At 47.4% G+C, this 144,179-nt stretch overlaps 4 protein-coding genes across 6 annotated transcripts in view; 2 read left to right on the plus strand and 2 right to left on the minus strand.

Moving 5' to 3' along the window:
* The first annotated feature begins 3,304 nt into the window (after window positions 1-3,304).
* mlh3 (mutL homolog 3 (E. coli)) lies at window positions 3,305-54,484 on the plus strand. The gene is given in 13 exon segments (XM_052021261.1): window positions 3,305-6,873; window positions 13,809-13,922; window positions 18,142-18,221; window positions 25,909-26,013; window positions 26,154-26,226; window positions 30,852-30,923; window positions 39,866-39,974; window positions 41,017-41,176; window positions 41,694-41,717; window positions 42,023-42,049; window positions 42,051-42,102; window positions 49,175-49,326; window positions 53,063-54,484. Coding segments are annotated over 13 exon segments (4,494 nt in total). The 5' UTR covers window positions 3,305-3,422; the 3' UTR covers window positions 53,138-54,484.
* A 154-nt stretch (window positions 54,485-54,638) lies between these two features.
* Window positions 54,639-70,022, minus strand: eif2b2 (eukaryotic translation initiation factor 2B, subunit 2 beta). The gene is made up of 8 exons (XM_052024499.1): window positions 69,850-70,022; window positions 68,402-68,522; window positions 59,463-59,608; window positions 58,894-59,057; window positions 58,535-58,630; window positions 58,086-58,223; window positions 56,559-56,625; window positions 54,639-55,134 (listed from the first exon to the last, which is right to left on the minus strand). Exons 1-8 carry the CDS (start codon window positions 69,998-70,000, stop codon window positions 54,977-54,979), a joined length of 1,041 nt encoding a protein of 346 aa, XP_051880459.1. The 5' UTR covers window positions 70,001-70,022; the 3' UTR covers window positions 54,639-54,976.
* Window positions 70,023-72,854: 2,832 nt separating this feature from the next.
* On the minus strand, window positions 72,855-84,238 carry zdhhc22 (zinc finger DHHC-type palmitoyltransferase 22). The gene is made up of 2 exons (XM_052030765.1): window positions 84,110-84,238; window positions 72,855-78,911 (listed from the first exon to the last, which is right to left on the minus strand). Exon 2 carries the CDS (start codon window positions 78,893-78,895, stop codon window positions 78,116-78,118), a length of 780 nt encoding a protein of 259 aa, XP_051886725.1. The 5' UTR covers window positions 78,896-78,911; window positions 84,110-84,238; the 3' UTR covers window positions 72,855-78,115.
* A 14,211-nt stretch (window positions 84,239-98,449) lies between these two features.
* The window catches only part of tmem63c (transmembrane protein 63C), a 191,297-nt gene continuing 145,567 nt past the window's right edge, over window positions 98,450-144,179 (plus strand). The window contains exon 1 of one of the 3 annotated variants that reach the window (XM_052030866.1): window positions 98,450-98,537. The gene's annotated coding sequence lies outside the window, so the exon portion shown is untranslated. Of the gene's footprint in view, window positions 98,538-121,411; window positions 121,474-140,211; window positions 140,360-144,179 lie in introns of those variants that run through there. The other 2 variants (XM_052030877.1, XM_052030855.1) reach the window with 2 other exon arrangements.

Consider the following 144,179-nt stretch of genomic DNA (forward strand, 5'->3'; position numbering starts at 1 on the left):
GATCCTTGCAACAGAGAATTGTGTCTATTCCCCTGACTATACTATCCCCAATCACAAATGCATTTATCTTCTCTCCCCCTCTTGAATAGCTCCCTGAACCATGCTGCCATGGTTCGGTTGCTCATCCTTCCTACAGTCCCCACTCTCATTCGCACAGGGAGCAAAAATCTCAGACCTATTGGACAAGCTCAAGGGTTGAGGCTTCTCCAGTACTGCCTCTTGGATCCCCCTACCTGCTTCACTCTCAGTCACACCCTCTTGTCACTGACCACAGACCGAATTTGAAGTCTAATGGGCGTGAGTCCCTCCTGAAACACAGCATCCAGGTAACTCTCCTCCTCCCTGATGCGTTGCAGTGTTTGAAGCTCAGATTCCAGGTCATCAGCCTTGAGCCCAAGTTCCTCGTACAACCAACACTTGCTGCAGATGTGGTCACCAGGGACCACAATGGAGTCCACCAGCTCCACATCATGCAGCTACAACACATGACCTGATCCTGAATCCCTACTTTATTTAATTAGGTGTAATCTGGTAATCAATTCATCTGTACAATTGGTATGCAAGACAAGTTTTTCACTGTTCCGTGGTACAAGTAACAATAACAAACCAATTCCAATTCCTAAATTCCTGATCCTTAAGGGGGCCTATTCTTTCCCTAGTTACCCCTTTGCTCTTAATATACTGATGGGACAAACTTGGATTGTTTTCTCTAGAGCGTTGGAGGCTGAAGGGAGACCTGATAAAGTTTATAAAATTATGAGAGGCACAGATAGGGTAGAGAGTTAGACTTTATATATAAAGCTCTGAATTTTTATTTCCCATAAAACAAAAATCTGCAGATGATGCTTTACCCTGGTGAGTGCATCTAGCTTTTCAGCATTTCAAAGGGACTGTTCCCTTTTGGAATTGGTTTGTTATTATCAGATGTACTGAGGTACAGTGAAAAACTTGTTTTGCGTACTGTTTGTACAGATCAATTCATTACACAGTGCAGTGAGGTAGTACAAGGTAAAATACAGAATGCAAATAAAGTGTAATAGGTACAGAGAAAGTGCAGGTAGATAATAAGGTGCAAAGTCATAACTAGGTAGATTGTGAGGTCAAGAATCCATCTTATCGTACTAGGGATCCATTCAACAGTCTTACAACAGTGGGACAGAAGCTGTCCTTGAGCCTAGTGGTGCATGCTTTCAGGCTTTTGTATCTTGTGCCCAATGGGATTGGGGAGAAGAGAGAATGTGCAGGGTGGGTGAGGTCTTTGATTATGCTGGCTGCTTTACCGAGACAGCGAGAAGTGTAGACAGTCTATTAAGGGACTTGCTGTTTGCTGAAAGTGGCATCATGGGTAGATAGGGTGGTAAAGGTATTTGGCACATTGGCCTTCAGTCAGGGTATTGAGTACAGGAGTTGGGAAGTTATGTTGCAGTTATATAAGATGTTAGTGAGAATGCACTTGGAGTATTGTGTATAGTTTTGGTCACTGTGTTATAGCAAAGATGTTATTAGACTTGAAAGAGTGCAGAAAAAATTTACCAGGCTTGCCTGGAGTTGGGGGCCTGAGTTACAAGGAGAGGTTGCGTAGACCAGGACTTTATTCCCTAGAACGTAGGAGATTGAGGGGAAATCTGATAGAGGTATATAAGCTCATGAGGGGCATAGGCAGGATGAAGGCACACAGTCTGTTTCCCAGGGAGGGGGTGCTAAAAACAAGAGGGCAGAGGTTTAAGGGCAGAGGTTTAAGGGCAGAGGTTTAAGGGCAGAGGTTTAAGGGCAGAGGTTTAAGGGCAGAGGTTTAAGGGCAGAGGTTTAAGGGCAGAGGTTTAAGGGCAGAGGTTTAAGGGCAGAGGTTTAAGGGCAGAGGTGAGAGATTTAAAAGGGACATCAGGGGCAGCAGCTTCTTCAGGCAGAGGGTGGTGCGTATTTGGAATGAATAGTGGTTGAGGTGGGCACATTAACACCATTTAAAAGCCATCTAGATAAGTCCATGGATAGGAGGGATTTAGAGAACTATGGGCCAAATGCAGGCAGATAGGATCGGCTCACTGGGCAACAGTCAGCAATGGATGAGTTGGGCTGAAGGACCTGTTTCCGTGCTGTATGACTCTGACTCCTGGTGTGCTCTTCTGTCCCCAACAACCATTCCCCATCTTACAGCACTGTCCCATGCACCTTCAGGAGAGACAATTCCTGTCCTTTCATGTCTTCCTTTTCTACCATTCGAGGACCCAAACAGTCCTTCCAGGTGAAGCAGTGAATCATTAGCTGGTGTCCTGCTTTCACGATGTGGTTTCCTCTACACTGGAGAAACCAAACGTAGATCGGGAACTACTTTGCACAATATCTGTGCTCAGACTGCAAGAGTGATCCTGAGCTAGCTGTTTCCTGTCACCAACCCACTCCCTCAGTCTGTGACCTCCTGCACTGGTACAAGGCCCAACCCAGGCTGAAGCAACAGCACCTCACCTTGCATCTGGGCATGTTGCAGCTTGTGGGACTTGCCACTAAATTCTCCACCTTCAGGTAACTCACTTTCTCTATATCAGCACTGGCCTTTCCTGCTGTAAGTCGCCCCTATATGATATTGCCTGGGTCTTTCTCTCTCCATTAGCACAGTGTGACCTGCCAGACACATCCCACAACCCTGTATTTCACAACTCCTTTCTGTTCTCACTCTCTAACTGTCCCCGCTAATGCATCAACAGGGTGAACTTAACAACTTGCTCCCCCTCCGCCCCAGCAACCGGCCTCACTTTGTTGGAGTTTTTCCCTTGTACGATAAGATGGACTCTAGACCTCTCAATCTACCTCATCATGACCTTGCACCTGCACATTGTCTGTCTGCCTGCACTGCACTTTCTCTGTAGCAGTGACACTTTATTCTGCATTCTGTTATTGTTTTCCCTTGTGCTACCTCAATGCACTGTAATGAAATGATCCGTAGGGATGGCATGCAGAACAAAGTTTTTCCCATGCACCTCGGTACATGTGACAATAATAAACCAATTACCCCCAACCATCCCTGCATACTCTCTCTACAACTCAACCCTGACTGTTCCTCCCAGCTCTGAGCCAAGTTCTACACTAAACCACGGGGAGTCTCTCTTTCCCCCCCCCCCACCCCCCCCCCCCACACACGGAGTGTTGACCCCACACGCCGTCTCCTTCCCCCCCCCCACACACGGAGTGTTGACCCCCACACGCCGTCTCCTCCTCCCCCCCCCCCCCCCCCCACACACGGAGTGTTGACCCCCACACGCCGTCTCTCCCCCCCCCCGACCCGCACCTTCTGCCCTGACCTTACATTTCCCACAATCCTGGCGAAGACCACAGTGGTGCGCATGCGCCGGTGTGGAGGGAGGTTGCGGTTGCTACGGTAACGGGGCCTATTGGGCGGGAGGCGGCCGGGCTCCCACGTCGGCTCCATGGAGGAGGCAGCGGCCGTGAGGGAGACGCCACCGCCACCACGGGAGCTGCGCCTGTTATCGCCGAGCGTGCAGGCGGGGCTTCGCTCGGCCGTCAAGGTGCCCTCACTCGCCCACTGCCTGGAGGAGCTGCTGCTCAACAGCCTGGCGGCCGGCTGTGGCTGCGCGGCGGCCCGCGTGAACGCGCAGGTCGGGCGCGTGCAGGTGGCGGACAACGGCGCGGGGCTCGAGCGCGCCACCCTGGAGCTGGCGGGAGCGCGCTACCACAGCAGCCGCGCCGCTGGGGCCGGGCGGGGAGGGGGTCCCAGGAGTGGGTGTGGTGAGGGTCCCGGGGCCGGGCAGGGAGGGGGTCCCTGGAGCGGTGGGGGTCCCGGGGCCGGGCGGGGAGGGGGTCCCAGGAGTGGGTATGGTGAGGGTCCCGGGGCCGGGCAGGGAGGGGGTCCCTGGAGCGGTGGGGGTCCCAGGAGTGGGTATGGTGAGGGTCCCGGGGCCAGGCAGGGAGGGGGTCCAGGGAGCGGCGGGGGTCCCAGGAGTGGGTGTGATGAGGATCCCGAGGCCGGACAGGGGGAGGAATCTGAAGTGGGGCCTGGGTGTCGTGGTGAGGCACTGGCCAGCATTGCTCACTTGTCAGGTCTGCTGGAGATCGTGAGCAGGCCCCAAGTTGGAGGCAGCCGGACCTGGGTCAAGTTGTTCCGCAATGGGCAGGCCCGGCCAGTGTACGAGGCTGTGGCGGCGAGGCCCAGCCCCGGCACCACTGTCACAGTTTGCAATCTTTTTTACCGACTGCCAGTGAGGCGACGCCGCATGGTTCGGACCCTGGAGTGGGAGCAGATCCGGCGCCGAGTTCAAGCCCTGAGTCTCCTGCACCCAGGTGTTTCATTCACCGTGCGTAATGAAGCCTCTGCCACAGCTGGAGGCTCACTGGTGGTCAGGTTGCCGAAAGCCAGCAGCTTGCCAGCCCGCTTCGCTCAGATCTATGGTACACAGAAGGCAGCAGCGCTTGGCCGTGTCCAACACTCAAATGGCTGTTTCCAAATGAGCGGCTTCATCAGCCGACAGGGCCACCATACCAAGGCCCAGCGGCTGGTATTTGTCAATGGGCGGCTGGTGCTCAAAACCCGCATACACGTGCAGCTGGATTTGCTAATCAGACGACACAGCCTGATATGTAGGTCAGGGCCTTGCATCGGCTCACGTGGAGGCCCTGATCTTCACCCTGTTTATGTCATCAATGTCAGCTGTGACCATTGCCAATACGATGCCTGCTGGGAGACTGGCCGCACCTTGCTAGAGTTCACCTCCTGGGATCTACTGCTGAACTGCTTGGAGGAGGGAGTCCGTGCCTTCTTGCTACAGGAGAAACTTCTGCTGGAGCCCACTGAGGAGCAGGAAACTCCCCAGCTGCCTCTTCTCAGCTCAGAACCTGCCTTCTCACACGAAAGGGCAGTCGTCCAGTCCAAGTCTGTGCACAGACAAGCTGTACTACCGGAGAACTCTAGCGGGGATGCTGTGTGTCAGGGGGTTGCTACAGTTGAGAAGGTTGGGGTGTTGGGTGCTAAGGGTGAAGAACCAGCCTTGCAACATTCAGGCACTGTCCCGCACTCTACTGAAGCCCCAAGACCCATCACACATATTGCTGGTCAGGAGGCAGCTGTGTGTGGCAAGTCCCTGTGGGAAGAGATGGGAGGAAGCAGCCCCCTCACCAACCCAAGTACATCAGGCAGCCCTGAGACACAACCTGCAAAGCTGGGGTACCCCAACACAGAAAGTGTGCTCACAAAAGGAGATGGAATTTATCAACTTGCTGTTGCCTATGAGAGTGAGACCTCATCAAGCACCAATAGCTCACCTAGAGAGGGGGTGCAGATAACAGAAGGGGAGATTTGTGAATTGCACTCAGGGCAGAAGGAGCTTTTGGGAAACAAGGGGTGTCAGGGAGTTGGAGTGGAATTCGGTGTCACAGGTCTCATAACCCATGTGATACCCATGAAAATGAAAACCTCTGACCTTGAAAATGGAAACTTTATGGATTGGGGACATGTCTTTCATCCAGGTCCAGTGAGTGCCTGGGATGTTAATGAGAGGTTGAAAGAGGGATGTAGTCAGCTCTCATCTGGGGGCAAAGCGCACTTGGGTACAACCAGGGAATGTGGGAAAGCCAAACCCCAAAGATGTATCAGGGTTTGTCGGAAAATTCAGGGTACTTCCCAGTATTGTTATTGGTCTGGGAGCCATGCAAAATCAGTGATGACACCTGGGGAGGTTACGTCACCAAAAGATTGTGCCAATTCCAAGTGTAAAAATGTTGCCAATTGTGAACCTGTCTCCTGTCAAGCTAGATTCCACAGGAAACTAACTATGTCTCTGATAACTGGTTCATTGGATGCATTTAGAAGAGAATATGCAAGGACTGATGGTCAGGATGGAGGCAGCTCTTCCCAAGGCACTGAGGTCACTCAACATGGCACTGGTAATCCAGCCATGAAATCCACACCAGAGAGTGCGATGGTAGTTAAGGAAGCAGACAGTTTGAACCAGAACTTGAATACAAGACACACGAACTCTGGAGCTGATGTCCAGAGTGAGAGTTTACTGCACTACCAATGTGATTGTGATGGGTTTCAAAGGAGTTTTTGTGCTCGAAGCACAAGCTTGATAGCTGGACATGTACCCAAAGTACAGCCCAGTCTTACTGCACAAACTACTTATTCACAAGCCAAGAAAATCACCCCCATTGCTAAGGAGCCTCCAAGAACTTTGGCGGCAAAATTGTCTAGATTAAAGCACCTTAAAAAAGAGAGTTGGGAGTTCAATTCAAGGAGTTTTGCAGACTGTTCTCCACCTTGCCAGAGTCCTGAGGGGCTTCTACAGCCAGAGAAGGAGTCTCCAAATTACTTATCTACAGAACCAATGCTCTCAGCAGCTCAACTAGTCTCCGAAAACTGTGCCATCCGGGAGGAAGTAGTCGGAGAGGAATGTCAGGGAAGTTGCAGAAGTGCTGAAAATAAAAGTGACCTTGGTCTGATTTACAAAGGGTCTTGTTCAGAGAAATCATCTTGTACTGCAGCTGGTGAAAGGACCGTTGATGGAACTGTTACGCAGCCGAAGCTACACCTTGAGGACCAATCCCAAAGAGATGGAGCAACTGAAGAGAATTTGAATCAGTCAGTTGACACTGTGGCCAGCTGCAAGGAATCTGACCCTATATGTATTCACACAAAATTGGTACTTGATGGAGCAGACGGTTGTGTGGAGACCTGCGAAGGTGATGATACTTTGAAAGGTTTCTCTTCAGAATGGCTGCAATACTTTGATGGATCTCTGGGGAAGACGGTGTTTGTAAACAGCATAACTGGAGTGAGTAGCTATGAGCTTCCACCAGAGTCTCAGACACGTGCCACCTGCACAAAAGACTTCACAACTATGGCAGTTAACGTCCTCACAAAGACTGGTAAGTGTCTTAAATATAGTGGTATCTCTTTCTACCCATGGAGAAACAACCGATCTCCTAGGTAGTAACAAATTATCTTGTCATAATCACGTTAGCTTCTAAGAGCTTTCATTGCACAAATTAAGCAATACCAAGATTTTAAGTTTTCAGTCTTTTTTCAGTAATTCAGTAATTTTTGATAACCTTCACTGTCCACAATACCACCTATTTTAGTGTTATCTACAAACTTACTAAATGTGCCTTGTACATTCTCATCCAAATCTTTTTATATAAATGACAAATAACAATGGGCCCAGCACTGAGCCCTGGCGAATACCACTAGTCACAGGGCTCCAGTCCGAGAAACATCCTTCCACTATCACCCTTTGCGTCCTGCCATCAAACCAATTACAGTATGTATCCACTTAGTTCTCCCTGGATCCCATGCAATCTAGCCTTCCATGCAGGACCTTGTCAAAGGCCTTGCTTTCCATATAGACACCATCCACCGCCCTGCCCTATTCAATTTTCTTGGTTACCTCTTCAAAAATCCTTAACAGATTTGTGAGACACAATTTCCCATGCACAAAGTTGTGCTGACTGTCCCAGATCAATCTTTATCTATCTAAATGCTGATAGATCCTGTCCCTTAGAATCCCTTCCAGTAACTTAACCACCATAGGCTCACTGGCCTATAGGTCCCTGGCTTGACTTTGCTGCCCTTCTTAAATAACAGTACAACAGTCTTCTGGAACTTTTTAAGTGTTTTAAAAGAGATAGGGAGGGGGGGAGAAGAGGAGGAGGGGTGGCAATACTGGTCAGGGACACTGTTACAGCTGCAGAAAGGGTAGATAATGTAGAAGGATCCTCTCTAGAGTCAATGTGGGTGGAAGTTAGGAACAAGAAAGGGGCAGTTACCATCCTGGGAGTATTCTGTAGGCCCCCTAGTAGCAGTAGGGATACTGAGGAGCAGATTGGGAGGCAGTTTTTGGAAAGATGCGAAAATAACAGGGTTATTATAATAGGAGACTTCAACTTTCCAAATATTGATTGGCACCTACTTAGTGCCAAGGATTTAAACGGGGAGCAGTTTGTTAGGTGTGTCCAGGACGGATTCCTGACACAGGATGTTGACAGGCCGACTAGAGGGAATGCCATATTAGATCCAGTTTTAGGTAATGAACCAGGACAGGTGACAGATCTATTGGTGGGTGAGCATTTGGGGGACAGTGACCATTGCTCCCTAACCTTTAGAATTGTCATGGACAGGGATAGGAGCAAAGAGGACGGGAAGATACTTAATTGGGGAAAGGCGAATTATGAGGCTATAAGGCGAGAACTTGAGAGTGTAAATTGGGGTGACATTTTTGAAGGGAAATGTACTATGGAGATGTGGTCGATGTTCAGGGATATTTTGCAGGACGTTAGGGATAAATTTGTCCTGGTGAGACAATGGTAGGGTGAAGGAACCGTGGATGACGAGAGAGGTGGAACAACTAGTTAGGAAGAAGAAGGCAGCATACATAAGGTATAAGCAGCAAGGCTCGGACAGGGCTCATGAGGAATTTAGAGTAGCAAGGAAGGAACTTAAAGGGCTGAGGAAAGCGAGAAGGGGACATGAAAAGGCTTTGGCGAGTAGGGTTAAGGAGAATCCCAAGGGTTTTTCTCGTACGTGAAGAGCAGAAGGATGGCTAGGGTAAAGGTAGGTCTGAATAAAGACAAAGGTGGGAGGATGTGCCTGGAAGCTGTGGAAGTGGGTGAGGTTCTCAATGAATACTTCTCTTCAGTATTCACCAAGGAGAGGGGTCTTGATGCTGAGGACAGTGTAGGTGAGGGTAATGTTCTAGGGTATGTAGATATTAAGAGAGAGGATGTGTTGGAGTTGTTAGAAAATATTAGGACAGATAAGTCCCCGGAGCCTGACGGAATATTCCCCAGGCTGCCTCGTGAGGCAAGGGAGGAGATTGCTGAACCATTGGTTAGGATCTTTGAGTCCTTGTTGTCAACGGGGATGGTACCGGAGGATTGGAGGGTGGCAAATGTTGTCCCCTTATTCAAGAAAGGTAGTAGGGATAGTCCAGGGAATTACAGGCCGGTGGGCCTTACATCTGTGGTGGGTAAGCTGTTAGAAAGGATTCTGATAGGATCTATGAGCATTTAGAGAATCATGGACTGATTAGGGACAGCCAGCATAGCTTTGTGAAGGGAAGATCTTGCCCCACAAGCCTGATAGGGTTCTTTGAGGTGACCAGGAAGATTGAAGAGGGTAGTGCAGTGGATGTGGTCTACATGGATTTTAGTAAGGCGTTTGACAAGGTTCCGCATGGTAGGCTTCTTCAGAAGGTCAGAGGCCAAGGGATCCAGGGAGACGTGGCCGTGTGGATTCAGAATTGGCTTGCCTGTAGAAAGCAGAGAGTTGTGGTGGAGGGAGTGCATTCGGATTGGAGGGCTGTGACTAGTGGTGTCCCGCAGGGATCGGTTCTGGGACCTCTACTTTTTGTGATATTTATTAATGACTTAGATGAGGGGGTGGAAGGGTGGGTTAGCAAGTTTGCAGACGACACAAAGATTGGTGGTGTTGTGGATAATGTAAAGGGCTGTCGAAGCTTACAGAGGGATATTGATAGGATGCAGAGCTGGGCTGACAAGTGGCAGACGGGGTTCAATCCAGAGAAGTGTGAGTTAGTACACTTTGGAAGGACAAACTCCAAGGTGGAGTACAAGGTAAATGGCAGGATTCTGGGCAGTGTGGAGGAGCAGAGGGATCTGGGGGTTCATATCCACAGATCACTGAAAGTCGCCTCACAGGTAGATAGGGTAGTTAAGAAAGCTTATGGGATGTTAGCTTTCATAAATTGGGGGATTGAGTTTAAGAGCCGCGAAGTGATGATGCAGCTTTACAAAACTCTGGTTAGGCCACACTTAGAGTACTGTGTCCTGTTCTGGTCACCTCATTATAGGAAAGATGTGGAGGCGTTGGAAAGGGTGCAGAGGAGATTTACCAGGATGCTGCCTGGATTAGAGAGTATGGATTATGAGGAGAGACTAAAGGAGCTAGGGCTGTTCTCACTGGAGAGGAGGAGGATGAGGGGAGACATGATAGAGGTATACAAGATATTAAGAGGAATAGCTAGAGTGGACAGCCAGCACCTCTTTTCCAGGGCACCAATGCTCAAAACAAGAGGACATGGCTTTAAGGTAATTGGGGGGAAGTTCAAGGGAGATGTCAGAGGGAGGTTTTTCACCCAGAGAGTGGTTGGTGCATGGAATGCGCTGCCTGGGGTGGTGGTGGTGGAGGCTGATACATTAGACAAGTTCAAGAGATTGTTAGATAAGCATATGGAAGGATTTAAGTTAGAGGGATATGTGGGAGGAAGGGGTTAGGTCGTCTTGGGTGTGGTTTGAAGGGTGGCACAACATGGTGGGCCGAAGGGCCTGTAATGTGCTGTATTGTTCTATGGTTCTAACTTCACCAGGACTAAAGATGATGTAAATATCTCCGCAAGACCTGTAAATTCTTCCCTAGCTTCCCACGAGGTCTGAGGATGCACTTGGTTAGGCCCTGGGGATTAATCCGCCTAAATGTGCTTTAAGGTTGCCAGTATGTCCTCTTTGGTAATTGGTATTTGGTCCAAGATATCACAACTCATTTGCCTCAGTTCCTTAGCTTCCAAGATCTTTTCCACAGTAAAAACTGATGAGAAATACTCATTAAAAATCTCATGCATCTCCTGTGGCTGCACACACATATGGCCATGCTGGTCTTTATGGGGTCCTATTTTTCTCCCTAGCCACCATTTTACTCTTAATACACCTGTTGAATGTCTTGGTATTTTCCTTAACCTTGTCTGCCAGATCCATCTCATACCCTCTTTATGCCTCCCTGATTTCTTTCTCAAGGATACACCCACATTTCTTATACTAGTTGAGGGATTTGCTTGATCCTGACTGCTTAATCCTGATGCACACCTTTTTCCTGACTAAAACCTCAATTTCTCTTGTCAGTCTGGGTTCCCTAAATCTGCCAGCCTTGCCCTTCACCCTGACAGGAGTATGCTGTCTCTGAACTCTTATCACACTTTTAAAAGCTTCCCACTTGTCAGATGTCCTTTCATTTGCAAACAGTCTCACCCAATCGATCTCTGCAAGTTCCTGCCTAATGCCTCCATAATTGGCCCTGCCCCAATTTAGGACCTTGTGGACCAGTCCTGTCTTTCTCCATAACTTTTAAAACTGATAGAATTATGGTCTGTGGTCAAAGTGCCCTCCACTGGTATTTCAGTCACTTGCCCTACTCTTGTTTCCTAAGAGAGGTTCAGGGTTGTGTCCTCTCCAGTAGGGCCCTCTATATGTTGACTAAGGGAGCTTTCTTGGACACATTTAATGAATTCCACCCCATCCAAGCCCTTTGCATTAAGAATGACCCAGTCAATATTACAGAAGTTAAAATCTCCCACTAGTACTACTCATTATTCTTAGAGCAATCTGTGATCTCCCTACACATCTGCTCCTCTATTTCCTACTAACTATTGGAGGGCCTATCAGTAACCATCCCATTCTTGTTTCTACCCAAATAGCCTCATTGGACGATCCCCAAGAATATCCTCTCCAAGCACTGTTGTTATGTCCTCTTAAGGCAACCCCCACACTCCCCCACTCCTCACTTGACTGTATCTCTATCAAGCCTGTAGCATCTGTACCCTGGAACATTGTACTGCTGTCCCTGCCCTTCTCTCAGCCATGTTTCTGTTATGGCTATAATATCCCAGTTCCTTGAGCCAATCTACACCTTTCTTTCCCCTTTCTGCCATGCTCCTGCCTGTCCTAGCTACTAAACTTGCTCTAATTGACTACAGTATTTGCCCCCAACTTCTCATCTGCCTCATTTCAGGGACCTGCCCCTGCCAATCCAGTTTAAACCCTCCTGAATAGCACTAGCAAACTGGCATTGTTCCCCCTCTAGTTCAGGTGCAACCTGTTCCTCTTGTACAGGTCACCTGTGCCCCAGAAGAGATCCCAATGATCCAATAACTTGAATCACTGCCCCCTGCACCAGCTCCTCAGCCACGTGTTCATCTGGCCTGTCCTTCTATCTATCCTCACTAGCATGCAAGTGGGGCGTGTTTAAAGACCAACTGCACAGAGTAGAGGACAGCTATGTTCCAGTAAGAAGGAAGAACAAGGATGGCACTATGAGGGAACCTTGGATGTTGAGAGAGATGGTGAATTTAGTCAAGAAGAAAAAGGAAGGATATATAAGGTTTAGGAAGTTAAAATAGAATGGAGCCCTTGAGGATTATAAAGAAGCTGGAAAAGAATTCAAGAAGGGAATTAGGAGCGCCAGGAGGGGCCATGAAAAGTCCTTGGCAAGTAGGATTAAAGAGAATCCTAAGGCATTCTGTACATGCATCAAGAGCAAGAGAATAACTAGGAAGAGGGTAGGACCACTCAAGGATAAAGGAGGGAACATGTGCTTGGAGGCGGAGGATGTAGGCAAGGTCCTAAATTGAGTACTTTGTGATGGTATTCATCAAAGAGAAGGATGTAGAGGATAGTGAGATCAGTGTGGCGTGTGCTAATATATCAGGGCATTTTGAGATAAAGGAGGTAGTATTGGTTCTCTGAAAGAACATTAAGGTGGATAAGTCCCCAGGGCCTGATGGGATATATCCCAGGTTATTGAGAAAGGCAAGAAATGAGATTCCTGTGGCCTTGACCAAGATCTCCATGTCCTCTCTAGCCACAGGTGAGGTCCTGGAAGCCTGGCAGGTAGCTAATATTGTTCCAATGGGGATAATCCTGGAAACTATAGATCAATGAGTCTCACATCAGTGGTAGGGAAGCTGTTGGAGAGGATTCTTAGGAATAGGATTTGCGTGTGTTTGGAAAACCATGGCCTGATTAGGGACAGTCAGCATGGCTTTGTGCGGGGCAAGTTGTGTCTTATTAATTTAATTAAGTTTTTCGAGGAGGTGACCAAGGTGATCGATGAAAGTAGAGCTGTGGATGTTGTCTACATGGATTTTAGTAAGGTGTTTGACAAGGTCCCTCATGGGAATCTCATCCAGAAGATTGAGATGCTTCGGATCCGCAGTGACTTGGGTGTTTGGATTCAGAATCGGCTTGCCCACAGAATATAGAGGTAGTGGTTGGTGGGACTTCTGGCTGGAGGTCTGTGACCAGTGGTGTTGCACAGGGTTCCGTACTTGGTCCTCTGTTGTTTGTGATATATATAAATGACCTGGATGAAAATGTAGATGGGTGGGTTAGTAAGTTTGTAGATGATGCAAAGATTGGTGGTGTTGTGGATAGTGTACAAGATTGCCAAAGGACACAATGGGATATAGATCAGTTGTGGAGAAATGGTACATGGGATTTAATCCGGCCAAATGCAAGGGGTTGCACTTTGGGAGATCAAATGTAAAGGGACAGTACACAGTTAATGGCAAGACCCTTAACAGTGTTGATGTTCAAAGGAAATGTGCAGGGGCAAGTTTTTTTTTACACAGAACGGTGGGTGCCTGGAATGCTCTGCCAGGGTGGTAGTGGAGACAAATACGATAGAGGCCTTTAAGAAGCTCTTGGATAGGCACATGAATGTGCAGAGAATGGATGGACATTGCGTAGGCAGAAAGGATTAGTTTAGTTACGCATTTAATTGCAACCTTAATTAGTTCAGCACAACATTATGGGTTGAAGGGCCTGTTCCTGTGTACTGTTCTATGGGTAGGTAGATTGGTCACTGTACATTGCCCCTAGTATGTAGGTGACTGTTAGAATCTGGGGGAGTTGATGGGAATGTGAAGAGAATAGGTTTCAGAGAAAATTAGCGGAGGACAAAGATTGTTCTGTGAGTCGGCATGGAATTGATGGGCTAAAGTGGCCTCCGATGTCGAAGGAAATATTGAACTGTGATCAGCTTCTCGTGAGGTTTAAACTTTCTGCTTTCTCATTAGGTTTCCCATATCGATGCTACCCATTCCGCAGTGAAAACTTGATTCCGTTCTTGCCTCGGCCACGTGAAGAGAGGCAAGAAGGCAAAGCTGATGAAGGGGCCAGTGATGGAAGAGGTGAATGTGATTTGCCTTCTGTCCAGTTATAGAGTAATGCAGCACAGAAACAGACCAAATTCGTCCTTTGCTGACTTGAGCTAGTCCCATTTACCTGCATTTGGCCCTCGTCCCTTTCCTTTCTATGATCCTGTCCAAGTGCCTTTTAAACGTAATCGTATTCCCTTTCTTCTACCTCCTCTGTCAGCTCATTCCATTTAATAGGAACCCTCTGTGTGGAAAAAGTTGCCCCTCGGGTTCCTATTTAATCCTTCCCCTCTCACCTTAAACCAGTTCCCTCTTAGACTCCACTGCCCTGGGAAAAAGATAGTGACCATCTATCTTATCTATGCCCCTCATCATTTTAAAAACCTCCATTAGACCACCTCATAGCCACTTTTGCTCCAGAGAAAACAGCCCAGCCTATCCAGTCTCTCCTGATTTACTCAAGCCTTCCAGTCCCAGCAACATCCCTATGAATCTTTTTTGCACCCTGTATAGCTTAATTACATCATGCCTATAGTATGACGCCCAGAACTGCACACCAGGTGTGGTCTCATCTGCATGATGGCAAGCGTGCCATATGCCTCCTTCACCACCCTGTCTACCTGTGTCGCCACTTTAAGGGAATGATGTGCTTGTACCCCTAGGTCTCTCTGTTCTACAACAATCCCCAGGGCCCTGCCATTTACAGTGTATGTCCTGCCCCCAGTTTAGCTTGCCAAAAGGCAACACTTTGCACTTCTGTGCATGTTCATAATTCTTTGACAGTTGCTAGGCATGTTGAGAGAGCAGCAACTGAAGCATATAGATCGTAGCTGGAGTATTGTATTCAGTTCTGGTCAGCCCATCTTAGGAAGAATACTAAGGTCCTAGAGAGGGTACAGAAGAGATTAAAATGCTTCTAGGGATTTTAGTTATACAGTTAGACTGACAAAGTGAACTGTGTAACTGAAATCCCTAGAAGCATTTTAATTAGTGTTTTCCCTGAAACAAAAAGTTGGTAGATTTGATAGAGTTATATGTCTGGTTTAGATAAAGGAAAGCTGTTCCCATGAGTGGATAGTTTCAGGATCAGGGGACATGGATTTGAAGTGAAGGACAAAAGGTGCAGGGTGTTTGTGATGGAAACATTATGCGAGAACTCACTGCCTCAAGGATGGTGGAAACAATCGATCGGGACTTTCAAAGGAGACTGAGGAAAACAATTTTCAGGGCAAAGAGGTCAGAGTGGGAGAATGGGTTGTATGCTCCTCTGGGACTGAGCATGGCTTTGATTGCAGCAGCCTGTGCCATAACAATTTTGTTTCTATGATTCTAGGGATAAAGGGCAGATATTCAAATTTGTAGGTGAGCCGTGATGTTGTGGCAATAATCTGTTTTGAGGGTACACCTATTCACATGTCTGTAATTAACAGGTGATGTGATAGATAGCTTCATATCTAACCTTGTTGATGAAAACAATAGTAAACTGTGTGAATAGCAACACAGAAAAAGAAATAGTAATAAACAAAAGAACAAAATTGTGCCAAATATCAGCGTATATGTCATCTACTTCAGATCAAAAGAGATAAATCTGTACTTTCTAAATGATGTACCCCACTGTGATAAGATTATTGAACAGTTCCCTTATACAATGAGATGGACTCTGACCTCACGATCTACCTTGTTGTGACCTTGCACCTGATTGCACTGCACTTTCTCTGTAGCTGTGATACTTTACTCTGTACTGTTATTGTTTTTACCTGTACTACCTCAAGGCACTCTGTACTAACCCTATGTAACTGGACTGTGTAATGAATTGACCTGTACGATTGGTATGCAAGACAAATTTTTCACTGTACCTCGGTACAAGTGACAATGATAAACCAATACCAATGTAAATCTTAAAATAGTCTTGCAGGTGACGCCAAAAGGTGCAGGTGACGCCAAAATTGAACAGTGAAGAAAGTTGTCTAAGATTACAGGATCTAGATCAACTGGAATAGTGGGCAAAGGAAAGGCAGTGACATTGAGTACAAGAGTTGGGATGTCATGTTACAGTTGTATAAAACGTAGGTTACACCGCACTTGGAATATTTTATGCAGTTCTGGTTGCCGCGCTATATGAAAGTTGTGATTTAAGTTAGAGAGAGTACAGAAAAGATTCACAGGGATCTTACTGGGATTGGGGGGGGGCGGTGCTTGATTTATAAGAAGAGATTGGACAGGTTGGGTCTGTTTTCCCTGGAGCAAAGGAGGCTGAGAGATGACATGTTGGAGGTATATATAATTATGAGGGGCACAGATAGAGTAGATAGCCAGAGTCTTTTTCCTGTGGTAGGGGTGTTCAAAACTAGAGGGCATAGGTTTAAGATGAGAGGGAGGAGGTTTAAAGGAGATTGAAGGGGTAATTTTTTCACTCAAAATGTAGTTGGTATCTGGAATGAGCTGCCAGAGGAGGAGGTGGTGGCAGGAACAATAACGACATTTAAGAGGCATGTAGATAGGTACTTAAATGAGCAGGACACAGGGATATGGAATTAATGCAGGCAGGTAGATTTGGTATAGATAGGCATGATGCTCAGCATAGACGTGGTGGGCTGAAGGGCTTGTTTCTATTTTGTACAGCTCTAAGTTCCATCCCTGTGTCCTTCCCTGCAGCCCTGCCATTCCTTTTCCTTCGTGTATCTATTTAATTCACTTCTGAATGTGATGAAAGGCAATGAACTCCAGATCATAACTAATCATTGCTTGGAAAGATTTTCATCCAGTCACCTTTGGGAGTAGCCAATCACTTTAAACCCAGGTCTTCTGGTACTCAAAGAAACAAGAGTAGGCCAGTTGGTCCCTTGACCCTGAGATCATTGGTGATCCAATCTTGGTAACACAGCTTTCCCACCCTCTCCTGATAACCTTGACTTCAAATATACTTCATGATTCATTTTTCATTCTCTAGTCTCATACGATGAGCACCTCTCAACCTTCCCTGCTCTGAGGAGAACAATCTCAGCTTCCTATTCTATGCATGTTTCTTATGTTGATCAACCCAGATCCTCCTCCTAAATCTTGTCTTGCATTCTTTCCAGAATTGAATACAGCAATTGTTGAAATAGACCCTAACTACATGAACAGATTCAGAAAGAAATAAAAAACACTCATGCAATGATGATCTTTATATCCGGAGGACTAGAATATTAGAGAGTAGAAATTATGCAACAGCCTGATAATTCCCTGGCCAGATCACACCTGGAGTCAGTGAGCATTTTTGGGTACCGAGGCATTTTTGCTTAACATAGAACACAGAACATTACAACACAGTACAGGCCCTTCAGCCTACGATGTTGTGCCGACATTTTATCCTGGTCTAAGATCTATCTAAGCCTTCCCTCCCACGTAGCCCTCCATTTCTCTATCATTCATGTGCCTATCTAAGAGTCTCTTAAATGTCCCTAATGTATCTGCCCCCACAACCTCTGCCGGCAGTGCGTTCCATGCACCCACCACTCTGTGTTTAAAAAAAACTTACCTCTGACATCCTCCTTATACCTTCCTCCAATCACCTTAAAATCCCCTTGTGTTAGCCATTGTCGCCCTGGGAAAAAGTCTCTGACTGTCGACTCGATCTATGCCTCTTATCATCTTGTACACCTCTGTCAAGTCACCTTTCATCCTCCATCTCTCCAAAGAGAAAAGCCCTAGCTCACTTAACCTATCCTCATAAGACATGCTCTCCAATCCAGGCAACATCCTGGTAAATCTCCTCTGCACCCTCTCTAAAGCTTCCACATCCTTCCTATCATGAGGTGACCAGAACTGAACACAATGCTCCAAGTGTGGTCTAACCAGAGTTTTATAAGAGCTGCAACAGTACCTCGTGGCTCTTGAACTCACTATCCCTCCTAATGAAGGCCAACACACCATACGCCTTCTTAACAACCCTGTTGACCTGCGTGGCAACCTTGAGGGATCTATGGACATGGACCCCAAGATCCCTCTGTTCCTCCACACTGCTAAGAGTCCTGCCATTAACCTTGTAATCTGCCTTCAAGTTTGATCTTCCAAAGTGTATCACTTCACACTTTTCCAGGTTGGACTCCATCTGCCACTTCTCAGAGATGAGAACCAACCATGGAAGGATATACTGAGCTTGGTAGAAGTGCTGCCTAGATTTCCCAGACCCCTCATACCTATATTACCACAGAATAGCCCCACATTAGTAATGTGCCATCAGTGACATGGGTTTGTTGTGTTTGGACAGATGCTCAGTTGGAATCAAGTGACTCACTGCGTTCACTGTTTCTGGAGTGGAGGAATCCGGTCTTTCTCCGGCCCCCAGAGGTAGGATCTGCTGCTTATGGGGTGTTTGTTGCATTATAACCATTATTATCTGCTCCTGCCTGGCTTAATTTTAAAATCATCCTTGTTTTCAAATTTCTCTATGGTCTTGATCCTCCCCATCTCTGGAATCTTCTCCATGCTTATAAATCAAAATCTCTGCACTCTTCCAATTCCATCACCTTGATGATTTCTAATTTATTTGTTTCTCTTTTGGTGTCCAAGTCTTTTACCATCAAATTCTAGGGCACAAATGTAATTGTGTCAAATGTCGTTTGCTAACGCTCCTGCAAAGCACCTTGAGATGTATTCCTTTTTTGAGAGCCATAAAGGAGTTCTGTTGTGTTGAAGTAACTTGGATGTCTTGCTGTGAAATTTGGACAACTGAGCTTCAGATTCTTACATTTAATACAGAAAGAAGACGATGATAAAAGTCAGGTGTTTTTACTGAGTCTGTGCTGTTTTATTCTGGAATAATTTGAACACACCTTTATTCTCCCATCCACATCTACTCTAACCAGCCTCCTAGCATCTCGGATAGCAAATGGAGAAAACCAAAAGCCAATTTAGGAAAGCATGCAGCCACTTGGGAAGTTCCTCTTGATTACACCCAAGGCAATCAAATGAGTTTCAGGAAGCATGAGCACATTCATAATAGCACTTTGGCATATCCCTACTTTGACTCATACATAGTGGTCAGATTCAACAGATGTGGTACTGAGACTAGCTGGGGTGCATTCTTGTTTGCTGAAAGAAAGAAGGATGGATGAAGTTTTCTACTCCTCATGGAATTGATATCTGAGGACTAGATATCTTATACCTTTGTTCAAAAGGGGAGAGAGATAAACTCTCCACTTCAGCAAAATTAGTTTAAAATCGGTGGAAGGGAAATAGTCAGAGTCATACAGCATGGAAGCAGGCCCTTCGGCCCAACTCATCTGTGTCAACTGTTGCCCAGTTAGCTAGTCCCATCTGTCCATGTTTGGCCCATAGCCCTCTAAACCTCTCCTATCCATGCACTTATTTAGATGGCTTTTAAATGATGCTAATGTGCCTCAACCACTATTTCTGGCAGCTTATTACACAAACACACCACTCTTTGACTGAAGAAGCTGCCCCTGATGTCCCTATTAAATCTCTCGCCTCTGATCTTGAACCCATCCCTCTTGTTTTTAGCACTCTCTCCCTGGGAGAAAGACTGTGTGCTTTCACCCTGTCTGTGCCTCTAATGATTTTGTATACCTCTATCAGGTCACCCCTCAATCTCCTACATTCCAGGGAATAAAGTCGTAGTCTACGCAACCTCTCCTTTTAACTCAGGCCCCCAAGTCCAGGCAACATCCTGGAAAATCTTTTCTGCACTCTTTCTAGTTTAATAACATCTTTCTATAATGAGGTGATCAAAACTGTACATAATACTCCAAATGCAGCCTTACCAACGACTTGTATAACTGCAATCCAACTTCCCAACTCCTGTACTCTGCCCTGACTGATGAAGGCCAGTGTGCCAAACGCCTTTTTCACCACATTATACACTTGTACTCCTAGGTCCCTCTGTTAAATAACACTCGCCAGGACCTACCATTCACTGTATAAGTCCTACCCTGGTGTGATCTCCCAAAATGTAATACCTCACATTTATCTGGATTGAAAGTCATTTGCCAATCCTCAGCCCACATACCTAGCTGATTGAGATCCCCCTACTTTGAGACAATAATTCAGAACAAACTTTTGTGATTTAGAAAGGATGGTCCAATTAATTTGTTAAAGGTGTTTGGCTAACTTGCAATGGAGAAGGTTAATTAAGTGGTGTAGTTGATTTTATGTATATGGACTTCCAAAATGAGCTTAAGGTACTACATAATGTACTAATTGAAAATTAGACAGCGAATTAGAGGTAGTGGCAATGTGGATATGTAACTGGCTAAGGGACACAAAGCAGGGAGGAGAAGTGAAATCTTGGTTTTGGACTGAAGGGAAACATATAGTGGTGTTTCCCAGTGAGAATTGTCTAATGAGAAAAGCTTAATTGAAGATCTGGTGGTGGTAGTGGAGGGTTGTTTTTCAGGTTGGAGGCTTGAGACCAGTGATGTGCCACAGGAATCAGGACTGGGTTCACTGTTAGTTTTCATATATCAATGATTTGGATGAGAATGTAGGCAGCATGTTTAGTAAGTTTGTAAATGACATGAAAATTGGTGGTATAGTGAAGAGTGAAAGAGTTTGTCTAAGGTTACAACAGGATCTAGATCAACTGGGAAAGTGGGCCAAGGAATGGCAGATGGAATTTAACTCAGACAAGTGCAAAGTGATGCATTTTGGTAAGTTAAACCATGGCAAGACATATACTGTGAATGGCAGGGCCCGGGGACTGTTATTGAACAGAGAGCACTAGGAGTACAAGTACATCAATCCCTGAAAGTGTCAACACAGGTAGATGGGGTTGTAAAGAAGGCATGTGGCATGCTTGCCTTCATCAGCCAAGGCATTGAATAGAAGAGTTGTGATGTCATGTTACAATTCTACAAATCGTTGATTCGGCCACACTTGGAGTATTGTGTGCAGTTCTGGTCGCCATACTATAGGAAGGATGTGATTAAACTAGAGGATGCAGAAAAGATTCACAAGGATGTTGCTGGGATTGGAGGGCTTGAGTTATAAGCAGAGACTGGATAGGTTGGGTCTGTTTTCCCTGGAGCTTTAGAGGAGACATGACGGAGGGATATAAAATTATGATGTGGCTTAGATAGGCAGTGCCTGTTTCTAATAGGGGTGTCTAATACAGGGCATAGGTTTAAAGTGAGAGGGAGGAGGTTTAAAGGAGATCTGAGGGGTAAATCTATCACACAAAGTCTATTTGGTATCTGGAATGAACCGCCAGAGGAGGTATTGAAGGCAGGAACAGTATCAACATTTGAGGGGCATCTGAACAGTTACTTGAATGAGCAGGGCACAGGGGTATGGATCTAATGGAGGTAAGTGGGATTCGTATAGATAGGCATGATGGTCGGCATTGACATGGTGGGCCGGAGGGCCTGCTTCTCTGCTGTACAGATCCATCACTGATTCTATTTAAAGGGCATTTAGGGAACATTAATCATAATATGATTAAATTTCCTATAAAAATGGAGTATTATTTAATCCAAGCTGAAACCAAGTTTACATTATTCTGATATGAAGCTAACTTGGCTCTGGTAGATTGGGAATCTACATTAAAATATATAATAACAGGCAATGGCTTTCGTTAAACAAAAACACATGGTATAGAGGTAACACATATCTCTTTAATGGGGAAGGGTAGGAAAATGGTTCAGCTTTGGCCATCAAAAGAAGTTAGAGATAGCTTAAAGGAAAAGGCTTATATTGTCGGCAGGGCTGGGAAAATTTCAGAATTCTGTAAATGAATGGAAAAATTATTGGGTAATAAGAAATTAAACAAATGTTTTTTTACTTGTCTTCATAAAACTAGCAAACCTCCTGGAAATAGTGGAGGATTATAGGCCTAAAGTAAAGGAAGGCTCAAAGAAATTGTCATTAATAAACAAAAGGTATTGTTTGACTGAATGGCGATAAATCTCCAGGACCTGACTGATGGTACAGTGGAAGGTGAAAAATGTTATCCAAGATTACAATGGGATCTTGATCAACTGGGCCAGTAGGTCGGGGACAGGCAGATAGCGTTTACTTCAGGTAAATGAGAGATGTTGCATTTTGGTAAGACAAATCAGGGCAGGACTTGCACAGTAAATGGTAGGGTCCTGGGGAGTGTTTTAGAACAGAGACCTAGAGGTGCAGGTCCATAGTTCCTTGAAAGTGGTGACACAGGAAGACAAACGGTGAAGAACACGTTTAGCACACTTGCCTTCATCAATCAGGATATCAAGTACAGGAGTTAGAACATCATGTTGCAGCTGTAGAAGACTTTGGTGAGACCACATTTGAAGTACTGCGTACAACTCTGGTTGCCCTGATCTACCTACAAGGGAGGTGGCTGTATAAATAGTGGATGTACTGGTAGTCATCTTCTAAAGTCATTGGGTTTATTTAAAGTGGAGGTTGATAGTTTCTTGATCAGTAAGGGTGTCAAAGGTTATGGGGAGAAGGCAGGAGAATGGAGTTGAGAGAGAAAAATAAATCAGCTATGATCGAATGGTGGAGCAGACTCAATGGGCCAAATGGCCTAATTCTGCTCCTATGTCTTATGGTCTAAGATTCCATAGATTCTGCAACAGTTTCCACAGACTGGAAAGTAACTACAGTAACGCTGCTGTTTAAGAAATTACAGAGAGAGAAAAAGAGAAAACCATTATAACAGTTAGCCTGAGTTCACTGGTAGGGAAAATGGAATCTGTTATGAAGGAAATCACGACAGGGTACATGGAAAATACTAATATGATTGGGCAGAGTCAACGGATTTATGAAAGGTAAATTATGGTTGATAAATATGTTGGAATTTTTTGAGATTTTAAAAAGTAATACTTGGTAATGGGGAACTGGTGGATTGGCATGTTGCAATTCTAGACCTAGCAAGTGCAACAGTGGGAAAGTGTGTATGGATCCGGAGGAAATAGCAAAGGTACTTAGTGAATACTAATGTAAAGTATTCATTATGGAAAAAGATCTGGGTGATTGTAGTGCGGACTTGCAGCAGGCTGAAAAGCTTGAGCATGTAGATATTAAGAAAGAGGAGGTGCTGGAACTTTTGGAAAGCACCAAGTTAGATAAGTCGTTGGGACCGGATGAGATGTACCCCAGGCTGCTGTGGGAGGTGAGGGAGGAGATTGCGGAGCCTCTGACGATGATCTTTGCATCATCAATGGAGACGGGAGAGGTTCCGGAGGATAGGAGGGTTGCGGATGTTGTTCCCTTATTCAAGAAAGGGAGTAGAGATAGCCCGGGAAATTAGAGACCAGTGAGTCTTACTTCAGTGGTTAGTAACCTGATGGAGAAGATCCTGAGAGGCAGGATTTATGAACATTTGGAGAGCAAGAAGGCATGGGATCCAAGGGGACATTGCATTGTGGATCCAGAACTGGCTGGCCCACAGAAGGCAAAGAGTGGTTGTTGAAGGGTCATATTCTGCATGGAAGTCAGTGACCAGTGGTGTACCTCAGGGATCTGTTCTGGGACCTTTACTCTTTGTGATTTTTATAAACGACCTGGATGAGGAAGTGGAGGGATGGGTTAGTAAGTTTGTGGATGACACAAAGGTTGGAGGTGTTGTGGATAGTATGGAGGGCTGTCAGAGGTTACAGTGGGACATAGATAGGATGCACAGCTGGGCTGAGAAATGGCAGATGCCGTTCAACCCAGTCAAGTGTGAAGTGGTTCATTTTGGTAGGTCAAATATGTTGGCGGAATATAGTATTAATGGTAGGACTCTTGGCAGTGTGGAGGATCAGAGGGATCTTGGGGTCCGAGTCCATAGGACGCTCAAAGCAGCTGCACAGGTTGACTCTGTGGTTAAGAAGGCATAAGGTGTATTGTCCTTCATCAATCGTCGAATTGAATTTAGGAGCTGAGAGGTAATGTTGCAGCTACATAGGACCCTGGTCAGACCCACTTGGAATACTGTGCTCAGTTTTGGTCACCTCACTACAGGAAGGATGTGGAAGCCATAGAAAGGGTGCAGGGGAGATTTACAAGGATGCTGCCTGGATTGCGGAGCATGCCTTATGAAAGCAGGTTGAGGGAACTCGACCTTTTCTCCTTGGAGTGACAGAGGATGAGCGGGACCTGATAGAGGTATATAAGATGATGAGAGGTATTGATCGGGTAGATAGTCAGAGGCTTTTTCCTAGGTCTGAAATGGTTGCCACAAGAGGACATAGGTTTAAGGTGCTGGGGAGTAGATATAGAGGAGATGTCAGAGGTAAGTTTTTTTACTCAGTGGTGAGAGCGTGGAATGAGCTACTGGCAATGGTGGTGGAGGCAGATACAGTAGGGTCTTTTAAGAGCCTTTTGGATAGGTACACGGAGCTGAGAAAAATAGAGGGCTATGGGTAAGCCTAGTAATTTCTAAGGTAGGGACATGTTCGGCACAGCTTTGTGTGCCGAAGGGCCTGAATTGTGCTGTAGGTTTTCTATGTTCTAGACTTAATATTGAATTCTATAACTCCAGATAATTTGATTTCTGTCAGTATCAGTTACCCATCCGTGATATTGGCTTAGTTTGTTTGTTTTTTTTGTTGCCTTTTTTCTTTTTTTTGGTCTCAGAGTGGAGGATAGAAGAACATGAGCTAATCAGAGATGGTCAGCATGGCTTTGTGAGGCAGGTCAGGGACGGTCAGCATAGCTTTGTGAGTGGCAGGTCATGTCTTACAAACTTGATTGATTTTTTTTTGAGGCAGTGACCAAGATAATTGATGAGAGTAGGGCAGTGAATGTGGTTTACGTGGACTTTTATAAGGTGTTTGGTATTGGTTTATTATTGTCACTTGTACCGAGGTACAGTGAAAAGCTTGTCTTACAAACCGATCGTACAGGTCGATTCATTACACAGTGCAGTTACATTGAGTCAGTACAGAGTGCATTGATGCAGTACAGGTAAAAACAACAGTACAGAGTAAAGTGTCACAGCTACAGAGAAAGTGCAGTGCAATAAGGTGCAAGATCACAACAAGGTAGATCGTGAGGTCAGAGTCCATCTCATTGTATAAGGGAACCGTTCAACAGTCTTATCACAGTGGGGTAGAAGCTGTCCTTAAGTCTGGTGGTACGTGCCCTCAGGCTCCTGTATCTTCTACCCAATGGAAGAGCAGAGAAGAGAGAATATCCCAGGTGGGTGGGGTCTTTGATTATGCTGGCTGCTACACCAAGACAACGAGAGGTAAAGACAGGTTCCAAGGAGGGGAGGCTGGTGTCTGTGATGCACTGGGCTGTGTCCACAACTCTCTGCAGCTTCTTGCAGTCCTGGGCAGAGCAGTTGCCGTACCAAGCCATGATACATCCAGATAGGATGCTTTCTATGGTGCATCGGTAAAAGTTGGTGAGAGTTGACAAGGCCCCTCATGCTAGGTTGATTAGGAAGATTAAGATGCAAGGTAGCTTAAAAGTGGCCATGCAAGTAAATAGGGTGTTAAAGAAGGCATATGGCATGCTTGCCTTCATTGCTAGGGGCATGGAGTATAAGACTCAGGAAGTCATCATGCAGTTGTATAAAACTTTGGTTAGGCCACACTTGGAGTATTGTGTGCAGTTCTGGTTGCCCCATTACAGGAAGGATGTGGAGGCTTTGGAGAGGGCGCAGAAGAAGTTTATCAGGATGCTGCCTGGATTAGAGGGTATGAAACATGAGAAGTTGGACAACCTTGGGTTGTTCTCTCTGGAGCATTGGAAGCTGATGGGAGACCTGATAGCATTTTATAAAACTGAGAGGCATAGATAGGGAATCTTTTTTCCAGGATAGGATTCCAAACAGATCTTTCCCTACACGCATACTGGCCGTCTCTGATTTACTTTCGCATTTTCTAATCTGTAAAAACTGACAAAACAATTAAAATACTGTTCAACATATTTCTAAGCAAAATTATGTATGACAAAGTTAATTAAATTCTTTGTGGAAGTAATAGTGATTGATAATGGAAAATCAGAGCATGTGTGTGTTGAGTTTTCAAGGGGTAATATGGTGCTGGAGTGTGAAGCTGGCATAGTAGAATCTTTTCACATGTTTCCCTCTTTGGTGTTCTAGGTCGCTATTGATGTTAGCAATGAGCAAGCTGATGGTTTGGCGGTGAAGATTCACAACATACTGTATCCCTACCGTTTTACGAAGGACATGATCAGCTCAATGCAGGTGAGAGCTCACTAACCACATGCACAGTAGAGAACTTGGGTGATTGCCATGCATTTAATAAATCATTGAGTTGTGGAGACACCTCCTCAGTCTCCAGACCTGAACTTTTCTGCCAGCTCTGCGATAATTGTGTCTTTCAGGTCCTTAATCAGGTGGACAACAAGTTCATTGCATGCTTGATAAATACGAGACTCGATAAAGAGAAAAATATAGGTAAGCCTGGCTTGCTAAGTGATGGGGAGGGGTTACCATGTGTTTTCTATCTGATTTTTATTCTTATTTAATCAGAAGCATGCACTGTCCTTGTAACACCGAAGGAGGCCATTCAGCCCATTGCTCTATAGAGCAATCCTGTCACTCCCGCTCCCCTCCTGAGACCTGAAAGTTCATTTCCCTCCTGTGCCAATCCAGTTGATTGTCATCACCACATCTGTAGATAGCGAGTTCCAGGTCTTTATCTCTCACTGTGCTTTTTAAAAAGTTATTCATGTTCTCCCTGTCCAAAATTTTAAATCTGTGTCCTCTAGTCCTTGTTGCATCAGCTAACGGGAGGACCTTTTCTTTATCTACTGTAACTAAAACTGCGATAGTCATTGTCTAAATCATATCTCCTTTGCTAAAAAAAACAACTCTAGGTTTTAGAGCCTAAAACTATAGATAAAATACCTCCATCTTGGAACCATACTATTAAATTTCCACAGTACCTTCTCAAGGACTTTCACACTTATCCTAAAATATGACCAGAACGAGACACAATGCTCTGGTTGTGACCGAACCAGAGCTTTACAAACGTTCAGCATAATTTCCTACTTTTGTTCTCAGTACCTCTACTTGTGAAGTCCAAGATCTTTGCGCCTTCCTAATTACTCTCAATCTGCCTTGCCACCTTCAATAAACAATGCACATAACACCCCCCCCCCCCCACCAAGTCCTATTCTTGTACACTCTTTAGAAATGTGTGTTTATATCGTTGTTGCCTTTCCTGATTCCTCCTTCCAAATGCATCAAGTCACACTTCTGTTTTAAATTCCAACTGCCACTAGTCTGCTGGTCTTGTTGTAGTTAGTAGGTGTCAAAGTCGTTGTCTGCCAGACCTCCAAATTTGGTATCATTGGCAAATTTTGAAATGTTGCTCTCTATTCCAATTGGCAGATTATTTATAAATGGGTGGGGAGGGGGGGAAGGCAGTAGTCCCCACTGATCCCTGGGAAAACCACAGTCTACCATCATCCAGTCTGAAGGGGAGACACAAGAGACCGCAGCTGCTGGAAATCCAGTCCAGATGAAGGGTCTTGACCAAAACGTTGACTGTCCATCTCCCTCCCCAGATGCTGCCTGACCCACAGAGTTCCTTCAGCAGCTCCTTTTTTTTGATGCAGTCTGAAGGCCACCATTTTCCACTACTCACCATTTTCTCTCCTAATTCTTTTATCCATCCTAACCCTGTTTCAAGGGCTTCGGTTTTGTTAATCAGCCTTTTGTGTTAATTTGTGAAATGCTTAAATCCATGTAGACCACCTCCACCATATTCCTTTCACCAGAGCATTGGTGAAACCATATCTGGAGTACTGTGCAGCAAGACCTAGACAGCTGTCAGGCCTGGGCTGCTAAGTGATGTAATAGTTATGCCACAGAACTGCGAGGCAACAACAATCTCCAACGAGAGAGTATCTAAACACTTAAACCTTGATGTTGAATGGCTTTAACATCTCCGAGTCACTCATCATCAATACCTTGGGGGCCACCACTGACCGAAAATTCAACTGGACTAGCCACATAAATGTCTTGCATGCAAGAACAGGTCAGAGGCTGGGTATCCGGCAGTAAGTGACTTGCCTCCTGACATCTCAAAACCTTCCCAGCACTTACAAGGCACAAGTCAGGAGTGTGAAGGAATACTCTCCACCTGCTTGGATGAGTGCAGTGCCAGCAACTCTCAAGAAGCACAGCATCATTCAGGACAAAACAATGGCTTGACTGGCATCCCATCAACTGTGCTAATCATATGTTCACTCCACCACCAACGCACAGTGGCTGCAGTGTGTATCATTTATAAAATGCACTGCACTTGAACTATTCCTACAACACCTTCCAAACTTGCACCATAGGGACAAAGGCAGCAGTACAGGGGAACACCACAAACACCACCTCCTGCAATTTTCCCTCCAAGTCGCACAACATCCAGAATTGGAAATGTATCACTGGTCCATAGTCGTAGAGTCAGAGTTGTCCAGCACAGAAATGGATTCTTCAGCCCTCCATGTCCAAGCTGTCCTGTGTGTCTTCTATACTAATACCCTTTGCCTACATTAGGTTCGTATCCTTCTATGCCTTGCCTATTTAACTGTCTGTCTAAATGTTGCTTAATTACTATGATTGTATCTGACTCCACCACCTCTTCTGGCAGTGAGTTCCAGATATCAATCACTCTGTGTTTTTAAAAAAGACACCTTTCTCCCCAAAACCTCTTTAAAACTCCTTCCTTTCACCTTAAACCTGTGCCTTTTTGTTTTTGATGCCTCTACTATAGGAAAAAGATTTTAAACATCTACCCTATCTATGTCTCTATTAATCTTCGATACCTCCAGGTCACTTCATTTCACTGACAGGGCCCTGGAGAGTTTTCTAGAACAGAAGGACCTAGGGGTACAAGTACATAGTTCCCTGAAAGTAGTGACACAGGTAGTCAGGGTGGTGAAGGTGGTGTTTAGCAAACTTGTCTTCAGTGGTCAGGGTATTGAGTACAAGAGTTGGGATGTCATGTTACGGCTGTACATGGCATTGGTGAAACCACACTGAGGGGTATTGTGCACAGTTCTGGTCACCATATTAAAGGAAGGATGTTACTAAGCTGGAAAGGATGCAGAAAAGATTCACAAGGATGTTATGGGGACTGGAGGGCTTGAGTTATAAGGAGAGACTGGATGGACTGGGCCTTCCTACCCTGGAGGGTAGGAGGCTGATGGACGACCTCACAGAGGTATATTTTTATATAAAAATAAGAGGGCATGGATAAGGTGAATGGTCACAGTCGTATTCCCAGGAAGGGGAGTCTAAAACTAGAGGGCACAGATTTATGGTGAAAGGGGAAAGATTTAAAGTGCATCTGAGGGGCAAATTTTCCCAGAGAGAAGGTTGTGGGGATATGGAATGAACTGCCAGATGAATGGTAGAGGCGGGTACAATTACAATATTTAAAAGACGTTTGAACAGGTACATGGATAGGAAAGGTTTAAAGGTGTAGACCAAATGCAGGCAACTGGGACTAGCTCAGGTAATTTGATCAGCAACTATGAATCTATGACAACAAACCTATCCAATCTCTTCCTGTAACTAAAGTCCTCCGTTCCAGGCAACATCCTGGTGAATCTCTTCTGTACTCTCCAGTGCACACATTCTTCCTATAAAACTTTGGTTAGGCTGCACTTGGAGTATTGTGTGCAGTTCTGATTCCCCATTACAGGAAGGATATGGAGGTTTTGGAGGGGGTATAGAAGAGGTTCACCAGGATGCTGCCTGGAGTAGAAGGTATGAGCTATAAGGAGAGGTTGGACAAGCTTGGGTTGTTTTCTCTGGAGCTTCAGAACCTGAGGGGAGACCTGATAGAAGTTTATAAGATTATGAGAAGCATAGATAGACAGATGGTATCTTTTACCCAGGGTAGAAATGCATTTAAGGTGAGATGTGTGGGAAAAGATTTTTTTTACACAGAATGATAGGTGCCTGGAACGGGTTGCCAAGAGTAGTGCTGGAAGCAGACATGATAGTGGCATTTAAGAGGCTTTTAGATAGACATATGACTATGAAGGGAATGGAGGGATATGGATCATATGCAGGCAGAAGGGATTTCGTTTAATTCGGTGCCATGCTGGGCACAGACATGATGGGTTGAAGAGCCTGTTCCTATGCTGTACTGTTCTATGACCTATAGTGTGGTGACCAGAACTGTAAATACTCCAGGTGTGGTCTAACCAGTGTTTTTTAAAATTGCAAGATGTAGAACATAGACATAGAATTTAGAACATATAGAGCAGGAACAGGCCCTTTGGCCCATGATGTCTGTGTCGATCATAATGCTAATTTTAACTAATCCTACGTCACTGCATGGTGTTTATCCCTCCAATCCCTGCCTGTTCATGTGCCTGTCCAAATACACCTCATAAACATTGCTATTGTATCTGCTTCCACAACTTCCGCTAGCAGTGCATTCCAGGTGCCCACCACTCACTGTGTAAAAAGAAAACTTGCCTTAAACCTCCTCTAAACTTTCACCTTAAAGCTATGCCCTCCATTATTTGACATCTCCACCCTGGGAAACCGACACTGACTATGTACCCTATATATGCCCCTCATAATTTTGTAAATCTCTATCAGGTCCCCCCTCAGCCCCCAACACTCCAGAAAAAACAACCAAAGTTTATCTAACCTCTCCTTATAGCTAATATCCTCTAATCCAGACAACATCCTGAACCTCTTCTGCACCTTCTCCAAAGCCTCCACATCCCTCCTCTAATGTGGTGACCAGATCGGCGCACAGTACTGCAAATGTGGCCTAGCTAAAGTTTTATACAGCTGCAGTGACAGGTTGGGTGTGAGAGGGGCCCATTGTGTTGGGGGTGAGTGGGGGCCCCTGGCGTGGGGCATTGGGGGCGAGCGGGGCCCGTGGTGTTGGGGGTGAGTGGGAGCAAACAGAGGCCCTGGCAACATTGGGGGCAAGCAGAGGCCCCTGGAACATTGGGGGCGAGTGGGGGCCCCTGGCGTGGGGTATTGGGGGTGAGTGGGGCCCAGGCTGTTCGGTACACTTGTTGATCTGTGTGACTGTAGGTTTCATTGTGCAGGAAATAATCTGCTGGTACTGGTGGATCAACATGCTGCCCATGAACGAGTGCGTCTGGAACAGCTGATTTCAGGTGAGGATGCAGTTTGCAGGAAACAGAAACCACAGGTGAGGTACAGTCAGACTGGAGGGTGGCTAATACTCTGCCTTTATTTAGGAAGGGCTGCAAGGACAAGTCAGGGAACTACAGGACAGTGGGCCTGACATCACTGGTGGGAAAATTACTGGAGCAGATTCTGTGGGAGAAAATTTATTTGGATTTGAAAAGACAAGGATTGATTAGAGATATCAGCATGGGTTTGTTCATGGGAGATCATGTCTCACAAATTGGACCGTTTTTTTTGAAGAGGTGACCAAGAGGATTGATGAGGGAAGGGTGGTAGATGTTATCTATATGGAACTTTAGCAAAGCCTGTGACAAGGTCCACAAGGTAGGCAGGTTCAGAAGGTTAGATCACATGGGATCCAGGGTGCGATAGCCAATTGGATACAAAATTGACTTGATGGAAGGAGACAGAGGGTAGTAGTCAGGGTTGCTTTTCAGATTGGGAGCCAATGACCAGTGGTGTACCACAGGATCGTGCTGGGTCTTTTATTATTTCTTATCTATATTAATGATTTGGATGAGAATATAGGTGGCATGATTAATAGTTTGTAGATGACTCCAAAATTGGTGGTAAATTGAAGAAGGTTTGTCTAAGCTTACAACAGCATATAGATCAACTGGGGACGGGACCAAGGGAATGGCAGATCACATTTCTGAAAGAGGTGGCTGAAGAGATTGTGGAGGCAGGGTCAGTGTTGGGACCACAGTTTTTCACTTTATACATTAATGGTCTGGGTGAAGGAACTGATGGCATACTGGCCAAGTTTGCAGACAATACCAAGATAGGTGGAGGGGATGGGTAGTGTCACAGGCAGGGAGTCTGCAGAAGGACTTGGACAGGTTGGGACAGTGGGCAAAGAAGTGGAAGATGGAATACAGCGTAGGGAAGTGTGGGGTTATGCACTTTGGTAGGAAGAATTATGGTGTAGACTTTTTTTAAATGGGGAGAGAATTCAGAAATCAGAGGTGCAAAGGGACTTGGGAGTCCTAGTGCAGGACTCCCTTAAGGTTAACTTGCAGCTTGAGTTGGTAGTAAGGAAGGCAAATGCAACGTTAGCATTCATTTGAGAGGACTGAACATAAAAGCAAGATGTAATGCTGGGAGCTTTATAAGGCATTTGTCAGACCGCATTTGGAATATTGTGAGTGATTCTGGGCCCATATCTAAGGAAAGATGTGCTGGCCCTGGAGGGTCCCAGAAGAGGTTCATAAGAATGATCCTAGGAATGAAGGCTTAACACATGGGGAGTGTTTGATGTCTCTGGCCCTGTACTCGATGGAGTTCAGAAGGATGGGGGAAGGATCTCATTGAAACCAACTGCATACTGAACAGCCTAGATATTTACATTAGTAGGAGAGTCTAGGATCTGAGGGTACAGCCCTCAGAGGCATGTCCCTGTAGGTTTACAAAACTATGATGGGGCTAGATAAATGTCTTTTTCCCAGTTTAGGGGAGTCTAAACTAGACACCATAGATTTAAGGTGAGAGGGGAAAGATTTAAAGGGGACCTGTGGGGCAAGTTTTTCATTAAGGGTGGTGGGTACGTGGGATGAACATTCTATGAAGTGGTAGAGGTGGGTACAAATACAATGTTTAAAAAGACATTTGGACAGGGTCATGGATAGGAAAGGTTTAGAGGGATATGGGCCAAACGCAGGCAAATGGGATTAGGGTAGGTAGGCATCGTGGTCAGCATGGACTACTTGGACAGAAGGACCTGTTTTCTGTGCTGCATTAATCTGAATAAAATAACAGTTGAAATGTAATTATTAATGCTTTACCTTGCTGCCCTGGTTGTAACTTCATTGTGTTTATAGTGTAGATGACACTGACATAGAACACAGACAATTACAGCACAATTCAGGCCCTTTGGCCCACAAAGCTGTGCTGAACATGTCCCTACCCTAGAAATTACTAGGCTTACCCATAGCCTTCTATTTTACTCAGCTCCATGTACCTATCTAACAGTCTCTTGAAAGACCCTAACGTATCAGCCTCCACCACCATTTCCGGCAGCCCATTCCACGCACTCACCACTCTCTGAGTAAAAAACTTACCCCTGACATCTCCTCTATATGTCACCAGATACATTGTGAGCTGGTCTCAGTGTATGGTACTGTGCCAGAGGTTGTTTATTCATGTCTCACTTTACTGGACTGAGCAAAACATCTTGGTTGATAATCCCAGGATAGTGAACTGTTAGTTGGAGGACAGTACTGACATGGTGCCGCACTGTAGGTGGGGGCAGGATTGAAGGAGTGTCACTGTGGGGGGGGGGGGCGGTACTGAGGGAGGGGCAGTACTGAGGGAGTATCACACTGTGGGGCATAGAACAGTACAGCACAGTTCAGGTCCTTTAGCCCACGATGTTGTGCCAACCTATATAAACCTCATCCACATTCAATCTATCCCCCTCTCTACATCACCTCCCATAACGCTCTATTTTTCTTTCATCCATGTGCCTATTTAAAAGTCTTTTAAATGTCCCTACCGTATCAGTCCCTACCACCCCCACCTCCCCCGGCAGTGCATTCCAGGCACCCACCACTCTGTATTTAAAAAAAAACCCTACCTCTAACATCCCCCCACTGAACTTACCTCCTTGCAACTTAAATGGGTGACCTTTAGTATTGGCCATTACTGCCCTGGGGAAAAGATGCTGGCTGTCCACTCTGTCTATGCCTCTCATAATCTTATATACCTCTATCGTCTCCTTTCATCCTCCATCTCTCCATAGAGAAAAGCCCTAACTTGCTCAGCCTCTCCTCATAAGGCAAGCTCTCCAATCCAGGCAGCATTCTTGAAAATCTCCTCTGCACCCTCTCCAAAGCTTCCTCATCCTTCCTATAATGTGGTGATCAGACTGAACACAATATTCCAAATGTGGTCCAACCAATGTCTTTTAGAGCTACGACATTGGTTAGACCACATCTGGAATAGAAACAGAAAACCTACAGCACAATACAGGCCCTTTGGCCCACAAAGTTGTGCCGAACATGTCCCTACCTTAGAAATTACTAGGCTTACCCATAGCCCTCTTTTTTTTTGAAGCTCCATGTACCTATCCAAAAGTGTCTTAAAAGACCCTATTGTGTCCGCCTCCACCACCGTTGCCGGCAGCCCGTTCCACGTGCTCACCACTCTGAGTAAAAAAAAAACCTACCCCTGACATCTCTGTACCTACTCCCCAGCACCTTAAACCTATGTCCTCTTGTGGCAACCATTGCAGCCCTGGGGAAAAGCCTCTGACTATCTACATGATCAATGCCTCTTATATGCATCAATGCATCTTATACACTTCTTTCAGGTCACCTCACATCCTCCGTTGCTCCAAGGAGAAAAGGCCGAGTTCACTCAACCTGTTTTCATAAGGCATGCTCCCCAATCCAGGCAACATCCTTGTAGATCTCTTCTACACCCTTTCTATGGCTTCTACATCCTTCCTGTAGGGAGGTGACCAGAACTGAGCACAGTACTCCAAGTGGGGTCTCACCAGGGTCCTATATAGCTGCAACATTACCTCTCAGCTCCTAAATTCAATTCCAGGATTGATGAAGGACAATACACCATATGCCTTCTTAACCACAGAGTCAACCTGTGTAGCTGCTTTGAGCGTCCTATGGACTTGGACCCCAAGATCCCTCTGATCCTCCACACTGCCAAGAGTCCTACCATTAAGACTATATTCTGCCATCATATTTGACCTACCAAAATGAACCACTTCACACTTATCTGGGTTGAACTCCATCTGCCACTTCTCAGCCCAGTTTTGCATCCTATCTATGTCCCGCTGTAACCTCTGACAGCCCTCCACACTTCCCACAACACCTCCAACCTTTGTGTCATCCGCAAACTTACTAACCCATCCCTCCACGTCCTCATCCAGGTCATTTATAAAAATCCACAAAGAATAAGGGTCCCAGAACAGATCCCTGAGGCACACCACTGGTCACTGACCTCCATGCAGAACACGACCCTTCAACAACCATTCTGGATCCACATTGCAATGTCCACTTGGATCCCATGCCTCCTTGCTTTCTCAATAAGCCTTGCATGGGGTACTTTATCAAATGCCTTGCTGAAATCCATATACACTACATCTACTGCTCTTCCTTCACCAATGTGTGTTCAGTTCTCTGACCTCCAGGTCGAATACTCCCCTTCTACAACCCCCCTCTGCCTTCTGTGGGCAAGCCAATTCTAAATCCACATAGCCAATTTTCCATGGATCCCATACCTCTTCACCTGGATGATCCTACCATGGGGAACCTTGTCAACTGCTTTGCTAAAATCCATATGTACCACATTCTACCTTCATCAATCTGTCTTGTCACTTCCTCGAAAAACTCAATTAGGCTTGTGTGGCGTGACTTACCTTCACAAAGCCACGTTGACTATCCCTTATAGACTGTGTCTCCAAATGCTCATAAATCTCATCCCTAAGAATCATCTCCAATAGCTTGCCCACCACTGACACAAGACTCATTGGTCTATAATTCCCAGGATTATTCCTTTTACCTTTCTTGAACAATGGAACAACGTTTACCATCCTCCGGTACCACTCCTGTGGCCGGGGAGGACTCAAAGATCATTGTTAATGCTCCAGCAATCTTTTCCCTCGCTTCTCATAGTACCCTAGGATGTATCCTATCTGACCCCAAGGACTTATCTATCCTAATGCTTTTAGTAGCTCCACTGCGTTCTTTCTTAACCTCGACGTGCTCCAACACATTTGCCTGTTCTACGCTAACCTCCCCTTTATCTAAGTCCTCTCCCTGGTGAACACTGAAGCAAAGTATTCAGAACCTCCCCTACCTCCTTCACCTCCAGACACATTCCCCCCCCCCCCCCACCATAACCCTGAGCTGTCCTGCCCTCACCCTAGTCATCCTCTTGTTCCTCATATATGTGTAGAACACCTGAGGGTTTTCCTTAACCTCACGCCAAGGCCTTCTCTAGCCCTCCTGCTCCCTTCTAGCTCTCCTAAGTCCCTTCTTAAGCTCCTTCCTGGCTACCTTGTAAGTCTCAAGAGCACTATCTGATTTTTGCTTCCTAAACCTTAAATATGTTTCCTTCTTCCTCTTAACTAAACCTTCCACCTCTCTTACTAACCATGGTTCCTTCACCCTACCATTCTTTCCTTGTTTCAGAGAGACAAGCCTATCTAGAACCCCATGCAAGTGGTCCCTAAGCAATTTCCACGCTTCTGTAGTGCATTTCCCTGAGAACATCTGTTCCCAATTTACGCTCCCAAATTCCTGCCTAATACCATCGTAATTTGCTCTCCCCCAATTAAATACTTTCCCGTATCATCTGCTCCTATCCCTGTCCACGGCTATGTTAAGGGGCAGGGAGTTGTCGTCACGATCCCTGAAAGGCTTGCCCGCTGAGAGGTTCATTGCCTAGTACCAGATCCAGCATGGCCTCTCCTCTCGTCAGCCTGTCCACATACTGTGTCAGGAGTCCTTCCTGTACGCACCTAACAAATTCTGCCCCACCTAAACCTTTTGGACTAAGGAGGTGCCAATCAATATTAGGAAAGTTGAAGTCACCCATGACAACAACCCTGTTATTTTTGCACCTTTCAAAAATCTGCCTCCCGATCTGCTCCACATTGTCCTGGTAGCTATTTGGGGGTCTGTAGAATACTTCCAATAGAGTGATCGCTCCCTTCCTGTTTCTGACTTCCACATTGACTCAATAGACGATCCTCCTATGAAGTCCTCCCTTCCTACAGCTGTGATATTATCCCTGATTAGCAATGCCGCCCCCCCCTCCCCTCCCCTCCCCTCCCCCCTTCTATCTCCCTCCTGATCTCTGTTGAAACATCTAAACCCTGGGACGTCAAGCAGCCACTCCTGCCCTTGCGACAGCCAAGTCTCTGTAATGGCCACAACATCGTAATTCCATGTACTGATCAACGCTCTAAGTTCATCACCCTTATTCTTAATATTTTAATATTTAAGATATCTTTATTAGTCACATGTACATCGAAACACACAGTGGTACACTTTGGAAGGACAAAGTCCAAGGCAGAGTACAAAGTTAATGGCAGGATTCTTGGTAGTGTGGAGGAGCAGAGGGATCTGGGGGTCCATATCCACAGATCCCTGAAAGTTGCCTCGCAGGTGGATAGGGTAGTTAAGAAAGCTGATGGGGTGTTAGCTTTCATAAGTCGAGGGATTGTGTTTAAGAGCCGAAAGGTAATGATGCAGCTCTATAAATTCTGGTTAGACCACACTTGGAGTACTGTGTCCAGTTCTGGTTACCTCATTATAGGAAGGATGTGGAAGCATTAGAAAGGGTGCAGAAGAGATTTACCAGGATGCTGGCTGGTTTAGAGAGTATGTATTATGAGGAGAGACTAGGGAGCTCGGGCTTTACTCTTGGAGAGGAGGATGAGAGGAGACATGATAGAGGTGTACAAACTGTTAAGAGGAATAGATATAGTGGACAGCCAGTGACTCTTTCCCAGGGCACCAATGCTCAAAACAAGAGGGCATGGCTTTAAAAGTTCAAGGGAGATATCAGAGGAAGGTTTTTTAACCCAGAGAGTGGTTGGGGCATGGAATGCGCTGCCTGGGGTGGTGGTGGAGGCAGGTACATTGGTCAAATTCAAGAGATTACTAGATAGGCATTTGGAAAAATTTAAAATATGTGGGAGGAAGGGGTTAGATAGTCTTAGGTGAGGTTTAAAGGTTGGCACAAGATTGTGGTCTGAAGGGCCTGTATTGTGCTGTACTGTTCTATGAAATGCATCTAAAGTAAACACATTTCAATCCATCTAACTGACTGCATTTATGCCCTATCCCCTGCCTATCCTTTCTCACCACTTCTGTACACATTGCATCTACTTCTACACCAACTTGATCCATTATCTAATCTAACAACACTCTGGTTCCCATCCCACTGCCAACCTAGTTTAAACCCTCCCCAACAACTCTAGCAAACCTACCGCAAGGATATTGGTCCCTCTCCAGTTCAGGTATAACCTGTCCCTTCTGTACAGGTCGTACCTGCCCCAGGAGAGATCCCAATGATCCACAAATCTGAACCCCTGACCCCTGCACCAACTTCAGCCACTCATTGATCTGCCTTATCCTCCTTTTCTTTCCCTCCTTGGCGCGTGGCACAGGCAGCAATCCAGAAATTACTACCCTTGAGGTCCTGCTTTTTAAACTTCCTTCCTAACTCCCAATATTCGCTCTTCAGGACCTCATCCCTTATCTTACCTATGTCATTGGTGCCAAAGTGTACCACGACTTCTGGCTGCTCGCCACCCCCTTAAAAATACTGTGCAACTCGATCCGAGACGTCCCTGACTCTGGCACCTGGGAGGCAACATCCCATCCTGGAGTCTCGTTTTTGTCCACAGAATCTGTCTGTTCCCTAACCAACGAATCCCCTATCACTATTGCACTTCTTCTACCCCCCCCCCCCACCCCCACCCCCCCCCCCTTTCTGAGCCACAGAGGCAAACTCCACACCAGAGACCCAGCTGTATCCCCCCAGCAGTATCCAAAATGATGCTCTCAAGGGAAACACCCACCAGTGTATCCTGTACCGACTGCCTATTCCTTTTCCCTCCCCTAACGGTCACCCAGCTACCTACATCCCGCACCCTAGGTGTAACTGCCTCCTGGTAACTCCTGTCTATCATCTCCTCAGCTTCCCGAATGACCTGGGTTTCATCCAGCTCCAGCTCCCTAACGCAGTCCGTAAGGAGCTGCAGCTGGACGCACCCTGCAGGTGTAGTCCTCGGGGACACTGGAGGTCTCCCTGACTTCCCACATCCTACAGGAGGAGCAGACTTATGCCCTGACTGCCATTCCCACAGTTCTGTACAAAGAAAATTACAAATAACAAAAGAAGCCTCCGCTCACCTACTCCGCCTCTTCACGCCAAAGCTTCTTGTGCCAAAGCCTCAGCTCCCCACCCCAACACTGTCCATGCCGACAGCCCCTGTCCACACCAACACTCAGCTCCCCACCCCACAATGGTCACTCCACTTGACCCTAACTTTTTATTGGCAGCTGCTGCCTAATTATCCAATTAGCTAATCAACAGGCCTATCTACTCACCACAGCAACTAGAACAATGGGCCAACCTTTTTAAACTGCTTCCTGCTCTCGCTGTAGTTCTCACGGTACTTGCCACAGCAAATGATACTTCCTGCTCCCGTTCTTGTCCCACTCACCACAGCAACGAGGGGGGGTGGGTGCCGTGGGAGGGTCAGCACTGTGGGGGCAGTATGCTGTCAGAGACCCAGTGCTAAGGGAGTGTTGCACTGTCAGAAGCAGTGTACTGAAGAATGCCACACTGTCAGAGGAAGTACTAATGATATGACATCTCTTGAGTAAGGTGCAATATGGACTATTCAGCTGCTGCAAGTGTCCCCTAATGTTAATCCAACAATTGGGAAGTTGTTTCTGTCCCCCTGCAACCTGTATGATCAGTGAAACGGCCAGTGAGCTCACTGTTCCTCACTTCATTCACAGTGAAGTTCCCTGAGCCACAGAGACACTGTCTTTTGATGGACCCCAGGTGGCAGTGTTGCCTTGACTCATGAATCATACCTGTGGTTACTGCTGGGAACTGCGAGGTATTTGTTTAGTAAGATGTTGGCAAGTCCATCGTTGATGCTCTCCCTAACTGGAGAAAGTGTTACATTGCAGAACTCTGTCCCCAAGGATGCTAGGGAATCATATTTTTATGATGTAAAGAATAATTTCATAACTGCCTTTATCAATGCTGATTTTCCAACTCCAATTTTTAATTTCGTGATTTAAATTCCCCATGAGCTGCGATGGGATTGCGTGTTGTATTTCCTGATTGCTGCTGCAGGCTGTGAGCAGAGATATGGGCTGGCAGCCTGCAGCTAGTGTCTGACCATTCCTTCTTTCTGCAGATAGTTACGAGACCGTGGCAGAAGCTGCATGCCACAGGAAGCTGTGCACCTCAACAGTGTGCCCACCCATGGAGATCAGCTGCACTCAGGATGAGGCCGGCCTTCTGCGGTTAGTCACAGGCTGACAGAAGTCAGGTTTCTCGCTGTTGAGGAGCAAAGTGGATCAGAAAGGGCCATAGTTCTGTGCGCAGTATGGGCTGGGTGGTCAGGCAGCAGCAGCAGGCTAGGTGGTGCACCACAGGAGGGAGGCAACAGTGGGATCCTTGTGTTATCTATTATCCAGACCTGTGTCGTTGAGTGTTTGCACGGACTGTGCACCTGGCAGGCAGCACCCCGGCACCCAGTCCCCGGGGAGGGGGGGATCAGCACCCAGTCCCCAGGGGGTGTCAGCACCCTGGCGCCCAAGTCTCTGAGGGAGTCGGCGCCCAGTCCTCACAGGGTCGTCATCATCCATTGGAGGGGGGGTGTCTGCGCCCAGTCCAATGGAGGGGGGGGGTGGGAAGAGGCGGGTCAGCGCCCAACTCCACAGGGGTGGGGGGGGGGGGTCAGTGCCCTGGTGCCCAGTTCCTGGCAGGGGGAGGGTAAAGCACCCTGGCGCCCAGTCCCCGTGAGGGATCAGCACCCAGTCCATGGGGGGGGGGGGGGGGAGAGGATGTGTCAGTGCCCCCATCTCCGCTTGTCATCACCCTAATGCTTAGTGCCTTGGGCTTCAGGCCAGACGGGGCAACACCCCTTAGTCCCGTCTCCAAGCAACTTCTCTGCTTCATCTGTTTCAGTCCTGTCCACCTTTTCCCAGTCCTGTCCATTGTGTCCTTGCTACTTGGAGCTTGGTCTTTCTGTGGGTCACTGGGATCCATCATTGGGAGGGCTTGATTCAAACCCTCTGTGTGGATGAGCTCACCCTGCTGATGCCAGTGGGAATGGATGGAAACTGAGATGGCTTAAAAATGTCAATAGGAATCTCTAGAAGGAGAAGTTAATCCTCCAGTATGTCATGGTTAGAGATGGCAAGGGCAATATTGCTGCTGGTGAGACGTGTACTGGTGGTGGTGAAGTTCTGTTTGTGCCTGGGAAGTTGCTGGGCTCGGCGTGTGGGTTGTTCATGGGGCACTGGGCAGCACTGATCAGACGTTTCTGTCTGTTCCCAACAGGTTGTATTGGAAGCAGTTGGAGGCTGCTGGTGTACAGGTGGAGTTCAGAGATGTTGAGAGCTCTAAGGTACTGATCAGGAAGGTGCCAGCCTGTTTCGTAGAGAGAGAAGCAACTGAGGTTCGAAGAGGACGACAGCCTGTCACTCAAACCATACTGCAGGCAAGGATTAAAGGCTCTCCACTGTTCTTTTGCACGGCTTATGGAAGCATTGACGTTGTTATAGTGTGGGGCAGGGGAAAGGACACTGTGTGTGTTCATGCAGTTCACACTCCATTTTCTGTCAGCATTGTGCAGGAAGCTGTAGGGTTATGAAGGCTTGAATTTCTAGAAACGTGGCTTTAAATGTCACCTGTTATCCAGATCTGTGTCGTTGAGTGTTTGCACAGACTGCACCTGGCAGGCAGCACCCCGGCGCCCAGTCCTCGCATGGTCATCACCAACCGTTGGAGGGGAGGGGTGTCTGTGCCAGTCCATTGGGGGAGGGAGGAGGGGGTCAGCGCCCCACTCCGTGGGGTGCGGGGGTCAGCCCAGTGTATCCCAGAGTTTGGGATTACTGGGATTCGGAATTGAGTTGAACTGGGTGGATTTTATTATCCCGGGAGTATGGAGTGCTCTTGATGTTCTTGCATTATACCCCTTCTTTCTGAATCAGTTTCCTTTCTTTTTACTTTTCCAGGAGTTTCTCCGAGAACAGATTGAGGTGAGTGCCCTCAATTCTTGCTCACAGGGTAAGGTGAGTTGTAGGCAAGGAATGTGTGGATTCTGGGCTCCAGCAAGGGCACATGCAGTCTCCAGGAATGGGTGTGTGAATTCAGAGGGAGTGTAGGCTATCGGGGAATACACATCAGTGATGGTAAAAGGTGTACGAGTGATTGGCAGTGATTTACTTCACCATTGTCAGTATGTTGTAAATGTTCCCGTGGTACGTGAGTTGTGTTTAGTCTCCCCCAGTGTGGGCCCAGCTGTGTGTCTCAGTAAATCCATCTCTGCTGCTCCTGTGCTCAGGTGCTTCAGTCAACAGGAGGATTCCAAGGGTGTGTTGTCTCGTACTGTGCTGAAGGTGCTCTCTTCACAGGCCTGCCATGGTGAGTAACAACAATCGGGCATTGTTCCTCGCTGGGAAATAGGGTAGCAGGAACTGAGAATTTTTATTTCAAGAATAAACTATATTCATAATTTTTAAACAATATTTTTAAAAAAAGTACAAAAACTCTTTAAATTGTTAGTGTCATTTGATCAATAGTGTTAACACATTTTTACATAGCACCATTGCCACTCGTGGCAGAAATGAGAGGTTCAGGGATACTCCAGTAAGCTCACTTGATGCAAGCAGCTGTTTATCATTCACATAAGCCTTTCCCATCCCTTTGTCAACCCCATCCAGTGCAGACCAAGTGTCAGAACGTGGCGTTAGTCATAGTGCACAGAAACAGCCCTTCAGCACACGTCTGCACCAACCATTTCCACCTTCCCTCCTCCATCTGCCTGTTGCCCTTCTCACCTGGATCCATCTATCACTTGCCAGCTCTTGCTTCACCCCTTCTCCTAACCTCTTACACTGCTATTTCCCCTCTGTCTTTCAGTCTCTACCTGAAACATCAAATGTCTATTTCCCTCCACAGATACTGCCTGACCTGCTGAGTTCCTTCAGCTTTTTTGTTGCTCCAGATACCAGCATCTACAGCCTCTTGTGTCTGCAGTTTACACTAATACTATGTTAATTGCACTTTATTCTCTCCACGTTCCCATCAACTACCCCCAGATTCCACTCCTCACCTTCACACTGGAGGCAATTACTGTGGTTGATTAACCTCTCACTCAGTCAGATTGAACTTGGGTCACTTTAGTTGTGAGGCTGCAGCTCTACTTGCTGTGTCGCTGGATTCCCCATTTGGGAGAAGTCATAGAGTTGTACAAGCCCTTCAGCCCACTACAACTATGCTGACCATTTTGTCCATCTACACCAATCCCATTTACTGTCATTAGGACATATCCTTCTGTGCCTTGCCTATTGCGTGTTTAAATGGCTGCTGACATCACCAGTGATTGTATCTGATTCTATCACCTCCGGCAGTGAGTTCCAGATATCAACCTCTGTGAAAAGAAACCCACCCCTCAGATCCCCTTTAAGATTCCTTCCTGTCATCTTAAAAACCTTATTCTCTTGTTTTCGATACCCATTGAGCATCATGGTATCATGAGGTTTAAATTGGTAATGGGGAAGGGCAAGAACCAATCTAAAGAAGAATTTCTACATTGAAAGTGTGTTAGCTTCAGTGGGATTGGAGGGGACCTAGCCAGGGTGAAATGGAACCAAAGTGTGGCAAGCAGAACTGCACACAGTGCTCCAGTGTGACCGAACTATTGTTTTAGACAGTCATGCCCTTCCTTGTTCCTTGTATTCTATAAGCTGGGTAATGAAGACTAGTACTCTGCATGCTTTCTTAACTACCTTATTGACCTGTGCTGCAGCCTTCAGGGATCCCAGGGCATAAATGCCAAGTTTCCCTCTTCCTTAGTACTAGTCTGACCATTCATTGTGTTGGTCCTTGCCGTATTGGTCCTCCCAAAATACATCACGTCATATTTTCCAGGATTAAATGCTATCTGCCATTTCTCTGTCCATTTTACCAGCTCATCATGTAGATCTATAGTCGAAGGTTACCCTCCTCTCTGCTGACATCACCAATTTTTATATCATCTGTAAACTTAATAACTGTGCATCCTGCACGTATACCAGAATCGTTAATATATTTAATAGCAAGGGTCTCATCACCATTTCCAGTAACAAACCATTGCTCATAGGCTTCCATTCGCAGAAACAACCCTCAACCATCACACCTCTGCCTCCTATTACCAAGCAGCTTTTGGATATGAGCTTGGCTTGGGTGTCGGGAACCAGGGTCGCAGCCTCAGGATAAGGGGTCAACCCATTGGGACAGAGCTAAGAAGAAATTTCTACATCCATGTGGTGGTGAATCTTTGGAATTCTCCACCCAAGGAGGTATGAAGATTTGGTTTCGGAGTATATTCAACAGGCTCAGTATGCTTATTCTCTCTGGTGAACGTTCATTGCACACCCTCAGTTGCAAGTATGCCCTCCCTGTATCTACATGCTAACTTCCAGTATTTTGTGTACAAGGATACCCAGGTCCCTCTGAACACATTTTTCCGTCTTGCATCTCATTGACATGTCCCTTGCCTCCACTTATCCTGTCTATGTATTGTTGAAGTGTCCCCATTCCACCTCACAACTCATTCTGCTACACAGCTTTGTATCATCAGAAAACGTGGTTATATTACATTGGATGACACCAAGATTGAGGGTGTAGTGGACAGCGAGGAAGGCTATCAAAGCATTGCAGCATAGAACAATACAGCACATTACAGGCCCTTCGGCCAACCATGTTGTGCTGCCCTTCAAACCCCACCTAAGACTATCTAACCCCTTCCATGTATCCCTCGATCTTAAATTCCTCCATATGCTTATCTAACATCTCTTGAACTTGTCCAATGTATCAGCCTCCACCACCACCCCAGGCAGCGCATTCCATGCACCAACCACTCTCTGGGTGAAAAATCTCCCTTGAATTTACCCACCCCATTACCTTAAAGCCACATCCTCTTGTTTTGAGCATTGGTGCCCTGGGAAAGAGGCGCTGGCTGTCCACTCTATTTATTCCTTTTAATATCTTGTATACTTCTCTCATGTCTCCCTTCATCCTCCTCCTCTCCAATGAGTAAAGCCCTAGCTCCTTAGTCTCTCCTCATAATCCATAATCCATAACTCCCTAATCCAGGCAGCATCCTGGTAAATCTCCTCTGCACCCTTTCCACGCTTCCACATCCTTCATATAATGAGGCGACCAGAAACTGGACAGTACTCTAAGTGTGGCCTAACCAGAGTTTTGTAAAGTTGCATCATCACTTTGCGGCTCTTAAACTCGATCCCACGACTTATGAAAGCTAACATCCCATAGCTTTCTTAACTACCCTATCTACCTGTGAGGCGACTTTCACTGATCTGTGGATGTGAACCCCCAGATCCCTCTGCTCCCTCTAAACTGCCCAGAATCCTGCCATTTACCTTTTAGCTCTGCTTTTGGAGTTTGTCCTTCCAAAGTGTTCCAAACTGAATTCCATCTGCCACTTGTCAGCCCAGCTCTGCATCCTATCAATATCCCTCTGCAAGCTTCTACAGCCCTCCACACTATCCACAACACCACCGATCTTTGTGTCATCTGCAAACTTGCTAACCCACCCTTCCACCCCCCTCATCTAAATCGTTAATAAATATCACAAAAAGTAGAGGTCCCAGAACCGATCCCTGTGGGGAACACCACTAGTCACAGCCCTCCAATCCGAATGCACTCCCTCCGCCACAACTCTCTGCTTTCTATAGGCAAGCCATTCTGAATCCACACTGCCAAGCTTCCCTGGATCCCTTGGCATCTGACCTTCTGAAGAAGCCTACCATGTGGAACCTTATCAACGCCTTACTAAATCCATGTAGACCACATCTACTGCACTACCCTCATCAATCTTCCTGGTCACCTCCTCAAAGAATCCTATCAGGCTTGTGAGGCAAGATCTTCCCTTCACAAAGCCATGCTGGCTGTCGCTAATCAGTCCATAATTCTCTAAATGTTCATAGATCCTATCCCTTAGAATCCTTTCTAACAGCTTACCCACCACAGATAGTAAGGCTTACTGGTCTGTAATTCCCTGGACTATCCCTACTACCTTTTTGAATAAGGGGACAACATTCGCCACCCTCCAATCCTCTAGTACCATCCCTGTGGACAACAAGGACTCAAAGATCCTAACCACGGTTCAGCAATCTCCTCCCTTGCCTCATGAAGCAGCCTGGGGGAATATCCCTTCAGGCTCCAGGGACTTATCTGTCCTAATATTTTCTAACAACTCCCACACATCCTCTCTCTTAATATCTACATACTCTAGAACATTACCCTCACCTACACTGTTCTCAGCATCATCAAGACTCCTCTCCTTGGTGAATACTGAAGAGAAGTATTCATTGAGAACCTCACCCACTTCCACAGCTTCCAGGCACATCCTCTCAGCTTTGTCTTTAATCGGACCTACCTTTACTCTACGCCATCCTGCTCTTTACGTACAAGAAAAAAGCCTTGGGATTCTCCTTAACCCTACTCGCCAAAGCCTTTTCATGTCCCTTCTCGCTCTCCTCAGCCCTTTCTTAAGTTCCTTCCTTGCTACTCTATATTCCTCACGAGCCCTGTCTGATCCTTGCTGCTTACACCTTATGTATGCTGCAGCCTTCTTCCTAACTAGTTGTTCCACCTCTCTCGTCACCCACGATTCCTTCACCCTGCCATTCCTTCTCTGCCTCACCGGGACAAATTTATCCCTAACATCCTGCAAAAGATCCCTGAACATCGACCACATCTCCATAGTACATTTCCCTTCAAAAATATCACCCTAATTTACACTCCCAAGTTCATCTCGCCTTATAGCCTCATAATTCGCCTTTCCTCATTAAATATCTTCCCGTCTTCTTGCTCTTATCCCTGTCCATGACAATTCTAAGGTTATGGAGCAATGGTCCATCCACCGATAGATCTGTCACCTGTCCCGGTTCATTATCTAAGAACTGGATCTAATATGGCATTTCCTCTAGTCGGCCTGTCAACATACTGTCAGGAATCTGTCCTGGACACACTTACAACTCGGCCCCATCTAAACCTTTGGCACTAAAGTAGGTGCCAGTCATATTTGGAAAGTTGAAGTCTCCCACTATAATAACCCTGTTATTTTCACATCTTTCCAAAAACCTGCCTCCCAATCTGCTCCTCAGTATCCCTGCTGCTACCGGGGAGGCCTATAGAATACTCCCAGGCCTATAGAGTAACTGCTCCTTTCTTGTTCCTAACTTCCACCCATATTGACTCTAGAGAGGATCCTTCTACATTATCTACCCTTTCTGCAGCTGTAACAGTGTCCCTGACCAGTATCGCTGCCCCTCGTCCTCTTCCCTCCCCCTCCTTATCCCTTTTAAAACACTGAAAACCAGGAATATTCAATATCCATTCCTGCCCTGATGTCAGCCATGTCTCTGTAATAGCCACAATATTGTAGTCCCATGTACTTATCCAAGCTCTCAGTTCATCTCCCTTATTCCTGATGCTTCTCGCATTTAAGTAAATGCACTTTAGCCCATCCACCTTACTACTTTTACAGCCTGTCCTCTGCTTCTCTTTCCTCAAAGCCTCTCTATCTGTCAGATCTGACTTTTCCCCATCCCCTTCTTCCTCTGACATACTCCTCCAGTTCCCTTCCCCCTCGCAAACCAATTTAAACCCTCCTGAACCACCCTAGCAAACCTGGCTGCAAGGATATTGGCCCCCCCTCAGGTTCGGGTGTAACCCATCCTCTCTGTACAGGTCCCACCTTCCCCAGAAGAGATCCCAATGATCCAAAAATCTAAAACCCTCCCTCCTGCACCAACTTCTCTGCTACACATTCATTTGCCATCTCCTCCTATTCCTACCTTCACTATCGCGTGGCACTGGCAGCAATCCTGAGATTGCTACCCTTGAGGTCCTGTTCTTCAGCCTTCTGCCTAGCTCGCTAAACTCACTTTTCAGGACCTCATCCCTCTTCCTACCTATGTCGTTGGTATGATCTTGACTAGTCAGGAAAATGGGCTGAAAAATGGCAGATGGAATTTAATGCAGACAAATGTGAGGTGATGCACTTTGGAAGGACAAACCAGGGTAAGACTTGCACAGTGACTGGTTGGGCCCTGAAGTGTGCAGTAGAACAAGGGGGACCTGGGAACATGGTGTTTTGGCACTTAATATAGAACACTACAGCACAGTACAGGCCCTTCGGCCCATAACGTTGTGCTGACATTTTATCCTGCTCTAAGATCTATCGAACTCTTCCCTCCCACATAACCCCCTATTTTTCTATCATTCATGTGTCCACCTAAGAGTCTCTTAAATGTCCCTAATGTATCTGCCCCCACAACCTCTGCCGGCAGTGCATTCCACGCACCCACCACTCTGTGTGTAAAAGAAAACTTACCCCGACATCCCCCTGATACCTTCCTCCAATCACCTTAAAATTATGTCCCCTCGTGTTGGCCATTGTCACACAGGGCATCAGGGCATTGGGTACAGGGGTTGGGATGTTATATTGAAGTTGTATTGAATTTGGAGTATTGTGTGCAGTTCTGGTCACCTACCTACAGGAAAGATATCAATAAGCTTGAAAGAGTGCAGAGAAAATTTACAAGAATGTTGCCGGGACTTGAGGATCTGAGTTGTAGGCATAGGTTGAATAGGTTAGGACTTGGAGCGCAGGAGAATGAGGAAAGATCTTATAAGGGTATACAAAATTGAGGGGTATAGATAGGGTGAATACATGCAGGCTTTTCCCCCTCAGAACTTGTGCTATGAATGGTGGGGCACTAGTGTACCATTCATTGTATTTGTCCTATCCTCATTAGACATCCCAAGTGCATCAGGTCACACTTTACGGGATTAAATTCCATCCATTGCTCCAGCCAACTTGCTCGGTTCTATAAACTAAGACCATTTCCTTGTGATCAACAACACCAAATTTTCACGTCAACTACCACCTTGAATATATTTAATGATTTGGTCTCCATTGCCTTCTATGGTAGAGAATTTTGCAGGTTCACATCCCACAGGTTTAAGAAATTCCTCTTAGTTCCAAATGATACATACCTTGACCCCTGGTTCTGAATGATCAGGGAAACACCCTATTCCTGTAGAATTATACAAGTTTGTATGAGATCCTCTCTCATTCTTCTAATCTCCAGTGAATTTAGACCTAATGGACCCAATTTCTTCCCATCCCTCAGTCCTGCCATCCCAGGGATCAGACAGTTAACTTCTGTTGTACTTCTTCCACGGAAGGAAAATTCTTACTCAGGGAAGGTGACCAGAACTCCAGGTGGAGTCCCACCAAGGCCCTATCTAACTGCAGCAAGACATCCTTGCTCCTGTACTCAAGTCCTCCTGCAGTTAAGGCCAACATATCATTTGCTTTCCTAACTGCTTGCAGCACCTGAGCACTTGCGTTCAGCTCCTTTTTCTTATTCTATTACCATCCAGATAATTGTTTTTCTATTTTGTGTAACGTTGGCAGGAGCGGTGAAATTTGGGGATGCACTGAGTGTGGAAGAGTGTAGAAGCCTCATCAATTCACTGGCCAGCTGTCACCTGCCGTTCCAGTGTGCTCACGGCAGACCCTCCATACTACCTCTGGCAGACCTGGATCACTTGGATATCGACCAAGAGGTATGGGAGTCACAGCCAGTACTGTATTTGTTAAATAATAAAGCACAGTATCCTGTGCATTGATCACTTTGAGTGAAGCAGTAACTTTCTCAGGGTATACAGTGCTATATTCAGCAGTAGTTGGTGTACTGTTCTATTCACATCATACTGTGAGTGCAGCACTATACACGAGGTATAGAGGTAGATATGTGCTATACGTGGTATAGTGTGCAAGCTGTGGAATACATGGGGTAATATGTGTGAACTGCATTATACCACAGAGTTCATAATGTGTTCTGTGCAGGGTATTATGTTGTAAAGGATAAAGTTATATAGGAACACGTTAAACACGAGTACACTGGGTTATACTTGTGTGCACTCTGTCAGATGGTTGTGTACGGCAGTGTAAAGGCTAACAGTTTGAAAACAACATGAAAATTGGTGGAATCAAAGATAGTGAAAAAACTTATTTAAGGAAACAGCAGGACATAGATCAGCTTCAATCATTCAGTTCTTGAACCAGCTGGCAAAGCCCTAATCACACTAGAGTTTAGCAACACTATGACTACTTGGGCCACTTTGCACTAAAATGGACTGGGTTTTTTTTTTCTAATTGTATTTTCTTGTAAAAATTGTGTACTATTTGTTTTTCTTGTGAATGCTGCTTATCTGATGCTATGTGCCTGTGATGCTGCTGCAAGTAAGTTTTTCATTGCACCTGTGCATACATGTACTTGTGCAGATGGCAATAAACTTGACTTTGACTTTGGAAATTTGGGCAGAGCAGTGGCAGATGGAATTTAATCCAGACAAGTGTGAGGTAATGTACTTGGGAGAGTCAAACTTGGGTAGGATGTGTAGAGTAAATGGCGGGGACCTGAGTAGTGTTGATGTACAGAAAGACCTTGGGGAGCAAGTTCATAATTCACTGAAAGTTGTGACAGTGGTGCATAGGGTAGTGAAGAAGGCATTTGGTATGCTTGACTTCATAGGCTGAAGCATTGAGTATAAGAGTTGGGACGGTATATTGCAGCTGTACAAAACATTGGTTAGACAGCGCGGTTCTGGTCACCACACTCAGAAAGGATGTGGTAGCAATAGGGAGTGCAGAGGGGATTCACCCAGATTTGCCTGGAATGGAGGACCTATAAAGAAATAGGCTAGGTTTGTTCTTACTAAATAGAGTCCTTTTCCCAAGGCAGAGGATTTCTGGACTATTAATCTTCTTTCAAATGTTTTTTGTTGCTTACTGTGACGTCAAGAAAGGAGGAGTGGCAGTGACTGTTTATAACGTGTATTGGGTGGGGAATTGTTTGATTGGTTTCTGTGAGGCCTAGCAGTGAATAAAAGGGTGGCAAGATCTAGTGGATTGATATCTCCTGGAATGTATTGTCTCAACAGTGGCATGTAGGATGGTGGGGATCTCAGGAGCAGGCTGTCCACTCAGCACCTTTGGCTAAATGGTGGCACATGCTTCAGCCTCATCATTTGCACCTGTGCTAACTTCCACCATCATTAAGGGTGAGCATATTCTTAGAAACTCCTCCTCTCAGTTCTAGTCTACCACCATTCACAGCCAGATAGTATTACAGAATGCTAATCTGAACCAGGATTACTTAACTTTGCTGCTTGCTACAGATGTACTGAATTATACTGTCACCAGGTTAGTTCCTCAAGTACTACTTCCGGTTTGCTTTTGTACATTTGAACCGGTGTTGTTCCCAGCCTATAGTAACAGTAGGGGAATGGTCGGGGCAGTGAGAATACAGATTGGGAGTAGAAGTGGAGCTGCAACTGATGGTTCAGAACACCTCATGGAAAAGTTGAGGAGGTTGACGGGAGGGATGCTGAGAGGATATTTCCCCTTAGAACCATAGAACACTACAGCACAGAAAAACAGGCCATTTGGCCCCTCCAGTCTAAACCAAAACTTTATTCTGCTAGTCCCATTGACCTGCACCCAGTCCATAACCCTTCAGACCTCTCCCGTCCATGTGTCTAAACAATTTCTTCTTAAAACTTAAGAGTGAGCCCTTATTTACCACGTCAGATAGCAGCCCGTTCCATACTCCCACCACTCTGAGTGAATAATTTCCCCCTAATGTTCCCCCTAAACCTTTCCCCTTTCAACCTAAAGCCATGTCCTCTCGTACTTATCTCTCCTAATGTAGGTGGAAAGAGTCTGCTCACATTAACTTTGTCTATACCCCTCATAATTTTGTAAACCTCTATTCCTAGGAGTGTAGAAGAATGAGGGGAGATTTGATAAAGTCCTAACCTGTTCAATCTTTCCCTGTAACTCAAATCCTGAAGACCCGGAAACATTCGTAAATCTTCTCTGCACTCTTTCAATCTTACTGATATCCTTCCTATAGTTAGGTGACCAGAACTGCACACAATACTCCAAATTTGGCCTCACCAATGACTTATACAACCTCACCATAACATCCCAACTCCTATACTCAATACTTTGATTTATGAATGCCAGGATGCCAAAAGCCTTCTTTACAACCCTACCTATGATGACACTTTCAGGGAATTATGTATCTGAACTCCCAGATCCCTTTGTTCCTCTGCACTCCTCAGTGCCCTACCATTTACTGTGTATGTCCTACCTTGATTTGTCCTTCCAAAACGCAACACCTCACACTTGTCTGCATTAAATTCCATCTGCCATTTTCTGGCCCATTCTTCCAGTTGGTTCAGATCCCTCTGCAAGCTTTGAAATCCTTCCTCGCTGTCCACTATGCCTCCAATCTTAGTATCATCAGCAAACTTGCTGATCCAATTTACTACATTATCATCTAGATCATTAATATAGACAACAAACAATGGTCCCAGCACAGATCCCTGAGGCACACCACTAGTCACAGGCCTCCAGTCTGAGAATCAATCATCCACTACCACTCTGTCTTCTCCCACACAGCCAATTTCGAATCCAGTTTACAACCTCTCCATGGATACCGAGTGTCTGAACCTTCTGAACTAACCTCCCCATGCAGAGGAATCTGGAACCAGGGGGCATAGTCTTAGAATAAAAGGGTTGAACGGCACAGAAACAGACCCTTCAGCCCACCATGTCCATGCCGACCTTTTTGCCCATCTACACTAATCCCATTCACCCGCATTATGACAATGTCTTTCTATGTCTTGCTGTATAGTGCCTGTTTAAATGCCTCTTTAATCATAGCAATTGTATCTGATTCCACCACCACCTCTGGTAGAAGTTCCAGATATCACCCACTCACTGTAAAGAAAAAAAAACTTGGCCTTTTAAAACTCCTAAACCTGTGCCCCACCATGGGAAAAAAGGTTCTGACCATCTACCCTATCTATGCTTTCATAATTTTATACACCTCTATCAGGTCATCCCTCAGCCTCCTTCACTCCAGGGAAAACAATCCCAGCCTATCCAATCTCTCCCCATAACTAAACTGCAATCCAGGCATCCATTTGTAGAGTTGACGGGATTGGAACTTGCCGCAAGTTCCAGCCCCTGGATTGATGAGTGGCCCATTCAAGTCTATGATGTTTAGTTGCAGTGGGATCTGCAACAGTTGGCCACTGGGCTATAAAACTCAGCTTTCCCAGTCCCGATGAAGGGTCTCGGAGCTGAACAGTTGACTGTCCACTTCCCTCCACAGATGCTGCCCTGCCCCCTCCAGCAGCTTGTTTTCTTTGCTCCAGATTCCAGCATCTGCAGTCTGCTTGGTACATTCTATGCACATTACATTTTCACATTTATTCTAATCCACAGGTTCACAATAGACCTAATTTACAGAGGTTGCGGACACTTAGGAAAGCGTGGGCAAGCTGTGAAGGAGTTCAGTGATTGTGCTGATTGGCAAGAGCTGAGGAACCTGTACCTGACCTGTTGCATCAGCCTGACTGTCCTGTTATGAAATGGACAAATGATTCCCCCCGAGGCTGCTGTGGTACATTGACCTAACCATTTGGCCAGCTGTCTTTGAATTGACTGACCAGCAAAGATACTTGAGGTAGGAACTCATGGGTGCAACTGCTGCAAACAGAGTGATGTGTGTGTTGACCTTGTGTGCAATGTATGACTCTTTTATTCCTGAACTATTTATTTCAATAAATGAAACTTGTTTGGTGTGCAGAATCTTTATTGGTGGTGGGAGTGTGTGGTGGCCAGTGGTGGGTAAGATGTCCATTGTAGCTGTGTTCCTTTACCATGCTCTCCTGAGCCTGTTTATGTAGCCAGTCCATGAGTACAGGCTCAGGGCCCTCGTGGGTGAATTACAGTAAAACTCCGATCATAGATCACAGAACAGCACAGTACAGGCCCTTTAGACCACATTGTTGTGCTGAACTACTCCTCCACAATCAATCTAACCCTTCCCTCTGCACAGCCCATAACCCTCCATTTTTCTTACATCCATGTGCCTATCTAAGAGCCTTTAAATGTCCCTATTGTATCAGCCTCCACAACCACCCCCAGCAGTGCATTTCAGGCATCCACCACTCTCTGTGTAAAGAACCTATCTCTGACATCTCCCTTGAACATTCCTCCTCTGAGCTTAAATGGATGTCCTCTGGTATTGGCTATTGCCACTCTGGGGGGGGGAAAAAGGTGCTGGCTGTCCACTCTATCTATGCCCCTCATAATCTTATACACCTGTAATCCTGCATCACTCCAAAGAGAAAAGCCCTAGCTCGCTCAACCTTTTCTCATAAGACATGCTCTCCAATCCAGGCAGCATCCTGGTTAAATCTCCTCTGCACTGTCTCCTTCCTATACAGAGGTGACCATTACGTGGTGGCTCTTGAATTTAATCGCACGACTAATAAAGGCCAGCACACCACACGCCTTCTTAACCACCCTATCAATTTGCGCAGTAACTTTGAGGAATCTATGGACTTGGATCCAAAGATCCCACTGTTCCTGCACACTGCTCAGAATCCTGCCATTAAGCTTGTCCTCTGCCTTCTTGTTCGTTCTTCAAAAGTGTAGCATTTCACACTTTTCCAGATTTGAACTCCATCTGCCACTTATCTGCCCAGCTCTATCTCCTACCAATGTCCTGTTGTAACCTGCGACAGACTTCTACACTATCCACAACACCTCCAACCTTTGACACTATCCACAACCTTACCCTTCCCTCCACTTCCTCATTCAAGTCATTTATAAAAATCACAGAGTAGGGACTGATGCTGAACTGACAGGATGTTAATCCTACTAATACTTCAAAATGTGTTTAATATACCACTTTGTAATGTTTAATTAAACTTTTCCTTCATCCTCACCTGTTTAACTGAAGTACAGGTAAAATCCTCAATGGGTTTACAGGAGTATTGGGGATGAGCCTCAGTGAGTCAGATAAGATATCTTTATTAATCAAATGTACATCGAAACAGTGAAATGCACCTTGCGTAGAATGTTCTGGGGGCAGCCCACAAGTGTCGTCACACTTCTGGTGCCAACGTAGCATGCCCGCAACATCCTAACCCATACGTCTTTGGGAGGAAACTGGAGCACCCGGAGGAAACCCACGCAGCCACATGTCTCCTTACAGACAGCGGCCAGAATTGAACCTGGGTCTCTGTAATAGCGTTACAATAACTGCTACAATACCGTTGAACTATTGGTATTTCTGATCAATGTGAAAGCAGATGATCAGAGTTTACTGTGTCACCAAGTTTAATTAAGTCATATTTGGTGGTCAGTAGGGTTGTAGAGTTCACGCATCAGACGGTATATGTAGGAAGGGGCATTCCCCCCAATGTTGGAGATGAAGAGGGTAATGAGTTCTGGAGGAACATAATCGAACACAGGGCAGTGAGCGCTCACTTTGCACAGAATCTCACCTGTAAAAAACAAATAACAGTCAGACTGAGAACCAAGATACCCTGGGAAAAAGATGTATTGTGTCAAAAGGGATAGGTATCTGAAAAGAATACAGGGCTACAGGGAGAGACCAGGGTCATGAGCCCAAATGGTCTTGTAGAGCTGGTGAGGAATCAACAGAGCAAATGGACTCCTTGTGTGCTCTAATTAATCTGTAATTCATGGCATGTACTTTCCACAGGAAAGAGGTACACTGCCAAGCCACCAAGCAGAAAATGGGGGGGGGGGGGGGGGGGGGGGAAACAGACTTATTTAATTCTTACTCAATGTACTCAAACTCACCCAAGGACAGTACACAGACTCTGACACAGTGCAAGCTGTGTACAAAACAGTGCTGCTTTCCTCTAACAGTGACTATCTTTCCTACAACAGTGACATAGCTTTACCATCCATTTCTTCCCCTGTGATCTGAGATTCTCCAAGAATTGAGAACCTGAGTTACAGGGAAAGGGTGAATAGGTTAGAACTTCATTCCCTGGAGTGCAGGAAAATGAGGGAAGATCTTACAGAGGTATATAAAATTATGAGGGGTATAGATAGGGTGAATGCATACAGGGTTTTCCCCCCTCAGGTTGGGTGAGACTGGAACTAGAGGACATAGGTTTAGGGTGAAATATTTAAGGGGAATCTGGGGGGAACTTCTTCACTCAGAGGGAGGTGCAAATGTGGAACGAGCTGCCAGCGGAAGTTGTGGATGCGGGTTCAATTGTAACATTTAAGAGAAGTTTGGATAGGTACATGGATGAGAGGGGTTTGGAGGGATATGGTCCAGGTGCAGGTGGATGGGAATAGACAGAAGATCAGGCAGCATGGACTAGATGGGCTGAAGGGTCTGTTTCTGTGCTGTAGTACTCTAGGACTCTAATTCCAGATTATATGTTGCAACCACTACTTTTTCCTGACTTAGTTTATGACATAGCATCATCCACCCATCCTTTCTGCTGATCAGCATGTTTGAGGGACACACTGTGGGGCCCAGAACACAAATTTATATTTCCAGGTACAAGTTCTGAATCAGCTGGCAGTAACTTCTGTTCACAAGCTTGAGCTGGTTACCCCATTAACTGGGAGACTGGCAAGCTATTTACACCACTGCAAATGAAAATTGCAAGGTTAAGAAAATCTACCTTAATTAAAAAAATATTTAAAATAGAGTCACCCCCTTCACTTACTGAAGTCCACACCTGGGGCTTTACTGTGGGTCCACACACTGTGCTTGAGCAGAACCCACAGGGGTGCACTTCCAGACCTGCCATCATCAACACATTAGTGAGCTGGATGTGACAAGAGTTCTCAGCTTGCCTGCTCTCTGCAAAAGGGAGAGCACACAGACTAGTGGCCAACCTGAGCCCTGCTACAGCCATCTCTAACCAGGGACAAGTACCTTCTGTGAAAGGGAGAACCTCCTGTGGCGAAACAAACTTGTGCACCGTGTTTTCCTCGTTGGGGAACTGTAAATGAGAAACATAATATTAAGCAGCAAGTGCATCCTCACATGCAACACGAGTGCAGAATCAGTGGTCAGATCGATGCCATGGATGAGCCAAGGTGACTGGATTGGATCAGAAGTGATGGAGCTCCCTGCACAATCACCGTGAGACTGAGCAGCAAATGAAACAGGAGCCCAGGTGCAGCAGAGCTGCTGTTTCGAGAAGGGCAGTATTGAGGTCAGAAGTGCTGCTGTTGAGGACAAACTGCAGGCTCAGTGAGGAGAGCAAGCAGCAGCAAGGTAAGGCAAGGGAGGATTTTCCTTTTCTCTGACTTGTTAAAAGAACCTGTGATGACAGTCAGTGCGGGGTATGTTCCTCCTGTGAGGTGTGGGAGACAAGGGAGAAGTCCACGTCCTTGATGACTGTCTGCAGGAATTGTGTCTGCATGGATCACTGGGGCAGCAGTTGTGACTCACTCAGGTGCATACAGATGTTATACACAGGAGCTTCAGGAAGGTCAGTTATGCAGCACGGAAACAGGCCCTTTGGCCCAACTTGTCCATGCTGACCAAGTTGCCTTCCTGAGCTAGCCTCCTTTAGCCCATGTCCCTCTAAATGTTTCCCACCCATGTATCTGTCTTAAAAGCTCCACCCTCTAATCCAGGCAACATCCTGGTGAACTTCTTCTGCATCCTCCCCAGTTTCCACTTTCTTCCTGTGATGGGGCAACCAGAACTGCGCACAATGCTCCAAGTGTGGTTTAACCAAAGTTTTATACAGCTGCAACACAATTAATGGAGAATGTCTAGTATCTGATAGAATAATCTGCAGGGCTTTGGGGAGACAGCACAGGAATGGGGCTGCAAGAGGTAGGTCAGTAAGTTGTGAGGACAGAGCCCACAAAGGTGTACAGATTGGTTATGTGAGTGGGCAACGTGTTAGCACCTGGAGTAGAAGGTGGTAACATCGGAGGTAATCCGTCTTGGAAGAAAGGATGAAAGAGCAAATAATCATTTAAATAGACTGAGTCTTCAAAGCACTGAGGTACAATGGGGTTTGAGTACGTGAAGTGAAGGTTGACATGCAGATAGAGCAAGTTAAAAAAGCATGTGAAATGTGGGCCATCGTAAGTAGTAGGGATGAGAAGGAATTTCTTGAGGGTGATGACTCTTTGGAATTCTCAACTCCCACCTTGAACATATTCAAAGATTCTGACTCCACGGCTTTGGGGTAAACAGACAATGAAACTACAAGGAGTTGAGGGGTGTGGGGGGAGCAGGAAATGGTGTTGATGCCAAGGTTGGATCAGCCATGATCTGACTCAATGGTGGAGCAGGAGCATGGGCTCCTCCTGCCCCTGTCCTGACAGTCATACGGGTGGGATTGATAAGATCCTTCTACTAGAAGGCACAGGTTTGATGGACCAAATGGCCTCCTCTGCTAGATTTGTGGACAGGATCCAATTAGAGCTGAGTACGTACCTGTGGACACAGCTTGTACATAGCGGCACAGACGATCACCGGTGTGGAGTAGTGCCTGGCTGCCAGAGCCAGAGTGTGAGCCCCATTGACAGTCCGCAGACCCCCATTGGCGAGGATGGTCTTGGTGCCAATGATGACCTGTAGAGACAGCAGGAAAGCACGTTCCTCGCGCTGCGCACGAACCCCTCCAAACACAGTGACCACTCCTACACTGACCACCCCCCCCCCCCCCCCACCTCTTCCCTCAATGCTGCTCCACTGCCTCACTGGCCCTCCCCTCTCCGTCCCCCTCCCACTCCCCTCTCCACACCCATGCCAACTTCCCCCTCCTTCCCTCTCCCCCACTCTCTCCCCCCACACCAGCTCTCCCGCCCTTCCCTCTCCTCCCCCCAGCCCCCACATCAAGTCCCTGTTACCCCCTTGCAGTACACAGGGCCCCTGGTTGGTACCTTGTTGACGCGTGACATGACGGCAAAGATGGCAGCGTCTGTAATGACGGTTGTTTCAATCCCAACAGCAGAAAGAGCCACGGACATTTCATGACCCTGGAACCCAGAGACTGAGGTCAGTGGTCTGAACCGAGCCTGGGTGGATGCTCCCTTGATGGAAGGAGGAACCTCTTATTGGAAGGGAGTCTGTGGGAGGGGAAGGGGAAGCGAATGGAGGAGATGGGGAGGGACCCGAGGGTGGGGTCAGGGATAGGAAGCGTCAGCGATGGGGACATCAGCAAAGGTTTTGGGGTGCAGAGGTCTCCAGGAGCTTTCGCCTCTGCTTCCCGAGCCTCCCGCCCCGACATGCTCTCACTAACCTGGCAGTAAGGGGCACACTCCGCCACAATCACCTGGAAGCTGCGTTTTCGAGCTGCTTCCATCAGGAAAGCTTCAACGGTTGGGGATCGGCCCAGGGTCATGATCACCTCATTGGAGTGGATGTGTTCCAGGGCTTGCGCTGCAATGTGATACCTGGTCCCCTCTACAAACGCCAGACAGCAATTCGTCAAACACTTGGACAAAGTTACTACAGAGCCCACTCGGCCCATCACATTGATGCTGGCCAAATGCCACTTGGAGCTCATTCTATTCCACACCTCGCCCACGCTCTGGTTCCCTTTAAACAGGAAAACTGCTGCTTCAGGCGGAGAGTTCCAGACACCCACTACTCAACATTAATCTTCCTACCAGTTAACACAAGCCCCAACGTCAGGGAGCCCACTGCCCTCGAGAGACCACCCCCCACCACTTTATGGGAGTTCCTGATCTGTCAGGTGAGCCCACCCCTGACACACACCAGCCTATCGCTCAGGTCTCCCTGATCCTGGGAGACCCTGACCTCCCAGGTACCACGCAAGCATCAGGCCCCCAGTTCTCCAGTACTCACCAAGCTCCGTCAGCAGTTCGTTAATCAGCTCAATGACGTTGGATTTGAGAGGTGTAAAACTCTGACTCAGATCTTCGCTCTGACTGTCTGAGGTCAGCAGTTTGTGGAGGGATTCCTGATCCATCTCTTCACTGTGACCCTGCAGCCTGCAATACAACCAGAGATGAGGCTGTACTCACCTCCGTGTCCCTCTCCCTGCTCCCATTGCAGGATCCTCCTCCCAGCACCAGGACTCCCCCTCCTCTCCCAGCACCCTCCTCCCAGTGCCGGGACTCCCCCTCCCCTCCCCCGTGCCAGGGCTCCCCCTCCCAGTGCTGGGACCCCCCCCCCCCCCAGAAGGAAGGGGGTTTTTAAGGGGAATGTGGGGAGAATGAAGTGAGATTAGTGTCAATGGGTGGTTGGTGGTCAGTGCATACCTGGTGTCTGAGGCAACTGTTTCCCGGCTGTGTCTCTCCATCAACTTCCCTCCCCCAGAGAAGACTTTCCACCTTCGGCCTCGCCCCTCATCCCTGCAACCATCTGAGTAAATCTCCCTTGTGTCCTCATCAATCCCCTTGTGCCTCATCAAAAATCCCAAATCAGGTTGGTTGAACAATTTGCATTTACCAATCTGAGCTGATTTCATCCACTAACCCTCACGTGCCAATAATTGTTCATTTTCTCAGGTTGTTGTTTCCAAAGGTTTCCCCACTCGAGGTTAGGTTGACCGGTGTATGGTTACTGATTTGTCCTCAGTCCTGGCTTTGGGTATAACGAGTCCAATGTCTGTCACCACCCTTAATCCCCAACCAGTAACTCAGCAACTGAACTGCAGCCCATACGATAACAAGTAGAGCTGCTCTTCCAGTGCCTGCTGAAGTCCAGTCTCCTTGGTCAGGACAAGGTGCCCTTGAATGTCTCAGTTACACTGTCTGCTGCCAGGAGCAGGTCCCCACTGGACCCACCCACCGATTTCGATTGTGGAAGACCAGTGGCTCCCCTCTGTTAGCTGCAAGTCTACCCTATTCCCTCGTGGCCACATTCCTTTCTTCATTTCCTCTTCACCTGGGAAGGGAGGACAGAAAATTCTCTTGGGGCCACGAGTCCTTGGAGCAGTGCTGGAGGGGTCCTTGGAGTAATGTGAGAACATGGGGTGGGCAGCAACACAGGTTTAAGGTTACAGTCAGATGGGGCATGATCTTACTGAACGGTGGTGCTGACCTGAAGTCAGAGCGGTCCACCGTTCCCAGTGTATGTTATACGTGTGTTAAAACGTGGCCCTCTACTACAAAGGGGACAAAGTACAGAAGTAGTCCCAGAGTGACCCGGAGACGCACAAGATTCTGCAGATGCTGGAATCTGGAGCAACACACAAAGTGCTGGAGGAGCTCAGCAGGTCAGGCAGCATCTATGGAGGGAAATAAACAGTTGACGTTTCGGGTCGAGACCCTTCATCAGGACTGGAAAGGAAGAGGGCAGAAGCCAGAATAAGAAGATTGGGGGAGGGGGAGGAGCACAGGCTGGCAGGAGGGGGGGAAGTGGGGGGGGGGGGGGGAGAAGGGGGAGACAAGCCACAGGAATGAGGGAAAAGGAAGGGGAAGGGGGAAGAAACAATAGAGGGGTGGGGGGGAAGAGGGGAGGGGTTACTGGAAGTTAGATCTAGGAATTGGGTCCTCTTTCCCTCAATCCTGTGGCCCCCTCCCTTCTCTTTCCCCTCGCCCGCCCTCATGACCTGCCCATCTATTCCCCACCTCCTTCCCTTTATTCCATGGTCCACTGCCCTCTCCTGCCGGATTCCTCCTCCTCCAGCCCTTTGCCTCTTATACCTCTCAGCTTCTTAATCTCCCCCCTTCCCCACCCAGACTCTCCTACCAGCCGGTGCTCCTCCCCCTCCCTTCTTATTCTGACTTCTGCCCCAGAGTGACTCAGCAGGTAAGAGGCTCTTCAGCCCACCACGTCTACGACAGCCACAAGTACCGATCCATACTAATCCCATTCTCCAGCACTTAGCCCGTAGCCTTCCCTGACTTGTGTTCCAAGTGCTCACCTAAATAACTTGTTAAATGGGAGACCTCCTTCCCCTCCCCACTGTCACCCACAGGCAATACCCTCTATACACCAATCACACTCTGGATAAATAATTCTTCCTCAAAACCACCTCCTGTTCATCTTCATCCTATACTTTCTAATTTGATACATCTTCTAGAGTCATTCAGCAGAGAGACAGGTCCTTCGGCCCACCATGTCTATGCTAAACATCCAGTACACCAATCCCATTTACCAGCGCTTGGTCCATAGGCTTCCGTGCCTTAGTGATTCAAGTGCTCGTCCAGATACTTTTCGGGTGTTGTGAGAGAGACTGCCTCCACCAGAGCGCTCAGACTGCAACCACCCTCTGCTTTAAGATCTCCTCAAACCCTCTTGCTCCTTGGCTTAAACTTCTGCCCTCTGGTTTTAGATGTCTCTGTTATGGGGGAAGTTTCTCACGGTCCATCCTATCTGCACACCTCATCAGTTTGTCACCTCTATCAGGTCCCCACTCAGCTTCTTTCGTTTCAGGGAAAACAATCCCAGACTCCCCTCATAACTCAGATACTCCATCCCAGGCAACATCCTGGGGAACCTCCTCTGCACCCTCTCCAGTGCAGTCACATCCTTTCTGTAGCGTGGTGACCAGAACTGCACACAGTACTCCAGCTGTGGTCAATGTTTTAGAAAGCTGTATCCCAACATCCCTGCTCTGGTATTCCATACGCCAATGACCGAAGGCAAGTATTCCATACACCTCATCTATCTGTGCCGCTAATTTCAGGGGTCCTTGGACTTGTACATCAATGTCTTTCTGTTCCCAGTACACCTGAAGACCTACTGTTCACTGTGCTGGCCTTTAATCTTCCTAAAGTGCATCACTTACATTTTTCAGAATTAAATTCCATCTGCCATTTCTCTGCCTATTTTACCAATTTTCATATAGACCATCATCCTCACTATCAAAAAACCCACCTTTGTGTCATCCGCAAATGTACTAAATCATACCTCCTACAGTCACATCCATATTGTTAATGTTCATGACAATAAAGGGTCCCAGCACTGACCCCTGTGCTACACCACCAGGCACTTGCTTCCAATCACACAGAACGGCCCTCTGCCTATCACCAAGTCAATTTTGGATTCAATTGGTCAAATTTCTCTAAACCCCATGGGCTCGAACCTTTCGACCAGTGTTTCACGTGGAACCTTGTCAATGACCTTACTGAAGTCCCCGTAGACTACATCAACCACACATTCACATGTTTAGTTACCCGACCAAAAAATTCACTCAAATTCATCAGATAGGTTCTCCCATTAACAAAAATGTGTTGACTATTTCTGATCAATCCCAGATTACTCCCATTTCACAGAATTTTTCCTCAGTAATTTCCCTAACCCTGACCTAAGACTTCCTGTAATTACCTGTCTTATCCTAACCCTAAACCTGCTGCTCTTCATAAATAAAGATAACATTAAGAGACTTTTGGACAGGTACACGGATAGGAAAGGTTTAGAGGGATATGGGCCAAACACTGGCAAATGGGACTAGCTCAGCATGGACCAATTGGGCCGAAGGGCATGTTTCTGTGCTGTATAACTCTGTGGCTGATGAAGATTTTAAAAATTCTGTAAGGACCCAAAATCCTGTGCAGTTTTGGGCTCCTCATTTAAGAAAGGATGTGCTGACGTTGGAGAGGGTTCAGAGAAGATTCACTAGAATGATTCCAGGAATGAGAGGGTTAACATATGAGGAATGTTTGACGGCTCTTGGGCTGTGCTCCTTGGAGTTCAGAAGAATGAGGGGGGACCTCAGAAACATTTTGAACGATAAAAGGTCTGGACAGAGTAGATGTGGCAAAGTTGTTTCCCATGGTAGGGGAGTCCAGTACAAGAGGGCACGACTTCAGGATTGAAGGGCGCCCATTCAGAACAGATGCGGAGAAATTTCTTTAGCCAGAGAGTGGTGAATCTGTGGAATTTGTTGCCACAGGCGGCTGTGGAGGCAAAGTCATTGGGTGTATTTAAGGCAGAGATTGATAGGTATCTTAGTAGCCAGGGCATCAAAGGTTATGGTGAGAAGGTGGGGAAGTGGGGCTAAATGGGAGAATGGATCAGCTCATGACAGAATGGCAGAGCAGACTCGATGGGCCAAATGGCCAACTTCTGCTCCTTTGTCTTACGGTCTTATGGATCCCAGCAATCTTCTCCCATAGCAGCCAGGGACACATCTCTACAAAACACTGGTTAGACCACAGAGTATTTTTGTTTACACAGAGAGTGGTTGATGTCTGGAACATACTGCCAGAGGCGCTGGTGGAATCATGTACAATCATCATGTTTCAGAGACCTATAGACAGGCACAAATAGGCAACACACAGGGGGATAGTGTACAGCATGGACATGGTGGGCAGGAAGACTCGTACAGGACATAAATGGGCTGTGTAAATCGGGATTTTAACCACCTTTAAGCTTGCTGAGCCATCTAATGCCTTTCCTTCTTGTTGATGGTAATTTGTTGTAGGATTCCACCCCCCCCCCACAAAATTCTCCACCTTGCAAGAAGGGGACAAGGCATTTGTGAGACCAGTCCTGGAGCACTGCATAGTCTTGATCTCCTTATTCAAGGAGGCGATGCCTTTCCTTGGAAGCAGGGGATAGCTGATTCAGAGGATGGGTAGTGGGACGGAGGTCATGTCTTGTAAGAAAAGTTGAGCAGGTCAGAATGACCTCAGGCCACCCAAACCCACCAGAGGTCTGCAGGCAACAACTGCTGACTTGTCACCTGGGTGCCCAGGTCTTGCCATAGAACCATAAAACACTATAGCACAGAAAACAGGCCATTCGGCCCTTCTAGTCTGTGCCGAAACGTTATTCCGCTAGTCCCATTTACCTGCAGCCAGTCCATAACCCTCCAGACCTCTCCCGTCCATGTATCTATCCAATTTATTCTTAAAACTCAAGAGTGAGCCCGCATTTACTACATCAGAAGGCACCCATTCCATACTCCCACCACTCTGAGTGAAGAAGTTCCCCCTAAACCTTTCCCCTTTCACCCTAAAGCCATGTCCTCTCGTACTTGTCTCTCCTAATCTAGGTGGAAAGAGCCTATTCACATTAACTCTGTCTATACCCCTCATAATTTTGTAAACCTCTATCAAATCTCCCCTCATTCTTCTGCACTCCAAGGAATAAAGTCCTAACCTGTTCAATCTTTCCCTGTAACTCAACTCCTGAAGACCCGGCAACATTCTAGTAAATCTCCTCTGCACTCTTTCAATCTTACTAATATCCTTCCTATAGTTAGGTGACCAGAACTGCACACTATACTCCAAATTTGGCCTCACCAATGTCTTATACAACCTCACCATAACATCCCAACTCCTATACTCAATACTTTGATTTATAAATGCCAGGATGCCAAAAGCCTTCTTTACAACCCTGTCTACCTGCGACAGCACTTTCAGGGAATTGTGTATCTGAACTCCCAGATCCCTTTGTTCCTCCGCACTCCTCAGTGCCCTACCATTTACTGTGCATGTCCTACCTTGATTTGTCCTTGTCTGCATTAAATTCCATCTGCCATTTTCTGGCCCATTCTTCCAGTTGGTTCAGATCCCTCTGCAAGCTTTGAAAGCCTTCCTCGCTGTCTACAACGCCTCCAATCTTAGTGTCATCCACAAACTTGCTGATCCAATTTACCACATTATCATCTAGATCATTGATATAGACAACAAACAACAATGGTCCCAGCACAGATCCCTGAGGGACACCACTAGTCACAGGCCTCCAGTCTGTGAAACAATCATCCACTACCACTCTCTGTCTTCTCCCACACAGCCAATTTCGAATCCAGTTTACAACCTCTCCATGGATATCTAGTGTCTGAACCTTCTGAACTAACCTCCCATGTGGGACCTTGTCAAAGGCCTTACTAAAGTCCATGTAGATAACATCCACAGCCTTTCCTTCATCTACTTTCTTGGTAACCTCCTCGAAAAACTCTCCAAGATTCGTTAAACACGATCTACCACGCACAAAGCCATGCTGATTATCCTTAATCAGCCCTTGGCTGTCCAAGTACTTGTATATCCGATCTCTCAGAACACCTTCCAGCAATTTACCTACTACTGATGTCAGGCTCACCAGCCTATAATTACCTGGCTTACTTTTAGATCCATTTTTTAAACAACAGAAAAACATGAGCTACCCTCCAGTCCTCCGGCACCGCACCCGTGGCTAAGGACATTTTAAATATATCTACCAGGGCCCCTGCAATTTCTACACTAGTCTCCATCAATGTCCGAGGAAATATCTTATCAGACCCAGGGGATTTATCTACCTTTATTCACTGTAAGGCAGCAAGCACCTCCTCCTCTTTAATCTCTATATGTTCCATGACTCTATTGCTTGTTTCCCTTCCTTCCATATCCACTATGCCCGTTTCCTGCGTAAATACTGATGCAAAAAAACTGTTTAAGATCTCCCCCATCTCCTGAGGCTCCACACATAGACATCCACTCTGATCTTCTAGGGGACCAATTTTGTCCCTTACTATCCTTTTATTCTTCATACTTGTAGAAACCCTTCGGATTTACCTTCACATTATCTGCCAAAGCAACCTCATGTCATCTTTTTGCCTTCCTGATTTCTTTTTTTTTTTTAAAAGTATTTTCTTACTTTTTCTATACACTTCAAGTACCTCATTTGTTCCTAGTTGCCTATACCTGCTATACACCTCTCTTTTTCTTAAGCAGATCGCCAATATCCCTTGAAAACCAAGGTTCCCTATGCTTTTTAACTTTGCCTTTTATCCTGGCAGGAACATGCAAACTCTGTACTCTCAAAATTTCATCTTTGAAGGCCTTCCACTTACTGAACACATCCTTGCCAAAAAACAACTCATCCCAATCCACTCTTCCTAGATCCTTTCTCATTTCCACAAAATTGGCCTCCCTCCAATTTAGAACCTCAACTCGAGGACCAGACCTGTCCTTATCCATAGGAAACTAGAAACTAATGACATTATGGTCACTGGACTCAAAAATGCTCCCCTACACATACTTCTGTCACCTGACCTGTCTGGTTCCCTAATAGGAGATCAAGTATTGCATTCTCTCTCGTTGGTTCCTCTATATATTGATTTAGAAAACTTTCCTGAACACATTTGACAAATTCCAAGCCATCCAACCCTTTCACAGTGTGGGAGTCCCAGTCAATATGTGGAAAGTTAAAATCCCCTATTATTACAACTTTCTGTTTCTTACATCTGTCTGCTATCTCACTACAGATTTGTTCCTCCAATTCTCTGCTGGGCGGTCTATAATACAACCCTATTAGTGTGGCCACACCTTTCCTGTTCCTCAGCTCCACCCATATGGCCTCTGTAGACGAGCCCTCCAGGCTGTCCTGTCTACGCCCAGCTGGGATATTTTCCCTGACTAGTAATGCCACTCCTCCCCCTTTCATCCCTCCCCCTCTAACACATCTGCAACAACGGAACCCCGGAACATTAAGCTGCCAGTCCTGCCCCTCCTGCATCCAAGTCTCACTAATAGCAATAATGTCATAATCCCACATGTCAATCCACGCCCTAAGCTCATCTGCGTTACCTACAATACTCCTTGTATTGAAATAGATGCACCTGAGAACATTTCCATCACGTACAAACCTTTGATTTCTGTCGATACCTGCAGTCCTCGCATGACCTTTTTCCTCCTCCACCTCACTATCTGCTCCAACACTCTGGTTCCCCTCCCCCTGCAAATCTAGTTTAAACACCCCCAGAGCAGCACCAGCAAACCTACCCATAAGTATGTTAGTCTCCCTCCAGTTCAGGTGCAAACCCTCCTTTCTGAGAATATTGAGAACTTGATCCGAGATATCGTGGACCCTGACACCAGGGAGGCAACAGACCATCCGGGATTCTCGCTCTCTCCCACAGAACCTCCTATCTGTCCCCCTAACTATCGAATCCCCATCACTGCTGCTCTCCTCTTTTCCCTCCTATATGAGCTGAGGGTCCCGTCTCAGTGCCAGAGACGGGACCACTGCCACTCGTCCCTGGTAGGTCGTCCCCACCAGCAGTATCCAAAACGGTATACTTATTGTTGATGGGAACGGCCACAGGGGTGCTCTGACCTGCGTCTATACCCCTTCCTTTTCCTGACAGTTACCCAGTTACCTGTTTCCTGACTTTTAGGGGTGACTATCTCCCTGAAACTCCTGTCTATTTCTACCTCTGCCTCAAGAATGATCCAGAGTTCATCCAGCTCCTGCTCCAGTTCCCTAACTTGGTTTGTCAGGAGCTGCAGCTGAATGCACCTTTTTACAGGTGTGGTCATCAGGGACAAGTGTGCTGTCCCTGACTTCCCACATACTGCATACAGAGCACATGACTGCCCTAACTGCTGCATTCATTACCTACTCCTAAGTTATTTAAATTAAAAGGAACTTAACGGCCTTACCTCACTGGGGGCAAACTTGTCCTCACCCTCTGCTCGCCGAAGCCTCGAGCCAAAGCCTCAGAGCTCCACTCCTAACCCTGAGCCACTGACACACTGGCCGCTCCTCTTCAGATACCCCTCCTTATATTTGTCCCTGCCAATTACCTCAAGTACCGTGCTCTCCAATCAACCACTCAACACTGTTTAACCCTTCAGTTGCCCTCCACTTATTAAGCTTTTAAAAGACTCTCACCGGACCTGAAGGGGACCCACTGCTCCAACGGCTCCCGGGCTCCTGTAAAAGGAAAGCCTGTGAAACACACAAGCTTCTGCCACTAGATGGTAGGTTCACCTGCAGCTTGTGTCAGCAGCTTCCCCTCCACTTTCACACTTCCAGTACAGCTGCCTCGACCCTCTCGTCTCTGCTTCTAACACTCTAAACACTCCAGTGTCTGACACCTCACCCACCGCAATCCCCACTCTTACCGGCTGTACTCCTCCCGAATAATCTTCATTACACGCCGGATGATGTTCCCCACAGTGGTCTCAGAGGGCTGGGCAGCGATCACCTTCCGGCTTTCCGTCCGGATCAAGTCCAGCAGCTCCCCTGAGGGGTGGGAATCAGCCAGTCACTGGAGAGACCACAACACCCAGGGGAAGGTCAATAACCCTGAGGGGGTCCTGCTGGTTACAGAGGGATTTACCCACCTGATGAGGCTGAGGGATGCAGGCCTACCCGGGGGGCTGGAGGTGGGAACGTGGTGGGTCCCCAGTCCCTGGGCAGAGGGAGAGGGTGAGGGCAAGACCCGGGCAAGGATGGGAACGTGGTGGGTCCCTGGGACCTGGAAGGGGGCAGGGGGGTAATATCCTGACCCCGGGCAGCAAGGGGATAAATGTTTTGGGATAAATTCCTGGCATCTGGATATAACAGGGGTAACAGAGAACTGCAGATACTTCGAATTTGAAATAAAAACACTCAGCAGGTCAGGCAGCGTCTGTGAAGAGAGAAACTGTTCACGTTTCAGGTCCGGGACCCTGATCAGAACTGAAAGAGAGAGGAGGTGGGGGAGGGATGGATGGAATGGAGGGAATATCTCTGATAGTGCAAGACCAAATGAGTTAATGGGGCAGCTAGAGTGGCTTCATGGACCAAACTGTGGTTCTTTATGTAATCTGTTGCTAATAGCAAGGCTGTGAGACATAGGATACAAGAGTTGGGACGTGATGTTGCAGCTTTACAAAACAAAGGTTGGGCCACACTTGGGGTGTTGTGTGTAGTTCTGGTCACCACATTATAGGAAGGATGTGGTTGTGCTGGAGAGAGTACAGAGAAAATTCACCAGGATGTTGCCTGGATCTTGGTTATGAGGAGAGATTGGGTAGGCTGGGCTTGAAGTGAAGGAGGCTGAGGGATGACCTAATAAAAGTATATAAGATTAAAGTGGCAATGGATATGGTAGATAGTCATCTGAGGGGTATCAGAAAGGTATGGCACGTCCTTGTCATACCTCAAGGGTCTACGTTGGAGATGGGGGGGAAGTTCAAGGGAGATATGTTTTACAGGGAGCGGTGGGTGGTTGGGGTGGGGGCAGATACGGTCGAGGGGTTTAAGAAGCTGTGTGACAGGCCTGGGGGGGGGGAGGGGGGAGCGGGGGAGGGGGGGGAGGGGTGGACCATGTGCAGGCAGAGGGGGTCGGGTGTCACTGACCGTGAACTGAAGGGGCTGTTCCTGTCCTGTGCTGGGGGTCCCCGAGGAGAGGCGGGGGGGGAACAGTCGTGGGGGAGGGTCCCGGTCCCCAAGGGGGTCACCCGGGGAGGTGGGGGGAGAACAGTCGGGGGGGGGGGTTCCCTGTCCCGGGGGGGGGGGGGGAACAGTCCCCGGGGGGGGGTGAGATAAGCCGGTAAACACCCGCCTCCCGGGCCGGGCCCGTTACCTGCGTTGCTCCACCGACTGTGGGCCACGATCCGCCGCAGCAGCCCCGCCGTGGCCATCGCCAAGACCTCGGAGCCGCGGAGCTCCCCCCGGCCGAGCCGCCCCAGGAACCCCGCCACCATCTCCGCCAGCTCGGGCTGCGGGGTCGGCATGGCGGCACCGGAAATACAGGCCGCCGCCGGATCCGGAACTCTGTCCTGCGATCTTCATGTGGCACAGCCAGGCCGCCATGTTGGTGAGGGCGGGTGGGCGGAAGTAGCTCCTGATCCCTCAAACCTCCTCCAAAACACCTCCACCTTCCCTCAACCTCCTCAAATTCCCCCTCCTCCTACCATTTCCTCCAAAAACTCCTCCATCACTCCTCCCCCTCACTCCTCCACCCCTCTCCAAGCCTCCAAAACTCTCTTCTGCCCCAAACCCTTCACCTGCTCCCACTCAACTCTAATCATACATTTACCCCAAACTCCCTCCTCCCCACTCAACAATTGTCCCAACCTTCCCCAAACCACTCCATCACACCTTCTTAACCCCAGACTTCTCCCCCCACCCCTCCAATGGCCTTACTCTTACAAACGTTAGGAGCCAGAGGTCACTCTGCTCCACCACTTGATAAGATCATGACAGACCTGTTTGCAACTTCAAGTCTGTATTTCCTATCGGCCCCCTGGTAACCTCTCACCCTCTTGCTTATCATCTAACCTCCTCTGCCTTAAAATACTCAAAAACTCTGAAGAAAAGAGTTCCAAAGATTCACAACCCTCTGAGAGAAATTTGCCTCCCTCTATTAGACTCTCTATTGACTGATTGGTGCATCAGACGTGTTATTGATCAATAGGTGTATAAGATTCTCCTCTGATTGTTGTGTTAGACTCATGATGATCAGTGCATTCGGTACTCTTTCACCGATCAGTGTATTCAAAGCTATATTGATTTTTTGCTATATTGGAGATTCTCCATTAATTTTTATAGTAAACTGTCCATTGATTGACCAATGCATTGGAGATTGGTTACCAGTGTCATGGTTATTGATTAACATATTATTCACTATTGATCGATTGAACTGTCTATTGATCGAACATTAAACATACTGTTGATTGCTCCATGCGTCAGAAACTATCTGTTCAGCAGTATGATGACTCGATTGATGGGTGTGGAAGGCTCTTTAATGATTGGTTAGCACGAGACTGTTGGTCGGTCGGTGCATCAGAGACAATTGATCAGTGTATTAAGATATTTAAGATATTTATAAGGTATTTATTTATTAGTCACATGTACATTGAAACACAAATGCGTCTTTTTGCGTTACTGAGAATGTGCTGGGGCAGGCCGCAAGTGTCGCCACACTTCCGGTGCCAACATAGCATACCCACAGCTCATAACCCGTATATCTTTGGAATGTGGGAGGAAACCGGAGCACCTGGAGGAAACCCACACAGACCTATACCAAACCTCCTCAAACTTCCCCCTCCTCCTCCTCCCAAAATTTCCTCCAAAAACTTCTCCACCCCTCTCCAAGACACCACCACCCTCCCCAAACCTCCTCCTCCCAATATTCTCCTCAAAAAACTCCTCAACCCCTCCCATAACTGCTCCACCCCCATAACCCCTCCCATTCCTCCATCCCTCCCATAACTCCTCCACCTCTCCCCATAACCCCTCCCATAACCCCTCCACCTCTCCCCATAACCCCTCCCATAACTCCTCCCACCCTCCCCATAACCTCCACCCCTCTCCATAACCCCTCCACCTCTCCCCATAATCCCTCCCATAACTCCTCCCACCCTCCCCATAACCTCCACCCCTCTCCATAACCCCTCCTATAACCCCTCCACCGCTCCCTATAACCCTTCCCATAACTCCTCCACCTCTCCCCATAACCCCTCCCATAAACCCTCCACCCCTCCCTATAACCCCTCCCATAACTTCTCCACCCCTCCCTATAACCCCTCCCATAACCTCCCACCCTCCCTATAACCCCTCCCCATAACCTCCACCCCTCTCTATAACCTCCACCCCTCCATAACCCCTCCCCATAACTCCTCCTCTCACTCCTCCACCCCTCCCCAAGCCTCCAAAACCCTCCTCCGCCCCAAACCCTTCACCTGTTCCCACTCAACCCTAACCATACATTTACCCCAAACACGCAGGGAGAACGTACAATCTCCATACGGACAGCAGCGGATTTGAACCCGGGTCACTGGCGCTGTAATAGCGTTACGCTAACCGCTACACTACCATGCTGCACTCAGTGTATTGATTCTCTATTCATCAGTAAATTGGAGAATCTTTATCAATCAGTGTCTGTCTGCTCATCCGGTTCAGTGTATCTCATGATCATGGAGTCAGACAGCAGGGAACCAGGCCATTCAGCCCACCAGGTCCACATTGACCAGTGGTCACCCATCCATATTCATCCCATCTTCAAGCACTTGGTCCACAGACACGGGTCAGTGATAGGGTGGTCAGTGATGGGGGTCAGTGAGAGGGTGGGAGTGATGAGGATGGTCAGTAGGGGGTGGGGAGTGACAGGTTGGTGAGTGTTGGGGGTTCAGTGAAGGGGTGGGGACCGTGGGGAGTGATGATGGGGAGTGATGGGGGTCAGTGAGAGGTTGGGAGTGAAGGGGTTAGTGAGAGGTTGGGAGTGAGGGGGATGGTCAGTAGGGGGTGGGGAGTGATGGTGAGGAGTGTTGGGGGTCAGAGGGGGTGGATCAGTAGCTGGGGGGGTCAGTGAGTGTGGGTCAGTGAGGAGGGAGTTGGGGGGGGGGGTGTCAGTAGCTGAGGGACAGCCCCCTCAGGATGGAACTGGGTTGGTGGGACGGTGTCACTGACCTGCTTTCTGCAGGTTGTAAAACCAGAGCACGTGAGTTAAAACAAATCACTTTATTCAATGACCGAGGAACACATTGAAATCACAGCAGCATCGGTCTCACCAGAATGTCCCCAATTCAACTCTAAACATCGACAATCCCCCCCCCCCACCCCCCACCAGTCCCACCGCATGAAATCTCTCACACTGAATCTTGTGTTCTGTACCCGTAGCCACCGGAATATCTGTTGCCACCAACCCTTCTGCTTGGAAGAAGGTGGATTGGTGTCAGAGGGAGAAGGCCACAATACTGATGTTAACTGTGGGCTTGTGTTCCTCCAGCTGGGTTTGAATATTAAACAGACAAAGTAAAACACATTCCAGCTGATGTTGTTCCATTGTTCAAGAAATGAAGTGGTCATAATCCTGGAAATTATAGACCAGTGTGTCACACGTCAGTGGTGGGGAAACTAATGGAGATTATTCTTAGGGATAGGATTTATGAGCATTTGGAAAAGCCTGGTCTAATTAGGGACAGTCAGTATGGCTTTGTGAGGGGCAGGTCGTGTCTAACTTGATGAACTGAGTAGTGGACCAGCCCAATACATCATGGGCACATCCCTCCCCACCATCAGGAGTATCTACAGGAGGCGCTGCCTCAAGAAGGCAACATCCATCATCAAAGATCCCTACCATCCGAGCCTGAAGTCCCACACCACCAGGTTCAAGAACAGCTACTTCCCTTCAACCATTCGGTTCTTGAACCAACCGGCACAACCCTAATCACTACAGTACAGCAATACTGTGACCACTTTGATCACTTTGCACTAAAATGGACTTTTTTTGTTCTAATTGTGTTCTTTCTTGAAAAAATTTTGTTTACTTTATGTTTTTCTTGTGAATGCTGTTTATCTGATGCTATGTGCCTGTGATGCTGCTGCAAGTAAGTTTTTCATTGCATATATGTACATGTTCTTGAGCATATGACAATAAATTTGACTTTGATTATATTTTTTGAGGAAGTGACCAAGGTGATTGATGAGGGTAGAGCTGTGGATGTTGTCTACATGATTTTAGTAAGGTGTTTGGCAAGGTCCCTCATGGGAGGCTCACCCAGTAGATTAAGATGCATGGGATCCAAGGTCTCTTGGTGTTTGGGTTTGGAATTGGCTTGCCCATAGAGGGCAGAGGGTAGTGGTCAATGGGACTTATTCTGGCTTGTGGTGTTCCTCAGGGATCTGTACTGGGACCTCTGTTGTTTGTGATGTATATAAATGACCTGGATGAAAATGTGGACGGGTGGGTTAGTAAGTTTGCTGATGACACAAAGATTGGTAACGTTGTGGACAGTGTAGAAGGTTGCCAAAGGATACAGCAGGATGTAGATCAGCTGCAGATATGGGCGGAGAAACGGCAGATGGAGTTTAATCCGGCCAAGCGTGAGGTGTTGCACCTTGGGAGATCAAACGTAAAGGGACAGTACACAGTTAATGGCAGGACCCTTAACAGCATTGATGTATGGAGGAATCTTAGGGTCCAAGTCCATAGCTACCTGAAAGAGGCTGCACAGGTCGATAGGGTGGTAAAGAAGGAGTACGGCAGGCTTGCCTTTATTAGTTGAGGCACTGAGTTCAAGAGTCAGGAAGTTATGTTGCAGCTTTATAAAATTCTGGTTAGGCCACATATGGAGTATTGCATTCAGTTCCGGTCACCTCATTACAGGAAGGATGTGCAGGCTTTGGAGAGAGTGCAGAAGACAGGACACTGCCTGGATTAAAGGGCATGTGCTATAAAGAGAGGTTGAACAAACTTGGGTTGTTTTCTCTGGAGCGGTGGAGGCTGAGGGGAGACCTGATAGAGGTTTATAAATTATGAGGGGCACAGATAGAGTAGACAGCCGGTATCTTTTTCCCAGTGTTGAAATGTTTAATACCAGAAGGCATGCATTTAAGGTGAGAGGGGGTAAGTTCAAAGGAGATGTGCGGGCAAGTTTTGTTACACAGAGAGTGGTGGGTGCCCGGAATGTGCTGCCAGGGGTGGTGTTGGAGGCAGATACGATGGAGGGGTTTAAGAGGCTCTTAGATAGGCCCATGGATGTGCCAAGAATGGAGGGATATGGACCATGTGCAGGCAGAAAGGATTAGGTGTCATTGGTCTAATTAGTCCAGCACAACATGTGGGCCGAAGGGCCTGTTCCTGAGTGTACTGGTCTGTGTTCTAACAGACTGGAAACACTAATTACTGTCATTAACTTTTAAACAGTAGTAAGCCTTGTAAACAGTCATACCTTTGCTTGTCTCCAATGATTTATTTCTAACTGTCCTGTATTGATCTGCACCCTTATCTGGTCACAAGCAGATGTTCACCAGACTGATTCCTGGAACACAGCACTGATGTGTGAAGAGAGATTGGCTCATTTAGGTTATATTCAGTGTCCATATCCTTCTGTGCCTTGTCTATTTAACCAAACGTAGTAATTATATTGGACTCTGCCACCTCCTGTGGCAGCAAGTTCCAGATAACAACCACTCGCTATGTAAAAAAACTTGCCTCAAATCTTTAAATTTTCCCCCCTCACCTTACACCTCTGCCCTCATATTTTTGATCTGCCCGACACTGGGGAAAAGATTCTGACGATCTCCCCTATCTATGCCTCATCTAATTTTATACACCTCCGTCAGGTCACCCCTCAGTCACCTTCACTCCAGAGAAAACAAGCCCAGCCTATCCAATCTCTGCCTCCAGTCCAGGGAATATCCTGGTGAATATCCTCTGCATTCTCTCTAGTGCAACCACGTCCTTCCTGTAGTGACCAGAACTGCACACAGTTCTCCAAGTGCAGTCTTTCCAGTGTTTTGTAAAGTTCCAACTGACATCCCAACTTTTATACTCTATGCCCTGAACTATGAAGGCAGCAACGCCATACACCTTCACCACCCTGTCTACCTGTGCTGCCACTTTCAGGGAAGTATGGACTTCAATCCCAAGGTCTCTCTGTTCATTGACATTCCTTGGTGCCCTGCCATTTGCTGTCTATGTCCTACCAAGGCTTAGCAAGCAGATCAAGGAGGGAACTAAAAAGGCTGGTCAAGGTGAGATGAACTGCTTTTCCTACCGATAGGCCCAGCCAGGACGTCCATCATGTAAATGGGAGGAAAGCTCTGGAAGGGCAGCTATTTTTAGGAGTGGTTGTTTTGAGGTGGTTTGCGCTCTGAGGAGGATGCAGACAGTATCAAAAGGGGATATAACCAGCTAAGGTAATGGGCAACGACATGTCCGATTGAATGTAGTGTGGAAAAATGAGTTCAATGGTTTTGGTTGAAAAAATATAAAGGCAGATCAGAGAGACTGAAAGGTGTTGGTGTTCAGAGGGACATGGGGATCCCTGTGCAACAAACAATCTGCTGGAGGAACTCAGCAGGTAGAGCAGCACCTGGTTGGGGGGGGGGGGGGGGGAAAGAAACTGTTGGTGTTTCAGGTTGGAACCCTGCACCAGGACTGAGAGGGGAGATAGCCGGTGTAGAGAGAAGGGGAGGGGTGAGACAGGAGCCTGATTGGTGAACTGAGGAGAGGTGAAGGATGACGGGCAGGTTGAGTCAGGTAGGGAAGGATAACACTAACATTGGTGGTGTGGTGGACAGTGAAGGTGGTTGCCTAGGGTTACAACAGGATTTACATCAACTGGGAAAGTGGGCCAGAGAATGGCAGATGGAGTTTAACTCAGACAAGTTTGAAGTGATGCATTTTGGGAAGTTAAACCAGGGCAGGACACACACAGTGAGTGGCAGGGCCCGGGGGGTGTTGTGGAACAGAGAGACCTCGGGGTACAAGTACATGGTTCCTGAAGGTGAGAACACAGGGAGAGAGGGTGGTGAAGGCGGCGTATGGTACGCTTTCCATCATCAGCCAAGGCACTGTCCAAGAGTTGGGATGTCATGTTACGGTTATACAAAATGTTGGTTAGAGCGCACTTGGAGGACTGTGTGCAGTTCTGGTCACCACACTATAGGAAGGGTGTGATTAAGCTGGAAAGGGGTAGAAAAAATTCACAAGGATGTTACTGGGACTGGAGTTATAAACCGAGGTTGGATAGGCAGGGACTGTTTTCCCTGGAGCGAAGGAGGCTGAGGTTGTGCCAAGATAGAGGTTGAGAAAACTATGAGAGGCATAGATGGTGTAGTCAGAGTCTGTTCCTAGGGTAGTGGGTGTCTAAAACTGGAGGGCATGGGTTGAGGGTGAGAGGGAAGAGGTTTAAAGAGGATCTGAGGGGTAGTTGGTATCTGGAATGACTGCCAGAGGTGGTGGTAGAGGCAGGAACAGGAACAATATCTCCACCAGCAGAGTCTGATCCCACCCATTGACAACTGATCCCGCCCAGCGACAGCTGATCCCGCCCAATGGGAGACAACCCCACTAATCGACACCTGATCCCACCCAGTGACACCTGATTCCGCCCAGTGGGTGACGACCCCACCCAATAGTTGCTCCTGCACCCTGGCAGTCAGTGGGTGAGAGGCAGATACACACGGACACCTACTGTTCAACGTCGTCAGACATTCTGAAAAGAATCTACCCGCTAACACCAGTCCCCTGGTGTGCAGAGTGACCAAGGACTGACTGGTGGACAGCTCCTCTTCTCCCACTTTCTAAGCAGCCAGGTACAGGGCAAGTGTTTGAACAGTGAAGGAGGACGAGGGGAGACATGATAGAGGTGTACAAAATATTAAGAGGAATAGATAGAGTGGACAGCCAGCGCCTCTTTCCCAGGGCACCAATGCTCAATACAAGAGCGCATGGCTTTAAGGTAATGGGTGGGAAGTTCAAGGGAGATGTCAGAGGGAGGTTTTTCACCCAGAGAGTGGTTGGTGCATGGAATGCGCTGCCTGGGGTGGTGGTGGAGGCTGATACGTTGGTCAAGTTCAAGAGATTGTTAGATAAGCATATGGAGGAATTTAAAATAGGGGGATATGTGGGAGGAAGGGGTTAGATAGTCTTAGGCGAGGTTTAAAGGTCGGCACAACATGGTGGGCCAAAGGGCCTGTACTGTTCTATGGTGAGGAGTTCACAGACAACAGAATGATGTTGTTCGGGAAGTAACTCTCTCTGGGCACAGACCTGGCACTGACTTTGGATGGTCTGGGTAGCAGTGTTGAGGGGCAAGATCTTGGGAACAAAATATCGCAGCTCCTTCCTGATGCAGGAGAATCCGAAGTTAATGGTGGGATTGGGAAACATAGTGAATGTCAGGAATTCTAGCACACTGGGTTTGAAAAGCATAGGAAATGTTGGAAATTCTGCACGGTGTGTTTGGGAAGCAGGGAGAATGTTGGGAATTCTACCCAGTGGGTTTGGGAAGCAGGGAGAATGCCAGGAATTCTGCACAGTGGGTTTGGGGAGCAGGGAGAATTGGGAATTCTGCATGGTGGGTTTGGGGAGCAGGGAGAATGCCAGGAAGTCAGTTCTATTTATCCTTTGGATCCACATGTACTGTTGGAATTGGGAAGAAGAATCCCAGCAACCAACGTTTCCCAAAGACATCCTGGAGATTAACCCCCCAGGGAGTGCAGCGCACAGCAGGCAGCCCTTTCTTCAGGTGGTACCAGGTGCAGCCCCGCGCTACCAAGAGAATCTGTTGACAGCAGAACCCAGCACAGGTGAGTCCGATGCCCAGCCAGATGTACAGCATGAGGACAAGGAACAGCTGGAATGATGGGATCATACTGAAGAAGAAATGAAAGAAGGAGAGAGGAAGGAGGGTGAGAAAGGTGAGGGGATTCTCGAAGGAGAGGTGGTACTCTATGCTCAGGTAGGCCACACCTACCACTAAGGAGTAGAGACAGACAATGGAAGTGTACCACCCAAACATGAGGAAGTAGCGCATGTTCCTGTTGCCAATGCAGTTGGCGGTGAAGAAGCAATGGTGGTCTCGCTTCAGGATGACCTTGCTGCAGAGTTTACAGAAGTGGCTGCCTGGCTGCAGAGCATTGCTGCTATCGCTGGACACACTGCTGCTCTGCAGGCTCTCCGAAGGATACCACAGGATCAGGAAGTAGTTCCCCAAAACATTCACTGACACGTAGAGAAAGAAAGTGAAGTGGCAGCCACAGTACGACCAGGGGCGGCGGAAGTCATCAGCAAAGATGGTGGGGATGAAAACGAAGCTCTGAAGGATCAGGGTGGTAATGGAGACTGCAAGGAAGTAGGATGGCGCAATGGTGTTCAGGATTTTCAGCTTCAGCATCCTGGACCATTCCTTCCTGTGGAGACAAACACAGGTCATTTGTAACAACTCCTAGTGTTGGAGAACCCTGGGCCGCGTCAGAATAATGACAGGGTTTAAAATTGTGGAACTGCATGGTGTGGAGTCTGCTGAGCAGATTCCCAGGCCCTGCTCAGCAGCTTAGTTTCCCTCCAAAGCTGAGAAACTCCTGGAAACCCAGGTATACAGATGCAAGGATAAATGTCAGACTGGCAATCGGGAACTAGTGCAGCACGGTAGTGTAGTGATTAGCGTAATGGTATTACAGCGCCAGCAACCTAGTTCAATTCCGGCTGCTGTCTGTGAGGAGTTTGTACGTTCTCCCCGTGTCTGCATGGGTTTCATCCAGGTGCTCCAGTTTCCTCCCACATTCCAAAGACGGATGGGTTAGGAAGTTATGGGCATGCTATGTTGGTGCTGGAAGCGTGGCCCCAGAACACTCTACGCAAAAGATGCATTTCACTGTGTGTTTCGATGTACATGTGACTAATAACTATCTCTCTCATAGAGATATATCTCTATCTTGTGGGGAGCCACTGGGCTTCAGTGTTGTGAACTCAACCAGTTACGATTGGTATTAATGACACAGCGTGCTGTAGCCAAGCCTCCTGTTGACACAAATGATAGGTGAGTTAGTGAGCTGAGAGGAGGAGATGAGGAGCCTTGAGGGTTATGGGTAGGTTTAGTGAGTGGGGAAACCAATGTGGGGAAAGATGAGGTAGCAGAAAAGTGGATCATTGTTTAAATTTAGAGAGACTACAGAGTGTTGTAGTCTGAAGGATCTGAGTCTCGGTCAAGGTCCAGATAGACAGGCTCTTATGCTTTGAGGAATTAGGGTTATGGAGCTTGTGCCTGTGATGCTGCTTTTCATTTTACCTGTACCTGACTGTACTTGTGCACAGGACAATAAACTCAACTTGACTTGGGGAAGAGGCAGGAAGGTGGAGTTGATGCCACAATCAGATCAGCCAAGACATTGAGGATCCAATTGGCCGACCCAACTCCTGTCCAGGTTTTCTGATTGGTCAGCCAGGTTTCTCTTTAACCTTAGTTACCCCTCGGAAACTGTCATCTTCTGAACTCCAGGGTCACAGCCACCACTGGGAGAAAATCCAAGAATCTGCTGCACCAATGTGTTCTCTCTGGTGACACCTCTGTGGGGAGGCAGGAGGCAGTGCAGGGGTTGGACAACAATACACGTGGTGAGAGAGGAGTGAAGAACACAAATACAATTGGGGCAGCTGCTACATAATGGCCAGAGAGCCAGAATCTCCTGTCTCCCAGGGCTGGTTTACTGAAGGGGAGAATCTGGAGTATGGGGGGCCCTGGAAGTCAGGAACACATTGGGAACAATGACAAAGGAGAAGGGGATGGGGGAAAAGGGAGCCTGAGAAACGGAGAGGCAGAGAACAGATCTGCTGGGACACTGTTACAGGAAGAGGAGATCTGTTGCTGAACTGGTGATCCAGAGATCTAGACCAGTTGCCCAGGGGCATGAGCTCAAACAGGCACAGCAGCAAGGAGTTTACGTCTAAATCTCAAACTGAAACGCTCGTTTCAGTGACAGAATGATACTTGTAAAACCTCTCCGGTTCACTGATGTCCTTGAGAGAACATAGAACGCTACAGCACAGTACAGGCCCTTCATTTTATCCTGCTTTAAGATCTATCTAACCTTTCCCTCCCACATAGCCCTCCATTTCTCTATCATTCGTGTGTCTAAGAGTCTCTTAAATGTCCCTAATGTATCTGCCCCCACAACCTCTGCCGGCAGTGCGTTCCACACACCCACCACTCTGTGTAAAAAAAAAACTTACCCCTGACATCCCCCAATCACCTTAAAATTATGTCCCCTCGTGTGAGCCATTGTCGCCCTGGGAAAAAGTCTGACTGTCCACTCGATCTATGCCTCTTATCATCTTGTACACCTCTATCAAGTCACCTCTCATCCTCCTTCTCTCCAAAGAGAAAAGCCCCAGCTCAATCAACCTATCCTCATAAGACATGCTCTCCAATCCAGGCAGCATCCTGGTAAATCTCCTCTGCACCCTCTCTAAAGCTTCCATATCCTTCCTATAATGAGGTGACCAGAACTGAACACAATACTCCAAGTGTGGTCTGACCAGAGTTCTATTGAGCTTCAACATCACCTTGCAGCAAGAAAATTGTTCTTCTCGACCCAGCCTGGTCTGAGAGTGACTCCAGACCCTTCAACTTGAGTAAGTGAGTAAGTTACTAAATGACATTGAACCACAGTGAAAGTTAAAAATAAGACAGGTGGCCCACTGATCATTCCCTAAGGACATTCATCCCGCCAACGTCCAGTGATCTGTGCATAAACTGGGAGAGTCAATGAAAAGCTTGACTAAGGTGCACTCACAGAATCTGACTCAGCAGAAAAGGTGCCAGACTCCTCTGTCACCGTTCCTGGGTATGTCGTGTCTCACTGGCTAGGAAGAGCCTCCAAGTGGGGTGGCCTGGGAGTATACAAGTAGAGGCAGTGGTCCTGAAGTCCTCAGAATGAGCTTTGGACCTTGTAAAGTTTCATGAGCAACAGATTCAAGAGACGCAAGGAACTTTGTCCCTTGTCGCCTCCCAGAGCACGACGCAGACCCTCCTCCACTGTGAACATCACTGGGAGCAGCAAAGGTGCAGTATGTTCTCTGGGGGGGAGAGGGAGGGGGTGGGGAACTTCACTGTCCGTCACAAGGAGTGGTTCAGTAGCACAGACCAACCTGGCCAAGTTCTGGAGGATGTTGCTACCTAGATCAACTGGGAAAGGAATGTCAGATGGAGTTTGAATTGGACAAGTGTGGTGATGCATTTTGGATAGTTAAACCAGGACAGGTTTACACAGCAGGGCCCTGGGGAGTGAGGTGGAACTGAGACCTAGGGGTACAGGTACATAGTTCCCTGAAAGTGGTGACACAGGTAGAAGGTGTTTGGCACGTTGGCCTTCATCAGTCAGGGCATAGAGTATAGGAGTTGGGATGTCATGTTATAGCTGTACAAGACATTGGTGAGATTACATTTAGAGAATAGTTTGCAGTTCTGGTCACCCAGCTATAGGAAGGATGTCATTGGGCTGGAAATGGTGCAGAAAAGATTCACATGGATGTTACCGGGACTGGAGTTATAAGGAGAGGCTGGATAGTCATGAAGTCATACAGTACAGAAGCAGGCCCTTCGGCCCAACTGGTCCATGCCAACCCAGATGCCCATCCAAGCTAGTCCCATTTGCCTGCGTTTGGCCCATATCCCTCTAAACTCTTCCTATTCAGGTACCTGTCTGTGTCTTTTAACAGTCATTAATGTAACTGCCTCAACCACTTCCTCTGGCAGCTCATTCCATATACCGACCACCCTCTGGGTGAAGAAGTTGCCTCTTGGGTCTTGTTAAATCTCTCCCCTTAAACCTACGCTCCAGAATGAAGTGGACTTTAGTAAGGCACTTGATAAGGTCCCCAGGTAGCCTGGTTCAGCAGATTAAACCACATGGGATCCACAGTGAGTTGGATACAAAAATTAGCCTGGTCATAGAAAAAAAGACAGGAAAGGTTTGGAGGGATAAATGGGACTTAACTTGGATGGGCATCTTGGTTGGCATGGACCAGTTGGGCCGAAGGGCCTGTTTCCATGCTGTGACTCTAGGACAGTGTTTAAGAAGTGGCTGGATGAACACTCATTGCTTCAGCACAGAGGCCTGTGGACCAGGTGCTGGGAGATGGGGTTAATACCAAGGAGTGCCCACTGGCAAGGATGATTTGCACCATGGCTTGTTTCTGTGCTGCCGATTGTATGAACGACATTGACAGCCATCTCAGAGGGCCGGAGAGGCTCAGCGACACTGATGGGCTGGAGTCACGTATGGGTCAGAGCAGTTAAGGAAGGCAGATTTCCTCTCCTGAAGGATGTGAGAAAACCAAATGGGTTCCTTGCAATAATCTGGGGTTCTGGGGTCATCATTGCTGAGACTAAGATAAGATCTTGTACATGTACCACATGTACATTGAAACACAGTGAAATGCATCTTTTGCGGAGAGTGTTCTGGGGGCAGCCCGCAAGTGTCGCCACGCTTCCGGTGTCAACATAGCATGCCCACAACTTCCTAACCTGTATGTCTTTGGAATGTGGGAGGAAACCAGAGCACCCGGAGGAAACCCACACAGACACAGGGAGAACGTACAAACTCCTTACAGACAGTGGCCGGATTTGAACCCGGGTCGCTGGAGCTGTAAAGCATTGTGCTAACCTGCTGCTGCTTTGGGGATTGTTGGTCCTGGCCTCTGGATTGTACATGGGAACAACTTCTGCATAGGAATGAACATGGTTAATAGTGAACATAATGAGAGTAAGCCTGGTTAACAGTGGCTACGCTCCATTGTAAAGCTGAATATTTTTACAAGAGAATAAGATAATGAGCATACTTAACGGTGAACTTTGTTGCGGTGAGCATTGTTGTTGTGAACTTGGTGCTTGGTGAGTGTGAATTGTAAACATCACCAGTTCTGACACCCACCCCCTGTAGCAGGATAAAGGTCTGCATCGCTTCCTTCCCTCGTTCTATCTCTGTCTGTTGTTCTTTTGAATAAACGTTGGTCTGTTCATCATAATTTTGCCCTTTTCCTGTATCTTATTCTGTGTTTATGTCCCCTCGTCACTTTGCTTCTCTCAGTTTCTCTGTAGATATTCCTCTCTCTCTCATTGTATATGCCTGTGTGCACCTGTCCCTCTCTGCTCCCTCCCTTTGTCTGTGTCTTTATTAAACAGGTCCTCTCTGTCTGCCTTTCCCTTCTCCCTTCCCCCTCCTCTCTCCCTCGCTGCATTGCTGGATGTATTCTCTCTGTCTGTTTGCGTCTTTCTCACACTATGTCCTTTCTCCCTGTCTGCCTGGCTCTCTTTCCCTTCCCCTCCTCTCTTTCACCATCTACATATGTCCTTCTCTCAATCGATCTCTCTCTCATCTGACTCAGACCCTTGCTGTCTGTGTGCCCCTCTCTTCCTTCCTCTGTACACGGTGCCTTTGTGTGTGCAGACTGCAGTCAGCCTGTGCTCCTTCCATCTGCCTCCATTGTCCCTGCTCCGTCTCTGCCATCACAACATGCTCAGTAGCAGCAGACGGTGCCTTGCACCGAAACTGACAGTGATGTTAATGCCAGTTCTCTGGCTGCTGCAGATGGTTAATTCGATCAGTACCTGGCTCTGCAAGGTCCTGGTTGTGCCGTCTGGTCCTGTCTCCTTGTTGCGGTGCAGCACTGTGATCCCAGGATGTGCGCTGGTGCTGTTGCCTGCCTGGTGACACGGACTGACTGCAACTACGCACAGCCTGTGGCCTCAGTATCCGGAGGTGGAAATAGTTCAGCCGTTTCCTGTCCACCTCCACCTCCTGACCACTCATCCTCCCAGCATCCTGAATCCATTCCACAGCATTTACATCCTTATCAGTGCACGCATACAACAGAAGTCACATTACACAGCAGAGGAAGGCCATTCAGCCCATCACAGCCTGTGCTGAATCTTCAGCAAAGCTCTCCCATTCCCTGTAGGCTTGGAAACTTTCTGCTCATTCATTATTTCTCCACTGTAGTGCTGCCGCAAAACAACAAATTTCATGTCATATGTCAGTGATAATAAACCTGATTCTGCTTCAGTTTTCTTTGAGAATCCCCTTTTGCTTCCCTTTCTGGTGAAGTGCCCCAGATCACAACTCACGATGTAAAAACATTCTTCCGTCTCCACTGGGTCTTCAGCCGATAATATCACTCTGTCCCCACTGGCCACCTGCTACAGGAAGCTGTTTCCTCCAACTTACATATTTATACCACTGTATTTCTCTTCAACCTGCTCTGCTCTAAGGAGGACAAGTTGTATTTCTGCAGCATCTCCATAGAGCTGCAGTTCCTGCCCTGCACAAAACCATGTACTTGTCCAAATGGGTTTTAAATGTTGTAATTATTCCCACCTCAACCACCTCCCCTGGCAGCTCGTTTCATACACCCACCACCCTTTGGGTGAAAAAGTTGTCCCTCAGGTCCCTGTGAAATCTTTCCCCTCTCACCTTAAACCTGTGCCTCTAGTTTTAGAGTCCCCTACCCTTTATTACAGACCTCCCAACAGTCAATAGGAGATAGAGGAACAGACAGGTAGTCAAATAGCAGACAGATGAGGTATAGTCTCCAAGAGGAGAAATAGTAAGTCCAGGAGACACAGGAGTAGGGAGAGCAGGCGGGTAAATGCTCATGAGGGAAATAAAATACAAAGCTAAATTCTGCCCTACCCTCTATACACACGACTGTGTGGCTGAGCACAGCTCCAATGCCATCTACAACTTTGCTGACGACACCGCTGTTGTTGGATGAATCACAGGTGGTGACAAGTCAGTGTACTGGAGCGAGACAGGACACCTGGCTGAGTGGTGCCGTAACAACAACCTCTCACTCAACATCAGTAAAACTGAAGAGCTGATTGTTGACTTCAGGAAGGGGAAGGAGGGCGAACATGCGCCAATCTACATTGGGGGGATTGGCAGTGGAGAGAGTCAGCTGCTTTAAATTCCTGGGCGTTAACATATCAGACAACCTGTCCTGGGCCCAGCACATCAATGCAATCACAAGGAAAGCACGCCAGCTTCTTTACTTTTGCAGGAGGTTAAGGAGATTCAGCTTGTCACTGAACACTCTAACAAACTTCTACAGATGTGCTGTTGGAAGTGTCCTGACGGGTTGCATCATGGTCTGGGATGGCAATTCGAATGCGCAGGAACGTAAGAAGCTGCAGAGAGCAGTGGACTCAGCCCCAATACATCACGGGCACATCCCTCCCCACCATCGGAAGTATCTACAGGAGACGCTGCCTCAAGGCGGCAACATCCATCATCAAAGATCCCCACCATCTGGGCCGTGCCATCTTCTCACAGCTCCCATCGGGCAGGAGGTACAGAAGCCTAAAGTCCCACACCACCAGGTTCAGGAACAGCTACTTCCCTTCAACCATTCGGTTCTTGAACCAACTGGCAGAATCCTAATCACTACCTCAGTACAGCAACACTGGGACCACTTTGATCACTCTGCAATAAAATGGACTTTGTTTAGTTTTGTTCTAATTGTGGTTTTTTTCTTGTAAGAATTGTGTATAATTTATGTTTAATTGATGTTTTTCCTGTGAATGCTGCTTATCTGATGCTATGATGCTGCTGCAAGTAAGCTTTTCATTGCACCTGTGCATGCATGGGCTTGTGCACATGGCAATAAACTCGACTATGACTTTCGACTTTGACTAAATTGCATCTATTTTAATGCAAGGAGTCTAACCAGTAAGGTCAATGAACTCAAAGCTTTAATTAACACGTGGGTCTGCGATATTGTTTTCACTCAGATCTGGTTGAGGTTCAGGCAGGACTGGCAATGCAGGGGATAGAACTTTCAGGCAAGACAGAACATAGATCTCTACAGCACAGTACAGGCCCTTCGGCCCACAATGTTATGCTGACATTTTATCCTGCTCTAAGATCTATCTAACCCTTCCCTCTCACGTACCACCCTATTTTTCTATCATTCATGTGTCTAACTAAGAGTCTCTTAAATGTCCCTAATGTATCTGCCCCCACAACCTCTGCCGGCAGTGCGTTCCACACACCCACCACTCTGTGTATAAAAACTTACCCCTGACATCCCCCTTATACCTTCCTCCAATCACCTTAAAATTATGTCCCCTCGTGTTAGCCATTGTCGCACTGGCCTGTGCGCATACTGTGTCAGGAATCCTTCCTGGACACACCGAACAAACTCTGTCCCATCTATCCCCTTTACACTAAGGAGGTGCCAATCAATATTAGGGAAGTTGAAATCACCCATGACAACAACCCCGTTAATTTTGGACCCCTCCAAAATCTGCCTCCTGACCTGCTCCTCAGCATCTCTGCTGCTATTGGGGGATCTGTAGAATACTCCCAGTAGAGCGATTGCTCCCTTCCTGTTTCTGACTTCCACCCATACTGACTCAGTGGATGATTCCTCCAGGACATCCTCCCTCTCTACAGCTGTGACTGTCTTTGATCAGCAAAGCCACTCCCCCACCTCTTCTACCTCTCTCCCTGTCCCTTTTGAAACAACTAAACCCTGGAATATCAGCAGCCCTTTCTGCCCTCGCAACAGCCAAGTCTCTGTAATAGCCACCATGTCATAGTTCCACTACTTACCCACGCTCCAAGTTCATCAGCCTTGTTCCTGATACTTCTCGCATTAAAGTAGACACACTTCGGCCCATCCAACTGACTGCAATTTTGCCCTTTCAACTGCCTATCCTTCATCAGTCTTTCTACACTCTGCATCTACTGGTGCACTAAATGCACCAACCTCTGACCTATCACTCTGGTTCACATCCCCCTGCCAAACTAGTTTAAACCCTCCCCAACAGTTCTAGCAAACCTGCCTGCAAGAATATTGGTCTCCCTCCAGTTCAGGTGTAACCTGTCCCTTTTGTACAGGTCATACCTTCCCCAGAAGAGATCCCAATGATCAACAAATCTGAAACCCTGCCCCCTGCACCAATTTCTCAGCCACACATTCATCTGCCAAATCATCCTATTCTTACCCTCACTGGCACATGGCACAGGCAGCAATCCAGAGATTACTGCCCTTGAGGTCCTGCTTTTCAGCTTCCTACCTAGGTCCCTATATTCCCTCTTCAGGACCTCATCTCTTTTCCTATCTATGTCATTGGTACCAATAATGTACCACGACCTCTGGCTGTTCACCCTCCCCCTTCAGAATGCTGTGGACCCAATCTGAGATGTCCCTGACCCGGGCACCAGGGAGGCAACATACCATCCGGGAGTGTCTTTCACGTCCACAGAATCTCCTGTCTGCCCCCTTACTATAGAATCCCCTATCACTACCGCTCTCCTCTTCTCCCCCCTTCCCTTCTACACCACACGACCAGGGTCAGTGCCAGCAACCTAGTCGCTGCAGCTTTTCCCTGGTAGGTCCCCCCCACCAACAGTATCCAAAGTTATTGAGGGGAACAGCCACAGGGGTACTCTGCACTATCTGCCTATTCGCCATCCTTCTGCTGACAGTCATCCAGCTACCTGCCTCCTGCAGCCTTAGAGTGACTGCCTCCCTGTAGCTCTTGTCTATGTACTCCTCAGTATCCCATAGGAGCTGAAGGTCATCCAGCTGAAACTCCAGTTCCCTAACACAGTCTATAAGGAGCTGCAGCTGGATGCACCTCGTGCAGATGTAGTTATCAGGGAGACTGGATGTCTCCCAGAACCCACATCTCACAAACTGAACACATCACTGACCCTGGAGCCATTCGCACTACTCTGCACGACAGGGAACACCAAATCAAAGAAAAAGAAAGAAAGAAAGAAACTTACCAGAGACTTACCTTCGCCTCTGCCTCTTGAACCAAAACCTCAGCTCCCCACTCCAACACTGGCCACTCACACAATGACTGCTCTGCTTATACTTGCCTTACCTTTATTTGCTGCCGTTGATAAGCCAATCAGTAGGTAACAATTTGCAAATGTGCCTCGTTTAGACTCTTGCAAAGTGAAACTCACCAGCTCAGGCACAGAGACTCACCTCTTCTCAAGCATCCCGCTCCAAATCTCGCACCAACTCCTGACTCTGCAAGTGAAACGTGACTCTGCAAAGAAGGCATATGGTGTGTTGGCCTTCATTAGTCAGGAGATTGTGTTCTAGAGCCATGAGGTTGTGTTGCAGCTCTGTAAAACCCTGGTTAGACCACACTTAGAATATTGTGTTCAGTTCTGGCTGCTTCACTATAGGAAGGAGATGGAAGCTTTAGAAAGGGTGCAGAGGAGATTTACCCGGATGCTGCCTGGATTGGAGACCATGTCTTATGAGGATAGGTTCAGTGAGCTAGGGCTTTTCTCTTTGGAGAGGAGGAGGATGAGAGGTGACCTGACAGAGGTGTACAAGATGATAAGAGGCATAGATCAAGTGGACAGTCAGAGACTTTTTCCCAGGGCGACAATGGCTAACATGAGGGGACATAATTTTAGGGTGATTGGAGGAAGGTACAAGGGGGATGTCAGAGGTAAGTGTTTTACACACAGAGTGGTGGGTGCGTGGAACGCACTGCCGGCAGAGGTGGTGGGGGCAGATACATTAGGGACATTTAAAAGACTCTGAGATAGACACATGAATGATAGAGAAATGGGAGGTGATATGGGAGGGAAGGGTTAGATGGATCTTAGAGTAGGTTAACGGGTCGGCACTACATCGTGGCCAAAGGGCCTGTAGTACTGTGTTGTAGTGTTCTATGTTCTGTGTATGGATAGTTACTTGCTAGTAGCGTGGACGTGATGAGCTGAGGGATGTGTTCCAAGACTGACTCCACTCTCCAGGACTGGAACATATTTAGAAACTAGCGAAGGATGCCTGAAAAATATTATCAAGAGAGAGAACATGAAGTGTGAGATAAACTAGCAAACTATATAAAAACTGTCAATAAGATCTCCTACAGGGTGTAAATCAAAAGAGTAGTTGAAGCAAATGTTGCCCCCTTAGAGAATGAGACTGGGGAAATTAACATTGGGTATTCGCAAAATGGCAGAAATTCCAAATGATGATTTCGGATTTGTGTTCATGTTGGAAGATGCAAAAACATCCCAACAATAACCGATAAAGAAAGGCTCAAGAGGTGGTGGAACTTAAGACAATCTCCATCACTGGAGAAAAAATACAAGGTAAAATAAAGGGGGTTTAGGCCGATGGGTCCCCTGGAACTGATGACCTGCATCCTCAGGTACAGAGAAAGCTGATATGTTGGTTAAATTCTGGAGAGATCTCAGACATTTGTAAACGCAGATGTAATGCCACTAATCAACTCAGGAGGGGGACAGAGAGCAGGAGATTCTGGGCCAGTTGGACTAATGTCTGGAAATTACAGGGATCGATTATTAAGGAGGCAATAGCTGGATGTTCACAAGACAATTAAGCAGTATCAACATAGTTTTGTGAAAGGGAATTAGTGTTTGACAAACGTGTTTGGGTCCTTTGAGGATGTAAGATGGTTGTGAATGTTTCAGCCTTGTCTTCAGTGCTCACATTCTGGGCCCACCACTGTTGATGACAGAGATCTTCCTGGAGCTTCCTGCTCCTTCAAAGGTATTGTAGGCAGGTGTGAAAAGTTAGACTTAAAGGATATATCTACAGGTTGTTGGAACGGAAGGATAGGTACTAGATGGAACATAATGATGAGAAATGTGAACAATGAGACAATAAAAACTTTGGGTACAAGAACAGAGAGGTCTGGGGTAAGTCCTGAAGTGGAGACATACAGTACAAGAGCAAGAAAGTCATGATGAACCTGATTCAAACATCACTATATATATAAGTATATAAATTCACCAGCGCCCTAGTTCCTGCATTCCCTATAAACTGTATGGGCCCTGGTTCCCACACTAGCCTACTTCCTGAAGTCAATGACCAGCTCTTTTGTTTTGCTGATATTGAGGGAAAGGTTGTTGTCATGAAACCATGTCACTAGGCTCTCTATCTCCTTCCTGTACTCCGACTCTTCGTTATTTGAGAAACAGCCTGCAAACTTGTAGATGGAGTTAGAGCAGAATCTGGCAAAACAGTCATGAGTGTATAGGGAGTAGAGTAGGGGGCTGACTACGCAGCCTTGTGGGGCACCAGTGTTGAGAATAATCATGTCAGAGGTATTGTTGCCTATCCTTATTGTGGTCTGTTGGTTAGAAGGTCAAAGATCCAGTTGCAAAGGGAGATGTGGAGTCCCAGATCTCGGAGTTTGGTTTTAAGTTTGCTTGGAATTATAGTATTGAAGGTGGAGCTGTCGCAACAGGTCTATAGCAGACACAATCTCACTGGGTCTCCACTCTGCTTTGGAGCAGCTAGACAACTACAAGGCATACGTCAAGCTACTCTTTATCGATTACAGCTCAGTGTTCAACACCATCATCCCCTCAGTACTAATAACCAAGCTTCAAAACCTGGGTCTCTGTACCTCCCTCTGCAACTGGATCCTTGACTTCCTTATAGGGAGACCACAGTCAGTGCGGATCAGTAATAACATCTCCTCCTCGCTGACAATCAACACAGGCGCACCTCAAGGATGCGTGCTTAGCCCACTGCTCTACTCTCTCTACACTCATAACTGTGTGGCTAGGCACAGCTCAACCACCATCTATAAATTCACTGATGACACCACTGTTGTTGGCAGAATCTCAGATGGCGATGAGGAGGCGTACAGGAGCGAGATAGATCAGATGGTTGAGTAGTGTTGCAACAACAACCTCGCACTCAACGTCAGCAAGAGCAAGGAACTGATTGTGGACTTCTGGAAGGGGAAGTCTGGAGAACACACATCAGTCCTCACTGAGGGGTCAGCAGTGGAAAGGGCGAGCAGCTACAAGTTCCTGGGTATCAACATGTCAGAGGATCTATCCAACACATTGATGCAATCATGAAGAAGGGACACCAGCTGCTCTACTTCATTAGGAGTTTAAGGAGATTCGGTGTGTCACCAAAGACTCTTACAAATTTCTATAGATGTGCGGTGGAGAGCATTCTGACTGGTTGCATCACCGCCTGGTATGGAGCCTCCAATGCACAGGATCGAAAGAGGCTGCAGAGGGTTATAGACTCAGCCGGCTCCATCATGGACACAACCCTCCTCATCACTGAGGACATCTTTAAGGGAGAGGGCTATTCTGGATTTAGTGCTGTGTAATGAGCAGGATTTGATAAGAGAAATCGAAGTAAAGGAGCCATTGGGAGGTAGTGACTATAACATGATAAGTTTTTATCTGCAATTGGAGAGGGAAAAGGGCAAATCAGAAGGGTCAATTTTGCAGTTGAACAAAGGAGACTATGGAGCCATGAGGGAGGAGCTGGCTAAAGTTGACTGGACGGGCATCCTAGCAGAATTGTCAATGGAACAGCAATGGCAGGTATTCTTGGGAATAATGCACAAGGTGCAGGATCAGTTTATTCCCCAGAGAAGGAAAGACTCAAAGAGGGGAAAGGGGCCACCGTGGCTGACAAAGGAAGTCAGAGATAGCATTGTGTTAAAAAGGAAGAAGTATGGCAGAGCCAAGCTGAGTGGGAAGATAGAAGATTGGGAAATTTTTAAGGTGCAGCAGAATTTAACTAAAAAGGTAATTCGGGAAGAAAAAATGAGGTACGAAGGCAAGCTAGCCAGGAATATTAAGGAGGATAGCAAAAGCTTTTTTAGGTATGTGAAGGGAAAGAAGTTAGTTAGGAACAATGTTGGGCCCTTGAAGACCGAATCGGGTGAAATTATTACGGGAAACAGGGAGATGGCAGTCGAATTTAATAAGTACTTTGGATCTGTCTTCACGGGGGAAGATGTAAGAAATCTCCCAGAGGTAAGGATGGACAAAAGGCAGAGGGTGACAGAGGAACTGAAGTGGATTGATATTAGGAAAGAAATGGTGATGGGTAGACTAATGAGGCTGAAGACTGACAAATCCCCAGGTCCAGATGGTCTGCATCCCAGGGTACTAAAGGAGGTGGCTCTAGAAATTGTGGATGCATTGGTGATCATTTTCCGATGTTCCTTAGATTCGGGGTCAGTTCCTGAGGATTGGAGAATGGCTAATGTTATCCCACTTTTTAAGAAAGGAAGGAGGGAGAAAACGGGGAACTATCGTCCAGTTAGCCTAACATCTGTGGTGGGGAAGATGCTAGAGTCCATTATTAAGGATGAAATAGCGGCATATTTGGATAGCAATGATAGGATTGAGTCGAGTCAACGTGGATTTACCAAGGGCAAATCATGCTTGACTAATCTACTGGAGTTTTTTTGAGGATGTAACCAGGAACTTAGACGAGGGAGATTCAGTGGATATTGTATACCTCGACTTTCAGAAGGCATTTGATAAAGTGCCCCACAGGAGATTGGTGGGTAAAATTAGGGCTCATGGAATTGGGGGGCGGGTACTAACATGGACAGAAAACTGGTTGGCGGATAGGAAACAAAGGGTAGGGGTGAATGGATGTTTCTCAGAATGGCAGGCCATGACTAGTGGGGTGCCACAGGGCTCGGTGCTGGGACTGCAGCTGTTTACGATCTATGTTGATGATTTAGATGAAGGCATTGTGAATAACATTAGCAAGTTTGCTGATGATACAAAGTTGGGTGGCAGTGCGACATGTGTAGAGGAAGTTAGGAGAATTTAAGGTGATTTGGATAGGTTGGGTAAGTGGGCAGATACTTGGCAGATGAAGTTTAATGTGGATAAGTGTGAGGTTATCCACTTTGGGAGCAGGAACAGGAAGGCGGATTGTTATCTGAATGGTGTAGAGTTAGGTAAGGGGGAAATACAAAGGGATCTAGGAGTCCTTGTTCATCAGTCACTGAAAGTGAATGAGCAAGTGCAGCAGGCAGTGATGAAGGCTAATGGAATGTTGGCCTGTATTACAAGGGGAATTGAGTACAAAAGCAAAGAGATTCTTTTGCATTTGTACAGGGCCCTGGTGAGACCACTCCTGGAGGTCTCCAGGGTTAAGGAAGGATATCCTGGCTATAGAGGGCGTGTAGCGTAGGTTTACGAGGTTAATTCCGGGGATGTCGGGACTGTCTTATGCTGAGAGGTTGGAGAGACTGGGATTGTACATGCTGGAATTGAGAAGACTGAGAGGGGATCTGATTGAAACATACAAGATTATTAAGGGATTGGACAAGATAGAGACAGGAAATATGTTCCAGATGTTGGGGAAGTCCAGGACCAGGGGGCATGATTTAAGAATAAGGGCTAGGCCATTTAGGACAGAGGTGAGGAAAAGCTTCTTGTCCCAGAGGATTGTGAATTTGTGGAATGCACTGCCTCAGAGGGCAGCGGAGGCCAATTCTCTGGGCACTTTCAAGAAGGAGCTAGATAGGTTTCTTATAGATAGGGGAATCAAGGGATATGGGGACAAGGCAGGAACAGGATTTTGATTGTTGAGGATCAGCCATGATCTCAAAATGGCGGTGCAGACTCGAAGGGCTGAATGGTCTACTTCTGCTCCTATTGTCTATTGTCTAAGAGGCGGTGCCTCAACAAAGCGGCATCTATCATTAAGGACCCTTACCATCATGCCGTCTTCTCGTTACTACCATCAGGGATGAGGACCCAAACTCAACGATTCTGGAACAGCTTCTTCTCTTCTGCCATCAGATTTATGAATGATCCATGAACCCATGAACACAATCTCATTAGTCCTTTTATTTGCACTATTTATTTATTTTTGTAATTTATAGATTTTTATGTCTTTGTACTGTACTGCTGCCACAAAACAACAAATTTCTGTGATATGTGAGTGATAATAAATCTGATTCTGATTATTGGTCAGGAAAAAGAATGAGGCATGGGTTAGGTACAGACAGTCGGGATCAAATGAATCCCTGGAGGAGTATAGGGGATGCAGGAGCTGGCTTCAATTCCGGCTGCTGTCTATAAGGAGTTTGTACGTTCTCCCTGTGTCTGTGTGGGTTTCCTCCAGTTTCCTCCCACATTCTGAAGACATAGGGGTTAGGAAGTTGTGGGCGTGCTATGTTGGCACCGGGAGCGTGGCAACACTTGCAGGCTGTCCCCTGAACGTTCTACACAAAAGATGCATTTCACTGTGTGTTTTGATGTACATGTGACTGATAAGGATATCTTATCTTACTTAAGGGGGAAATTAGAAGGGCAAAAAGGGGAAATACTACAGCTTTGGCAGAGAAGATTAAGGAGAATCCAAACAGATTTTATAAGTATGTTAAGAGGAAAAAGAGTAACTGGTGACAGAATAGGGCCCCTCAAAGACCAAAGTGGACATCTATGTGTGGAGCCACAGGGGATGGGTGAGGTCTTCAATGTATCTTTCTCCTCTGTTTTTACTGTGGAGAAAAACATGAAGACTAGGGAACTCAGGAATTTAATGGGGATGTCTTGAGGTTAGTTCATATTGTAGTAGAGGAGGTATTGGATGTATTAACCTGTATGAAGATAGATAAATCTCCAGGGCCTGATCAGGTATATCCAAGAACACTATGGAAAGCTAGAGGAGAAATTGTGGGAGCCCTGGCTGAGGTAGATGCGTCATTGTTAGTGACGGGTGAGGTGCCAGACTGGAGGGTGGCTAATGTATCTTTATTGAAGAATGCCTGCAAAGAAAAACTTGCAACTATAGAGCAGTAAGCTGAACAGCACTGGACAGGCCATTTGGCCCATGATGTTGGATAACAATGATCATCTGTGGTAGGGAAGTTACTACAGGGAATTCTGAAGGATAAGATATACAAGTAATTGGAAAGACAGGATGATCAGGGCAGGTAGCAGACATTGTCTATATGGACTTCACTAAGGCCTTTGATAAGCTTCTGCATGGTAGGCTGCTGTGGAAGGTGAGATTGCATGGGATCCAGGGAGACCTGGCTAATTGGATACACAATTGACTTAATGGTAGGAAACACCCCACTCGCCCCTTCCTCTCCTCTCCCCCTCACACATCCACCCTCCACCTCACAATTTGCTCCCCACCATCACTCACTCCTCTTCCTTCCTCTACCCACAACCCCTCACACTCCCCTTCCCCTTCCCCCTGCCCACACACCCTTCCCCAACACTGCCTGCCACACACACCCCACACACTCCTCTTGCAGCCCCCCACACCCCCTTCACAGACCCCCCCGACACTGCCTCACTCCCCCTCACTGACCCCCCACACTGCCCCACTGCCCCCACACTGCCCATCACCCCCCACAGACCCTGCCACACTGCCCCACAACCCCCTCACAGAATCCCCCACACCCCCTCAGACCCCCCCACACTGCCCCACTCTCCCCTCAGATCCCCCATACCTCCCCACTCCCTCACTGAACCCCATGCTGCCCCTCACCCCCTCACAGTCCCACCACACTGCCCCTCTCCCCCTCACAGACCCTCCAAACTGCCCTTCACCCCCTCACAGACCCCCTGGAGACCGTTCCACTCCCCCTTCACAAACCCCCCACACTGCCCCACTCCCCCCTCAGTCCCACCACACTGCTCCACTCCCCCTCCCCCCTCCACACTGCACCTCACCCCACTCCCCCTCACAGACCCTCCACACTTTCCCTCAGCCCAATGATCCCCCACACTGCCCCACTCCCCCTCACTGCCCCAACACTACACCTCCCCTCACAGACCCTCCGCCACACTCCCCTCCCCTCACACTCCCCCCCCCACACCCCTCCCCCCCCACACGCCTTCCCCTCCTCACACTCCCCTCCTCTCACACTCCCCCTCCCCTCACACTCTGCCTCCCCTCTCCTCGCACTCCCCCTCCCCACACTCCCCCTCCCCACACTCCCCCTCCCCTCAGACCCCCCTCGCCTCACAGTCCCCCTCGCCTCCCCTCAGACTCCCCCTCCCCTCCCACTCCCCTTCCCCTAACCTCACACTACCCCTCACTGTTCCCCTCCCCCTCACTCTCCTCCACTCACTCCCCCTCCTCCTCTCACCCATTCCCCTCACACTCGCCCTCCCATCCCCCCACTCCCCCTCCCCTCACTCTCCCATCCCCCCTCCTCTCCCCTACCCCCCTCCCTCCCCCACCTCCCCTCCCCTCCCCCCCTCCTCCTCCCCCTCCCCTCCTCCTCTCCCCTACCCCCCTCCCTCCCCCTTCCACGTCCCCTCCCCCCATCCTCCCCTCCCCCCTCCTCTCCCTCCTCCCTCCCCTCCCTCCTTCTCCCTCCCCCTCCCCCCTTCCCCTCCCCCCTCTTCCCCTCCCCCCTCTTCCCCTCCCCCCTCCCTCCCCCTCTTCCCCTCCCCCTCCCTTCCCCTCCCTCCTCCTCCCCCTCCCTTCCCCTCCCTCCTCCTCCCCTCCCCCCCTCTTCCCCTCCCTCCCCCTCTTCCCCTCCCCTCCCTCCCTCTTCCCCTTCACCTCTTTCCCTCCCCTCCCTCCCCTCTTCCCACCTCCCCCCTCCCCTCCCTCCCCCCCCCCCCACCCCTCCCTCCCTCCCCCTCCCCCCCTCTTCCCCCTCCCCCTCTTCCCCCCTCCCCTCTTCCCCCTCCCCCCCTCCCCTCTTCCCCCCTCCCCCTCCCCCCTCCCCTCTTCCCCCCTCCCCTCTTCCCCCCCTCCCCTCTTCCCCCCCTCCCCTCTCCCCCCTCCCTCCCTCCCCTCCCTCTCCCCCCCTCCCCCCCCCCCTCCCCCCCTCCCCTCTTCCCCCCTCCCCCTCTTCCCCCCCCTCCCCTCCTCCCCCTCTTCCCCCCCTCCCCCTCCCCCTCTTCCCCCTCCCCTCTCCCCTCTTACCCCCTCCCCCTCTTCCCCCTCCCCCCTCCCCCTCTTACCCCCTCCCCTCCCCTCCTACCCCCTCCCCCTCTTCCCCTCCCCTCCCCTCCTACCCCCCTCCCCTCTTCCCCCCCCTCCCCCCCTCCCCTCTTCCCCCCCTCCCCTCTTCCCCCCCCTCCCCCTCCCCTCTTCCCCCCCCTCCCCCTCCCCCTCTTCCCCCCCCTCCCCTCTTCCCCCCCTCCCCTCCCCTCTTCCCCCTCCCCCTCCTCCCCTCTTCCCCCTTCCCCCCTCCCCCTCCTCCCCTCTTCCCCTTCCCCCCTCCCCCTCCTCCCCTCTTCCCCTCCCCCTCCTCCCCTCTTCCCCCCTCCCCCCCTCTTCCCCCTCCCCCCCTCCTCCCCCCCTCCCCCCTCCTCCCCTCCCCCCCCCTCCCCCCCCTCCTCCCCCTCCTCCCCTCCCCCCCTCCCCTCCCCCCCTCCTCCCCTCCCCTCCCCCTCCCTCCCCCCCCCCTCCCCTCCCCCCCCCCTCCCCTCCCCCCCTCCTCCCCTCCCCTCCCCCTCCCCTCCCCTCCCCCTCCCCTCCCCCCCTCCCCTCCCCCCCTCCCCCCTCCCCCCCCCCCCCTCCCCCTCCCCCCCCCCCCCCCCCCTCCCCCCCTCCCCCCCCCCCCCCCCTCCCCCCCCCCCTCCCCCCTCCTCCCCCCCTCCTCCCCCCCCCCCCCCCCTCCCCCCCCCCTCCCCCCCCCCTCCTCCCCCCCCCCCTCCCCCCCCCCCCCCCCCCCCTCCCCTCCCCCCCTCCCCCCCTCCCCCCTCCCCCCCTCCCCCCCTCCCCCCTCCCCCCCCTCCCCTCCCCCCCCTCCCCTCCTCCCCCCCCCTCCCCTCCCCTCCCCTCCCCCCCTCCCCTCCCCTCCCCTCCCCCCTCCCCTCCCCCCCTCCTCCCCCCCCCCCCTCCTCCCCTCCTCCCCCCCCCCCCCTCCTCCCCTCCTCCCCCCCCCCCTCCCCTCCCCTCCTCCCCCCTCCCCTCCTCCCCCTCCCCTCCTCCCCTCCTCCCCTCCCCTCCTCCCCCTCCCCTCCTCCCCCTCCCCTCCTCCCCTCCTCCCCTCCTCCTCCCCTCCTCCCCTCCTCCTCCCCTCCTCCTCCCCTCCTCCCCTCCTCCCCCTGCCCCACAAACCAATACACGCATTTTGACGGTCGTCAAACGCGGCTCGGTTACTTCCGGCGAGGCTCGGGTGTTTCCGGCGGGGCTCGGGTGTTTCCGGCGGGGCTCGGGTGTTTCCGGCGGGGCTCGGGTGTTTCCGGCGGGGCTCGGGTGCCGGTGCTGATGTTGTGACTTCACTATCAGAAGCGATTCGGTGCAAATCGAGCGGCTGCCGGGTGAGTGAGGGGAGGCCGGGAGCGGCCGCCAGGCCCAGCGCTCGGCTCCGCTGGGTAGTTGAGGGGGGTGAGAAGGATGGGGGAGTGTGAGATGAGGGGGGGTGAGGGGATGGGGGAGTGTGAGATGAGGGGGGGTGAGGGGATGGGGGAGTGTGAGATGAGGGGGGTGAGGGGATGGGGGAGTGTGAGATGAGGGGGGGTGAGGGGATGGGGGAGTGTGAGATGAGGGGGGTGAGGGGATGGGGGAGTGTGAGAGGAGGGGGGTGAGGATGGGGGAGTGTGAGATGAGGGGGGCGAGGGGATGGGGGAGTGTGAGAGGAGGGGGGTGAGGATGGGGGAGTGTGAGATGAGGGGGGTGAGGGGATGGGGGAGTGTGAGATGAGGGGGTGAGGGGATGGGGGAGTGTGAGATGAGGGGGGTGAGGGGATGGGGGAGTGTGAGATGAGGGGGTGAGGGGATGGGGGAGTGTGAGATGAGGGGGCGAGGGGATGGGGGAGTGTGAGATGAGGGGGGTGAGGGATGGGGGAGTGTGAGATGAGGGGGGCGAGGGGATGGGGGAGTGTGAGATGAGGGGGGTGAGGGGGGGATGAGGGGATGGACAGTAGAGCAAGATGATGGAGAAGCCATAGACTTGGTTCCTGTCACTGACTCTACTCCTGGCCAGCGACTGCCTCACTCCCCTCTGGCTACCAACTCCATTCTCCTCCCCTGGACTCCTCCCGGCCAGTGACTCTAACCCTTAGGCCACTAATTCCACTCTCAGACCATCAATGCCACCTCCTGGCCACTGATTCTGACCACCAACTCCACCCTCATTGCCACAGCCACAGACTCCGGCCGCTAATCCTGTAGCTGCTGGCTCTATCCACTGGTCATTGACTCCACCCCCAGTCCTCTGACTCCATCCTCTGGTCCTGTAGCCACCGATTCTGACCCTTAGTCCACTGGCCACTGACTCCAACCACGAGTCTACTGGTCATTGACTCCATCTTCAGTCCACTGATTCCATCCCCTAGTCCACTGGCCATCCACCTATCCAGTAGCAACCGATTCTATTCCCAGGCCACCCTGCCATCAAATTTGTAAGACTTGGCAAGTTGTACCGTACCTGTGCTGTACATGGTGGGCTGAAGGGCCTGTACCTGTGGAGTACTGTTCTGTGTTATAAAATAGCATTTCCATAAAACCTTTGAACATTAACTTATTACCATAGTCTTTTATTATTTAAAACTCAGAAATGTGCAAAAATATTCCAACAGTGTTTTATTTACATTTCTAAAACAAAGCTTATTGTTGAACAAAGTGTTTCAGGCATAGTCACACAGTGCAGAAACAGGCCCTTCAGACAAACTCATCCATGCCGACTAAGGTACCTTCCTGAGCCAGTCCCTTTTGCCTGCGTTTGGCCCGTATCCCTCTGAACCTTTCTGATCCATGGACCTGTCCAATGTCTTTTAAATGTTGTAATTGTACCCACCTCTACCACTGCCTCTGGCAGCTCATTCTATATACCCAACCCCTCTGTGTGGAGAATCTTGCCCTTCAGGTCCCTTTTAAATCTTTCGCCTCTCACCTTAAATCTATACTTCCTAGTTTTAGACTCCCCTACCCTGGGATAAAGACAGTGGCCATCCACCTTATCTTTGTCCCTCATGAGTTTATAAACCTCTATAAGGTCCCTCAGCTTCCTTTTCTCCAAAGAAGACTGTCTCAGCCTATCCAGTCTCTCCTTATAATTCAAGCCCTCTTGCCCTGGAAACATCCTCATGAATCTTTTTTGTATCATATTTAGCATAATCACATCCTTCTAATAGTAAGGTGACCAGAACTGTACACAATATACCAGGTGTGATTTCACCAATGTTTCGTACAGATATCCCAATTCTTGTACTTAATTCCCTGTTGGATGAAGGCAACCATAGAACCATACAGCACAAAACAGGCCCTTCGGCCCACCATGTTGTGCCGTCCATCAAACCACCCTCACATTATCTAACCCTTTCCTCCTGCATATCCCTCTATCTCATGTTCCTCCATGTGCCTATCCAACAAACTCTTGAACCTGTCCAATGTATCTGCCTCCACCACCACCCCAGGCAGTGCATTCCATGCACCAACCACTCTCTGGGTGAAAAACCTCCCCCTGACATCTCCCCTGAACCTCCCATCCATAACCTTAAAGCCATGCCCTCTTGTCTTGAGCATTGGTGCCCTGGGAAGGAGGTGCTGGCTGTCTACTCTATCTATTCCTCTCAATATTTTATATACCTCTATCATGTCTCCTCTCATCCTCTTCCTTTCCAGTGAATAAAGCCCTAGCACCTTAAGCCTTTCCTCATATTCCATATGCTGTAATCCAGGCAGCATCCTGGTAAATCTCCTCTACACCCTCTCCAACGCCTCCACATCCTTCCTATAATGCGGCTACCAGAACTGAACACAGTACTCTAAGTGTGGTCTAACCAGAGTTTTGTAAAGCTGAATCATCACTTCGCAGCTCTTAAACTCAATCCCACGATTTATGAAAGCTAACATCCCATAAGCCTTCTTAACTGCTCTATCCACCTGTGAGGCAACTTTCAATGAACTGTGAATATGAACCCCCAGATCCCTCTGCTCCTCCACACTGCCAAGTACCTTGCCATTTACCCAGTACTCTGTCCTGGAGTTTGTCCTTCCAAAGTGTACCACCTCACACTTCTCCGGATTGAACTCCATCTGCCACTTGTCAGCCCAGCTCTGCATCCTATCAATATCCCTCTGTAAGTTCTGACAGCCCTCCACACTATCCACAACAGCGCCGATCTTAGTGTCGTCCGCAAACTTACTAACCCAGCCTTCACCCCCTCATCTAAGTCATCTATAAATATCACAGAAAGTAGAGGTCCCAGAACCGATCCCTGCGGGACACCACTGGTTACTGCCTTCCAATCCGAGGGCACTCCTCCCACCACAACCCTCTGCTTTCTACATGCAAGCCAATTCCTAATCCACACAGCCAAGTTTCCCTGGATCCCTTGGCCTCTGACCTTCTGAAGAAGCCTACCATGAGGAACCTTATCAAACGCCTTACTAAAATCCATATAGACCACATCCACCGCACTACCCTTGTGAAGGCGGACTAAGCATGCCTAGTCCACCTTCACCACCTTGTGTACCTGTGTCGCCACCTTCAGGAAATTATGTACTTGTACCCCTAAGTATCTCTATTATACAACACTCTCCAGGGTCCTGTCATTGATTCTGTAAGTCCTGCCCTGGTTTACTTTCCCAAAATGCGCTTTATGCTTACCTGAGTTAAATTCCTTGGCCCATTTCCCCGTTGACCTAGATTTTGTTGTAACCTTAAACAACCTTCTTCACTGTCCTTCATTCCTCCAATTTTGGTCATCTGCAAACTGACTAACCCATATTTTCATCCAACTCATTAATATGTATGACAAACAAGAGGGAACCCTGATCCCTGCAATACACCACTCGTCACAAGCCTCCAATCTGAAAAACAACCCTGCACTACCACCCTCTGACTACTTCCACCAAGCCAATTTTGTATCCAGTTGGCTAGCTGGCCCAGGATTCTGTGATCTCACCTTCTGGACCAAACTACCATGTGGAACGTTGTCTACATGGAATTTAGCAGGGCTGTTAATGATGTCTACTGCCCTGCCCTTGTCAATTCTCTTAGTCACCTCGTCAAAAAACTCAATCATATTTGTGAGACATGATTTCCCATGCACGAAGCCATGCTGACTCTCTCTCATCAGTCTATGCCTTTCCAAATACAGATAGTTCCTGTCTCTGAAAATCCCCTCCAATAACTTTCCCACCTCTGACGTTAGGCTCCCCAGCCTGTAGTTTTCTGGCTTGTGCTTACAGCCCATCGTAAATAAAGGCACAACATTAGCCACCCTCCAGATTTCCCGTATTTCACCCGTGGCTAAGGAAGATACAAAGATATCTGCCAGGGTCCTTGCAATTTTTTTTCCCTGCTTCCCACAACATCCTAGTATATACCTGGTCAGGCCCTGGCGATTTATCCACCTTTATACACCTCCAACATGTCCTCCTCAAAGTCAAAGTCAAGCTTATTGTCATATGCACAAGTACACGTGTGCACAGGTGCAATGAAAAACTTACTTGCAGCAGCATCACAGGCACAGAGCATCAGATAAGCAGTATTCACGAGAAAAACAAACATAAATTAAACAAAATTTTTACGTAATTGTAACAAAAATCACCAAGTCCATTTTAGTGCAAAGTGATCAAACTGGTCATAGTGTTGCTAAACTGCAGTGATTATGGTTGTGTAGGTTGGTCCAAGAACTGAATGGTTGAAGGGAACCTGGTGTGTGGGACTTAAGGCTTCTGTACCTCCTGCCTGATGGTAGCTGCGAGAAGATAGTGGGGATCTTTGATGATGGATGTTGCCTTCCTGAGGCAACACCTCCTGTAGATACTCCCGATGGTGGGGAGGGATGTGCCCGTGATGTACTGGATGAAGTCCACTACTCTCTGTAGCTTCTTACATTCCTGCACATTTGAATTGCCATACCAGACCATGATGCAACCAGTCAGAATACTTTCATCAGTACATCTGTAGAAGTTTGTTAGAGTGTTCGGTGACAAACCGAATCTCCTTAACCTCCAAAGAAAGTAAAGATGCTGGCGTGCCTTCCTTGTGATTGCATCTATGTGCTGGGCCCAGTGTAGGTTGACTGATATGTTACCACGCAAGAATTTAAAGCTGCTGACTCTCTCCACTGCCGATCCCCCAGTGTAGACTGGCGCATATTCGCCCTCCTTCCCCTTCCTGAAGTCAACAATCAGCTCTTCAGTTTTACTGATGTTGAGCGAGAGTAAATACTTGTAATATTGCTATGGTTCAGGACATCACTGTTCTCTTCCCTGAATTCCCTAGCTTCCATAACCTTCTGCATATTAAGTATTTTTTTAACTTTCTTTACTACTGTAATTACTTCTTATAACCTGATGATCAAACTTTTAGTCATCTGCCATAATATATCTTATTGTAGCTTGGCATCAGTTTTGACAACATCCGATGGTGTGCCTTAAGGCTTTTACTTTGTTAGGGGTGTAAATACAAATTGTCGTCATTGTGTGATCTTTATCATGATTTATGGCATTGCAGTTTTTAAATCAGCTGCAAATTTCTAATTTGTACTATATAAACCCATACAAGTTGCAGTTATAAGAAAAGGGAACATCATGTCTTAATTGCAATTGAACAGTACAGCATAGTACTGGCCCTTCACCTATATAAACATCTACTCCATGATCACTCTAACCCTTCCCTCCTGCACAGCCCATAACTCTCTATTTTTCTTGCATCCATGTGCCTATCCAAGAGTCCTTTAAATTTCCCTATGGTATCAGCCTCTACCATCACCCCTGGCAGTGCTTTCCAGGCACCCACCACTCTCTGTGTAAAACAAAACTACCTCTGACATCTCCCCTAAACTTTCCTCCTCTGACCTTAAACTGATGTCCTCTGGTATTGGCCATTACCGCCCTGGGGAAAAGTTGTTGGCTGTCCACTCTATCTATGTCCCTTATAATCTTTTATACCCCTATCAAGTCACCTCTCATCTTGCATCACTCCAAAGGGAAAACCCCTAGCTTGCTCAACCTTTCCTCATAAGACATATTCTCTAATCCAGGCGGCATCCTGGTAAATCTCTGTTATCTTTTGGAGAAGGTAACAAGAAGAGCTGATAAGCCTTCCTTTCAGAGAATGATCATATGGAATCCCAGAAATATTGCATCAAGGAAGGAGAGCATTGAGGTCGTTGTGTCCATGTCAGATCTGTGCAAGAGCAATTCATCCAGTCAATCTCCCCACCCTCTCTCCAAGTCCCTCCTTTTTTTTTCTTTTAAAATGTTCCTGTTCCTCTTTGAACACTACAACTGAGCATGTCTCCACTACTCTCCCTGCCAGTGTGCTCCAGATCTTGGCCCCTCTCTGCATAATAGGTGTTTTCCTTCATTTCACTTTTGGTTCTTTTGCCAGACGCTTTCATCCCAGATTCCCTGGTTCTTGACCCCAACTCCACCAATGGGAACAGTTTCTCTCTATGTACTTTCTCTGCTCCTCTCATGATTTAAGTACGTCTATCAGATTCCCTCACAACCTCTGTTCCAATGAGAACCATTCCAGCTTCTCCAGTCTATCATCATAACTAAAGTCCTTCATCCCAGAATCTTTGTGGTAAAATCACTGCTGCATCTTCTCTAGGGCCTTCACATCTTTTCTAGAGCCCGGGACTGGATTCAGTACTGCAGGGTTTCATGACACTAAACATGGATGCACAGTGATCATAAGAAACAGAAGCAGGAGCAGGCCATTTGGCACCTTCTAGTCTCCACCCTATCATGCATTCTGTTTGTTCTCTCCAACCCTCTGCCTTTTCCTCAACTTAAAACATGTCAGAATTCTGTTTATCCCAGTTCTGATGAAAGGTCATTGACCTGAAACATTGACTTTAATCCTCTCTCATGGAATCCTTCCTGGCCTGCTGAGTCACGAGAGACTGCAGATGCTGGAAGTCTGGAGCAACACACACACAATGCTGGAGGAACTCAGCGGGTCAGGCAGCATCTGTGGAGGGAAATGGACAGTCGACGTTTTGGGCCAAGACCCTTTTTTTGCCACTAGATTCCTTTCATCACCCTTCTCTGTTACCTCTTTAAAATGACGGAGGCTGCACCGAAAAGAGAGGGAGAATGGGGGATAAGGTGAGTGGGAATAGTAAGGTGAGAGGACAGAAGAGTGAAGGGGGTTTCGGGGAGAGGATAATTGACAGTGGGCTAGGAGACAGAGGAAGAAGAAAGACAAACCAGGGCAGGACTTGCACAGTGAATGGTAGGGCCCTGTGGAGTGTTGAAGAACAGAGGGACATAGGGGTTCAGGTGCATAGCTCCCTGAAAGTGGCAGTGACACAAGTATACAAGTTGGCAAAGAAGGCATTTGGCGTGCTTGCCTTCATCAGTCAGGATATAGAGTACAGGAGTTGGGATGTCATGTTACAGCTGTACAAGAAATTGATAAGGCCTTTTCTCCTTGGAGCGACAGAGGTTGAGGGGGAACCTGATAGAGGTATATAAGATGATGAGAGGCATTGATCAGGTAGATAGTCAGAGGCTTTTCCCCAGGGCTGAAATGGTGGCCACAAGAGGACATAGGTTTAAGGTGCTGGGGGGTAGGTATAGAGGAGATGTCAGGGAGTGGTGAGTTTGTGGAATGGGCTGCCGGCAACAGTGGTGGAGGCGGATACGATAGGGTCTTTTAAGAGACTTGGATAGGTACACGGAGCTGAGAAAAATAGAGGGCTATGGGTAAGCCTAGTAATTTCTAAGGTAGGGACATGTTCGGCACAGCTTTGTGGGCTGAAGGGCCTGAATTGTTCTGTAGGTTCTCTATGTTTCTATTTGGAGTACTGCATGAGGGTTATGTTAAGGTTCGCTGTAGGAAGGATGTCATTAAACTGGAATGGGTACAAAAAAGATTTATGTTACTGGGATGGGAAGATTTGAGTTAGAAGGAGAGGCTGGAGAGGCCAGGACTTTTTCCTCTGGAATGTAGGAGACCGAGGGGTCACCTTATGGAGGTTTATACAATCACGAGAGGCATCGATACGGTGGGTGGTCACAGTCTTTTCCCCAGGGTGGGGGAGTCTTAAACTAGAGGGCATAGGTTTAAAATGAGTGGAAAGAAACCTGAGGGGCAATTTTTCACACACAGGGTGGTCAGAACAGGCTGTCAGAGGAAGAGTTAGAGATGGATACAAATACGGCATTTAAAAGACATTTGAACAGGTATGTGGAGAGGAAAGGTTTAGAGGGATATGGGGCAAACTCAGGCAAGTGGGGTTAACTCAGTTAGGCAACTTGGTCTGCGTGGATGAGTTGGGTTGAGGGCCTGTTTCTATGCTGTATAGCTCTATGACTCTATTAGGGAGGGAATGAGAGGGCTTGCAAGGCACAGAGAATGTGGGGCAGAGATTTAGTGACGGGTGTGAAAGAAAGAATCTCCATGGGATAGACAAAAAGAGAGAGGGTGGAGAGAGTTGAGAATGGGTATGTCAGATGTTGAAGCAGGCAAAATGTGTGCCAAAGTGGGGAGAGCACATGGGTGGTTGGGGGTATAAAGAGAGTGACCTGTGGTGGGGTGGGATACACTGAGATAAGATAAGATATCTTTATTAGCCACATGTACATCGAAACGCACAGTGAAATGCATCTTTGCGTAGAGTGTTCTGGGGGCAGCCCGCAAGTGTCGCCACGCTTCCGGCGCCAACATAGCATGCCCACAACTTCCTAACCCGTACGTCTTTGGAATGTGGGAGGAAACCAGAGCACCCGGAGGAAACCCAGACAGTCAAGGAGCTCTGGGTTGCTGGCACTATAATAGCGTTACACTAACCACTACACTACCGTGCCTGCATATTTACTGTATATGTTAAGTTTGCAAATGACACTAAAATAGATAGTGTCATTGACATTGAAGATGGTTATCAGGATTTACAGGAAGAATATAACAGTGGTAGGGATAGCCTGGGATAGGGAGAGGCAGAGAGAGAGAAATGGTAGGATGGGGGAAGAGAGAATGTTGCAGGTGGTGAGACAATGGGGGGGGGATGACAGGCTTGAGCAAGATTGTGAGGTGGGAATGAGGTGAATGATTTTATGCTGATGATGTGACTGGTGGACTGTGATCTCACATTGTGATTAGAGTTGGCGGCATCTGTTTTTCTAGGTCAATGACCAATTGTGTGTTTCTCCTTTGATGTTTTCTCCAAAGTTATGCATGGAACTACCATGTAAATTATATTTGAAGTTGTGGTAACGAGCTGGATTGATCAGGTATAGTTTAAATGCACATCCCTATTGTATAAGGTAATAAGGAAATGGAGGAGGGTATTTAGTCCTTAGATGTGCTTTTATTGCATGAGCTGGGATTAGTTTAGATTGGTATCATGGTCGGTATCGATATGGTGGGCCGAAGGGCCTGTTCCTGTGCTGTATTGTTCTATGTTCAATGAGATCATGGTTGGTTGTGATCTAATTTCATTAATCCACCCTTCCCCCATACCCATTAGTAGCTTTCGTTTAAAAAAAAGTCTACCAAACTGAAGTTTCAAATCATTAACCTTTCACCTATATCAATTGCCTTTTGTGGAAGAGAGTTCGAAATTTCTACTATACTTTACTCTTAGAAATGTTTCCTAATTTCATACCCAAAGGTTTAATTTCTTGATCATGTTACCTCACCTGGACTTTGCAGCTTTTGGAAATAGTTTCTTTATATTCACTGTATGATCTCTTTAATATTTCAAAAACTTCGATGAAATTATCTCTAAATCTGCTACATTCCAGTGGATACTAGTTTGCGCATTCTCACTTTCTACTTTATCCCAACTTTCTTTCCCAATTCTGATGAAGTGTATCAGACAGGAAACATTAACTGTTTCTGTTTCTATAGACGGTGTCTGAGTCAAATTCCTATCATTTACTATATATGTTAAGTTTGCAGATGACACTAAAATAGATAGTGTCACTGACATTGAAGATGGTTATCAGGATTTACAGGATCTTGGATTATCAGGATCTTGATCAACTGGGTAAGTGGGCCAAGGAATGGTAAATGGAGTTTAATTTGGAAAAGTGCAAGGTGTTGCATTTTGGGAAGACAAATGAAGGTATGACTTTCACAATGAATGGTAGGGCCCTGGGGAATGTTGAAGGACAGAGGGACCAAGGAGTACAAGTACATGATTCCCTGAAAGTGGCATCAGAAGTGGTGAAGAAAGCTTCATCAGTCAGGACATTGAGTTAAGTTGGGAAGTTATGTTGCAGTTGTACAAGACGCTGGTGAGGCCACATTTGGAACGTTGTGTTTAGTTTCAGTCACCCTGCTAAAGGAAAGATGCTGTTAAGCTGGAAAGAGTGCAGAGGAGATTTACAAGGATGTTGCTGGGAGATGAGGGACTGAGTAATGGAGAAAGGTGTGCAGATTGGGACTTCTTTCTTTAGAGTGTAGGAGAATGAAGGGTGATCTTATAGAGGTGTATAAAATCATGAGGGGCATAGACAGGGTGAACGTCACACATTCTTTTTCCTAGGGTTGGGGAATCTCGAACTAGAGGGCGTAGGTTTAAGGTGAGAGAAGAGAGATTTAATAGGAACCTGAGGGGCAACTTTTTCACCCAGAGAGTGTTCAGTAGATGGAATGAGCTGCCAGAGGAAGTGGTTGAGGCAAGTTCATTAACAACATTTAAAAGGTACTTGGACAGGTACATGGATAGAACACAGAACAATACAGGCACTTCAGCCCACAATGTTGTGCCGACCCTTCTAACTATCTAACCCCTTCCTCCCGCATATCCCTCTATTTTAAATTCCTCCATATGCTTATCTAGTAATCTCTTGAATTTGACCAATGTACCTGGCTCCACCACCACCCCAACCGCACTCTGGGTAAAAAACCTTCCTGCATGGAAAATATTTAGAGGGATATGGGCCAAATGTTTAGAGGATATGGGCCAAATGTGGGCAAATGGGACTAGTTTAGGCGGGAATCTAGGTTAACATGGGCCATTTGGGCCGAATGTCCCATTTCTGTGCTGTATGACTCTGCTGTAGTTGTGGACAACCTTCCTCACTATTCTCAACACCACCAGTTTTCTTGTCATCTTGCCAACTTATGAATCATACCTCCTATATTCGCATCCAATTTGTAAATATATATCACAAACAGCAAAAGTTCCAACACTAAACTATTGTAGTACATCACTAATCATAGACTTCCAATCAGAAAAACCTCCTTCCACCACTACCCTCTGCCTCCTATCACCAAGCCAATTTTGAATCCTGTTAGCCTTCTAGCCTTGGATACCTTGTGCATTAACCATAGGACCATACAGCACAAAACAGGCCCTTCGGCCCACCATGTTGTGCCGTCCATCAAACCACCCTCACACTATCTAACCCTTTCCTCCCGCATATCCCCCCATCCCACACTCCTCCATATGCCTATCCAACAAGCTCTTGAACCTGTCCAATGTATCTGCCTCCACCACCACCCCAGGCAGTGCATTCCATGCACCAACCACTCTCTGGGTGAAAAACCTCCCCCTGACATCTCCCCTGAACCTCCCACCCATAACCTTAAAGCCATGCCCTCTCATCTTGAGCATTGGTGCCCTGGGAAGGAGGCGCTGACTGTCTACTGTATCTATTCCTCTCAATATTTTATATACCTCTATCATGTCTCCTCTCATCCTCCTCCTTTCCAGTGAATAAAGCCCTAGCACCTTAAGCCTCTCCTCATATTCCATATGCTCTAATCCAGGCAGCATCCTGGTAAATCTCCTCTACATCCTCTCCAAGGCCTCCACATCCTTCCTATAATGTGGCGACCAGAACTGAACACAGTACTCTAAGTGTGGTCTAACTAGAGTTTTGTAAAGCTGCATCATCACTTCGCGGTTCTTAAACTCAATCCCATGATTTATGAAAGCTAACATCCCATAGGCCGCCTTAACTGCTCTATCCACCTGTGAGTGGATAACCTCTGGACTAGCTGACCATGCAGGACCTTGTCAAATGCCTTATGAAAGTCCATAAAGACAACATCTACCATCCTTCCTTCATCAGTTTCCCTTGTTACCTCCTCGGGTTTAGATGAAGCAAAAGGGTTTCTTAAATCAGTATGTAGATAGTCCAACTAGAGGAGGGGCCATACTGGACCTGGTATTGGGAAATGAGCCTGGCAGGTCACTAACGTTTCAGTGGGAGAAAATTTAGGAAATAGTGGTCACAACTCCTTCTTTAAAATAACTATGAATAAGGATAAGTATGGGCCTTGCAGGAGAGTGTTAAATTGGGGCAGGACAATTATGAGAATGTTACTCAAGAACTAAGGGGAGTTAATTAGGAACAGCTGTTTTTGGGGAAATCCACATTTGACATCTGACATGGGCCCATTGTTGTTTGTCATCTATGTCAATGATTTGGATAAGAATGTACAGGGCATGGTCAGTAAGTTTGCAGATGACACTAAAATTGGCGGTATAGTAGACAATGAAGAAGGTTATCAAAAATTACAGGGGATCTTGATCAGCTGAGTAAGTGGGCCAAGGAGTGGCAAACTGGGTTTAATTCAGATAAATGCGAGGTGTTGCATTTTGGAAAGTCAATTCCAGGTAGGACTATCCACAGTGAATGGCAGGGCCCTGGGAAGTGTTGCAGAACAGAGGGGCCTTGGTTCACTAGAAGAGGAGTCTCAGGTAGACAGGGTGGTGAAAAAGGCTTTTGGTATGCTGGCCTTCATCAGTCAGAGCATTGAGTATAGAAGTTGGGATGTTATGTTGTTGTTGTACAGGATGTTGGTGAGGCCACATTTGGAATATTGTGTTCAGTTTTGGTCACCCCGCTATAGGAAAGATGCCATTAAGCTGAAAAGTGCGCAGAGGTGATTTAAAAGGATGTTGAGGGATTGAGTTATGGAGAGAGGTTGAACAGGGTGTAGGAGACTGACAGGTAACCTTATAAAGATGTATAAAATCATGAGGGGCATAGATAGGGTGAATGCACTCAGTCTTTTTCCCAGAGTTAGGATATCAAGAACTAGAGGGCATGTTTAAGGTGAGAGAGCATGGATTTAAGAGGAACATGAGGGGTAATTTTTTTTACACAGAAGATAGTGTAGTGAGCGGGCACGGTAGTGGCTACGGTAGTTAGCATAACATTATTACAGCGCCAGCGGCCCGGGTTCAATTCCTGTCGCTGTCTGTAAGGAGTTTATACGTTCTCCCCGTGTCTGCATGGGTTTCCTCCGGATGCTCCGGTTTCCTCCCACATTCCAAAGATGTACAGGTTAGGAAGTTGTGGGCATGCTATGTTGGCACCAGAAGCATGACGACACTTGCAGGCTGCCTCGCAAAACACTCTCCGCAAAAGATGCATTTCACTGTGTATTTCGATGTAGACGTGACTAATAAATATATCTTATCTTATCCATGTGGAATGAGCTGCCAGAGGATAACATCTTTTAGAAGACAGTTGGACAGGTACATGGATTGGAAAGGTTTAGAAGGTTATGGGCCAAACACTGGCAAATGACACTGGCAAATGGCACTAGCTTGGATGGGGCATCTTGGTCAGCATGGACCAGTTGGGCTGAAGGGCCTGTTTCTGTGCTGTATGACTCTATGTGGAGGGTGTTTAAAGACCGACTGCACAGAGTACAGGACAGGTATGTTCTAGTATGAAGGAAGGACAAGGATGGCAAGGTAAGGGAACCTTGGATTATGAGAGAGGTGCTGAATTTAGTCATGAAAAGGAAGTGTATGTAAGGTATAGGATGTTAAAATCGAACAGGATTATAAGGAAGCTAGAAAGAACTCCAGAAAAGAATTAGGAGAGCCAGATGGGGCCATGGAAAGTCCTTGACGAGTAGGATTAAAGAGAATCTCAAGGCATTCTATACATACATCAAGAGCAAGTGGATAACTAAGGGAGAGGGTAGGACCACTCAAGGGTAAAGGAGGGAACATGTGCTTGGAGGCGAAGATGTGGGTGAGGTCCTGAATGAGTACTTTGTGTTGGTATTTACCAAGGAGACATGTGGAGGACAGTGAAATTAGTGTAGAATGTGCTAATATGCTAGGGCATTTTGAGATAAAGAGGTAATGTTGGGTCCTTGACCAAGACCTTTGTGTCCTCTCTAGCCACAGATGAGGACTGGCAAGTAGCTAATGTTGTTCCATTGCTCAAGAAGGGAAATAGGTATAATCCTGGAAACTAGAGGGTGCTATAGCAGGATAGAGGTGGAGGAAAGAGAGGAGGGGGAGTTGCATTTCTGATCAAAGGAGAACATCATGGCAGTAGTCCGAGATAAAATTACTGAGGGATCGTCTCGTGAAGGTGGAGCTGAGAAATAAAAAGGGGGTGGTCACCTTGTTGAGATTATACTGTAGGCCCCCTAATAATCAACGGGAATTAGCGGAACAAATCTGCAGAGAGATTGCAAAAAGTTGCAAGAATAATACGGTTGTCATAGTAGGACATTTTAACTTTCCTAATATTGACTGGGACTGCTATAGTGCTAAGGGCTTTGATGGGGTGGAATTTGTTAAGTGTGTTCAGGAAAGTTTCCTCAGGAGACGTACAGAAGACACTACTAGGGAGAGGGCAAAGCTTGACCTATCTTGGGAAATGGGGCAGGACAAGTGACTGAGGTTTCAGTGAGGGAGCACTTTGGGACCAGTGAACTATAGTTTTATTAGTTTTAAATTAGTTATGGAAAGGGATAGATCTGGTTGACAAGTTAAAGTTCTATATTGGAGCAAGGCAGATTTTGACGGTATTAGACAGGGAGTAGCAAAAGTTGATTGGAGTAGGTTGTTTGCAGGCAAAGGGACATCTGGCCAGTGGGAGGCTTTTACGAGTGAGATTTTGAGAGTTCAAGATCTACGCATTCCTGTTGGTGTGAAGGGCAAGGCTGGCAGGAGTAGGGAACCCTGGATGATGAGGGATATTGAGGCTCTAGTCAGGAAAAAGGCAGCTGGGATCATGTGAATCCCTGGAGGAGTATTGGGGATGAAGGAGTATACACAAGGAGGAAATCAGAAGGACAAAAAGGGGGCATGAGATAGCTTTGGCAGAGAAGATAAAGGAGAATCCAAAGAGATTTGATATTTAGGGAAAAATAGTAACTAGAGAGAGAATAAGTGGACATCTTTGTGTGGAGCTGCAGGAGATGGATGAGGTCATCAATGAATATTTCTCCTTTTACCATGGAGAAAGGCATGAAGACTTCAGATAGTTAATGGGAACCCTATCTATTCTGTTCCTATAATGCGACAACCAGTACTGCACACAATTCTCCAGGTGTGGTCTAACCAGCATTTGTTGCAATGTAACATGCCAACCCCAAGGTCCCTCAGTTCATCAACATTTGTTAGTGCCCTACCATTCACGTTCTACCACTAGTTGAGTCCCCAAAATCAATCACCTCACACTTGTTAGGATAAAATTCCTTCTGCCAACATTCTGCCCAACTTTCCACGTGATCCAGATACTGCTGTAGCCTTAGATGACCTTGCTTGTTATCACCACACCACCAATTTTCATGTCATGGAGTCATACAGCATGGACACTAGCCCTTCAGCCCAACTGGACCATACTGATCAAGATTCCCATCTAAGCAAGTTCCATTTGTCTGCGTTTGGCTCATATCCCTCTAAACATTTCCTATCCATGTACCTGTCTAATTATCTTTTAAATGGTATTAATGTAACTGCCTCAACCATTTCCCCGGCAGCTCATTCCATATACTGTCCACTCTCCGGGTGAAAAAGTTGCTCCTCAGGTTCCTATTAAATCTTTCCCCTCTCACCTCAGATTATTATTTAAATGGTGAAAGATTGCAGCATGCTGTTGTGCAGAAAGACTTGGGAGCGCTTGTGTGTGAATCGCAAAAGTTGGTTTGCAGGTGCAACAGGTTATCAAGAAGGCAAATGGAACGTTGGCCTTCATTGCTGGAGGGATTGAATTTAAGAGCAGGGAGGTTATGCTGCAACTGTACAGGGTACTGGTGAGGCTGCACTTGGAGTACTGCGTGCAGTTCTGGTCTCTGTACTTGAGGAAAGATATACTGGCTTTGGAGGTGGTGCAGAGGAGGTTCACCAAGTTGGTTCTGGAGATGAGGGGGTTAGCCTATGAGGAGAGATTGAGTCGCCTGGGACTGTACTTGCTGGAATTCAGAAGAATGAGAGGGGATCTTATAGAAACATATAAAATTATGAAAGGGATAGATAAGATAGAGGCAGGAAGGTTGTTTCCACTGGTAGGTGAGACTAGAACTAGGGGACATAGCCTCAAGATTTGGGGAAATAGATTTAGGACAGAGGTGAGGAGAAACTGCTTTTCCCAGAGAGTTGTGAATCTGTGGAATTTTCTATCCAAGGAAGCAGTAGAGACAACCTCATTAAATAGATTTAAGACACAGTTAGATAGATTTTTGCACAGTAGGGGAGTTAAGGGTTATGGGGAAAAGGCAGGTAGCTGGATCTGAGTCCACAGCCAGATCAGCCATGATCTTATTGAATGGCAGAGCAGGGTCGACGGGTCAGATGGCCGACTCCTGCTCCTATTTCTTATGTTCTTATGTAAACCTATGCCCTCTAGTTCTTGATTCCCCAGCCCTGGGAAAAAGACTGTGCACATTCACCCTATCTATGCCCCCCTTGATTTTATACATCTCTACAAGATCACCCCTCATTTTCCTGTGCTCCAGTGAATAAAATTCCAACCTGCTCAACCTCTCTGTATAACTCAGTCCCTCGAGTCCCGGCAACATCCTCGTAAATCTCCTCTGCACTCTTTCCTACAGCAGGGCGACCAACACTGAACACAATATTCCACATGTGGCCTCACCAACATCTTGTACAACTGCAACATAACTTTCCAACTTCTATACTCAATGCTCTGACTGATGCAGGTCAGCATGCCAAAAGCCTTTTTCACTACCCTATTAACCTGCAATGCCACTTTCAGAAAACCATGTACTTGTACTCCTTAGTCTCTCTGTTCTACAACACTCCCCAGAGCCCTGACTGTGAATGTCCTACCCTGATTTGTCTTCCCAGAATGCAACACCTCACACTTAACCAAATTGAGAGGGCTTTTACCAATATGTTCGAGTCCTTTCTAGCCACAGGCGAGGTCCCGGGGGACTGGCAAGTAGCTAATGTTATTCCATTATTCAAGAAGGGAAATAGGGATAATCCTAGTAACTATAGACTGGTGAGTCTCACGTCTGTGGTAGGGATGTTACTGGAGAGGATCCTTATGGATAAGATTTCTAAGCATTTGGAACGCCATAGCCTGAATGGGGACAGTCAGCATGGCTTTACCATAGAACCATACAGCACAAAACAGGCCCTTCGGCCCACCATGTTGTGCCGTCCATCAAAACACCCCCACGCTACCTAACCCCTTCCTCCCACATATCCCCCCATCCTACACTCCTCCATATGCCTATCCAACAAGCTCTTGAACCTGTTCAATGTATCTGCCTCCACCACCACCCCAGGCAGTGCATTCCATGCACCAACCACTCTCTGGGTGAAAAACCTCCCCCTGTCATCTCCCCTGAACCTCCCACCCATAACCTTAAAGCTATGCCCTCTCATCTTGAGCATTGGTGCCCTGGGAAGGAGGCGCTGACTGTCTACTGTATCTATTCCTCTCAATATTTTATCTACCTCTATCATGTCTCCTCTCATCCTCCTCCTTTCCAGTGAATAAAGCCCTAGCACCTTAAGCCTCTCCTCATATTCCATATGCTCTAATCCAGGCAGCATCCTGGTAAATCTCCTCTACACCCTCTCCAACGCCTCCACATCCTTCTTATAATGAGGCAACCAGAACTGAACACAGTACCCTAAGTGTGGCCTAACTAGAGTTTTGTAAAGCTGCATCATCACCTCGTGGCTCTTAAACTCAATCCCGCGATTTATGAAAGCCAACATCCCATTGGCCTTCTTAACTGCTCTTTCCACCTGTGAGGCAACTTTCAATGAACTGTGAATATGAACCCCCAGATCCCTCTGCTCCTCCACACTGCCAAGTACCTTGCCATTTACCCAGTACTCTGCCCTGGAGTTTGTCCTTCCAAAGTGTATCACCTCACACTTCTCCGGATTGAACTCCATCTGCCACTTGTCAGCCCAGCTCTGCATCCTATCAATATCCCTCTGTAAGCTCCGACAGCCCTCCACACTATCCACAACACTGCCTATCTTAGTGTCGTCCGCAAACTTACTAACCCAGCCCTCCACCCCCTCATCTAAGTCATCTATAAATATCACAAAAAGTAGAGGTCCCAGAACCGATATCTGCGGGACACCACTAGTCACTGCCTTCCAATCCGAGGGCACTCCTTCCACCACAACCCTCTGCTTTCTACATGCAAGCCAATTCCTAATCCACACAGCCAAGCTTCCTTGGATCCCTTGGCCTCTGACCTTCTGAAGAAGCCTACCATGAGGAACCTTATCAAACGCCTTACTAAAATCCATGTAAACCACATCCACCGCACTGCCCTCATCAATCTTCCTGGTCACCTCCTCAAAGAACTCTATCAGACTTGTGAGGCAAGATCTTCCCTTCACAAAGCCATGCTGGCTGTCCCTAATCAGTCCATGATTCTCTAGGTGTTCATAAATCCTATCCCTTAGAATCCTTTCTAACAGCTTACCCACCACAGACGTGAGACTCACCGGTCTATAATTCCCTGGCCTATCCCTATTACCTTTTTTGAACAAGGGGACAACATTCGCAACCCTCCAATCCTCTGGAACCATCCCTGTGGACAACGAGGATTCAAAGATCCTTACCAGCAGTTCAACAATCTCCTCCGTAGCCTCTAAAAGCAGTCTGGGGAAAATCCAGTCAGGCCCTGGAGATTTATCTGTCTTAATATTATTTAACAACTTCAACACATCCTCTCTCTTGATATCTACAACCTCGAGAACATTACCCCTACCAGCACTCTCTTCCGCATTATCAAGACCCCTCTCCCTGGTGAATACCGAAGAGAAGTACTCATTGAGAACTTCTCCCACTTCCGCCGCCTCCAGGCAAATTCTCCCACCTTTGTCTTCAATCGGACCTACCTTTACCCTAGCCATCCTCCTACCCTTCACGTACTTGAAAAAGGCCTTGGGATTTTCTTTAACCCTACTAGCCAAAGCCTTTTCATGTCCCCTTCTAGCTCTCCTCAGCCCTTTCTTAAGTTCCTTCCTCGCTACCCTATATTCCTCACGGGCCCTGTCTGAACCTTGCTGCTTATACCTCATGTACGTTACCTTCTTCTCCCTAACAAGTCGTTCCACCTCTCTTGTCACCCATGATTCCTTCACCCTGCCATTCCTTCTCTGCCTCACCGGGACATATTTATCCCTAACATCCTGCATAAGATCCCTGAACATCAACCACATCTCCATGGTACACTTTCCTTCAAAAAGGACATCCCAATTTACACTCCCAAGTTCTCTCCTTATAGCCTCATAGTTCGCCCTTCCCCAATTAAAAAGCCTCTTGTCCTCTCTGCACCTGTCCATGTCCATGACAATTTTAAAGGTTATGGAGCAATGGTCACTGTCCCCCAAATGCTCACTCACCAGTAGATCCTTCACCTGTCCCGGTTCATTTCATAAAACTAGATCTAACATGGCATTCCCTCTAGTCGGCCTGTCAACATACTGTGTCAGGAATCCCTCCTGGACACATGTAACAAATTCTGTCCCATCTAAACCTTTGGCACTAAGCAGGTTCCAGTCTATATTTGGGAAGTTGAAGTCTCCCATTATAACAACCCTGTTATTTTTGCTTCTCTCCAAACACTGCCTGCCAATCTGCTCCTCTATATCTCTACTGCTACCAGGGGGCCTATAGAATACTCCTAGTAGAGTACCTGCTCCTTTCTTGTTCCTTAATTCCACCCATACGGACTCTAGAGGTGATCCTTCTACAACATCCATCTTTTCCACAGCCGTAACAGTGTCCCTGACCAGTATCACCACCCCTCCTCCTCTTCTCCCCCCCTCCCTATCCCTCTTAAAACACCGAAAACCAGGAATATTCAATATCCACTCCTCTCCTGATGTCCGCCATGTCTCAGTAATAGCCACGATATCATAGTCCCCCATACTTATCCAAGGCCTCAGTTCATCCCCCTTATTCCTGACACTTCTTGCATTTAAGTAAACACACTTCAGTCCATCTACCTTACTACTTTTATAGCCTGTATTCTGCTTCTCCTTCCCTTTATGCAGGGCAAGTGGTGCCTTACTAACTTGATTGAGTTTTTTGACGAGGTGATGAAGGTGACTGATGAAGATAGAGCTGTGGATGTTGTCTACATGGATTTTAGTACGGCGTTTGACAAGGGCCTCATGGGAGGCTAACCCAAAAGATTAAGATGCATGGGATCTACAGTGAATTGGCCGTTTGGATTCAGAACTGGCTTGCCCGTAGAGGGTAGTGGTCGATGGGACTTATTCTAGCTGGAGGTCCGTAACTAGTGGTGTTCCTCAGGGATCCAGACTGGGACCTCTGCTGTCTGTGATGTATATAAATGACCTGAATGAAAATGTAGATGGGTGGGTTAGTAAGTTTGCAGATGATACGAAGATTGGTGGTGCTGTGGATAGTATAGAAGACTGGCAAAGGATACAGTGGGATATAGATCAGCTGCAGATATGGGCGGAGAAATGGCAGATGGAGTTCAACCCGGCCAAATGTGAAGTGTTGCAGCTTGGGAGATCAAATGTAAAGCGACAGTACACTGCTAATGGCAGGACCCTTAACAGTGTTGATGAGCAGAGTGATCTCAGTGTCCAAGTTTATAGCTCCCTGAAAGTGGCTACACAGGTTGATAGGGCATGCTTGCCTTCTTAGTCGAGGCTTTGAGTTCAAGAGTCAGGAAGTTATGCTGCAGCTTTATAAAACTTTAGTTAGGCCACATCTAGAATATTGCATTCAGTTCTGGTTGCCCCATTATAGGAAGGATGTCGAGGCTTTGGAGAGGGTGCAGAAGAGGTTTACCAAGATGCTGCCTGGATTAGAGGGCATGTGCTATGAGGAGAGGTTGAACAAACTTGGGTTGTTCTTTCTGGAGCAGCAGAGGCTGAGGGAAGATCTGATAGAGGTTTGTAAGATTATGAGAGGCATAGATAGAGTAGACAACCAGTATCTTTTTCCCAGGGTTGAAATGTCTAATACCAGAGGGCATGCATTTAAGGCAGTAGAGGATAATTTCAAAGGAGATGTGTGGGACAATTTTTTTTACACAAGGGTGGTGGGTGCCTGGAATGTGCTGCCTGGGGTGGTGGTGGAGGCAACAATAGGGGCGTTCAAGAAGCTCTTAGATAGGCACATGAAGGTAGAGCTGTTGATGTTGTCTACATGGATTTTGACAAGGTCCCTCATGGTAGGGAAAGGGTCAGATATGGATATTGTGCAGGCAGAAGGGATTAGTTTAGTTGCACATTTTATTACTAATGTAATTAGTTCGGCACAACATTGTGGGCCGAAGGGCCTGTTCCTGTGCTGTACTGTTCTACATTCTGTGTAAACTCTATTTGCCATTCCTCAACCCACTTACCCAGCTGATCAAGATCCTCCTGGAAATCCCGATAACCATCTTTACTGTCAACGATGCCACCTATTTTAGTGTCAATCTGCAAACTTACTAACCATGCCTTGTACATTCTCATCCAAATTATTGATATCGATGACAGAAGTCATGGGCCTAGAACGGACCCTTGGAGAACACCATGATTCACAGGCCTCCAATCAGGAAAACAACCTTGCACCATCACCCTCTGCTTCCTGTCAATAAACCAATTGTGTAGCGGTAATGTAACGCTATCACAGCGCCAGTGACCCGGGTTCAATTCCCACCGCTGTCTGTAAGGAGTTTGTACGTTCTCCCTGTGTCTGCGTGTGTTTCCTCCGGGTGCTCTGGTTTCCTCTCACATTCCAAAGATTTACAGGTTAGGAGCTGTGGGCATACCATGTTGGTGCCGGAAGTGTGGCAACACTTGTGAGCTGCCCCCAGCACATTCTCAAGTAACGCAAAAACACGCATTTCACTGTGTGTTTTGATGTATGTGTGACTAATGAATAAATAAATATATCCAATGAGCTAGCGCTCTCTGGATCCCATGTGATCTAACTTTCCATATCAGCCTACCATGCAGAACCTTACCAAAGGCCTTAATGTTGTCCATATAGACCATGGCACAGGAACAGGCACTTTGGCCCATGACTGAATGGAAGTGTTCTGCAAGTGCTAACCTGATCAGCAGTTGGTTTCTCCAATGTAGGAGAGATTAGATGAAGCAACAATTTCTTCCAATCTGGTGTACCACATTCAATGCTCTCAATGTGGTCTCCTCTACAGTGGAGGAACCAAACGCAGATTGGGGATTGCTTTGCAGAGTAGCTCCGTCCAATCCATAAGTGCCACTCTGAGACTTAAACGTGCTGTCACTTTAATAATCCATCCACTCCCACTCAGACCTCTCTGTTCCAATTAATCCCAACATAAGTTCCAAGGCACAAAACTTCATCTCCTGTCTCAGCATGCTATATCCCTCAGGGTTCAACAGTAAAATCAATAGAATAACCAGCCTTAACAGTTATGTAGAGAATGCCAGAAGCACCTGGTGTGTCGGGCATCATCTGTGAAGAGGGGATGCAGGGTTAGTGGTTTGGGGCAATGAACTATCATGGAGGGTGGCTGTCAACCAGGTGCGTTGACTCTGTTTCCCTCTCCATGGATACTTCAGGTATACTGAATGTTCCCAGCATCTTTTGTTCCCATTTCAGAGCTCCAGCATTTTGTTTTTCAATCCTTAGCCAGTTCTGATGTAATACAGTTTTCCTCTCTCCACAGCTGCTGCCTGACACCCTGGGATTTTCCAGCATTGTTTCAAACTTCTAGCAATCACTATGTTCCATAGCTCACACTTCCAGCATGGGTTATTTTTAGTCTTTTTTCTGTTCTCCATCATCTCCTCCTGATAGAATATTTGTCATTAACAAGCCTATGTCACCCTTCCTTGGCAACAGCAATCTGTGTCATCCATTTTGTTTGGTCAGCTCCCGATCACAGGCATTTCCTTTGTTCCCTCACTCCTTTCCCTCCTCGGCAACTTAAATGTGCTCAATTTCTAAATCTGTCTTGTTCTGACTTAAGATCATTGACGTGAACTCAGTTTTTCTCTTCACATATGTTGCCTGATCTGCTGAGTATTTCTGCCATTTCCTGTTTTTATTTAGGATCAGCAGTTGGAAAGATTCCCAGAGCCATGACATGAACAGCGCTGCTATGGTTTGGGAGGTGGGTGTAGAGAGTGATACAGTGCATATGCTCAAGCTTCTGAAGTAGCTCTCTCATCCTTGCAACTTTAAGGCAAGAGTGCATATGTTGTGCTGTGACTGAGACCACTTGGTATCTTTGTGTTTTCCTTGATGTTACCTTGCAACCCTGGCAGTTTTCTCATTGTACTAATCTTTTCTATAAGAACATAAGATTTAGGAGCAGGAACAGGCCATCTGGCCCTTCGAGCCTGCTCTGCCAGTCATCAAGATCATGGATGGTCATTTACTTCAGCTCCATTTCCCAGCACTATCCCTATATCCCTGAAAGCACCTAAGTCTATCAATGAACAGAACCACTGAACTTCCAAAGCTCTCCAGAATAGAGAATTCCAAAGGTTCACCACCTACTAAGTGAAGAATTTCTCCCCAACTCAGTGCTAAACAGCCTACCCTTTATTCTCAAACTGAGGCCCCGGGTCTTAGACTCATCACTGCATCTGATCTGTCAGTTTTATTGGGATATTCTCTCATTTTTCCAAATTCCAAAGAATACAGACCCAATCTCTACCTATAAGGCAAACCTGCCATCCCTGGAATCAATTTAGAGAATCTTCCCTGTACTCACTGCATGCAAGTTCATCCACTCTAAGTTAAGGAGAATAAAATTGTACATAATTTTCCAATGCAGTCTCACCCTTTACAACTGCAATAAAGCTACTTTACTTCAGTAATCAAACATTACTAGTAATAACGACTTGTATTCCTGTGTACAAGCACATTGCTGCACTGACATGTTGGTCTTCAGTGACTGTGTACAAGCACATTGCTGCACTGACATGTTGGTCTTCAGTGACTGTGTACAAGCACATTGCTGCACTGACATGTTGGTCTTCAGTGACTGTGTACAAGCACATTGCTGCACTGACATGTTGGTCTTCAGTGACTGTGTACAAGCACATTGCTGCACTGACATGTTGGTCTTCAGTGACTGTGTACAAGCACATGCAGGGCTTTCTGAACATCAACACTACCCAAATTAAGGTGGGTAAATCCCCAGGGCCTGATGGGATCTATCCCAAGATGCTAAGAGAAGCAAGGGAGGAGATTGCTGGGGCTCTGACAGAGTTTGTTAGTGACAGCTGAGGTTACAGAGGACTGGAGGACAGCTAATGTTGACTCTTTGTTCAAAAAGGGAACAGTCTGGAAACTACAGGCTGGTTAACATCACATCAGTGGTAGGCAAGTTATCGGCAAGTCATGCAGCACAGAAACAGGCCCTTCAGCCCAAGATTCCCATCTAAGCTAGTTCCATTTGCCCGTGTTTGGTCCATATCCCTCTAAACCTTTTGGAGTAGGTTCTGAGGGACAGGATTAACTTCCAGTTGGAAAAATAAGGGCTAACTAGGAGGAGTCAGCATGCTTTTATGCAGAGAAGATCATGTATCATCAATCCGATTGAGTATTTTGAGGAGGTAACCAAGAAAATTTATGAAGGCAAATCAGTAGACATGGTTTATGTGGAATTTAATAAGGCTTTTTACAAAGTCCTGCATGGTAGGCTGGTCCAGTAGGTTAAGGTACAAGGGATCCAAGGCATGTTGACAAACTGGATCCAAAACTGGTTTGGCAGAGGGTAGTGGTTGATGGATGTTTGGTATTGGTTTATTGTTCTCACATGTGTACCAAGATACAGTGAAAAGCTTTCGTTTGTGTGCCATCCAGAGAGATTGTTGCGAACATAGGTACATTGAGGTAGTAAAAAGGAAAACAGAATCCAGAATATATTGTTATTGTTACAGTTACAGAGAAGATGCAGTGCAGGTAGACAAATAAAGTGCAAGGGCCACAATGAGGTAGACTGGGAGATCAAGAATTCATCTTTTACCATATGAGTGATCCATTCAAAAGTCTGATAACAGCAGGATAGAAGCTGTCCTTGAGCCTGTGAGTATGTGCTCTCAAGCTTTTGTATCTTCTGCCTGACTGGAGGGGGGAGAAGACAGAATGACCAGGGTGGGAGGGATCCTTTAAGATATTTATTTATTAGTCACATGTACATCGAAACACACAGTGAAATGCATGTTTTTGCGTTACTAAGAATGTGCTGGGGCAGCCTGCAAGTGTTGCCACTCGTCCGGCTCCAACATAGCATGCCCACAGCTCCTAACCTGTATATCTTTGGAATGTGGGAGGAAACCGGAGCACCTGGAGGAAACCCACGCAGACACGTGGAAAGAACGTACAAACTCCTTACAGACAGCGGCGGGAATTGAACCCGGGTCGCTGGCACTGTAATAGTGTTACGCTAACCGCTGCACTACAGTGCTGCTTTCCTGAGGCAGCGGGAAGTGGAGATGGAGTCAGTGGAGGGGAGGCTGTTTTGCGTGTTGGACTGGGCTGTGTTCATAACTCTCTGCAAGTTCTTGAGGTCTTGGGCAGAGCAGTTGCCATATCAAATTGTGATGCATCAGATGGGATGCTTTCTATCTTTCTGTGGTGCATCAGTAAGAGTTATTGGGGACATGCTGAATTTCCTTAGCCTTCTGAAGAAGTAGAGGTGCTGGTGTGCTGGTTTTCTGACAGAGTCTATAACATGCTTGGATCATTGCTGTTTGTGATTATATATAAATGAGTTGGATGAGAATGGAGGTTAGTAAGTTTGCAGATGACTTGAAAATTGGTGGAATTGTAGATGGCAAAAAAGGCTGTCTGAGGATATCAGCTGGGTGGATGTTTTGTACAGTTGCAACATGACATCCCAACTCTTATTTTTTTTATTGTTAAAGGGATCTGGGCTTCGCAGGCTGAGCCAACGTTTAATTGTCCATCCCTAGTTCCCCTTGAGAGGGTGGTGGTGATCTGCCTTCTTGAATCGCTGTAGTCCTCGAGGTGTGGGTGCACCCACAGTGCTGTTATGGAGAGTGTTCCAGGTTTTTGACCCACCGATGGTGAAGGAAAAGCAATATGTTTCCAAGTCATGAGGACAACTTCCAGGTGGTGGTGTTCCCCATGCTTCTGCTGCCCTTGTCCTAGCTGGTAGAGGTCGTCGGCTTGGAAGGTGTTGTCTAAAGGTGTTGCTGAGTTACTACAGTGTATCCTGTAGATGGTACAAACGGCTGCTATTATGCCTATGTGGTAGAGTAAGTGATTGGTTGTGGATGGGGTGCCTATCAAGTGGGCTGCAATGTCCTGTATGGTGTCAGCTTCTTGAGTGTTGTTGAACCTGCACTCATCCAGGCAAGTGAAGAGTGTTCCGTCACGCTCCTGACTTGAGCCTTGTAGGTGGCGGACAGGCTTTGGGGAGATGGGAGGTGAGTTACTTGGCTCTGACCTGCATTTGTAACCACATTGTGTATATGGTTACCTCAATTCAGTTTCTGGTCAATGGTGACCTTCAGGATATTGATTGTGGAGGATTCAGTGATGGTAATGCCATTGAATGTCAGGGGGTAATAACTGGATTTTCTCTTGTTGGATATCATCATTGTCTGGCACTTGTGTGGTGTGAATGTTACTTGTCGCCTATTGTGGAGTTCCAAACAATGTGCAAACGTCGGTGAGTATCCTTACTTCTGACATTGTGATTGAAAGAATGTTATTGATGAAGCAGCTGAAGATGGTTGGACCTAGGACACTACCCTGAGGCACTCCTGCAGAGATGTCCTGTGGCTGAGATGATTGACCTCCAACCACCACAACCATCTTCCTTTGTGCTCGGTATGATTCCAGCCAGTGGGGGGTTCCCCCCACCCCCTATTCCCATTGACTCCATAGAATCATACTGCACAGAAATGGGCCCTTTGGCCCAACTGGTCCATGCCGACCAAGATGCCCATCTAAGCTAATCCCATTTGCCCAAGTTTGGCCCATTTCCATCTGAATCTTTTCTATCCAGGTACCTGTCCACGTGTCTTTTAAATGTCATTGAGTCAAAGAGTCATACGTCATGGAAACAGTCTCTTCGGCCCAACTGGTCCATGCAGTGAGAAGTGTAGACAAGAGTCCGAGTAATTGGCACGATTAGCAAGTTTTCAGATGACACCAAAGTTGGTGGTATAGTGGAGAAGGTTACTTAAGAAGTATCTCTGATGACTACACCTGTGGGGAGTGTGCCCAGCTGCAGCTCCTGACTGATCGCGTCAAGGAACTGGAGCTTGAGTTGGATGCACTCAGGATCATCTGGGATGCTGGGAGTATTATAGATAGGAGTTTTAGTGAGGTGGTCACACCTAAAGTACAGGCTGCAGGTAGTTGGGTGATCACCAGGAAAGGTAGAGGGATTAGGCAGATAGCACAGAATTCCCCTGTGGCCATTCCCTTTGAAAACAAGTAGACAATTTTGGATACTGTTGGTGGGATGATTGTTCAGGAGAAAGCAGTAGCCAAGTCTATGGCGTTAAGACTGGCTCTGAGGCTCAGCGGGGAAGGGTGAAGTCAGACAGGACTATAGTGATAGGAAACTCGTTAGGGGGGCAGACAAGAGATTCTGTGGCCACAAATTGGTTCATGTGTTGCCTCTGTGGTGCCAGGGTTGAGGATGTCTCTGAGTGGTTGCAGAACATCCTCAAGGGGGAGGGTGAGCAGCCAGAAGTTGTGCACATTGGCACAAATGACGGGTAGAAAAAGGGACAAGGTCCTGCAGAGTGAATATGGAGAGTTAGAAAAGAGGTTAAAAAGCAGGACCTTAGGGTAATAATCTCATGATTACTCCCAAAGCTAGGTGCTGGTGAGGGTAAGAATAGGAGGATATATTCTTGCATGGCTCAAGAATTGGTGCAGGGCCCCTGGATTCTGATTTTTGCACCATTGCAATCTCTTCTGGGGCAGAGATGACTTGCACAAAAGGGGCAGATTGCACCTAAACTAGAGGGGGGCTAATATCCTGGCAGTCAGATTTGCTAGTGCTACAAGGGAAGGTTTAAACTAGATTGTCAGGGGGGTGGGATCCATGGCAGCAATGAGGCAAATGGGAGTCTGGAATTTGAGATAGAATTCAATGGCAGTAAGTTCAGTAGATAAGAGCTTCCACATCCTTTCTATAATGAGGCGACCAGAACTGAACACAATACTCTAAGTGTGGTCTGACCAGAGTTCTATAGAGCTGTAACGTCACCTCACGGCTCTTGAACTCAATACCCTGACGAATGGTCAACCCTATCGACCTGTATGGCAACCTTGAGGGATCTATGGACGTGGACCCCAAGATCCCTCTGTTCCTCCACACTGCTAAGAGTCCTGCCATTTACCTTGTATTCTGCCTTCAAATACGATCTCCCAATGTGTATCACTTCAGGAGTGCAGGTACATGGTTCCTTGAAAGTGGGCAAAGGAGTGGCAGATGGAATTTAACTTGCGGAAGTGCAAATTGTTGCATTTTGGCAAGTTAAACCAGGGTAAGACTTGCATAGTGAATGGCAGGGCCCTGGAGAGTGTTGTAGAATAGAGAGACCTAGGGGTACAAGTACACAATTCCCTGAAAGTGGCAACACAGGTGGACGGTGGTGAAGAAGGTGTTTTGCACACTTGCCTTCATCTGTGAGGGCAAGAGTTGGGACATCATGATGCAACTCTACAAGAAGTCATGGTGGCAGGGGATGGGAACCGGAGTGTCAGATTAGATGATGGATCAGCTGGTGTAGAAGTAGATGCGATGTGTACAGAGAATGTGAGGAAGGATAGGCAGGGAATAGGGCATAAATGCAGTCAGTTGGATGGATTGAAATGTGTTTACTTCAATGTGAGAAGTGTTAAGAATAAGGTGATGAACTTAGAGCATGGAACAGTACATGGAATTACGATGTAGTGGCCATTACAGAGACTTGGCTGTTGCAAGGACAGGAGTGGCTGCTTAAGGTTCAGGGGCTTAAATGTTTCAAAAGGGATAGGGAGGGAGGTAGAGGGTTTGTGTGGCATTGCTAATCAGGGATAGTATCACAGCTGTAGAAAGGGACGACATCTTAGAGGGACCATCTACCGAGTCAGAATGGGTGGAAGTCAGAAACAGGAAGGGAGCAATCACTCTATTGGGAGTATTCTATAGGCTCCCAAATAGCCACTGGGACACTGAGGAGCAGATAAGTAGACAGATTTTGGAAAGGTGCAAGAATAACAGGGTTGTTGTCATGGGTGACTTCAACTTTCTGAATATTGATTGGCACCTCCTTAGTGCAAAAGGTTTAGATGGGGCAGAATTTGTTAGGTGCGTACAGGAAGGGTTCCTGACACAGTATGTGGATAGGCCGACTAGAGGAGAAGCCAGACTAGATCTGGTACTAGGCAATGAACCTGGCCAGGTGACAGACCAGGGAGGGGGACTCAGACTAATGTGAGGTCCCTGGGGTCGGATAGGATATACCCCAGGGTATTATGGGAATCAAGGGAAGAGATTGCTGGAGCATTGAAAATGATCTTTATCCTCTCTGGTCACAGGAGTGGTACTAGGGGATTGGAGGATGGCAAACGTTCTTCTATTGTTCAAGAAAGGTAGAAGGGAATTATAGAACAGTGAGTCTTATGTCACTGGTGGGCAAACTATTGGAGAGGGTTCTTCGGGACAGGACTTATGAGCATTTGGAGAAGAATAGTCTAATGAGGGATAGTCAACATGGCTTCATGAAGGGCAGGTCGTGCCTCACGAGCCTAATTAAGTTTCCTGAGGAAGTGACAAGACAAATTGATGAAGGTAGTGTGGTGGATGTGGTATATGGATTTTAGCAAGGCATTTGACAAGGTTCCCCATGGTAGGCTCAACCAGAAAGTCATGAGGTATGGGATCCATGGAAAATTGGCTGTGTGGATTCGGAATTGGCTTCCCCACAGAAGGCAGAGGGTGGTTGTAGAAGGTGAGCATTTGACTTGGAGGTCAGTGACTAGTGGTGTTCTGCAGGGATCTGTTCCGGGACCCCTGCCCTTTGTGATTTTTATAAATGATTTGGTTGACGAAGTGGAAGGGTGGGTTGGTAAGTCTGCAGATGACATGAAGGTTGGTGGTGTAGTAGATAGTGCAGAAGGTTGTCATAGGTTGCAATAGGATATAGACAGGATGCAGAGCTGGGCAGAGAAGTGGCAGATAGAGTTCAATCTGGAGAAGTGTGAAGTGATGAACTTTGGAAGATTGAACTTGAAGGCAGAGTATATGGTTAACGGTAGGATTATTAGCAGTGTGGAGGAACTGAGAGACCTTGGGGTCCAAGTACATAGATCCCTCAAAGTTGCCATGCAAGTTGATAGGATGGTTAAGAATGTGTATAGTGTGCTGGCCTTCATTAGTCGGCGCATTGAGTCGAGAGGTAATGTTGTTAGACTACACTTGGAATATTGTGTTCGGTTTTGGTCACCACATTATAGGAAGGATGTGGAAACTTTGGAGAGGGTGCAGAGGAGATTTACAAGGATGCGAGTGAGGGCTTTTCTCTTTGGAACGACCCAGGAGGAGACTTGATAGAGGTATATAAGATTATGAGAGGCACATATAGAGTGGACAGCCAGCGTCTTTTCCCCAGGGCAGCAATGGCCATTATTAGAGGTCACCCATTTAAGGTACATTTAAAGTTCAGGGGAGATGTGGTGGGTGCCTGGAATACATAGCCGGGGGGGGGGTGGTAGGGGCCGATAACATAGGGTCATTTAAGGGACTCTTTAGATAGTCAGTGGATGAAAGAAAAATAGAGGGTTATGGGAAGTGAAATAGAGAGGGGGACATTGAATGTGGATAAGGTTTATATAGGTTGGCACAACATCGTGGGCTGAAGGGCCCATACTGTGCTGTACTATTCCATGTTCTAAGACATTGGTGAGACCACATTTGGAATATTGTGTGTGGTTCTGGTTGCCTTGCTATAGGAAGAATATCATTAAGCAGCAAAGGGTTCACAAGGGCATTACTGGAACTGGAGGCATTAAACATGGAACACAGAACATTATAGTACAGTACAGGTCGTTCAGCCCACCAAGTTGTGCCTACATTTTATCCTGCTCTGAGATCTATCTAACCCTTCCCTCCCACATAGCCCTCCATTTCTCTATCATTCATATGGCTATCTAAGAGTCTCTTAAATGTCCCTAATGTATCTGCCCCCACAACCTCCATTGGCAGTGCGTTCCACGCACCCACCACTCTCTGTGTAAACAAAAAAGAAACTTGCCTCTGACATCCCCCTTATACCTTCCTCCAATCACCTTAAAATTATGCCCCCTCATGTTAGCCATTTTTGCCCTGGGAAAAATCTCTGACTGTCCACTCGATCTATGCCTCTTATCATCTTGTACACCTCTATCAAGTCACCTCTCATCCTCCTCCTCTCCAAAGAGAAAAGCCCTAGCTCACTCAACCTATCCTCATAAGACATGCTCTCCAATCCAGGCAGCATCCTGGTAAATCTCCTCTGCACCCTCTTTAAAGCTTCCACATCCTTCCTATAATGAGGTGACCAGAACTGAACACAATACTCCAAGTGTCTAATCAGAACTCTATAGAACTGCAACATTACCCACGGCCCTTGAACTCAATACCCCAACTAATGAAGGCCAACACACCACATGCCTTCTTAACAACCCTATCGACCTATGCAGCAACTTTGAGGAGTCTATGGATATGGACCCCAAGATCCCTCTGTTCCTCCACACTGCTAAGAGTCCTGCCGTTAACCTTGTATTCTGCCTTCAAGTTCGATCTTCCAAAGTGTATAACTTCACACTTTTCTGGGTTGAACTCCATCTGCCACTTCTTAGCCCAGCTCTACATTCTATTAATATCCTGTTGTAACCTACAGCAACCTTCTAAACTATCCACAACACCACCAACCTTTGTGTCATCAGCAAACTTACTAACCCACCCTTCCACATCCTCATCCAAGTCATTTATAAAAATCACAAAGAGCAGGGGTCCCAGAACAGATCCCTGCTGAACACCACTGGTCACCGACCTCCAGTCAGAATACTCTCCATCTGTACCCACTCTCTGTCTTCTATGGACAAGCTAATTCTGAATTCACACAGCCAAGTTTCCCTGGATCCCATGCCTCCGGACCTTCTGAATGAGCCTTCCATGAGGAACCTTATCAAACACCTTACTAAAATCCATGTGCACCACATCCACTGCTCTACCTTCATCAATGTGCTTTGTCACATCCTCAAAAATTGAATCAGGCTCGTGAGGCATGACTTGCCCCTCACAAAGCCATAATTAGAGTTAAAATCCTTATTGAGTTAAAAGGAGAGACTAGATAGGCTGGGGCTTTTATCCCTGGAGTGAAGGAGGCTGAGGGGTGACTCATTAGAGGTGTATAAGATCATGAGGGGCAAAGATACACCGGATGGATGCAGTCTTTTTCCCAGGATAGGGGAGTCTAAAACTAGAAGGCATAGGTTAAGGTGAGAAGGGAGAGATTTAAAAGGGACCTGTGGGACATCTTTTTCTCACCGAGGGTGGTGGGTATGTAGAACGAGCTGCTAGACGAATTGGTACACACGGGTACAATTACAATGTTTAAAAGACATTTGGACAGATTATGGATAGGAAGGGTTTAGGTTTCTGGGCCAAATGCAGGCAAATGGTACTAGCTTAGATGGGCTTTTTGGTCGGCATGGATGAGTTGGGCCAAAGGGCCTGTTTCTGTGCTGCACTTCGATGAGGATGTGGAAGGGTGGGTTAGTAAGTTTGTGGATCACATGAAGGTTGGTGGTATTGTGGATAGTGTAGAAAGTTGTCGTAGGCAGGATGCAGAATTGGGTGGAGGAGTGGCAGATGGAGTTCAATCTGGAAAAGTGTGAAGATAGAACTTGGAGGTGGAGTACAAGGTTAATGACAGGATGCTTAGCTGTGTGGAGGAGCAGAGGGATCTTGGGGTCCAAGTCCATAGATCGCTCAAATTTGCCACGCGTTGGTAGTGTAGTTAAGAAGGCATATAGCATGCTGGCCTTCATTAGTTGGGGGGATTGAGTTCAAGGGGTAATGTTGCAGCTCTATAAAACTGATCAGACCACACAGAGTATCGTGTTTAGTTCTGGTCGCCTCATTATAGGAAGGATCTGGAAGCTTCAGAGACGGTGCAGAGGAGATTTACCAGGATGCTGCCTGGATTAGAGAACATGTCTTTGGAGGAAAGGTTGAGTGAGCTAGGGCTTTTCTCCACAGATGCTGCCTGGCCTGCTGAGTTCCTCCATAGTGTTTTTCATCTAGATTCCAGCATCTGCAGTCCTTTGTTTCTCTTGGGCTTTTCTCTTTGGAGTGTAGGAGGACGAGAGGTGACTTGATGGAAGAATATAAGATTATGAGAGGCATAGATAGAGTGTTCAGCCAGCACCTTTATCCCAGGATGGCAATGGCCAATGTCAGAGGGCATCCACTTAAAGTGAGTGGAGGAAAGTTTTAGGCAGATGTCAGAGGTAGGTTTTTTATACAGAGAGTGATGGGTGCCTGAAATGCACTGGCAGGGGTGGTGATAGAGGCTGATACAATAGGGACATTTAAAAGACTCAGATAGGCACATAGAAAGAACACTACTACACAGTACAGGCCCTTCGGCCCACCATGTTGTGCCTACATTTTATCCTGCTGTAAGATCTATCTCACCCTTCCCTCCCACATAGCCCCCTATTTTTCTATCATTCATGTGTCTATCTAAGAGTCTCTTAAATGTCCCTAATGTATCTTCCCCCACAACCTCTGCCGGCAGTGTGTTCCACACACCCACCACTCTCTGTGTAAAAAAAAAACTTACCCCTGACATCCCTCTTATACCTTGCTCCAATCACCTCAAAATTATGTCCCCTCATATTAGCCATTTTCGAACTGGGAAAAAGTCTCTGACTGTCCACTCGATCTATCCTTCTTATCCTGTACACCTCTATCCAGTCACCTCTGATCCTCCTTCTCTCCAAAGTGAAAAGCCCTAGCTCGCTCAACCTATTCTCATAAGACATGCATGAAAAATTGGATGTAAGAAAAATGGAGGGTGATGGGTTGCGTGGGAGGGAAAGGTTAGATTGATTGTGGAGTAGGGTTATATAGGTCGGCACAACTTCATGGGCCGAAGGGCCTGTTCTGTGCTATACTGTTCTATGTACTTTATAATTCTATGACTACGTTTAGGGCCCTATCTCCAGGACCAATCTTATCTTTTTCCATGAGTACCTTGAAGCTTATCAAGCCATGGTCATTGTTTGCAAGGGGTTCCTGCAGAGAAGCTTCTATCACTTGCCTGACATCCTCGTTCTCCTCCTCCTCTTCATTCCCTAACATCCTTGATTTTGATATATTAATAGAGTCAAGAATGTTTATGCCTTTCTAACAGCTTGCTCAACCTGTTCTGTCATGTTCAGATGTTTGTGTGTTCTTGCAGCTCCAGTGGTTTCTATTCCTGCATCTCCTTTGAAATTGTGTTATTTAATTTGTGCTGTTGATTTTTCCAAAGTGCATCACTTCACGGTTCTCTGTTAAATGTAATCTGTCATGTGTCTGCCTATTTCACCCTGTCCATCTCCACCTGTAATCTATTAATATCCTTTCTTGTGTATGCTCTTTGCCTTCTGATCCTGTTTTTTTAGCTTTGTGGCATTGTACCTCTTGGGTTTCACACTCTCATATTATCTTTGAAGTCTGGGACTACTTGTGGATACAAGGCATTGTGTACCTCAGGACAACCTTTACTTGGTCAGCTCTCCGTTTCACCATTGTTTGGACTCGATATCCGAGCAGGACAATTACCATTACTCTAAAGTGGTAAATTGGTTTATTATCGTCACATGTACCGAGGTACAGTGGAAGAACTTGTCTTGCATCCCATCCATATAGATCATTTCATTACAACAGTGCATTGAGGTAGTACAAGGTAAAACAATAACAGAATGCAGAATAAAGTGTTATTGGTTACAGAGAAAGTGCAGTGCAGATAGTCAATAAAGTGCAAGGTCATAACAAGGTAGATTGTGAGGTCAAGAGTCCATCTTATTGTACTAGAGAACCGTTCAATAGTCTTATAACAGTGGGATAGAAGCACCTCCTTGAGCCTGGTGGTAAATGCTTTCAGGCTTTTGTATCTTCTGCCCAATGGGAGGGGGGAGAGAGAGGATATCTGGGTGGGTGAGGTCTTTGATAATGTTGGCTGCTTTTCTGAGGCAGCGAGAAGTGTAGACAGAGTCCATGGAAGGGAGGCTGTTTCTGTGATGTGCTGAGCTGTGTCCACAACTCTCCGCAGTATCTTGTGGTCAAGGGCAGAGCAGTTGCCTTACCAATCTGTGATGCATCTGGATAGGATGCTTTCTATGGTGCATCAATAAAAATTGGTGAGGGTCAAAGGGGACATTCCTCTCAAACCCTCTTGACTTCAGCACTGTTGATGTAAAAAGGAGTGTGTGCATTGCTCTTCTTCCTGAAATCAATGACCAGCTCTTTTGTTTTCTGATATTGAGGGAAAGGTTGTTGTCATCACACCATGTCACTAGGCTCCCTATCTTCTTCCTGTATTCTGACTCATCATTATTTGAGATTTTTAGTAGAATCTGGCAACACAGTCATGAGCGTACAGGGAGTAGGTTATGGGGCCAACGATGCAGTCTTTTGGGGCACCAGTGTTGAGAATAATCATGGCAGAGGTGTTGCTGCCTGTCCCTACTGATTGCGGTCTGTTGTTGAGGAAGTCACAGATCCAGTTGCAAAGGGAGGTGCTGAGTCCCAGGTCTCAGGGTTTGGTGATAAGTTTGCTTGGAATTATAGTACTGGTGGCAGATCTGTAGTCAATAAATAATCTAATGCAGGTGTCTTTACTGTGCAGATGCTTCAGAGATGATTGTAGGGCCTGGGAGATGGTGTCCACTGTATACCTGTTTCAATAGTAGGCAAATTATAGTGGTCGAGGTTGTCCAGGAGGCTGGAGTTAATGTGTACCATGACTAACCTCTCGAAGCACTTCATGATGGTGGATGTCAGAGCCACTGAGTGGAAGTCATTAAGGCACATTCCCTTGTTTTTCTTAGGTACTGGGATGATAGTGGCCTTCACCTTCACATCCCGTCTTGGGTGAAACGTTTAAGATTAAGACACATGGGATTCATGGTGACTTGGTAGATTAGATTCAAAATTGGCTTAGCCATAGAAGACAGAGGGTAGTGTGGACCAGTGGTGTTCAGCAGGGTCAGTGCTGGGACCACTGTTGTTTGTGATATGTATAAATGATTTGGACGAAAATGTAGGTAGGCTGATTAGTAAATTTGCAGATGACACAAAAATTGGTGAAGTTGTGGACAGATCATAGAATAGTACAGCACAGGAAGAGGCCCTTAAAGCTATGCCCTCTAGTATTCGACACTTCCACCCTTGGATCTGAGCTTCTGCCCTGTCTATGCCTCTCATTGTTTTATATACTTCCACAGTGAAGAAAGTTGTCAGACGGTATAGCAGGATATAGATCAGTTAGAGATTTGGGTGGAAATGGCAGATGGAGTTAGACAAGTGTAAGGTTTTACACTTTTGGGACATCAAGTGTAAGGGGAGAATATACAGTAAATGGCAGGACTCTTTGGAACATTGATGTATAGAGGCATCTTGGGGTGCATGTCCATAACTCCCTGAAAGTGGCAATGCCAGTAGATAGGGTGGTAAAGAAGGCAGATAGCATGTTTGTCTTCCTCGGTTTGGCATTGAGTATAAAAGTCATGTTACAGCTGTAGCTGCTAAACTTTGGATTGAACACATTTGGAGTATTGTGTGCAGTTCTGATTGCTATGTTACAGAAAGGATGTGGAGGCTTTAGAGAAGGTGCAGAAGAGGTTTACCAGGATGTTTCCTGGATTAGAGAGTGTTAGTTTTAAGGAGAGTTTGGACAAACTTGGATTGTTTTCTCTGAAGCATCAGAAGCTTGGGGGAGACCTGTTAGAAGTTTATAAAATAATGAGATGCATAGATAGGGTAGATATCAGAATTCTTTTCCCAGTGAGGAAATCTGTTTTTTGAAGAGGTAACCAAGAGGACTGATGAGGCCAGGGCAGTGAACATTATCTATGTTCACTTTAGCAAGGCCTTTGACAAGGTCCTGCATGGAAGACTAATCTGGAAGTTTGGATTGCATGGGATCCAAGCACAGCTAGCTGAGTGAATACATAATTGGCTGATGGTAGGGAGCAAAGGGTGATGGTTGAAGGTTGTTTTTAAGACTGGAGGCCTGTGTCCAGTGGTGTGCTACAGGGATCAGTGCTGGGTCCATTGTTATTTGTCACCTGTATTAAAGATTTCGATGATAATGTACAAGGCATGGTTAGTAAGTTTGCAGATGACAATAAAATAGGTGGTATCGTAGACGGCGAAGAAGGTTATCAAAAATCACAGAGAGATCTTGATCAGCTGGGTAAGTGGGCCGAAGAATGGAAAATGGAGTTGAAGATAACTGTGACACATTGCATTTTGGGAAGTCAAACCAGGGTGGGACCTTCACAGTGACTGGTAGAGCCCTGGGGAGTGTTGTAGAACAAAGGGATCGAGGTGTACAAGTACATGTTTCCCTGAAAGTGGCATCACAGGTAGAAAGTGAAGAAGGCTTTTGGCACGCTGGCCTTCATCAGTCAGGGCATTGAGTATAGGAGTTGGGACATTATGTTGCAGTTGTACAAGATGTTGGTGAAGCCAAACTTGAGATATTGTGTACAGTTTTGGTCACCCTTTTATAGGAAAGATGTTATTAAACTGGAAAGATTGCAAAGAAGATTTATGAGAATATTGCCAGGACTTGAGGGCTTGAGTTATAGAGAGAGGTTGGGCAGCCTAGGACTTTATTCTTTGGACCATAGGAGATTGAGGGATGATCTTATAGAGGTGTATAAAATCATGAGGGGCATAGATAGGGTGAATGCACACAGCCTTTTTCCCAGGGAAAAGGAATCATAAATAAGAGGGCATAGGTTTAAGGAGGGGAAAGATTTAAAAGGGACCTGAGGGGCAAATTTTTCACACAGAGGGTGCTGCCTATGTAGAATGAGCTGCCAAAGGAAGTGTTTGAGGTAGATACAATAACAACATTTAAAAGATATTTGGACGTACATGGATAGGAAGGTTTGGAGGGATATGGGCCAAACATAGGCAAGTGGGACTAGATTAGATGGGCATCTCAGCAAAGGTCTCACCTTTGTACCTCTACACCCCCACCTCAATGAATTCCATGCCCGGCACGATGCCGAGCTCTTTTTCTGCTGCTTCCACCTCCGTGATGCCTCCTTTGGCAAGGAGTCCTCTCCCCCACCTAATGACCGGTTCTCCCATCTCCAGCCCTCTTCTTCCACCTGGACTTCCCACCGGGCCTGTTACCTTCCCTGGACCTATTTATACCCAACTGTTGGCATGACATCAGCTGTCTTGACTTTTCTGCCCCCTGTCAGCTACTCCAACCTTAACCTTTCTGAACACTCTGCTCTCCACTCCCTCTGCACTAACCCTGACATTGTCATCAAACCAGCTGACAAAGGTGGTGCCATGGTAGTCCGGCGTACTGACCTCTAGCTTGCAGAGGTCAGACGCCAACTCTTGGACACTTCCTCCTACCTACCCCTGAACCATGACCCCACCAAGGACCACCAGGACATTATCTCCTGCACCATCACCGACCTCATCACCTCAGGAGATCTCCTGCACCCCCCCACCACCCCCCCCCCACAGCTACCAACGTGATAGCCCCGCAACCTAGAGCTGCCCATTTCTACCTCCTCCCCAAAATCCACAAGAAGGACTGTCCGGACTGTATGCTCTTGCCCCACGGAGCTCGTATCTTTGTACCTGGACACTATCCTGTCCCCGCCCCCCCCCCCCCCCCCCCCCCCCCACCCGGTCCCCACCCGGTCCAATCCCGTCCCAATGTATGTCCATGACACATCACACACTCTCCAACTCTTCTATAGCTTTGAGTTCTCTGGCATGCACAACCTGATCATCACCCTGGATGTCCAGTCCCTGTATACCTCCATTCCCCATCATGATGGCCTCACCGCCCTCTGCTTCTTTCTTGACCAGAGACAGAACCAGTCCCCTTCCATTAACACTCTCCTCCACCTAGCTGAACTTGTCCTTTCCCTTAACAACTTTACTTTCAATTCCTCTCACTTTCTACAGACCAAGGGCGTAGCTATGGGCCCTTGTGTGGGCCCCAGCTATGCCTGCCTTTTTGTTGGCTACGTTGAACAGTCTCTGTTGCAACCCTACTCTGGCCCCATTCTTCAACTCCTGCTCCACTATATCGACGACTGCATTGGTGCCTCCTCTTGTACCCGTGCGGAACTTGACAGTTTCAGAAACTTCACCACTAATTTTCACCCAGCTCTCCAATTCACTTGGACTATCTCTGACACCTCTCCCTTCTTCCTCGATCTTTTCGTCTCCACCTCAGGAGATTCCTTATCCACTGACATCTTCTACAAGCCCACTGATGCCCACAGCAACCTCAATTACAGCTCCTCCCACCCTGTCCCTTGCAAGGATGCTATCACTTTATCTCAATTTTTCTGCCTCCGCCGCACCTGCTCCTATGATGAGGCTTTCCACTCGAGGACATCCGAGATGTCTAACTTCTCTAACCGGGGCTTCCCCCTGACTGTGGTCGGGAGAGCCACACCTCCGCTCTCACCCCCACCCCTCCTTCCCAGACCCGACAGGGATAGGGTTCCCCTTGTCCTCACATTTCATCCCACCAGCCCACCACCTGCCTGGATTGGAGAGCATGTCTTATGAGGATAGGTTGAATGAGTTAGGGCTTTTCTCTTTGGAGAGGAGGAGGATGAGAGGTGACTTGATAGAGGTGTACAAGATGATAAGAGGCATAGATCGAGTGGACAGTCAGTGACTTTTTTTTACAGGGTGACAATGGCTAACATGAGGAGACATAATTTTAAGGTAATTGGAGGAAGGTATAAGGGGGATGTCAGGGGTAAGTTTTTTTTACATAGAGGGTGGTGAGTGTGTGGAACGCACTGCCAGCAGAGGTTGTGGGGGCAGATACATTAGCAACATTTAAGAGACTCTTAGATAGACACATGAATGATTTAGAAATGGGTGGCTATGTGGGAGGGAAGGGTTAGATAGATCTTAGAGCAGGATAAAGTGTCGGCACAACATTGTGGGCCGAAGGGCCTCTACTGTGCTGTATTGTTCTATGTATCCAACGTATCATTCTCCGCCACTTCTGCCATCTCCAATGGGACCCCACCATCAAGCATATCTTCCCCTCCCTACCCCTTTCTGCCTTTTGCAGGGACTGCTCTCTCTGCGACTCCCTACTTCACTCCTCCACACCCCCCCACCCACCCATCCCGCTCCTATCCCAGGAACTTTCCACTGCCCCTACACCACCTCCATCCAGGGACCCAAACAGTCCTTTCAGGTGAGACAGAGATTCACCTGCACCTCCCTTAATATTATCTACTGCATTCGGTGCTCCAAGTGTGGCCTCCCCTACATTGGTGAGACCAAACGCAGACCAGTTGACCATTTTGCAGAACACCTGCATTCTGTCCATAACCGCGATCTGCATCTTCCCGTTGCCGGTCACTTCAACTCCCCCTCCCATGCTATCACTGATATGTCAGTCCTTGGCCTCCTCCACTGCCGGGAGAATTCCAAGTGCAAACTGAAGGAACAGCACCTCGTTTTCTGTCTTGGAACCCTGCAGCCTAACAGCATGAACATTGAATTCTCCCACTTTAGGTAATCCCCCCCCACCATGCTGCCTCTTCTTCTTCCCTTTCCTAGCCCCCCTTCTTCTTCCTCGTTTTTTTTTCCTCTCTCTCCTCACCTTTGGCCCATCCCCCAGTGGATCTTCTCTCCCCTCCTGCCCCGCACCTGCCTATCACTATCCCTTACTGGCATCTACCTGTCACCGCCCTTTGCCCGTCCTGCCTCCCCTCTTTCGTCCACCTATCACTGCTCTGCTTTTCCCTCCAATATATTGGGCTTTCCTTCTTCCTATCTTTGTCCTGAAGAAGGGTCCTGACCCGAAATGTTGACCGCCTGCTTTTCCCCATGGATGCTGCCTTGCCTGCTACATTCCTCCAACATCATAGTGGTTTTCATGTAGATTCCAATATCTGTAATCCTTTGTTTCTTCAGATGGGCATCTTGGTTGGCATGAACGAATTGGGTCGAAGGACCTGTTTCTGTACTGTATTACTCTATGACTCTGTGTCAAATACTAGACTGTATAGCTTTAAGGTGAGATGGGGTAAACTTAAAGGAGATTTGCAATGCAAATTTTTTTACACATAGATTGTAGGTACCCGGAATGTGCTGTCAGGTGGGATGGTGGAAGCAGATACAAAAGCAACGTTTGAGGTGCATTTAGAGAAGCACATGAACATGCACAGAACGGAGGGATCTGGATCATGTGCAGATAGAATTAGTTGAATTTGGCATCATAGTCAGCACAACAGTATGGGCTGAAGGGCCTGCTCCTGTGCTGTACTGTTCTATGTTCTATGTATTTGCTTTCAAAGTGACTGTATTCAAAATTGCTCCCATGGCTTTTTTTTGTAACTCTCCAGATGAAGCTTCCAGTAATGATTTCACAGTTTCAGACCTTGTTGGCTGCTCTGTCAGAGAAACCATCAGGGCTAATTGGTTTGTATTGAAATCTGTGTAGTGCTGACTCACTCTTGGCCCAAAGCAGTGTTGTGTGTGCAGCAAGCTGCATTAACAGAATTATTACTCAGCTGCTTGCGGCACTTGATGACTCAGGCTCAGAGGCAGAGCAGCATTCAGCAGAAAGCAGCCAACAAGCCGTGAGGATCTGATGGAAGAGGTGCTTTGATTCTGATCTTCTTGTGGTGCTGGGTAGTTAATAACTGCAGACAGAAGGGTGCATCGTTGTACATCAGTCTGTGCCACCTCTTCAACCCCTCTGCAGCTCAGTGCCAGTCTGTTGCCTCTACCAAGGGTGAGTTGTTGATGTAGGAATCTGGGGCGAGACGCAGGGGGAGGTCTGCCCACTGTTCAACACCTCTGAATGTCCCATCTGTGTGCTTAAGACGGGTGGATTTGAATAGTGTGCAGCAAGAAGTGTGGAAAATTTCACTTCGGCAGTCTCCCTTTTGTCTGACTGGACTGTCTGCCTGGATGAGGCAGCAGGCCTTGGGACAGGAAGCAAACTATTGGAAGATGCAACACAATATAAGCTATTCGATCCATTCTAGCAGACATTACAATCTGCTTTTTTGTGGTACTGAATTACATGAGCCATAAATTCCCTGTTACATCCTTGTCTGTGTGTTGTGTTAATCTTAGCAGCGGCCCCAGGACCTATTGGTATCAAAGTTTCGGCCACACTCGCTCAGTAGGCACATCCTAGTTGGAAATTGCATCTTTGTGGGTCAGGTCAGCTGGGTTGTGATGCCCCGTGTGCTGAAATAGTCCAGTGATGCTGATCAGTTGGGCTTATGATGAAGAACAGTCATGGCAACTCTTTCCCACATGTGGAACTAGCTGCCAGAGGAAGTGATAGAGGTGGGTACAATTACAATGCTTAAAAGGTACTTGGGCAGGTTCATGGATAGGAAAGGTTTAGAGATATGGGCCAAATGCAGGCAAAATGAACTAGCTCAGGGATGCACCTTGGTTGGCATGGACGAGTCAGGCTGTAGGTTCAGTTTCCATGTTGTATGACTCCATTACTCTCTTTGCACCGATGGCTACTGTTGAGACCTAGAGTGGGGAAAGCTCTAATTATGCAGCTTTCTGCAGGAGGTAGAATTAAGGGACGGAAATATTTTCCAGGTGAGAAATGCGAAAAATGGATATCAGGAAAAGATGAACAGAATATGTGTGTTTTCTTTTGAGAAAAGATGGCTGATTGGTGACCTAATGGGTATTAATAGGGTGAAAGATTTTGACAGAGAGATGCAGAGAGAGTGGTTCCTTTGAGGAAAAGAGCTTAGCTAGAGGCCATCAATATAAGATCATCAACAAGAAATCCTATAGGAAATTCAGCAGAAACATCTTCACCCAAAAAGCAGTGAAAATGTGGACTCCCACAGAGATTGAGGGGAATAGTATCAATGCATTTTAGGGGAGGGTGGACAAGCATATGGAAGGGAAGATTTAGCTGAAGAAAGACAAACGCTGTAATGGACTGGTTGGCCAAATGTCCAGTGATCTGGGTTCAGTCCTGACCTCTGGTGCTGCCTACCATGTTCCTTCCATATCCCAAAGGCATGCAGGCTGGCAGGTTAATTGGTCATTGTTAATTGGCCCTAGTGTAGTTGGGTGGCGGAATGTGGGGAGTTGATGGAAATGTGCAGAGAAAAAATACAGGGAAAAATTGGTGGGGAAATGGGATTGCTGTATAAACTGGCATAAATTTGATGGGCCTAATGGCCTCCTATATCATGAGGAAATGTGCACATATGAAATATTCTATCTAATCCTATGTAGATTCACCAGATTGATTCGTAGAATGGGCGGCATGTTCTATGGGAAGAAATTAAGGAAGGTTTTACAATGCTACCTGGAACCCCGATGATCTCATTTAGTTCTACAGGATTCTGAGAGGGACTGAGTAGGCTGAAAGACAGTTTCCTGAGGCTGGATAGCCTTGATAGCCTTGAACTGGGGGTAGTGTCAGGAGCAGGAATCAGGATTGGGATAAAGAGGAATTTCTTTACTCACTGAGTTGTAGATCTTTAGGCTTTTCTGTTCAGGAAGGCTGGGGATGCTCCAGTACTCAGTACATTCCGGACACAAATGGAGAGATTTTTGGACACCAGCAGAATTAAGGGATATAGAGACTAGGTAGGAGAGTAGATCGGTGCACAAACAACCACAACTTAATTTACTAATGGACAGGCCCAAGAAATGTTGCCAACTCCTGCTTTTATTTCTTACTATTTTCTTAGAATCATAGAATTGTACAGCACTGAAGTAGGCCCTTCAGTCCATGTCCATGCTCACCTTTTTGCCCATCTACACTAATCCCATTTGCTTGCATTAGGATTGTATTCTTCTGTGCCTTGCCTATTTATGTCTCTCTGTTCATCAACATTCCTTAATGCCCTACCATTTACTGCATATGTCCTACCCCTAGTTGACTTCCCAAAGTGCATCGCCTCGCATGTGTTGGGATTAAATTCCATCTGCCAATGCTCCACTCAATTTTCCAACTGACCTACAGTACATCCTGAGACAACCTTCCTCACTATCCATAACACCACCAATTTTCATGGCATGCGGAAAAGGAATGTCAAAAATGGTGTCAGCTTTAGCGCAGTGGGTGTCCTCTCTCTCCTGAGTAAGCATGTCCTGAGTACACTGAGTAAAGTCCTACTTTAGAGACTCGAAGAAATAACCATATTAGGGAGGCTGATAACCTCATTTTATCAGCCGAGCAATATCAAAGGAATGTCACACCGTAGAAGGATAGTGGTCAGGGAGTGCTTACTGTTGGAGCTGGTAACTGAGAGAGGGCCACACAATTGAAGGGGGAATGCTGCAATCTCAGAGAGGCCGTACCAAGAGTGCAATACAGGGGGATTGTTGCAGTGTGAATGAGGAAGTAATGCACTGCTGCAGTGGAGCCAGGACTGAGGAGACCCTGAATTGTCAGAATGGACCAATGGAATGTTGTGCTGTCAGAAGGAACACTGGGCTATATGACTGGTAGTAGTGAGGGAGAGCCACACTGCAGCAGGGGCACTACTGAGGGAGAGCCACACTGTCAGAGGGGCACTACTGAGGGAGAGCCACGCTGCAGCAGGGGCACTACTGAGGGAGAGCCACACTGCAGTAGGGGCACACTACGGCGGGCGGCGAGGGCGGTCCCCGGTGGGGGTCTCTCTACGCGGGAGTCCTCCCGCTGTACATCGGGGACCTGGGGTGGAGGGTGTTGCACCGGGCCGGGCCGTGCAACTGATTCTTGAGCCGGTTCACCGACATCCCGGCCGCCTGTCACTTCTGCGGCCGGGAGGAGACGGTGTACCACGCGTACGCGGAGTGGGAGAGGTTGCAGCCCCTCTTCGAGAACCTGCGGGGGCTGCTGCTGAAGTTCTGGTTGCACTTCAGCATGGCGCTGTTGGTCTACTGGCACCCGGTGCGGCGCTGGGAGGGGCGGGCGGCGGATCTCCTGGTGGGTCTCCTGCTGGGCCTGGCCAAGCTGGCCATCCACGGGACGCGTCGGCGGGCGGCCAAGGGTACCGGCAGGTCGGCCTGCCTGCCCGTCTTCCGCGCTTACGTGCACGCGCGGGTGCCTCCAGAGAGGGAGCACGCGGTTTCCGCGGGCACCCTAGCCGAGTTCCGCGCTCGGTGGGCCCCTCAGGGGATCGAGTGTGTCGTGGACGGTACGGACGCGATTCTTATTTGAAGTGTCGCGTTGACGGGTGTAGAGTCGCGTGTGTTTTTCGGTAGTATGAGTTTGCATTCTCTACGGTAGTATGTCGTTGCGTAGTTTCTTGTTTTCTGTATTAGAAGTCGTGTATTGACACTGGTTGTCTTTGTAGTGTTTTTAGTGAATAAACGTTTATTATTAAAAAAAAGGGGCATTGCGGAGAGAGAGCCACACTGCAGGAGGGGCATTGCGGAGAGAGAGCCACACTGCAGGAGGGGCACTGCTGAGGGAGAGCCACACTGTCAGAGGGGCACTGCTGAGGGAGAGCCACACTGTCAGAGGGGCACTACGGAGGGAGAGCCACACTGTCAGAGGGGCACTACGGAGGGAGAGCCACACTGTCAGAGGGGCACTACTGAGGGAGAGCCACACTGCAGGAGGG

The sequence above is a fragment of the Pristis pectinata genome, chromosome 1 (assembly GCF_009764475.1).
Source record: "Pristis pectinata isolate sPriPec2 chromosome 1, sPriPec2.1.pri, whole genome shotgun sequence".
Classification (NCBI taxonomy): domain Eukaryota; kingdom Metazoa; phylum Chordata; class Chondrichthyes; order Rhinopristiformes; family Pristidae; genus Pristis; species Pristis pectinata.

Excerpts from the sequence above, each read along its gene's own strand:
- zdhhc22 (XM_052030765.1), bottom strand. The coding sequence starts at position 78,895 with ATGCTGAAGCTGAAAATCCTGAACACCATTGCGCCATCCTACTTCCTT.
- eif2b2 (XM_052024499.1), bottom strand. The coding sequence starts at position 70,000 with ATGCCGACCCCGCAGCCCGAGCTGGCGGAGATGGTGGCGGGGTTCCTG. Across the intron at positions 59,058-59,462 it reads CGAACTGCTGACGGAGCTTG|AGGGGACCAGGTATCACATT; the intron begins GTGAGTACTGGA and ends TGGCGTTTGTAG. Across the intron at positions 58,631-58,893 it reads AGTGTGCCCCTTACTGCCAG|GGTCATGAAATGTCCGTGGC; the intron begins GTTAGTGAGAGC and ends TCTGGGTTCCAG.